General features: G+C 41.9%; 2 protein-coding genes and 1 non-coding gene across 4 annotated transcripts in view; 1 reads left to right on the forward strand and 2 right to left on the reverse strand.

Moving 5' to 3' along the window:
* Nucleotides 1-32,363: 32,363 nt before the first annotated feature.
* CHSY1 (chondroitin sulfate synthase 1) lies at nt 32,364-106,912 on the reverse strand. The gene is made up of 3 exons (XM_061181823.1): nt 106,590-106,912; nt 92,631-93,126; nt 32,364-35,058 (listed from the first exon to the last, which is right to left on the reverse strand). The coding sequence occupies exons 1-3, from the start codon at nt 106,910-106,912 to the stop codon at nt 33,466-33,468; spliced, it is 2,412 nt and encodes an 803-aa protein (XP_061037806.1). The 3' UTR covers nt 32,364-33,465.
* A 19,828-nt stretch (nt 106,913-126,740) lies between these two features.
* LOC133086039 (U6 spliceosomal RNA) lies at nt 126,741-126,844 on the forward strand. The gene has a single exon (XR_009699825.1). It is a non-coding gene; the product is annotated as a U6 spliceosomal RNA (small nuclear RNA).
* A 16,147-nt stretch (nt 126,845-142,991) lies between these two features.
* Nucleotides 142,992-144,179, reverse strand: part of SELENOS (selenoprotein S) — a 9,098-nt gene continuing 7,910 nt past the window's right edge. The window contains exon 6 of one of the 2 annotated variants that reach the window (XM_061181825.1): nt 142,992-143,616. In XM_061181825.1, coding sequence (XP_061037808.1) covers nt 143,537-143,616 — 80 coding nt within the window. In that variant the 3' untranslated portion in view covers nt 142,992-143,536. The remainder of the gene's footprint in view (nt 143,617-144,179) is intronic. The other variant, XM_061181824.1, reaches the window with a different exon arrangement.

Genomic DNA, 144,179 nt, shown 5'->3' on the forward strand with positions numbered 1-144,179 from the left:
ATGGAAGAAAGTTCTCTTGGCAACACTGCCCAGAGGGGTGAAGGACTAGAGTCTACAAACTTCCACTTGTGGGTCCCTTTCAGTGCTCCTGCTTCTTCCCTCACCACAATCCCTACCTCTGGTGACCAGTGCCACATACTGGCCTCATCACACCGACCAATGCCTGATGCCAGGGCCCAAAGGCCAGCCAAGTCAAGTGGTCTCAGTATGGGAGGAGAGACCAAAAGGGACAAGAAGGAAGATGAGGAACTTAGGGCGAGGAGGACTGGGGTGCTGTCAGCCCCTGTGGCAGCTGACTGGGCAAATGGAGGCAAAACTCCTCCCTCAACTTTCTCATCCATCCACTCACCCATCTACCCAGCCACCATCTATCCACCCACCCACCCACTCATCCACCTATCCATCCATCCATCCATCTACCCATCTATCCATCTATTCTGCACTCTTGCTTTCCAGGAATTGTGGGTACAAAACAAATGAGCCACAATCTCCCACCTCAATAGGAAAACAACTAGCATAGTAATAATAATAATATCAGCAACAGCAGCAGCAATACCAATCAGCATAGTGGTGTGATAGATGCGCTGACAAATGTGGAGGGATGCCTGCTGGAGACACAGTTAACGGTAAATACTGACTAAATGCTGAGGAGCTGTCCAAGCCTCCTCCCCCTCTAAGGAGCCCATGCTTCCCAAGGTGGGCTAAGGCTGTCAGTCCACATGCCGGCACCTACCCAAACTCCTTGAGGGAGGATTATAGGGTGTTGAGTGACCCCCCCACCCAGGACCTGTTCTGGCCAGGCCACTCAGCCAAGGTGGGGTCCAGGCCAGCCCCCCACCTGCCCGCCCTGTGGCCCCACATTCCTAGGCTGCCAAGTCTCTGCTCCCACAAGATGAACAAACCCAGGAACCCCCAAAGTGTGACCTTGCCTGCAGAGGATCCTGGCTGAAGCTGCCTTTGCGACTTTGGCTTCCTTTCAGAGGAGTTGGAAAATGTGCTCTCAGAGCCTGGCCATGGTCCCAGCTCTTCTGCCCTGGAGCTGTGTGGCTGCTCAGAGCTTTGGAGGCCCTGTCTGTAACACGCAGACCCATTCATCATGCAGAGTTGTATGAGGATTGGAGACAATGTGAATAAAGGCCTAGCTGGGGGCTGTCATACAGCTGGTGCCTAATAAATGTTACACATGGTTACAAGGTGAGGAGGGTTCCCTTCCCACTCTCACAAACTCTAATGCTATAAACTAGAGATTTCAGGCACACAGCATTATTCCTATAAGTTCACAAGCCTGAACAAAACCATCCTGTGCATGGGCTCTGGTTTGTACTCAAAGGGAAAGGGCAACAGGCCATAAATCAAAACACCTTGACCTGTCTGGGGAATCTGCTACCCTGCACACTTCACCTGAGTCTTTGGAGAATTTTCATCACTTATGTCAACATGCCGGCCAGCCAGGAGGTCTGAGGCCTCCAGAGAACTACCTTTTACAAGCATGCACAGGGCCACAGAGCCTGGATTCATGGCAGGTGGTCAACAGGGCATTGCATACCTGAGGGTGAGCTGGTTGGCTGCATTTCACTGGTGGTTATGAAAAAGTTCAAGATCAGATCAATTAGTTGTAAATGCAGCTTTAGAGCTGAGTGGGCCATGGGTTTACAAAACTATTTCTCCCCCACAGGAACATATCCTATAGGCAATATTTGCCTGAGTGTTCAAGAGAGATGAAGCAACAAAGATTTTTGGAACACGAGGTGTTGGGGTATGTTTGAGGGAGAGACAGATAAGTCATTCAAACAACATTTATTTATTTAGTGCCTACTCTTCAGGTACTCTGCTAGTCAGTGAATAAGACAAGGTGGTCCCTGCCTTCATGGGCTTGGTATTCAAGTTGAGGAGCAGATAAGGAAATAGTCAAACAAAATGATTACAAGTGTTCAAGTGCTGTGAAGAAAATAAAGGACTGAGATAATAATAACAATGGATGATCAGAGCCCTCCTTGATAACATGACATTTAAACTGAGATCAGAAGGATGGAGAATGAGCCAGTCATGGGGAGAGTGCAAGGAAAAACATTACAGACAGGGAGTAGTATGTACAAATGCCCTGGGGCCATGCTCAACCCTCTGAAAGCCTGAAGCAAAGTCAGGGAGGCAGGAACAGAATGACATGGACCACATAAGCCGTAATAGAGAGTATGAATTTTATTTTTTTAGTTAAATGAAGAGCTATTGGAAATTGCCCCAGAAAAGCTATGTGCTTAAGAAATACCACTCTTCTGTTGCTGCATGGAGAACAGACTAGAAGAAACTAAAAGTGGAGGCAGAGAGATCTATTAGCAGGCCTTGGAGCAATCCAGGTGAAAACTGATGATTACTTGAATGAGAGTAATGGCAGTAGGATAGGGAAAAGTGGGGAGAATTCAAAATATATTTTGGATATAGAACCCGCTGCAACTTGCTGCTAGGTTGGATTTCAGGTTGGAAGGAAAGAAGGAGAATCAAGAGTATCTCATGTATTCCTGGCTTTAAAATGCTGGTACCAGATGCTGAGATTAGTACACTGATTGAGGGTGGGTAGATATATTAAAAAGGGAAATCAGGAGTTCTGTGTTGGACCTATGATGTTTGAGATGCCTGTGGAACTACCAAATACAAGTGATCTAAGGGCGTTAGGAACTCAGAGGAGATACCTGACCTAGAGATAGAAATGTGAGGCCATCAATTCACAGATGAAATCACCTAGGTGGAGCAGGACCCCTCAGACTTAGAAGCTTGGAGGAGGAGGAAGAGTAAGCTGAGAAGACACAGAAGGGGCACAGGAGGAGGAGGAGGAAACCTAGGAGAAAGTGGGGTTGTGGAAAGCAAGAGAGAAGTGTTTTAAGAAGAAGGAAGTCAACATGTCATCTGCTGAAAAGTTAGATGAGCACCAAGACCTGCCTGGGGATGGCTGGGGAGGCCACTGGGAACTGACCAGAGCAGATCCATTGTGGCTGTGGGACAGGAGGCAGTGGGTGTGGAATGAAAAATGAAGGAGAGATGAGAAAGTGGAAATTGCAAGTGGGGTTACACCTGTCATGTTTGCTGTCTGCCCCACAGCTTGAGAACACTCTGGCTCTGCTTGGGGGCCCTTCCCACCTTGAGAGTCCTGTGTCCCTGAATAGAATGGAGAAAACTCTCTTCCTGGTCTCCGTTGCACCCAGGGCTCAGGCATGTGACCTAGGATCCTCCAATCAGATTCAACCTCATGAGACATCAAAATCCCTTCCCAGCCTCCTTTGCAGCCAAGGCACAGGCATGTGATCTGGCTCCACCAATCAGATTCAATCTCATGAGATGTCAACCTCTTTTTTTTTTTTTCCCAGCTTCTTTTGCAACCAGGGCTTAGGCATGTGACCTGACTCCGCCAATCAGATTTGCCTCATAAGGCATCTATCCAGGGGGAAGCTTCAGAGGGTAGGAGTGGTTGAGCTCCAAGCACTAGAGGGACACTGGTGGTGGCAGCAGTGCAATGGCAGTGAGGTCAAACTCCAGGCAACAGACCCACTGTAGCATCTGGTGCTCCACGGGGCAATGGCAGTGGTTTCCTCTCTGGCTAGTCCTGTGATGTTATAGTGTGGGAAGTTGATCCTTGGGACTTAGTTTCCAGCTTGCTACTTCAGCCTTCCCCAAAATTCGTTTTAATAAACTCGTCTTTTGTTTAATCTTCTTGACACAACTTCTGTTGCACAAATGAAGAACTGTGCCTGATTTAGTATGATAGAAAAAACAGAAAGAGCAGAACAAGAAACAAGGAAGAGCCTGAGTGCCCTGAAACCCCTGGATGCTGGACCAGCCCAGGACTACCTCAGACTTCCTGTTGTATGAGACCAATAAATCCCTCCCTATTATTCAGATTTTCTTGCAGCCAAGTGCACTCCTAACTGAGCCAAAATCTGGTGGCTGGCAGTGGAGCACTGCAGGAATGGGCTGAGGGAGGAGGAAGGGGCAGATAATGAGAAACCCAACTTTGCAGAACAGCCATGCAGTGGCAAAACATTTGGCCAAATGGTCCCCTGCTGCATGGTGGGACACAGATCATACACCAACTGAGGCTGTAGAGTTAGGGAAATGCTAGGAAAAATCCAGAGCAGAGCTGTTATTGGCTACTTTGGACAATGTTCTACAAGAGAGGAATGGATTGAGACCAGAGACAGCCAGATGTCAGGCAGTGATAGGAGGGAATGTGACGGTTCTGAGAGAAGCTCCCTCTCTCAGTGGCCTGCAAGCTGAATGGAGTGAAATTTCCAGAAAGTTCCAGAAAAGTCTTGCAGGATTTTGCACACACACACACACACACACAGTTTCTTTACCCCAGACTGAAATTCTTGCTTGCAAATGACAGCCATAGTAAGAGATAAAATTGGGACACAAGGTCTTTCTCCAGAATCTTCTCTTAAGAATTCCATCTAACAGAGAGACCCCCAGGAAAGAGTGTATGAAGGGGCGTCTCCCACGAGGCCATTGTTTTGAATGCAGTAACAAATCAGTTAGGATGAGGGCAAGTAGGTAAATCATTGGAATTGTTGTGTAAGACAGGCTAGGGGAGATCTCTGGCTACGGTTCCTCTCAAACGGAATGACCCCCCCCCCCCACACACACACACAAAAGACCAAAAGCCTACCAAGTTTTTGAGTAAAATTATTACCTGAAATAATTCAATGGGTAACTGCCAATCCCCGACCCTTAGGACCCCAAATTCACTCCAACTGGAAGCTGTGTGGCCCCAGGGATGGCATGTCCCCTACAGCCTGCTTCATGTGTGGCCATGGAGAGTAATGGACAGGGAGGACCTCTGCGGAGGGCAGAACCAAGTCCACAGGGGGCAATGGCTACAGCAGATGCTCCCAGGAACAGAGCAGGGAGCCAGATGGCCACCCAACAAACAGGGTGTCCTCATAGGGCAGGACCTTTCCTGCATGTACCAGTGACTGCTGCCTATGTTGGAGCAGTAGTTTAAAGGTCGTAGGACCACAAGGAGCGTTATGGAGAAGACTGGCCTGGGTGTAGAGATATGAGACTTCCACTGTCTACTGTGGGAGACAGTGACATTTCCTGCATGTGGGGGAAGGGTGGGATGAGTGCTGGACAGCAGAGAGGCAGACTGTGCACAGTTACTGCCTGCTGCCTGTTCAGTATCCACCCCTCCTTTCTTCTTTACTAACAGAGGCCTGGTTTGGGAGGGGGTATATAAGTGCCCTTCTAAAATGCTCATCTTCTCAGTCACGTGGGAACAGTGCCATCAGTGATATTCATTCTCCCAATCTATTTAAGTGGAGTCAAAAAATAATACTGAAATCTAAATCAGCATTAAATTTTTATGGTATTAATAAATATTTCAGTCTTGCTTTGACCAGTTGGCTGACTTTCCAATAGAATAGGGAGGTCAAGAAGAGTATGTTCCCAGACGGGCCTTTTTGGGATTCAGAGGTGAATATGGAAGGAGAATCTAATGACTGAATGGGGGCATGTGCCCCAGGCTTACAGACTGGCTAGTCCCCAAGGGCCATCCAATGGAAGGATGGAACAGAGAGCAGGACATCAGGCAGCTAAACCACAGATCCTTCTGGTTGTCAGGAAAGTGTTGGGAAAGCATGATTTTCTCCCATAGTTTCACAGCTTCTTAGAGGCCATCCACAGAGCGTGGCCTTGTGTGGTGAAGCCTTACACTGCATACATTTGTCTCTTCCTAGAGCTCTGTGTGGCAGGATGCATAGACTCATCACTGAGTGTAGATGCTGACCCTGCACCCAGGACAGTTAGGGGACATTTGGAGACCATATAAAAAGGAAGAGAACTTGGCCAGGAGCCCACATTTCCTAGGTATCTACCAAGGCTATGGTGCTGTACATATACAGAGATGTGATCTCATTTTAATCCTCACAGCCCCCCTGTGAAGTAGGGATTATACTCCCATTTTACAGATAAAGTAACTGAGGATAAGAGAAATTGGGTAATTAGCCAAAGTTGCCTAGTTGGAAGCCACGGTGCTGGAATGCAGCCCAGGTCTGTGCTTGGAGTTGTAGCTCTGCCCCCAGATCCAGTTGCTGGCAGTTTCTTTAGGTGTGTGAGCATTTGTTATCTTGCAACACTGAAGAGCCATACAGTGCAGTGAGTAAACTCACAGGCTCCACAGCCAGACAGCCTTGGTTGGATTCCCAATTTCCCTACTCACTGGCTATGTGACCCGGGGCAAGTTTCCTAAATGCTCTGTGCTTCAGTTTCTGCATCTGTAAAATGGGAATAATGAGAGCAGCATCTACCACATAGTTAGACCGTGTAAAACCCTTAGAATAGTAGCTGGCACATGAGAAGCCCCAAGTAAGTATCAGCTATCATTATTTTGTTGTTGTTGTTGATGATGACACTGGCATGGGTGAAGGAGCCTGTGAAACTGCATGGCTGAGGTAGTAATGGGGGAAGGAGTCCTGAACTCCACCGACGCTGAAAGCCCCAAAGTCCACTTCAGCAGTGGCAGGCATGGAGGATGGGCTCCAACTGCCTGGTACTGCCCCCACCAAGAAGTGGTTTTTGTTTTGTCTGTTTGGTCTGAGTGTTCAGACTCAAGTCTCCTTGGATTTCTGTCCCCACAGAGCTTCCCACCCTACTGACCGAGTAAACATGCCCGTGGTCATGTCCTGGGCAGACCCCTTCCAAGGCCTTGGCCTCCCTCAGGGGTGGTCAGAAGAGTGGGCTTGCATTCCCAACAGGCACCTGTGGAAAGGTCAGACACTTCTGCTGGAGGATACATGCAAGTCTGTGGCCCAGCCAGTGTGGGGACACTTGCCCATCATTTCTGAGCCATGGGTCCTTGTCTGTCCCTGGGAAGGCCCAGCGACCAGAGGGAAAAGCTTTGGCTGGAAGGCAGGGGCATCCCTGCACCACTTATCTGCTCTCTGGGCATTAATGCTGCCTGGACCCTTCTACTGGTTCCCAGGGGGCCCTACTCTGCCTGAACTGAGCCCAGCACAGCTCTAACCCTCAGGACCCAGCCACCCTACCTGGGCCGCTGGCCTGAGGGCCCAGACCCTCTCAGGGTACTCTGGGCCTGGCCAAAATCACCCAGGCCTTTACCTTCTTGAGAGGGCAATGCAAGAGCACTGGGTAAGCAAGTCTGCCTGACCCTGTTTGGCAATCCCCTCAGATGTGTCACTCACCACCTAAAGTGCGAGCTTTGAAAGGGTGAGAATGGAGTCTCTACAAACAGAGCCTGTCATCCCTCACCAGGTTCCCCAGACTGGAACCCTACACAGCAGGCACTTAAACTGGCTGCAAACAGTCCCCAAATACCCTTATCAGTCCAGATAGCCATAAAGCTTCCTGAGTGCTGCAACCTGATCTCACAAAAATAGAGCTGCTGATTAGAACCTTACAGAAACACTAAAGCCAGAGTCCTCCAAGGTACTGGAGGAACATCCTGGTGAGCTTTTCCTGCCCCATTTTACCTTTGAAAAATTGCAAGAAATTTATTTTGGGTTTTACAAATTAGCACAACATCTTTGAAAAGAAATCTAGCACTGTCTTTAAAAAGCAATAAAAATATCCATCCCCTTTTACCCAGAAATCTCATTTCTGAGAATGTAGCTTAAGGAAATAATTGAAAGGAAGAAAAAAGAAATAATGGTTAAAGCTTCCCACTACAGGTTTGTCTAAAACATCTAAGCTGACTCTGGAAATGGCCTCATGTCTGTCCAACATCAGAAGGATGGCTATGTTCGTGCACGTCTATCAACTCAATGGTGTCCTGTACGGCTGTTTAAAATTATGTCTGTTTCACAAGGACAAACATATAAGTGACAAAGAAATAGTAAGTGCACCAACTGACATGTGCCTGCATGTGACCAGAAGGAGGTGTGTGTGGGGCATTGAGATTGTGGATGACCCTCCCTTCCTCCTTCCTTCCTTCCTTTCTTCTTTTCTTTCACTCTCTCTTCCTTCCTTTAACTGAGGCCATGGGGTTTACTCTTCAAGACACGAGGATGAGAGCCCCCAGGAGAGAGGAAGAAGTGCCCTCAGACTGCTTCCCAGCTTTCCTTGTTGAATCCAAATCTTTGTTCTTCCTCTCAGGCCCTGTGGAATCCAAATAGCAACAAAATAGCGTCATTATCACCGTTGTCATTGTCATCAAAGGAAGAGTCACACTAAACACCCTCCCTGATGAATCCACATTTTCCTCGAAGTCCCTGCCTTGACACTCCAGCTCCAGAGAGATCTGCCCTGGAAGGCGCCAGGTGGCAGTCCCTTCATAGATGCGTCCTGGAGCCCTAATGTCCTGAGGACAAGTCATACGCAAGCATTCCAGCCAGTCCTGCTATGGGGAAGCGCGTTAGGTGGAATAATAAAATTCCAGGCCTGAAGGTGTAGCTGATGACAGTGTGTAAGGGTGGTTAGCAGGCTGGACCTGAGGGATCCTGGGCAGCATCAGAGCTCAGGTGTCTTTGGGCTCACTCTGGCCTTGGGAGGCCAAACTTGTGTGGGCAAATCCTTAAGAGGAGCAGACTGGGCTGGAACCTGGGCACCAGGTTACCAAAGCATCTGAAGCACTGTCTGCTCCCGTGTAGAGTAGGGATGGAGACCTCAGCCTAAGAAGCCTTCTCAAGCAAGAAACAAAAAAGTACCAACCATATGGGAAAAATTGATTCATTAGACCATTATGTTTCATTATGAATCATTATCAAAAGACATAATGAGGAAAGTAAAGACAAGTCACACACGGACAGTATTTGCAACATTTGTAACCAACAAAGAATTAGTATTCAAAGTATGAAAGAACTCCTCCAATCTGACATGGAAAAGATAAGCAGTCCAGTAGAAAAATGAGCAAAAGACACACAGAGGCATTTGTAAACAAGGATTACAAATTACAAAGAAAGGAAATGTTACTTAACCTCAAATGCACAAGAAAGCCAAAGAAAAAATGTGTAGCCATGGGAACCATTTGCTTATGGGAGTGTGCATCTAATGAGGGATCTGGCAGCACCTAATGAGGGGATATGTACCTGCCCTATAACAGAGCAAAGCCACTGTTTGTTAGGTGTAGGTCAGAGAGGAAACTCGTGCACAGGCAGTCTAGGGGCCAGGCAATAGTCACACCCCATCCTCCAAAACACAGAACCCTGGCAACAGTGCAAATAACCCTCAAAAGTAGACTACTTACTATTTAAATATGGTCTATTCATTTATTAACCACATAAATCTCAAAATCATGTTTTGAGCAAAACTTGGGAGAGCCACAGAATTTAAAAAGAATATCTTTGATCTTATTTCTAGAAAGTACAAAAATAAGGAAAACTATCAAATACATTAATTTGAGATGCACACATACAAAGTTGCTAACGTTACCGAACCAAGCTCAGGTCTGCTCACCTGTGTGCGGTAAAGATAATCTGCTGACACCTGGTCGTAGCAAAGGAAAAGCACAGTGTTTATTGCAGGTGCCAAGCAAGGAGTCCAGGCAGCTAGTGCTCAAAAGGCCTGAACCCTCCAAAGGCTTTCAGGGAAAGGTTTCTAAAGACAGGCTGAGGGAGGGGGATTGTGGGGTGTGTGATCAGCTCGTGGACATTCTCCTGATTGGTTAGTGGTGCGGTAATTGGGAGTCAACATCATCAACCTTCTGGTTCCAACCAGTCTGGAGTCTACGTGCTTGTGGGCAGCATACAGTTAACGTCTTCCACCAGGTGGGGGTATCAGTATCCGCAAAACAGCTCAAAGGACCTGGCTCAGAATATTCTCTATAGCCCTTGAGGAGGAACTAAAGTTCCTTGACTTTGTTTAATGGCTAAACTATCAAATATTATTATTTTGTCTTGCTTGACTGTTTTCATTTCTTCTGTATTTTCTCACTACTCTGATTAAATTTATTCTTTGACTAAAGTTTTTCTACAGACAAAAGGCAGGTGGAGGACACTGTTGGGGGGGTTCTGTTCTGGGAAGGCCCCATAGGGTCCTGCTCGGTTACACTAAGAGCCTAAGACTTCATTTTACTACTGCTATCTACTTAAGATGTACCTAAAATGACATTTGTACAATATGATTCATTGCACTGTTGTTTGTAACAGCAAAAGATTGAAACAACTCGTGTCCATCAGTAGGGACTGGTTCAATAGATTAAGGTTCACCAAGTGTCACTGTGCAAAAAAACACCTAAAGCAGGCTGTCTGTATAACCAGATCACTGTGATATATTGCTAAATGGGAGAAATAAAGCCAAGGTGTAGAACAGGCTGTGGGCATGCCTTCCTTTTGTGTAGAAAATGAAAAAAAAATAAGAAAACATTTTTGTTTGTTTGTCTTTGCCTGCTCTTGCTCACAAAAACCAGGTGACCATCTGTTCCCATCCTAGTTTGTGCCTGCTGTTCTGGCATAATTTAATCACACCTTTCCCTGTTGGTAAGGCCCTGGTTTGACCAAGAAGTTACCTGTATCACCCTAATCCAAATTCATTTCTTCTTTTTCCTGAGAACAAAGCTAGACTACATTTCTCAGTCTCTGCCACCATTAGGTTTGGCCGTGAGAGTGAGTTCTAGGAAGTGGAATTTAAGTGGAAGTTAAGTCATGACTTTCAGGTCTGGCCTGTAAAACTGCCATGTGAGATCATTTTCCTTCCAGCTAGCTGGGTGTCGATGTCAAGGGCAACCTCAGAAACCCTGAGCTGAAGCTAGAGCAGCCCCTGGCAGCCTGGATCCCTGAGTGACCATGTGGAGAACAGCTGCCCACCCTCCTCTCCCTGCCTCTTTTGCCCTGCTCTGGTGAGTAGAAAGAAACTTCCATGGGTTTTAGTCATTAGGCATTTGAGGGTTTATTTGTTACAGCAGTCACCCTAACTAAGGCAATTAATTTCTTATTAAAAAACAAAATAAGTGTACAAATATACATTACATGCTTCTTTATTTGTAGGATATATTTTACAGGGAAACGTATTTAAAATAGAGATCCTTAACCTACAGGATTACTATGAAGATTAAAAAAATAATGTATATAAAGCCTTCCTCAGTGATTAAACCAGAGTTGGTGCTCTAAAATGTGTAACATCCATTAATTATCTCTTTACCAATTGTTAAATTGAGGCCATTGTCAGGGCTGAACACTGACTGTCCCATCACCAAGGCTGTTCCCTCTCTCTTTTCTGGATGAAGAGGCCCCACCCTCCTGGTGGCACCTCCAGCAGGTACCTGAGCTTACTTAGCTCTGCATTGGCAAACCTCTCGGGGTCAGGACTGGAAGGTCAGTGAGGGCCTTCCCTGTTCCTGGGAGCACAACTGCCCCTCACCTCCAACCACCCAGGCCCTGGGTGGGAGGAGGAGGACTCTGGGCAATTAACTCCATATTCCCTCACTTTTTATCTTCTTTTAAATTCTCAAAGTGCCCTTCTCTCCCCCTCCAATCATTAAAGTAATGTGTTCTTTGTAGGGAATTGGGAAAACATATTAAGGCTCAAGGAAGAACATTAAGATGTCCATAGTCCCACTCACCAGAAATAATCTGGGGGCTTCCTGGTGAGATGAAGCACTGAGGAGCAGGGCCGAGCTCAAAGTGTGTGTGTGTGTGTGTGTGTGTGTGTGTGCGTGTGTGTGTGTATGAAACTATACATACACAAAATTTATCATCATTTTCAAGTGCACAGTTCAGTGGAATAAGTACATTCACATTATTGTACAACCATTACCACCTTTCATCTCCAGAACTTTTCCATCTTCCTAAAGTGAAACTCTATACCTATTAAACAATAAATCCCCTTTCTCCCCTCCCCCAGCCCCTGGCAACCACCATTCTAATTTCTGTCTCTATGAATTTGACTCCACTCATGTAAGTGGGATCATACAAGATTTGTCCTTTTTGTGACTGGCTTATTTCACTCAGCATAATGTCCTCAATGTTCATCCTTGTTGTACCATGTGTCAGAATATCCTTCCTTTTTAAGGCTGAATAATATTACATTGTATGGATAGACCACATTTGTTTATCCATTTGCCCAAATGCCGAGGTCTCGTCTGAGTGTTCTGTGAACTCTCCTCCCCTCTAATACTTACTGGGACCTGGAGGGCCGTTTTCCCCTCTCAGTTCACAACAAAGTCTCAAAGAAGGTGCAAGAGCAGATTCAGATTATGGGCCTGTGGGGCCAGGAAGGCAGGGACTCTGAGACCAGGAGAAGGGAGAGGCGAAGGTCAGCTAGAATCATTGGGGGAGAGGATGGAGGTGGACAGGGCACTCTCCTGTGACCTGGGCCTGCTGCCCAACAGTCCTGGACCCTTAGGGGCCTGGGGCTAAGGAAAAGACCCTGTCCCTAACAAGGGGACAGGAGCTGAACCACAGAATGTCTCAGGAATCTTCCTAAGAAAGACAGTGGTGGACATATGACCTCTCTTCAATTTGCACAGATCTACGGCTGAAACCCTCCTACTGGCTGTGGGTGGGTTAATTGAAAAAGATAGTTAATGTGGGCAGTCATGAAGTAAAACCACTCACAATTTAAAGCTTCTAACCAAAAACATACTTAATAACTACACTTTTTTTTAATATAAATTTATTTATTTATTTATGGCTGCATTGGGTTTTCATTGCTGCGCACAGGCTTTCTCTAGTAGCAGCGAGTGGGGGCTACTCTTTGTTGCGGTGCGTGGGCTTCTCACTGCAGTGGCTTCTCTTGTTGCGGAGCATGGGCTCTAGGCTCACGGGCTTCTGTAGTTGCAGCAGCAGGCTCAGTAGTTGTGGCTCGTGGGCTCTAGAGCTCAGGCTCAGTAGTTGTGGTGCCCGGGCTTAGTTGCTCGGCGGCATGTGGGATCTTCCCAGACCAGGGCTCAAACCCGTGTCCCCTGCCCTGGCAGGTGGATTCTTAACCACTGCGCCACCAGGGAAGTCTGGCTTCACCACTTTTGAGTATTTCTCACCAGCTGTGAGCAACTCACGCAGCAGAAGCAGGACTCTAAGAGTACAACTGGGGAAATGAACTTGATGTGAGCATAAAACAATCCTTCCAAACAGCACTAGTAAAATTAATGCAAGGCACACGTGATCCATGGACATGATAATGTATAGCACAGAACTTGCTCCACAATACCTGGGTTCAAGAAACATTTCTTTATTTTTCAAATAAAAATTTCTAAACAAACAAACAAAAAGTTGTCTTTGAGCAAGTCGCCCCAGAACACATTCCAGAGGTGCAAGCCCAGCACCAGGCACCAGCCTCTACCCCAGTCCCTCCAAGGTCCAACTCTGGGCCCCAGGACTGAACCATAAGACCAGAGGCTCCCTGTGGGGATGGCCCAACCATTTCTAACACCTGGGGGCAGTTTCCCCTTCCTGGTCTGGTGGGTGGGAAACCCTCTATGGAGAACGCAGCTGCAAAAAGAAAAATCCACACACTCAAAACCCACAACAAGGAGACACATGGTCATGTTTTCAGCAATTACTCACCTTTCACACCCTCCCTCCCTAAGTCCCTGCAGACCCTGTGTTCCTCTGTTCCTAGGCTGGGGCTGAACTTCTGCCCAAGGCTGCCCCAAGTTGTGGGTGGGGGAGGTGGGGATGCTGAATGTTTCCCTCGCAAGCCCACACCAGCCACCACAGGATTATTTTTCTCATAAAGACTCACCCTGTTACACAAGGTACAGACAGTGATTGTATAAAGAGAAGGTCTTAAGGGACAGGGCAGGCAGAGGGTTGGAAATCAGAACACTTGGAAAGCTGTCTCCCCACTCACTGACTACCGGAGATCCCTAGAGGGAACAGCCCTTCCGGCCAGGCATAAAAGGCAGAAGAGTGGGTAGATGGATGCATGGAGGGACAGATAAAAGAACTGGGAAGTGGGGAGGTGGGGGTTACATTAGTCAGAACTTCTTCCGTTACCAGTGACAGAAACTGAATTCAGGCCAGCTTAGGCAAAAGGGAATCTATTGGCTTATGTACCTGAAATATTCAGTGGGGGATCTACTTTTAGATATGGATGGATCCAGGGACTCAAACAATAATATCATTCTCTCTTCACTTTCCTTGTCTTGACTCATTTTACATTTGTGTGTTGACCTTTTCTTTCTCCCTGCAAATGGGCTATGCTGTCAAGGAAGAAGCCAGTAGCCCAGGCTTATATCATCCCAGCTTGGCAAGCCAACCAGAAAGAGACGTTCTCTAATAGCCACATAGATTGGCTTGGATCGCATGTCCACCCCTGAGCCAATCCCTGATACCATGGTGATGGGAACACTAGGATTGGGCAGGCCTGGGTCATGTGCAATCAATGTGTCCAGGACAGGGTGGGGACACTATGACCCATAGTCCCACCAGAACTATTTTGATAGAAGATGGAGGAGGGTGATCCTTGTGTAGATAAGAAAAAGCCTTTCTGCTACAGCTGTGTACGTTGTTGGAAGGGTATAAATAAAGGCCAGAACATGGGAACATAGAGCTAGAAAAAATCATTGTGGGAGAAGCAGAAAATGAGATGGAAGGTGGGTCAGGACCCCCTCACAGAGGGCCCTTGACACCCCATGAAGGGCTCATTTTCTCAATCCATTTTGCCGTCTATCAAAACCACCTGTGGATACAACTCAACAAAAAAACAACCCAATTTAAAAATGAGCAAAGGACTTGAACAGACATTCGAAGAAGTTATATGAATGGCCAATAAGCACATGAAAAGTTGTTCAGCATCACTCATTAGAGAAATACAAATCAAAACCACAGTCACCTCACACCCATTAGGATGGCTACTACTGGAAAAAAAATACAGAAAATAACAATTGTTGGTGAGGATATGGAGAAACTGGAACCCTTGTGCACTGTTGGTAAGAATGTAAAATGGCACAGTCACTGTGGAAAACAATATGGCAGCTCCTGAAAAAATTAAAAATAGAATTACCAAATGATCCAGCAATTCCATTTCTGGGTTATACCCAAAAGAATTGCAGACAAGGTCTCAAAGAGATCTCTGTAAGTTCATAGTAGCATGATTCACAATAGCCAAAATGTAGAAGCAACCCAAGTGTCCATTGACAGATGAATGGATAAACAAAATGTGGCCTATATATGTACAATGGAATATTATTCCATTAAAAAGGAAGGAGATTCTGACACATGCTACAACACAGATGAATCTTGAGGACATTATGTCGAGTGAAATAAGCCAGACACAAAAGGACAAATAGTATATGATTGCCCTTACATGACATACCTAGAATAGTCAAGTTCAGAGAGACAGAAAGTAGAATGGGGGTTTCCAGGGGCTGGGGAAGGGGAAATGGGGAGTTAGTGTTTAATGGATGCAGAGTTTGAGTTTGGGAAGACAAAGAGCTCTGTGGATGGATGGTGGTGATGGCTGCAAAACAATGTGAGTGTACCTGTCTTAGTTGGCTCAGGCTGCTGTAACAGAATACCACAGGCTTGGTGGCTTAAACAACAGACATTTATTTTCTCACAGTTCTGGAGGCTGGAAGCCCAAGATCATGGTGTCAGCCTGGTCAGGTTCTAATGAGAGCCCTCTTCCTTGCTGCGCACTCATATATCCTTTACTCAGAGGGTGCTCATGGAGAGAGAGAGGGATCGCTCTTCCTCTTCTTATAAGGGCACAAATTCCATCACGAGATCCCCACCCTTATGACCTTATCTAAACCTGATCACCTCTCAAAGACCCACCTCTATATATCATCAAAATAGAGACTGGGGCTTCAACATATGGACTTGGGTGGGAGGACACAAAAATTCAGTCCATAATAGTACTTAGTGCCACTGAACTGTATACTTAAAAACGGTTAAAATGGTAAATTTTATGTTATATGTATTTTACTACAATATATTTTTTAAATTATACAAGTAAAAAAAATCTTGTGTAGTGAGTTAAAGACTCTGGTCCTTGGGCACCACCACAGATGATCTGATTGCTGGAGCTGCGATGGGACCCAGGAAGCGCTGATCTTTTATGAGCTACAGGCACATCTGAGGCACACCACAGTTTGAGGAGCACCAATCTAGGTGATAAGGAGCCATGAAAGATTTCAGAGCAGGGTTGTGCAGAATGCAAGTGGAAGGTTAGGTCCCAGTGTGCAGAAAGAAGTTCCAGAGCCATCCTGCACTTATGGATAAGAGGGGAAGTAAGAAGGGAGAGAGAGGAGCAAAGCCGTGAGGAGACAAGATGAATAATCTCCAGAACAGGGTGAATGATCTCCAAAGTACTGAACATACTGAACAGAAAACACTGGCCACATGGCCATTTCCAGCCTGGCCAGTAGCCCCTCTCAAAGGAAGGATAACTTCCACTCCCTGCAGCTCCCTCTCCCAGAGCCGCCTGACCGAGGTGGCTTGCAATGGGACCGTCGGCAGACACAGAAAGAGCAGCTTCTTCCACTGGAAGAAACCAGCCAGCATCTTTGGGGCTTCGCCAGGGACAGAATCCAAGCTCCGGAGCGACCAGCAGGGACAAAGGCATCTGTGCTGTCCTGGCCAACACCTGCCAGGAGAGAAATGTGAAACCCTTGCTGGGAGCCCAGAGGCTCAGCTTCGACTTGACGCTTTGGCCACAGATGACCGCTTATCGTTCAAGGGGACAATCCCGGCGTGGAGATAGTCCTGAGGCCAACCTTGCACTGGCCATTTCCGCTGCCACTGGAGCAGAGAGGCCCTTCTTGTTTGGAGACACTGCAGCAGCTGGAGGAGGATGACTGAGATGAGGTCTTTGCCAGGCAAGATCAGCAATGCACTGCTCACAGTGCCTCTTTCTGCTCTCCCAGGGCTTTTCAAGGCTCAAACCCAGCTCTACCCAGAATAACAGAGAGGTGTGGGAACCCCGAGCCCCAGGCATTGGTTCCTTCCTTCCCCTCCAAGGGCACTCCAGCCAAGTGGCCATGGGATTTCACCAGAGAAAGGTCAAGCAGGAGGGGGACAAGGTGGGGGTCTTCCTCTGTCCCACAAAAGAAGACCCCTTGGCAGTGCAAGGGACAAATGGGTTTTTTATGTTAGTTCTTAGATCCTGCTGCTAACAAAGTGATCACTTGGAAGAATATTTTCAGAAGGTCACCATCCCTGCACTTGGTGCTGATTTTTGGCCTCAGACGTGCTCCCCTGGGTCACAGCCTCCAGAAGGCCTTTCCCAGCACAGCACATTGTCAAAGTTGCTATGATTTACCTTGCAGAGAATCTCAGATTTCCTTCCACCCCATACCGCCCCCCCACCACCACCAATTATACATATTTTTTGTGTGTGAAAACTTAAAAAATAATGTATGGGTTGAATGATATCCCCTCCCCTAAAATTCATTTGATGGGAGTCCTAACCCCCAGTACCTCAGAAAGTGACCATATTTGGAAATGGGTCACTGCAGGTTTAAGTTAGGATGAGCTCATACTGGAGTAGCGTGGCCGCTAATCCAGTATGACCAATGTCCTTATAAAAGGGGAAATTTGGACACAGAGATACATACACAGAGGGAAGACCACATGAAGACACAGGGAGAAAGCTACCTACAAACCAAGGAGAGAGGCCTGGAACAGATCTTTCCCGCCTAGCCCTCAGAAGGAACTGACCCTTCTGATGCCTTGATCTTGCCTCCAGAGTTGTGAAACAATATACTTCTGTTGTTTAAACCACCCAGCCTATAGTATTTTGCTACAGCAGCCCTAGCATTAAATACAGAAAGGTGTAAAGTACAAAGGGAAAGCTGACTCTCACAAGCACCTCCCTTCCAATCCCCCTCCAGAGTAACCCCCATGGGTGGTGTGCTGGGGCCACAACGTTCTTAACTCCATTCACCAGATTTTGTACACCTGGGTTCTGCACATGAATTAGTTTCACCAGTGAGAGACATTCATGTGTAATTTGGAAAGTGGGATTGAGGGAGAAGCCAGCCTGTGGCTGCTCCTCCTGCTGCCGTGGGGCTGTGGCTGTCTGTGGCCCACATCAACATATCACAGCATCTCAAGATGTTTCACAGGTGTGAGAGGTGTGTATGGCAGTGGCAGCTGGGGCAGCAATGACCTCTGAATCAAAGCCACATGGTGTACCCTCCCACAAATCAGCCTCTGGCTCCCCTAGCCTTCCAACAGCACAGCAGGCACCTATTCCCCTCTATTAAATGCCTTTCCTGGAAATGCCTTGAGAGGCTCCCATTTCCCACAATGGATCCTGATAGATAGAAATTATTTGATGTCTTCTTATTCCAGACTTTTCTGCAGAGAATTTTATAACATTTATTGATGTCCTAATTAAAACTAGAAAATTAACATCTATTCGTTAAAACTTTGGAATTACTTAAGAGTATACAAGAGAAAAGAATCACTTTTAACATTTTTGAAGTCTTTTCATTCAATCTTTTCACTGTGAATATGTCCATTCCCCTCTAACCTGGGCATATAATGTGCATACAGTTTTGTAACTTGCTTTTTCTTTTTTTTTTTTTTTAATTTTAGCTATTGCATAAAAATGTTTCTAATACAGAAGACATTAACTCATTAGATGGGGCCAAAAATGAAACATGGATAAAGTTAAATATCATACAATTCACATAATATCTTACATTTTAATTTAAAAAAACAAAAACAAAAAAACCCAGTCTCTAAACAGCCAGTGAGGGCCATCTCCTCCAGGAAGCTGATTAAGTGAACTATAATTGTTTATTCTCCATGCAATGAACAAAACAATAAAAACAATTTTAAAAACTGAGTCCAATAAAACTCTTAAATACCACAGAATGGGGAGGGTGGAGGACGACTTCTTATCTCTAATTTCACACTACTAGAGAGGGGGCATCTTAAGGTTTTCAGGACCATACCTGGCATAGAGAAGAAATTAACTAAAAGTCACAAAGATAATAATCTCAGATTTTTATCAGATCGAAGGACCTAGTGAATATCATGGGGCCTTCCTCTTTTCACATTCTTCTATCTCCTAAGTCATCTGAAAGTGAACATGCCTTCTCAGAGTCAAAGGGAATAATAATTTTAAACACCAGATTTTATCACTGTATTCCTCCTTCCTCAGTGATGTAACTTGCTTTTTATTCTTATTAATATGTGGACAATTTCCCATGTTGCACAGTCGTCATCAGGAAGATGAGTTTTAATGGAAATATAGGGCCATTTTTTGTTTTAACTCACTTCTCTTGTGAGATAACTAGTAAATATAAAAGAGGCCATTAACATATACAGTTTAAATAGTAATTATAACATGAACACTCAGGTAAGGAAACAGAACATTTACTGTACCCCAGAAACCCTTCCCCTACCACTATCCTGACTTTATGATAATTTTTTCCCTGCTTTCTTAGTAGTAGTTTTACTGTTTTTGGATTCATCTCTAGACAACATTGTTTAGTTTGGCTGTTTTTTAATGGAAACTTACAATGTCTTCTGCTGGCTTCTTTTTTTGTCTGTAGATTCATCTATTGTTGCATGTAACAATAATTTGTTATTTTTCATTGCTATATAGTATTTCTTGTATAAATATATGCTTACCTTTATTTATTCATCCACTTATGTTGTTTGTGGACCTTTGGGTTGTTTCCAATGTTTTATTATGAACAATGCTATTAGGAACATACTTTTATATGAATCCTAGTGTTCATGCCATGCATTTCTGCTGGGTAAACACTCATGAGTGGAATTGCTCCTAAGACAAACTATATGTGGCATCAACCTGATTAGGTAATGACGAACTTGTTTCCAACGTGTCTACACCAGTACACATTTCCATCAACAGTGGATGAGTTCTCATTTCTCTACAACCTCAGCAACACTAGGGACCATCAGACTTTAACATTTTTACTAGTCAAGTGGTATGTGAGCGTATTTCATTGTGGTTTTAATTTTCATGCTCCTGATGACTAATAAAATTGAGTATCCTTTCATGTTGATTGGCCATTTTGATTTCCATCATTGTGGAATTCTTGTTGAGATCTTTTGCCTTTTGCCAAGACAGACAGTCTTTTCCTATGGGCCATCTCTCTTGTTCTTATTGGCGTATAGGAATGCTTTATATATTCTAAATATAAGTCCTTTGTCAGATGTATGTGCTGCAAATATTTTCTCCTGATCTATGGCTTGTCTTTTTGTTCCCTTTATACATTTTGATGTGCATGAATTTATTACTCTTTGCCTTTAAAGTTAGTACACTTTTGGGGTTTAATTTAAGAAACCCTTCCTGGACTTCCTTGGTGATGCAATGGTTAAGAATCCGCCTGCCAATGCAGGGGACACAGGTTCGGGCCCTGGTCCAGGAAGATCCCACGTGCCGCAGAACAACTAAGCCCGTGTGCCACAATTACTGAGCCTGTGCTCTAGAGCCCATGCACCACAACTACTGAAGCCCACATGCTGCAACTACTGAAGCCCGGGCACCTAGAGCCCACTCTCTGCAACAAAGAGAAGCCACCGCAATGAGAAGCCAGCACACCACAATGAAGTGTAGCCCCCACTTGCCACAACTAGAGAAAGCCCACACGCAGCAACGAAGACCCAACGCAGCCAAAAATTAAAATTAAAGTTAAAAAAATAATAATAAATAAAAAAGAAAGGTAATATAATTCTATGTAAAAAAAAAAAAAAGAAAAGAAAGAAACCCTTCCTAACCCCAAGATCAAGAAGGTATTCTATTACGTTCCTTTCTGAAAGTTGTATTGTCTTGTCTTTAACATTCAGGTCTTTAATCCACCTGTTTATTTATTTATTTATTGGTATAAGGTAGTGATCTAATTCTCCCCCACTTGTCCCAGCACCATTATTGAAAAGTCAATCCTCTCCCACGGATCTGTAACATTTGGTATCCACGTATGCACAGACCTGTTTTTGAACTCTCTAGTCTGTCCCATGGGTCTGTTTCTCTGCCTGCCCCAGCCTTTATTTAAGAGTCCCTTATTACAGAACTGTGTGGCAGAATCACCTTTTGAAAACAAATGTTTCTTCCACCCCACAACTTCCATGTTGTCCCCTCATTCACCCAGCTGGCCTATTTCTTATTTCCATTTCCTCAGGGATGATTGTTGTAGCAGAACACAGATAATAAATAGGCAAGTTCTTGACTTTTGAATTTCAAAAAGATACAGATAAGTCAGAGCTAGTATCTTACATAAGATGAGATAAAGATCCCTTGGATGAAGAGGAGGAGAAGCAAGGGGCAGAGAGGGCTTGGGGCAGGTTTTCTGTCTCTGGGCCATCTCTCTTGATGCCTCGGGTTATTGGAAATCTAAAAGCAGAAGGAACAGGTGCTCCCAACCTGAGTAGGATTGGGGATATTAACAAAACCCCAGATTTACCCTTGTGCCTGGCAGTGTTGGAGCAGCAAAGCAGAAGAGACCCAGAAGGTGACAAATGTTTCCTGAATGTCAAGGGACACTACTGAAACTGAGAAAGGGTGCCCCTGTAGAGAGGCTTTGCGATGGAGTAGGAGGAGATGAACGTAACCTGTGGGGCCCGTGGACAGAGTCCTACATCCAGGACACCTCAGCAGACACTCCTCTCTGCATACCAATGCTGAATGAAACAGTGAATCCTTGTTTCCAAGGGTGGGGTAAAGTGCTCAATACTTCATCATTAAGCATAATGCCAGCATTCAGGTTATTCTGTAAATGGCCTTTATCAGACTGAAGAAGTTCCCTCTATTCCTAGTTTGCTGAATTGATATCATGGATAAGTGTTGAATTTTATCAAGTACTTTTTCGGCATATATGAGATGATTATATGATTTTCTACTTTTTCTGTAATATGATCAATTCTAGTGACTGATCTTTGAACGCTGTAACAGCCCTACATTCCCTACACAACCACCACACGTTGCTAGACTCAGTTTGCTAATAAATATTTTGTAAAGGATCTTTGTGTTGATAAGAGATATTGGTCTTTTCCCATGATATCTTTGTCAGGTTTTGTACTGGGGTTATGCTGGCCTTAAAAATGAAATTGAGATGTGTTCCCTCCTCCTCCATTTCATAACAGAGTTTCTATGAAATTGATATCATTTCTTCATTAAATATTGATATAATTAACCAGTGAAGCCATCTGGGCCTGGAGTTTTTTTCTCTGGCCAGGTTTTTCTTTACAAATTTAATTTTTTATTATATGTAGGGCTATTCAGATTATCTGTTTCACCTTGCATCAATTTTGTTAAGTCGTGTTTTTAAATGTCCCCATTTCACCTTTGTTATTGAAGTCATTGGCATACAGTTATCTTACTACTCTTTAAATAGCTTCAAGATCTGTAGTGATATCCTCTTTTTTAATTCTGATATTCGTAATTTGTGTTTTGTCTTTTATTCCCCTTGATCAATCTTTGCAGGGTTTTGCTAATTTCTTTCATCTTTAAGCAAAAAAAAAAAAAAAAAAGACTTTTTGAACTTTTCAATATGCCATTAAGTCCATCTAGTGAATTCTTCATTTCAGATACTGTATTTTTCAGAATACAAATGCAGTCCTCTTTATTATTTTCTATTTCTCCTAAAGATTCCCCAGATAGTCACTTCTTGGCTATTTTATAATAGCTATTTCAAATACCTTGCCTGAAAATTTGAACTCCTGACTCATCTCAAGATCTGTTTCTATTGCCTGAATTTTCTCTTGACTATAGGTCAATTTCCCTGTATCTTCACATGTCTACTAATCAAAAATTACTAGTCTGGTGTGGCAGCCAATCACAGATCTTGACAAGAAGCCCCCATGTAAGTGCTAGAATTTAACAGGGCATAGTGCAAAGAGGGTCCAGGATCAGAATGGGGAGCCAGAAGTAAAACTCTGCTCAAAGCACTAAGAAAGGCTTGGCTGAGGAGGAAATTCTGGATATCTGTTTTACAAACTCTGGATTCTGTTATCTTCCTCTGAAAGGTGTTGATTTTTGTGAAATTTCTGTCTGTTAAATTCCTGGCTGATCATCTCGATTTTATGGAGTCTTGTTTTTCACACTTATTAGAAGAAGTCTGTTTGGATTTTGCCATTGGTTTTAGGATAAATCTGAGACATAGTCTTTTCTCCTAATATGTAGCCCATTTGGAGTTTCAATGGACATCCCAAGGTGTTTGGAAAGCTCCTCTAACCTAGTAGTATTCTAAACTCCAAACTCTGACTTCCCTGCAATGGGAAGCAGCTGAAATTTTGGACTAGCTTTTTCAGTTATTTCTTTCCACTATGTTCCTATGAGTCTCCCACATGCAACCACAGTTCAGGAGTAACTGAAGTAGGAAGGGAGTCGATATGCAGATTTTGAAGTTCCCCCCTCCGTGTCTCCCTGCTTCCTAGGATTTCCCTTTTTCATTTCCAGCTCAGCTCTAAACTCCATCCTCAGATGCCTCAAGCCAATAATAATGGAACTTTCGTAGTCCTAATCCCCCAGTGCTCTGTGGCCTGGAGAGTGGCCTCCAGGAAAGAGCTAGGTAACTAATATGCATGATTATAATAATATGCAGTTCTCTTTTTCAAGGGTCAAATCTCCCCAAGCATCTGCCTGATTTTGGTCACTCTCCAGTGTTTCAAATAATTTTTTTCTTTTTTTCTTTTGGTGGTTTTTTTTTTGCTACTTTGTCCATTAAAGTTTATTGTCGCTATCTGTGGGAGGGTTAGTCTGATACAGGATACTCCACTGTTACAGGAACTAAAACTCTTCTCAATACTGTGTGTTTTTAAAAAAAGTTTTTACTGCATCTATATTGAATTGCATGTTTTGGAATCTTAAAAAAATATTCCGCCTTTTAAAAAGGCAGAAAATTTTTAAATGATAGTATTTATGAGTTCTGCCATTCTCCTCTGGCTATGAAAACATCCCGTTCAGTGGGCTCCCATTTTCTGGTAATCTGTGAGCGTTTTAAAATTGAGCACCTAAATCTCCCTGACAAGTAGATGTACCGTTTCCCCCCCACCCCGCCCCAACATGAATTTTGGAAAAAGGCTGATCTGGTGTGAATTTTGGATTTGCCATTTATTAGCTCTGTGACCTTAACCATGTCACCTAAGCTCTCTGAGCTTCCATTCCTCCCCTGTAAACTGAGGTCAAGCATACTGATCCCACAGGGATTAAGTAAATGAAGTAACTTATATAAAGTGCCTGGCACTTAGTAACTATTCCATAAATGTTAGTTTCATGATTCTAGAGAGAAAGCATTTCATGTCTCTGAAGTAAGATTCTTGTTCTTACACAGAAAACTATTTGATTATTTTCAACTTAAAACTGGATGTCCCAGTCTGTCTGTATAGAAATATTTTATCTTAGTTGTTATTTTCCCTTGGCAAATAACCCACCAAGACCCTAGAATAGAAGTAAAGAGAAACTAACATTGGCTGCACACCATGACCTGCCAGGCCTCTGGTGGGTGACAAAGGTGAGTGAGCCTTAGTCAGGGCCAGTCTGGTGTAGTGGCCAGGGACCCAGCAAATGAAGGCAAGAAACCTCCAGTGCGGAGCTGAAACTTACAAGGGCGAGTGGAAAGGGGCCTGGTTGGGGTGAGGAGGCTTGACAAAACTCCATCTAAGTGCCCAGGAAGGTCGGAGTGAAGGGGTAATATGCCATAGAATCTGCATGTTTGCTCAGGGAGAGAGGAGGTGGGCATTCCAAGGCCAGGATGCTATGTGGACCAAAGCTTGGAGTTTTAAGAGAGATTTCCTGTCTCTTAGTGGGGAGGTGTGGTGATGGGGGCAGAGGTTAGAGCTCAGAGTCTGGAAAAGGCAGGTGGAGGTAGGGCCAAGCAGAGTCTTAGGGCAGTCAGGCCACGACTTCTGGGCTTGAATGGTGTCCTGTCCAAGCAGAAGAGTCCAGATAAGGTTTGCTTCTTTAGGAAGAAGAGTGTGAAGACCCAGAAGAGGCTGACCTGCAGGAGCAGGAAATGGGCAGGATATTTCCTGTACATCAGCTTTGTGGGGAGATGCTGGGGTGGGAGGAGGGGCCATCCTGGTGACTGCATCCAGGAGGGGTTTGAGAGATTTTATGACTCACTGGATATGAGTCTGGAAGGAGTCTTGAGCAACTGAGATGTCTAGGTGGGGAGGTGGTGTGGGGGTGACACATTAACTGAAACAGTGACAGGAGGCACACCAGGTCCTATGAATTCTCTCATCAGTCTTGGGAGGTAATCATAACTGTGCCCACTTCAGGGGAGGAAGTCGAGCTCTGCTGCAGGTAACTCATCCGAGGTCATACAGCTGGACTGGCACAGGGCCTGTCCCATCGTCTGTGGAGTTGATCCAAACTAGTGCAAACCAGTGCTGTGCTGGTAAATCCAATCCCCCCCCCCCCAAAAAAAAGCCTGATTTGAAGCATTTGCCATTTCCTGTGGTGTAAATATTCCTCCCACCTCGGCCAATTTCGGGCCACCAGCGTGATGTCACTGAACATGGAGTTTGGAAGGGCTGTGCACAAGCCATCGTGAGTGGGTACTAGCCAGTACTAACTGGTACTAGCCAGCTCACCACTGACACAACCCAGGTCTGCCTGGTACTTGAGGCCCCTTCTCCCTCCACAGTGACAAACCAAACACCTCACAGCTAACTCAGATCTTTGTATTTTCAGTCACTGTCCTTCACCCCGACCTCTCCTGGGTTTATCTCCCCACAGATTGGTGTAGCGAATGGGTTATAGGGAAATACCTATCACTGAGCTAGGTCACTCTCCCCCATTCTGTGCCCAGCCTCCCGGCCCTGCGGTTTCAGGATGTCCAGCGTAGTGAATTCTCCTGGAGTTGTATTCCAGCGGCAAATCTCACACAGGGCCTTTCTGCTGAGTGCACGCAGGAAGCATTCCAGCTGGCACACGGCTTGTGTCTGGAGGACATGGAGGAGCCAGGCAGCACTCCTGGACCAGCAGGATCGGATATCTGATCACCATTCAGAACTCAACAGAGCGGTTTCCTGTCCCAAGTAGGAATGGTGCTTCTGGTGTCACAATCTGAAAGTGGATTCAATTTGCACAGCAACTGTCTTCAGAGTTGACAACGCTACATCCTCATGGACAATTCACTTTAAAAGAATCTGCAGCATTTTAGTACCAAACCTATGAAGATCCTCTCGTGTCACATTTTCTCTCCAATCTTGTTGTTTGTGGATATTTTCCTTCTAACTTGGGACTGACTGCTATGCAGGCCGAAGAAAGGAAAACACGCCAAGCAAGGAATTAGGGCAAGTGGAACCCCACTGACTGTGCACGTCTGTGGGTGAAGAAGGGATGGGGATTTAGGTGAAACAACGTGATTCTGTGATGGACTCATCTCCCAAAGCAACTTGGGGACAGCAGGCTGTTGCAGTAGCCACTCTGAGGTAAAGGGCAGTGTCAAGCCCTCAGCCGGGAGGTGAAGGTAATGGCACTGCAAGGCCTGAGCTAACGGGAGGTCCCCAGGGGGTGAAGTGGTGTCACGTGTCCTCCCAGCTTGGGGGACACCTGGCAGCCAAGCCCCAGGCCCTGGGCAGGCACAGTGGCCAGGCCGCCCCCTGACTCCCTGCAGAACCGCGGGCCCCTGGCTGGGGCTGGACAGGGCTTCCTATCCCTCTGAGCTGGCCAGCACAAACGTCACATCCTCCCGGGTACACGGCTCATGGGGGACTGCTGACAATCCGCCTCAGAGAGACTGGGCCTGGTGAGCTTTTGCTGGAAGGCACGTCATTTGGAAGAAGGAAAGGCCCATGCCCAAATCTAATTTTAAAAGCCTGTGAATCATAACCCAAACTGCTCATTACCCAGGGACTGCGTGGTGACTGACTTGGACCTTCAGCTCCAGCACAGAAGTCGGGAAGGCACCCGTTAACCATGGTTCTCCTGATCCCAAGACTCTCTCAGAGACCTCCAGCTCATCAAGGCCCAACAGGGGTCTCTAGATGCCCTTTTCTAGCACAAGACGCCCTGTATCTTCCCGTCACAGCTGCTCCTGTTGAAAAAGGATCATTCCCAGAGGCCCCAAAGCCCCACGCTCCAAATACTGCTTTGAAATCTAGTCATGGGCTTTAGCTCCCAGGTAGCGCAGAAGCCAAGTAACAGTAAATTGTAATTAATATATATTTTACATGATATTATCTAAGATATATAATGAAACCTCAAAACCTGCCTACAACATAGGTAAGGGGTCAGTGGTTTCATCTTTGAAGACTGAAACTAATTCCCATTTGTGTTCAAATGTACACTTTTCTCTCTGGAAAATGCACTCGCTTCTGGTTGCATGGAGCCTGGTGTCTCTGGGCATGTCCACACCCTCCCAGACATCCACCACCTCTCAAAGTCTGGGAAGCGCCCCTCTTATCTTGAGCTGCCACTTCCGTACCTCGCCCTGTGCTTTGATCTCCTGGGACAAATATCTGTGACCTGGGAGTGGAGAAATGTACCTCGTTCCCAAACAGGCCATCTGTCTGCAACTTGCCTCTCCTCAACCCTTGAGTCATCAGTAAATCTTTCTGCCTTTTTTCTCACTTTGCAGTGACTCAAGTTTTGCAGCAACAGAGTTGGGTTTGTGGTTTCCGTTTCCACAGGATGATGTAACCAAGACACTGGGTGCAATATTCCCATAGTATTTCTTGAAGGTCATTTAGTTGTTCAGGTTTATTTTTAAAAGGTTTTATTAGAATGGCTAGTAGGTACAAAATGCCAACGTTGACCGAGTAAAATACCAAATGACAACGTTAGGTCAGAAACGGCCAAACACTAAGGTCCCTAGAAGTGGATGACCTACTTCTGGAAATCTATCCAATGATCCAAAGTATGAAGAGGGCTTTGTGCAAAAGACTTCATCTGTGCTGTTATCCAAGATGGAACAGGACACTCAAGGTGGCCAACAGCAGAGAAATTCTCAACTCTAAGAGACACAAGGGCCTTTAAAGACAATTTTAGAGAATTAATGTATTTTAAGTGGGGGAGGGGCAGCAAGATGCCAAATTGTATGTACGCGTACATCAAACTATAAAGACGTTACAAAAACCCCAGAGGAAGTTACCGAAGTGGGAACAGGGTGGTGCAAGAGGAAGGTACTGTAGGTCATTCCTTTTCCTTCTCTACTTCCCAATAAATCTATGTTTGCATTGTGATGACAATATTATTTACAATGGAAGAGACATGCTTCATCTAAAAATCCAAAGTGTTTCCTTCACAACACGAATGTGATCACTTGAACGTGCAGTTTTAGAAACAGTACATTTCTATTTTGCATTTTGAGCACATGAATGAGATCTCTCCTTTAGTTATGTAACAGGAAGTGTTTGCCCAAAGAAAGACCTAAACTTAATTCAGAATTAATAAATTTGAAGGTCATTCTGAGGTTTGACTAGAAGTGCTTTCTTTTCTGCAATGGGAATGTGTACTGAACTAGGCATGTGGGGGGCTGGGGCCTGACATGGGGTGATGGGTTGAGGCAAATGAGTAAAAGGAAAGAGGAGGTGGCAGCCCAGAGGCATCACTGACTTAACTGTGGTAGACTGCTTAATGGAGAGAAATTCAATATAGATGCATCAGCTTTGTTTAAGCAGATTCCAGATATGGCCTGATTTGCACTATTAAAAGAGTTAATCAACTTATTATATTTTCTCATTAGAAATCAGCCAGGCATAACGGATAACTCTTACCATTTTAAAGGAAATGTAGTTAGAATATTCATAAAGGAAAAAATTTTGTTTTTGTCTACAATAGTAAAAAAAGAAGACCCTCATAACTGGAATATAATGAATGGTAAATTGAATGCATTAAAAAAATATCTGACAACAGGGCCTTAAGTGGTTGAACTGCACTGATGACAAGCCAGCCCCAAATCTGGTTGGTCCTGTGGTTTCCTGTGAACATCTTACACCCATCTCCTCTTCCACACATACATCCCTGTAGAAAAAACAAACAAAACCCTGAAGCATAGCAACACTAACATGAGTTTTTGGTTTTTTCCTACTGAAAGTCACACAAAATGAGTTGCTGTTATTTGATCCATTGCGTTGTAACATTTACATTTTCATTGTATTTATAACAAGTAAGACTAAGCAGATTTGGTGTGAGCTGCCTTTTCCTTCAAGCAGAACAGGGACAACCTTCGAGGGCTTGGAAAGCACAGTGGGACCCATCGAGGCAGGTACAGCCATGTACAGCCACTTCAACAGACAGATCCCTCGCTGGCCCCCAGTCACTGTGGCAATAAGCTCCTTTGCAGCTGAGATTACATGCAGTAATGCAGCCTAACCCCCCCCAGGGAGGGCTGGCACCTGCTTCCTTCCATGACAAGGAAGCACAAGGGGAGACCTTGGAAGTCTGGGGCCAGGGCGTAGCCCCTCAGCCACCGGCAAGCCGTCCAGTGGGTAGGCAGCCCCAAAGGTGTGTCATCTTCCTGGAGAACAGGAAGTTTCTGTAAGGCAAGAAAAGCTTCTGTAAATCCACTGTTCTCTTAACCTGACCACTATCCTTGGGAGGTGGTGTGCAGACTGTGGCTCAACTGGCACCCCACGGCACATATCCTACCCCATGGACACACTGAGTAGTGAACAGAGATGACTGCAGATAACACCTGAACCTCCAGGTGACCCTTCAAAGCCCAAGAATTGAGGCAAAAAGTGACTGACTGTCACTTAGCCTGGTCACACATCATGATAAATGGTGTGAGCATTAGGGGGTGAAGGTGTGTGTTAGCCATGCCCCTGAGTCTGCTGTCTGTACAGCAAGTTCCTCTTTGCTCCAGCTGTATCAGGCCGAGGCTGGGCTTTGTGAAATAGGTGTGGTCAGAGAGCTGGGCAGGAAGGAGGCGAGGACAGACTCGCCTGTGGAGATCAAGAATCTGACTGGCTGAACTGATGGTGTTTGGGGCAGTGGGACAAAGACCAGCTGGGAGGGTCAGAGCTCCTTCTGTGTCTGGGCTCGGGAAGGGCCCCGCCGAGAGTTCACCAGCACCACCCAGCCCTTCTGCTCTCAGACTCTGAAACGGATGGCAACGCCCTCACACCAAGAGGACCATCACATGACCTACATTGTGTGACACGTGGCCTGTCTCCAACCATCAAAGTCCCACACGCTCAGGTCTGTGTGTGTGTTCTCACGCTGGCCCAGAGTTAAGTGTTCAGAAAGCGATGCCACCTTCAAGAAGTGAGGTGCCTGCGCTGTCTGCCCTGCGAGACAAGGCTCTCCAGCCTCCACTTGGGCAGGGCTCCCACACATGCAACCACAATGCCTAGGAAGCCCACCCGGCCTGCTCTCAGAACACAAGTCCATAAGCCTGTCCTGTGGCAACAAAGGCTGGCACAGATCCATGTGCCCAAGCAAGCACGTACCCCCTCATCTGTGTAAATGAATTTTTAAAATGCTACTGATGCTAGCCTATATACAATTCATCCCACCTTCCACACCAGAACCCCACAAACCTGGTGGTTCTCTGCAGGAAGGGCCTGAGGGCTGGATGGTTGGAGGAAGGAGAGGCCATTCACACCTTTGTGCATTGTGATTCCCACCCCCCTTCACCACCTTCACATATTATCCTTAATTTCTAATTATTAACAGGAGTTATCTGGCTTGGGGGTTATGGGCCATTTCGTTTTCTTAATACTTTTCTGTAAAGTAATGAAAGCTAAGAGAAAGTCTAAAGTAACAAACGAAGCAAAGAGGTCTAACCAGAAAGCGTTCCAAGTTTAAGGGAAGAAGGAATAATCTTAAGTCAGGAGTGTGGGGGCCACAGGGTCACAGGCCATGCAGTTCCCGGTGGGAGCAGTGGGCAGGCAGGACGGAGGGCATTCTGCTGGGAGGAGCACATGGCGGGGAACGGAGCACTGATGGAGGGGCTGGGGTAGCGTGAGGCACTGCCGGCCGTTCCAGACACGAGGGCCCAGCATGCTGGATCACCACCCAGAAAAGAGACCCAGGCCTGCAGTCCAATGAGACTGTCCACTTGTGTCACATCCACACTGGAAGGGTCTGAAATGACACCAGGGTGGACCATGGGGGAGTTTCAATGGGCTCCTGGAAGATGAGTCCAGGTGGCCAGTGGAGTGAGGTGGTGAGAGAGCTCCAGACAGAGGGAAAGCACAGGCAGGAGAGAGACTGATGTCCTCACAAACGAAGAGCCCAGTTCTGCTGGTAGCGGTACCCTGAAGGGTGTCCTACAGAATCCACTCTCTGGGCAGCAGAAGGGCACCAGAGCTGCTGATTTGGAGGGGTGCTTTAGGAAGAGGGAGTGGCCAGGTGGAGAATGAGCCCACAGGCCAGTGGGCACAGAATCCAGGCATGGCACTACCAGGGGAGAGGGCCAGAGTGAAGGGGTCCAACGGCATTTCTGGAGATGGAGTCTTGATGAAGGGAGGTCGGCACCTCCATCAGCATTAACAGTGATGTCAGGGAAAAGGAAGAGATGTGGGCAAGAGTGGGATTAGGGAAGGAAATGGCCAGTGTTAACAAAGTGTCACCAGGACATCTGATGGACACTGAAGCTCAATAAAGTAATTGCTCACACCCTGTCCTACAGTTCCTTATTATGGTAAAGAGAGACAATTTAAGTGACTTTGTCATCAAGACGTATATTATGTTCTTCCTTACTGAGGAATAAAAATGTCTTTGTTCTTTTCCAAGGACACTAAACACTCCCACAAAGCAAATGGCAATTAAGATGAATGACAGCAATTCGTACTGTGAGCACAGTGTCATTATATTGGATCTTCACTGTCATTACATGGTAAATACCTGTCCTGGGAGTGTAATTCGCATCCACAAAGCTTGCTACCTTGGCATTAAGATCTTACTTTTTTGATTCTTGGATTATATGCCAACTGTAGGCAATTTATCCTGTAGCTAGATCCATCCTAAAACCCTAAGCACATTCGTGCACACAGGATCACGTGGGCACTTGTTAAAATGCAGATTTTAACTGGCCTGGCAGGTGCACTAAGGGGGCCTGGAAGGTACATTTGTACCAAGAAGCCAGATGGGGCTTGGACCTGGTTTGAAGACCTTTGTTCTATAAAACACAAGATTCAGCAAGTTCTTTAAGAGGAACCAACCAAAGATGACAAGTACATTCTAAGGAAAAAATAGAGGAAGAGGCACTTGAAAGTTTCATTTCATTCCCGAACTGCATACAAATATTCCCCTCAAATAACTTGAAAAACCTTACGAATCAGTGTTTAAGTTTTTTACTCTCCAAATGTAATACAATTCTTCAGCTAAAACAGGAGTAATGAGACAAAATGGTTCTGAAAAATACAATAGAAAAATACTGTCCACTGGTTTATTTTTCCAAATGAGCAATAGGCTATTTACAAATAAGCAGATCTCCAATGATGTATATTAAAATGGCAAATCTATTACTGTTTGAAATCTAAATGAAAAAAAAATTTAAGGCACGTTTGTTCTGTGAATTTAAAACAAACTTTCTGGTTTAATGACAGATTCATTTCACTTTTGTCCCCAAAACACGTGAGCACCAAGATTATCAAAGAACACTTAATATTTAGTAAAACAGTAAGGAATGTAAAAATTAAGGAGGGGGAAAAGAGTTTTCAAAAGGAAATCTTTGGAGATCAGTTTACTGCAAATAAAATATACTAAACATTCCTAATACACATAAATACTAATAACTAACAGGTACTTGGGAAATGGCAGAGTTCTAAACAATGGATATTAAATAAATTAAAGGTATTTCAGATACAAAGGATAAAACAAAACAGTAATTAAAGAATGAGACACCCATCTCCATCAACATAACACGGACAGGATGAAGTGAACAAAATCAGATACATTTCCCCCCAATGCTTTCATTAGGGTTGGGGTTTTTTGTTTGTTTTTGTCTTTGTCTTTTAGTTTGCATACATTAGATTTATGACAATAATTATTATTTGCCATTCTAAATATTAATATTTTACCCTTTAAAAAGAAGGGTCTAGAGAAGAGAAAATGCCAGACCCTTCTTGAAATGTAATGCCAGGTCCATTAGGCCACACTAATTACAACAAGAACAGCCATCTATCTTTTACTGTGCTTTCCCTGCTCCCCTTGCTTTGAAAAACCTTCAAAAATGAGACAAGATTGGGGGAAACAATCACCTTTGGAAAGCTCTCTTGAAGATGATGATACAGCTACTATCACATTTCCTTATTTGACAACTGCAACATAAAATGGCTTAAAAAAATTGCTGTAAAAAAAAGACAAAAGGTAGAATCTGTGCAAAGTTAACAGTTACAACAAAACATTTACCAGAGTTACAGTGTTTTGTTACAATAATACTTTGCAGGAACGTTCATGTTTTCTGCCATAGGACTATAGCAAAGAGGTCTGAAAAAGAAATATTAAAAAAAAGAAAGTTTTGTTCATCACGTACATTTCAAGTCATAATTTAGCAGGTCTGCTACATAATGTTCAGCAAGAAAATGTGTTCAAAAGGCAAACATGATCGCATTTATGTTCAAAAAACTCAATCTTCAAGGAGTCCTTTGTAAGAAAATCATGTGTAAAATATATCCTTGTATGGACTTCAAAAACTGATCATACAAAAAAATTTTGAAAAATAAATTAGGTAATTAAAAATGTCTTTTCCAGCAAAGCTGGACATTAGGCTGTCCTCACTGAACCATTATTATTGCTGCTTTTACTGTAATTTGGGTCATTTTTTTCTAGCCACATTTCAGCCAACTGCTGTGTGGACCCATATGTTGATGCTTTGGACCCCAAGCACATTTTGTACTGTTTGGGATCAAGGTTGGGATCACAAAAGACAGGATGGTGGACGTGGACTACTCCTACTTCTTGGCTCCTAAATGTCTTCAAACCTGCCTGGACAACCTTGTTGAAAAGGTCGACATCCTCGAGCCCCCAGCCTTGGATAGAAACATCAAAGCCACCTACTTGGACGAGATCTCCCTTATAAATACAAGTAATGCCAAACCCATAGTTTCTCCAGAAGCCAGTTTTTTGAGTAAAGGCAAAATGGTTGTCACTGGGAACCTTCCCACTATAAACAATCTTAGGATCGTACTGGCTAAAGATGATGGGAAAATATATTTGTTGGCCCAGAACTGTATTTGCTCGACATCGCTGAAGAAATTCTGTAGTAAATACAAGGTCAACATCACAGAAGAAGAGCAAAGATTCATTATTAAATTGGGAAGATCCCACTTCTAGGGCCAGAGCTCTTGAAAATTCTCCAGACACGGGCAAAATCTGCATGTCAGCTTTCGGGTACTTAATGCGGTAATCTCTCATGAGTTCAACTTGCTTGGCCTTGTCGGGGTTGGAGTCAGAATTGAAGAGTAGAACAACGAGCCTGACATTCTGATTCGGAATGAGACACGTCTTCTCAAAGTTCCCCATGAATCTCACAAACATGTCAAAACGTCCAGACAAAGGAATCAATATATTGATCTTTTTCTCTTTGGGTTCTTTGTGCTCATCCTTGGACCCAGGGAGCTGAAAGGGAACAAGCTTCTTCAGGGAATTCGAGAGAAAGGACAAGGATCCGGATTCTTGATTGATTTTTTTGGCCAGTTCCTTTGCATCCAGCTCCTCATGTTCCACAAACTGGATCTTGCTGAAGGTCTGCTGTAAATACGCATGCCTCCGCACAGGCACCGTCATTTTCTTTCCTTTGTGTTTTTTGTACAGAAGCAGCAGGTCCAGAATGTACTCGGCCCCGTACATGGGATTCACTCGGCGATAGCCGTACTGTACCTCCTTAAAATCAATAATGCGCCCTCTGGTCTTGGCGTTGGCATTGATCATTTCCATGACCTGCATGACAATATCATCCAAGGCCTCCCTCTGCGCGGAGTCCATCCCTCTTCGAGGGGGCTGGCTGTCAGCAGCCGAATACAAATATTTCCCAGTTAGAAACTCCCACTCCAGAATCTCCTCTCGCTGGCGGGGCTGAAACCTCATGAAGGAAGGAGGAATTCCCAGCTGGAGGTCTTCTTTATGAATCTCGGTGTTGCTATATTTGCTCATCAGGACAATCTCTCGGTGCAGCTGGATGGTGCGGTGTCGAAGCTCAGCAATCTTGCGGCTGAGCATGTAGCTGTGGAGCCTGTACTGGTAGGGTGGGTTTTTGTTAGGGTGCAGTGTGATGGCTCGGTGAATTTTACTGTTATGGAGATCTCTAATGTACCCCTTCTTGTTCTGTTCATAATTCTCATAAAAAAGCTGCTGCATCTGTTAAGAAACAAAAAAAAGATTGCTATTAGTATTACATGACTGAGTGTCCCTCTATTCCTATATTTCCTTATAGACCTGCATACTCTAAAAAAAAAAAAAAAATCTAAATATTAGAAATCTTTCTAAATGAGTCAGAGCATATCTAAGGTCCTAGGTAAAGCCCGATCTACAGCAGTCCAATGAGAGCAGAAGAATTATAAACCACTTAAAGAAACAAGACCTCATCAATAACCAGAGTTAGCCAATACAATTCTGTAGGCAAACAGAATTATGAAAAGGTTTTCCCATGAAGTAGAAGTGTAATCCTGAGCTCAGAGCACACCAACTCAGCATACCTGGAAGAGAATGCCACTGCTGGTCCCCACCAAGCCGGTGAAGGGGACCTAAGAGCCAAGGTCCCCTCCCTGAAGACTGGCACCCAAAAGTAGCTGCCATCTGAACAGGAATAAACTGCATCAGTGGAGTGAAAAGGAGAACTCCAGGAGGATGACCTGAGCACAGGATTAATGCTGCTTCCAGGGAGCTGAACAGAAGGAAAGCCATCCAGCCACATGCAGGAAGAGGCCTGCCACTGGGAAGGGCATGCTGTAGGTAAAACCAAGGGTCTGCGAGGTTACTGGGAGCACATTTGGAGAATCCTTTAAACATCTCTGTGTTCCTGTGCAGGCAGGAACGGGCCTGCTTGCTAAGCGCCAAGTCTCGACCACCAGCAGAGCCAGCGCGTGGGGGCTCAGAGTGTGGAGCTGAAGGGCAGGAAAGGCAAGGGGACTCATTATCCCACCCCACTCTCCCTCTGTTCTAGGACACTGACTGGGAGAAACAAAAGTTTGAGGTCCATCAGCCAAAACTGGGTCTGTTCCCTCAAGCTAGATAGGGAATATACTTAATTCTCCAGTACATTCAAGCAACAGGATGATGAGCTCTACAAAGCCTTCTAGAGTAAAGAATAAAAATTTGCAAAAAAAGTTTAGTAAAAATAACACTTGTGGGAATTCCCTGGCAGTCCAGTGGTTGGGACTTTGCCTTCCAATGCAGGGGGTGCAGGTTCGATCCCTGGTAGGGGAGCTGGGATCCCACATGCCTAGCTGCCAAAAACCCAAAACACAAAACAGAAGCAATACTGTAACAAATTCAATAAAGACTTTAAAAATGGTCCATGTCAAAAAAAATCTCAAAAAAAAAACAAACATTTGCGGTCGGTATCTGATAAACTAGTCCTATTTTATTTGTGGCTCAACTTTGTTTTTTTTGTTCATATTATTAAATACTAACTCTTGATAAGGGTGCATGGATTTGAATCAAGTAGGCCTTTGGACAGTCGTATTTTTGACTTTTTTTTCCCTTGAGCCACTAAAGTTATAATAATAGAAAAATACAGATTAGCATTTTTACACTCCATTTTCTTTTTCTATACAATTACTACAAGCTACCAATAAATGAAGCCAATAAGAGCAAAAAGAAGGGAAATGCTTCCGAAGAATGGCTTAAAAGAAAAAAAAAGAGCACACAAGTAATGCTGCCGGTGCTGAGCAGGGGCTGCATGTGCACCCACTCACTCACTCAATTCCCTGGAGCCGTGAGTCTGCTGAACGCTGACCACCTGTGTTTTGTCCTCAGAGGAGCAACTAGCCTGGAACGGCAACACCTCCTCGCAAGTGCCCTCACGATTTCCGACTTTGCTTTGCACATCATCTACAATCAACAAACGAGGTATGTGCATACACGGAATTATCCGCTGAAATGATTTCCAAACGTTACAATTACTTAGATAAGACAGTCAAGTGAAAAAAAAAAGAAAGAAAAGGAAAGGAAAGGAAGCAGAGTGTCTCTAACCTTGGAGAGAGCACCACCTTTCTCAAGTGTGCAGCGGGCACCCCCACACGTGTGCAAGTGTCCGCTCACTGTTCCTCTCAGCACAAGCGGCACTTAGTTACTCAAATTCTCGACTTAATACATGGACCAAAAAAAAACAGTTTGGGATTTGCTGAGAGAGGGCTTGAAGCAACTGATGCCCGAACTCCTCCAACCCTGGATAGACAGGCCACAGAATGATGACCAAGAAAAATGACAAGGTAATCAAATCGTAAGGACCATAAGAATTTATCTTTCTTTTAATTTCACTCCTCAGATGGGTCACAACAAAAGAGGTTTAATGAAAATCCTATCGAAAGTGTTTTCACTGTTCATTTTCTAGCTGGGCTGATTCCTGGGTACAAACTGCATGGCTGCAAGGTGACAAGTGAGTGTCATCTGAGGATTCAAAACCATGAAGAAACACTGAGGAAAATTCTTTGCAGGTGCTAAAACAAATGCTGTCATTTCCTTCCTCTGACCCTTACCCCTGTATGCCCCAACAACTTGAGGCCATTTTTCCAGTTTTAACAACGTTAGCCTTTACAACATGCATCAAATAGCTGGGCAAGCCACCTGACTCCATGACTCCACCTGAGGACACCACTGTGTGAGGAGAGCCACTCAAAGGATGGCAACATGCCCACCACAGCAAAGAACTCAGCAACAACCCAATGCTCCATGGTCGGGGACTACTACAGTCACTACCATAAGCTATATGATGGAAGGCTTCCTAACAATTTTGGCAGAGATTTTAAATATTTGTTATAATTACATATTACTTCCATTTTGTCTGCTTATAATTTCAAAATTTTTAACAATGAGCATGAAAAACAATGACTTTTTTTGAAAGGTCCCTTTATGTTTCCAAGAATGCAGGCACACTGAGCCATCAGTCTGGCCTTATAAGCTGCTTTCCAAAACTAAGAGTACTCTGAAGCAGGTGGTGCTCCTTCCTCTCCCCATGCTGCCAATCCCATCTCCCCGGGTATTTCAGACCCCGCTCTGCTCCTGCCCTGCTGGGTGATGTCTCAGTCTCCCAATGGGTCTCCTTGCAGAACTGTTCTTTCCTCAATTCTGCATAGTAGCAAAACCAGTCTTCTTAAGAATATGAGTGGTAGAACCCACATGATTCTCTCTTCCCAAATACTCTTAAAAGAGAATAAAGAATGCAAAAGGAATAAACCCGTAAGGACCAAGAGAATGGGGGAGGAGACAGACACAGTAGAGAAGAGATGTCCCAAAATTCTAAGAAAATGGAGAGTGAAGGAAGATGAAACCCAACAGACTGCTCTGAAGAGTAAGCCAATTTATTTAATCCTGAGAACCCTGCAGAAAGATACCAGTGTTGCAAGGCAGGTGGAGGCTGGGGCTGAACACAGAGAGATTGGAGGAACTGGAAATATGGAGCAGTGAGAGCCCCACAGTTCCTCCCCACATACCACCATGGTGGGTGGTGGGGAGAGAAGGAGAGTGGTGCGAGATGCCCAGCAACTTCAAAAACACGCTCCCAGTTATTCCGGCATTTAGATGATGGGTCTGTTGCCAGAATTCATGTAGGGTTGCCTATCAATTGTTGCAACTAAACTAGGACTGGTGAGTAGTAAATATTGGCGGTTTCTTGACACATTCATCTTTTTTAAAAAAATAATTAATTAATATGGGGCTGTGTTGAGTCTTCACTGCTGCATGCGGGCCCTCTCTAGCTGCGGCGAGCGCGGGCCGCTCCTTGCTGCAGTGCGCGGGCTTCCCATTGCGGTGGCTTCTCCTGTTGCAAAGCACGGGCTCTAGGCGCGCGGGCTTCAGCAGTTGCAGCACGCGGGCTCAGTAGTTGTGGCTCACAGGCTCCAGAGCGCAGGCTGCTCTGCGTAGTTGTGGCATGCGGGCTCACTTGCTCTGCGGCACGTGGGATCTTCCTGGACTAGGGCTTGAACCCGTGTCCCCTGCCTTGGCAGGTAGATTCTTAACCACTGTGCCACCAGGGAAGCCCCAACACATTCATCATATACAGTAGTTATTCCTGAATGTCACTGTCTATAGGTTATTTTCCCTTACTCCTCTGGGTTTACTTCATTGATAAGCACATAAGCCTGAAGTTCAATCTGTCCGCAAATGAAATCTGAACACCTAGAGAGGGATGCGTTCAAGGCTGACAGTAGAGGGGAAATGAAAGTCTAAACAGTAGGACCCCCAGTCCTCTTCTCCCAAATGGCTCTCAGAACACTAGTCCCCCACTTCTCATTCCAAGTAGGAGGATGGAAGCATCTTTTCTGTATCAACTAAATAGCCCCATAGGTATCTAGAGTCCTCCAACAAAAAACATCACCCAAAAGTTGATCACTACAGCAAGGATACTAGTTTAAAAAAATCTTGCCTATAGAGCTTCCAGTTAGTTTTTCAATGCTTCAGCCTTAAATGACAATTGACAGCCAAGGACCATCAGGCAGTTGAACGAGGGTTCCAATGGGAAAGATGGAGACAAAACAAAGAAACAGAAAGCTTGGTGGAAATAGAAACAAGGCAGTGACTAGAAGAAAAACTCAACAACAAAAAAAAACCAAAAATTATAAGGTATTCAAAGAGAAGCTACTGTATCTGTGCAAGAAAAATGGAATACTATAAAAAAGATAATCAGAAAACAAAAAAAGCTCTTGAAATTAAACATAAAATAGCAAAACAAAAAGAGTAGAGATCGAAGATAAAGTTGAAGAATATTCCAGAAAATAGAAAAACAACAAAAATACACAACAGGAGAGAAGAGTATTCATTCTAGAAAGAGAAAGCACATGGGGAAGAAAATACAAAAAATGGGTCCAAAATTACTCAGGTGCCTGGATTGAACCCTAAGTGCCCAGAATAAAGAGTACAAATTGGGAACACTACAGATAAAACTATTAAAAACTTGCATAGAGGAGAAAAAAGGCCATATACAAATAATTCAGAAACTGCAGTGGCACTAAACACAGACAAAACTATAGAACAATACCTTCAAAAGTGGGAGGAGCGAAAATTATTCTCCACATAGAATTCTCTTCCCAACCAAACTATCCATCAAGTAAAAGGGGAGAACAAACAGCTTCAGATATTCAAGGACTCAAATTTTACCTTGCATTCATTCTTTCCCAAGAAGCTATTAGAGGATGTGCCCATCTAGAATGAGGGGTTAAATCTGGAAAGATGAAATAGGATCCCAGAAACAAGGGGTACAACACAGAAGGAAGAAAAGAGAGCCCCAGAGTGACAGTGCAAGGAAATCCTACAAGAACAGTACCATGGACTGCGTGTTTGTGTCTCCCCAGATTTGTGTGTTGAAACTCTAATCCCCAATGTGGCAGTATTAGGAGGTGGGGCCTTTGGGAGGTGACTGAGTTTAGATGAGGCCATGAGTGTGGGGCCCCCATGATGAGATCGGGGCCCTTATAAGGGGATGAAGCACCAGAGCGCTGTCTCCCCACCATGAGAGGACACAGCAGGAAAGCAACCATCTGTAAACCAGGCAGAGAGTCCTACCTGAACCCTACCATGCTGACACTTTGATCTTGGACTTCCAGCCTCCTGAGTGTTTAAGCCACTCAGTCTACAGTATTTGTGTTCTAGCAGCTGGAACAGACTACGACAAAGAGCTTTGCAGCAGGGAACCAGTGCACACGGTAAAAGGCACAGATGTTCACTGCTTGCATCTCCAGAATCCAGATCAGTGCCTGACACACTGCAAGATACTCACAGAGAGCTGATGAATTAATGATTAACAGCAGTCTTAATGCATACTAAGTATCAAGAAACTGGAAGATCTCAGTGCAGAACACGGCTGATGTGGATAGACACAATACAATATACTTGTGTTCCTGTGACCAGGATACATGTTAAAATGTAAAAATCAGCAGCACATTTTGAAAATGAATACATACCCTTCCACCAAAGGATGTAGCTGTCATTTGTTTTTTACTCCCCAGAACACCAGTATATAAGTGTACATTTTATTCTTAGCTATCAAAACCCTGCACGAGGGGAGCGAGGTCCATCGGGAGTCCTCTATGAAAGCACGTCTTCCGTGCATGACTGATTATTTCTTACAGACTCGATAGGACAACATGTCCCCAAACATTTTCAGGAATACATTTCTCAAAACATTTCAGAAGCTGTCTGTGGTCATTACTTTCATAGTGACTGAAGTCTAGGTAAGCTTTATCTGAAACACAGAGTTTGTGTGCTAAAGGCATAAATACAGAGAAGAGAAAAATATTGACTGGCAGGCTTCTGAAAGGCTTAAAATCCCCTGGAACCACTGTAGACTGAGAATTTTAAGCTACAGTAAAGTTGTTGTAGGCACCTTCTGGCTAAAGTCTGGCTGAAAGGAATGTTGTGTGACATTCTTTTTCTCTTTTTATGAAGAAGAAATCTGTTGCAAGACAAAAGTGTGTGTGCATGTGTGTGTGTTTGGGGGAGGCAGCACTTACTTTATTAAAAATAAGGCCAACTTGGGGCTTCCCTGGTGGCGCAGTGGTTGAGAGTCTGCCTGCCAATGCAGGGGACACGGGTTCGAGCCCTGGTCTGGGAGGATCCCACATGCCGCGGAGCGGCTGGGCCCGTGAGCCACAATTACTGAGCCTGCGCGTCTGGAGCCTGTGCTCCGCAACAAGAGAGGCCGCGATAATGAGAGTCCCCGCGCACCGCGATGAAGAGTGGCCCCCACTTGCCGCAACTGGAGAAAGCCCTCACACAGAAACGAAGACCCCACACAGCCATAAATAAATAAAATAAATAAATAAAAGTGTTTAAAAAAAAAAAAATAAGGCCAACTCTATGCCCAGATTAGCTGGTGCCCCCCCATGTCACCCCAAAAGATTTAGTCTACTAATATTGCTACAAAATAAATGTTTTAGACAAAGAAGCCACTCACTTGGCAGACTAGATGGAGTACATACCTGCAATGATCTTTAGAAAAATCTAAATAAATGCCAGTGAAATAGCTCCCCTTCTAAAAGGGCAAATGAGGTTATAAGTACTTCACAGATGATTAGAATGTAACAGGTGAGGACATGCACTTCCACATAAGGATATTAATGGTAATACTCAGACCCTGCCCAAATCGGCTTCCAGTGGCACCTTTTGGTCCTTTAGCACATTTAGCAATCTCCCTCAACTTCTATACAAAGTCTTATTATAAATGACTTTGGTGTAGAGGTAAGGAACCATTTTCTTTTCACCCTCAATGTGTTGCAATAGGAGAGGAAGAGGGAAAATTCAGATTTCAGGGAAACTTTTTCGGAGAAGAGAAAAAATACATGTTACAAATCAACTTCAAAATTAAGAACAGGAATATAAAGTATAATTCAAAGTAAAAATTTCAATGCGATATTAAGGCCAGGTTAGGGAAGAATGATCCAGAAATCATCTGTGATCCTGAAAAGGAGCCGGGCGGCTGGAGGGAAGTACTGGAGAAGCAACCCAGTGCTTAGGCTCTGCCCTCTCCCAACCCCACCTGCCCAGACCTCCAGGGCCAGCCCCCGGCTGAGTGCACAGCACCCCATCCACTGTCATCTACCCCCTTTGCACTTTAATCCCAGGTCACACTGTCCACTGTTCACATAAAGCCATCTTAGTACTCTCGGGTCTCATTTTTGCCTTTGTAGTATTTCTGGCATTTGCATTTGATTTTGGAATCCCTGGCAAAGTTCTCAAGTTATCTTTGTTTTCACCTTGACTAGTTTCTCTGCTGTTATTTGGGTTTTTCCTACCTTTTGTTTTTCTTTGAAGGTGCCCAGTTGCATTTAAGAAGGCATGCTGTGGGTGGGATGAAATTGAACCATTTTGCTCTTAGGCACTTCAATGAGAAATAGTTGGATCATTCAGCTGAACATCTATATCTTCTATCCATTGTCCCTCTTTCCCTCATGTTATAGCTAATTCCGCTGGTTACTACAATGTTCCCCATTAAGCAGTCTCTAAGAGGAATAATCATATGACTAAGGGAAGTGTTCAGCAATTTTCTAGTAACAGAAATGAAACTATTATTTATCTGGAAGAAAGTTTAGAATATAACAATTTAAAGAATAAAGGTTAAGATATAAGGCTGCATAGAGACATTTACTGCTTTTATGCTACCAATAAGTTATAAGACTTGGACAAGTCATTTGAATTTGTTGGGTCTCAAGTTTTCTCATTTATAAAATGACGGTATAGAGGTACCTTCTAGGTGAAGAATTCTAAGATCTTATGTGCTAATTTTAGAACCAGTCTCATATAATTCTAAAGTCATGCCCTGATGTTCTTCAACCCATCCATCCTGATATGGTTGAAGGTGTAACATCAGAATGTTACAGGATTCTACCTTCACCGAATCAAACTGTATTAAAGGGTAACAACACATCCCAATGAACTGTTTCCATCCCATAAAAACAAACCTCCAATTCTGCTACAAATGCAAATAGTTAAGAATATGAGATTCTTAACAGTTCATTTTAGTAACTCTAGGGGTAACAAATATGTAATTTTTTGGTAATAAAGAATATGTATTTTGAATAGTACCAAATTTAGAACAAGGACTTTGTTATTAAAAAGTATTTCAATAATCTATTACTTGGCACAGTCTTTGGAAGAATATTATAAAATGGTAAGTTAAAAAGTACTGCAGAAGAAAACACAAATCAATGCACATAGGTTATTTAAAAATCACAAGGAATACCTTGTTTCAAACACACTAAAGAAGCCTTTTTAAGATGCATGGAATACCACTGATGGTTTAATTTCCAGTGTCCATAAAACAGCCCTTAATCTTTGTTCTAAAAAGTACCCCCATAATCTTGGATTCCAGCAAAGCCATCTCCCTTACTGTGAGGTGTTTCAGGACTCTGAGCCAGTCTACAGTAAATCTGAAAGGGGCTAATAAATATCAAGGTCACGCAATTCCCAGGAACTTCTAGCCAGCTGGGAATGACCATTAACTACCCATGCCTAATCTTCAGTTAACAAATACCTCTAGGGTCTTCATTAGCAAATGTCCTTCTTCTCCTCTGCAATGAAGGCCAACATGCTCATTAAGTTAAGGCTCTTCCCATTAACTGTTTACATTAATGTCACCATAAAGTACATATTTCAGCCATATCAACAGACTGTCACTGCTCCAGATGGACAGCTATTTCTAATTCTGATTTATACAGTGTTTTAATTCACTGCAGAGAATTTGTTTTCTTACCCTTTTGTTCTGAGAATTGATTCAAAGAAAATATGGGTTGTCTAAATGTCAGGAGACCATAACTGGTGGTAGTTTCAAAATAACCATATTCACAATTTTTAAATATTTAAATTAACAATGTCATACACCTGCAGGTTTCCAGATAATTTATTGTCTGAAGCAGGATCTTCTGAGATGAAAGAGGAAATCTGTTAATAATTAGGCCAAGATCACTGGTATAAACTGGGCCTGTCCCCAGCTCTCAAGACATATGGTTACCCTACATGTCCCTATTAGGTCTCCTCTAATTAGTTTTGTGTAGGCTTTGCCAATTTTCATCCAATTAAGTTCAAGTATTAGGTGCTTAGTATTTTAAAGACTCTATTCAAGAAAGTAAGTTTTTCATGGGAATTAAGCTGGGTCTCTAATGGTAAAAAACGAGAACTGTGTGTGTGTGTGTGTGTGTGTGTGTGTCTTGAATGGTTACTGTCAAATTCTGAAATCTAAATACCTTTTAAAGAAGCCTGACACATTTCAAAATAGTTGAGAATTAAGCTTGGCAAAGTAAACAAAAACTGTTGGTAGTAATTTAAGACTTCTACTGATACATAAAACAATATAAGTGATCAAGAGCTGAAATCAATAGTTTGCAAGTGAACATTCCATGGTCTGAATAGTCAGCAGGGACAGTGGACAGGGGAGAGAGCCCTTATCTGCAGTCAGAACACTGTATCTAAACTTCCAGCTCAGGTCTTTACTCATGTCTGACTTTGTGGGAGTCACTTAAAGCTTTTCAAGCATCACCTTTTTTTTTCCATAAAGCAGCAAACTTGGCAGGATTATGCAGAATGAATGTATGCAGAACTACCTTTAAATGACCAAAGTCTTATGCAAATGCAGCACCAAATACTTAACTAAACATTCACATTAAAGGCATTGTACCAGGCAAGGAAAACTTCACAAGGCCACATACAAAGAAAGGATAAGTGTGCGCGTACACACACACATACACACACGTGCGCGCACACGTATGCGAGACAGAGCACGGCACTGGGCAGACTGACATGGGACATCAACGAACGGCTCTCTCTAAAACTCGACTCACAGCTGGTACTTGGGTCCAGTCTCGACTGGCCTCTGCTGACACATCACTCACAAGGCTGTTCACTAACTCCAGTCAACATGTGACACACCAGCTCTCACACTTGACCAAAAGTCTGTATGATAAACTGAGTTAACTAAGCTGTGGTCTAGGGGATCACCAAAAAACAAACCAAAACAAAAATAAAACTAAAGACACACAGGGGCAACGTGAGAGAAGTGCACCAGGTTGGGGAGTCAGGAGAGCAGGACATACAGGAATACAGCGCAGTGAGGTCCAACTCTTAAAGAGAAGTTAGAAATCTGGCTATTTTGTGTAGAGTCTCCTAACTTTTAAAAGTCAGCAACCAGAGCTCTACCCACCACCAGTCCTTCCCATCAAGCCTCTTAGATAGCCTCATCCACCAGAGGGCAGACAGCAGAAGCAAGAAGAGCTACAATCCTGCAGCCTGTGGAACAAAAACCACATGCACAGAAAGACAGACAAGATGAAAAGGCAGAGGGCTACATACCAGATGATGGAACAAGATAAAACCCCAGAAAAACAACTAAATGAAGTAGAGATAGGCAACCTGCCAGAAAAAGAATTCAGAATAATGATAGTGAAGATGATCCAGGACCTCGGAAAAAGAATGGAGGCAAAGATCGAGAAGATGCAAGAAATGTTTAACAAAGACCTAGAAGAATGAAAGAACAACAAACAGAGATGAACAATACAATAACTGAAATGAAAACTACACCAGAAGGAATCAATAGCAGAATAACTGAGGCAGAAGAACGGATAAGTGACCTGGAAGACAGAATGGTGGAATTCACTGCTGCGGAACAGACTAAAGAAAAAAGAATGAAAAGAAATGAAGACAGCCTAAGAGACCTCTGGGACAACATTAAACGCAACAACATTTGCATTATAGGGGTCCCAGAAGGAGAAGAGAGAGAGAAAGGACCAGCGAAAATATTTGAAGAGATTATAGTCAAAAATTTCCCTAACATGGGAAAGGAAATAGCCACCTAAGTCCAGGAAGCGCAGCGAGTCCCATACAGGATAAACCTGAGGAGAAACACGCCAAGACACATAGTAATCAAACTGGCAAAAATTAAAGACAAAGATAAATTATTGAAAGCAGCAAGGGAAAAATGACAAATAACATACAAGGGAACTCCCATAAGGTTAACAGCTGATTTCTCAGCAGAAACTCTACAAGCCAGAAGGGAGTGGTATGATATACTTAAAGTGATGAAACGGAAGAACCTACAAACAAGATTACTCTACCGGGTAAGGATCTCATTCAGATTTGGTGGAGAAATCAAAAGCTTTACAGACAAGCAAAAGCTAAGAGAATTCAGCACCGCCAAACCAGCTCGACAACAAATGCTAAAGGAACTTCTCTAAGTGGGAAACACAAAAGACCTACAAAAACAAAACAATTCAGAAAATGGTCATAGGAACATACATATCGATAATTACCTTAAACGTGAATGGATTAAATACTCCAAACAAAAGACACAGGCTTGCTGAATGGATACAAAAACAAGACCCATATATATGCTGTCTACAAGAGACCCACTTCAGACCTAGGGACACATACAGACTGAAAGTGAGGGGATGGAAAAAGATATTCCATGCAAATGGAAATCAAAAGAAAGCTGGAGTAGCTATACTCATATCAGATAAAATAGACTTTAAAATAAAGAATGTTACAAGAGACAAGGAAGGACACTACATAATGATCAAGGGATCAATCCAAGAAGAAGATATAACCATTATAAATATATATGCACCCAACACAGGAGCACCTCAATACATAAGGCAACTGCTAACAGCTATAAAAGAGGAAATCGACAGTACACAATAATAGTGGAGGGGGCTTCCCTGGTGGTGCAGTGGTTGAGAATCTGCCTGCTAATGCAGGGGACACGGGTTCGAGCCCTGGTCTGGGAAGATCCCACATGCTGCAGAGCGACTAGGCCCATGAGCCACAACTACTGAGCCTGCGCGTCTGGAGCCTGTGCTCCCAACAAGAGAGGCCGCGACAGTGAGAGGCCCGCGCACTGCGATGAAGAGTGGCCCCCGCTCGCCACAACTAGAGAAAGCCCACGCACAGAAACAAAGACCCAACACAGCCAAAAATTAAAAAAAAAAAAAAAAAAAGACGGGAAAATTAAAAATAATAATAATAATAATAATACTGGGGGACTTTAACAGCTCACTTACACCAATGGACAGATCATCCAAAATGAAAATAAATAAGGAAACAGAAGCTTTAAATGACACAATAGACCAGACAGATTTAATTGATATTTATAGGACATTCCATCCAAAAACAGCAGATTACAGTTTCTTCTCAAGTGCGCACGGAACATTCTCCAGGATAGATCACATCTTGGGTCACAAATCAAGCCTCAGTAAATTTAAGAAAATTGAAATCATATCAAGCATCTTTTCTGACCACAACGCTATGAGATTAGAAATGAATTACAGGGGAAAAAACGTAAAAAACACAAACACATGGAGGCTAAACAATACGTTACTAAATAACCAAGAGATCACTTAAGAAATCAAAGAGGAAATCAAAAAATACCTAGAGACAAATGACAATGAAAACACGACGACCCAAAACCTATGGGATGCAGCAAAGGCAGTTCTAAGAGGGAAGTTTATAGCTATACAAGCCTACCTCAAGAAACAAGAAAAATCTCAAGTAAACAATCTAACCTTACACCTAAAGGAACTAGAGAAAGAAGAACAAACAAAACCCAAAGTTAGCAGAAGGAAAGAAATCATAAAGATCAGAGCAGAAATAAATGAAATAGAAACAAAGAAAACAATAACAAAGATCAATAAAACTAAAAGCTGGTTCTTTGAGAAGATAAACAAGATTGATAAACCATTAGCTAGACTCATCAAGAAAAAGAAGGAGAGGACTCAAATCAATAAAATTAGAAATGAAAAAGGAGAAGTTACAACAGACACCACAGAAATACAAAGCATCCTAAGAGACTACTATTAGCAACTCTATGCCAATAAAATGGACAACCTGGAAGAAATGGACAAATTCTTAGAAAGGTATAACCTTACAAGACTGAACCAGGAAGAAACAGAAAATATGAACAGACCAATCACAAGTAATGAAATTGAAACTGTGATTAAAAACCTTCCAACAAACAAAAGTCCAGGACCAGATGGCTTCACAGGTGAATTGTATCAAACATTTAGAGAAGAGCTAACACCTATCCTTCTCAAACTCTTCCAAAAAATTGCAGAGGAAGGAACACTCCCAAACTCATTCTATGAGGCCACCATCACCCTGATACCAAAACCAGACAAAGATACTACAAAAAAAGAAAATTACAGACCAATATCACTGATGAATAGAGATGCAAAAATCCTCAACAAAATACTAGCAAACAGAATCCAACAACACATTAAAAGGATCATACACCACGATCAAGTGGGATTTATCCCAGGGATGCAAGGATTCTTCAATATACACAAATCAATCAATGTGATACACCATATTAACAAATTGAAGAATAAAAACCATATGATCATCTCAATAGATGCAGAAAAAGCTTTTGACAAAATTCAACACCCATTTATGATAAAAACTCTCCAGAAAGTGGGCATAGAGGGAACCTACCTCAACATAATAAAGGCCATATACGACAAACCCACAGCAAACATCATTCTCAATGGTGAGAAACTGAAAGCATTTCCTCTAAGATCAGGAACGAGACAAGGATGTCCACTCTCACCACTATTATTCAACATAGTTTTGGAAGTCCTAGCCACGGCACTCAGAGAAGAAAAAGAAATAAAAGGAATACAAATTGGAAAAGAAGAAGTAAAACGGTCACTGTTTGCAGATGACATGATACTATACATAGAGAATCCTAAAAATGCCACCAGAAAACTACTAGAGCTAATCAATGAATTTGGTAAAGTTGCAGGATACAAAATTAATGCACAGAAATCTCTTGCATTTCTATACACTAATGATGAAAAATCTGAAAGTGAAACTATGGAAACACTCCCATTTACCACTGCAACAAAAAGAATAAAATACCTAGGAATAAACCTACCTAAGGAGACAAAAGACCTGTAGGCAGAAAACTATGACATTGATGAAAGAAATTAAAGATGATACCAACAGATGGAGAGATATACCATGTTCTTGGATTGGAAGAATCAATATTGTGAAAATGACTATACTACCCAAAGCAATCTACAGATTCAATGCAATCCCTATCAAATTACCAATGGGATTTTTTACGGAACTAGAACAAATCATCTTAAAATTTGTATGGAGACACAAAAGACCCCGATAGCCAAAACAGTCTTGAGGGAAAAAAACATAGCTGGATGAATCACACTCCCTGACTTCAGACTATACTACAAAGCTACAGTAATCAAGACAATATGGTACTGGCACAAAAACAGAAACATAGATCAGTGGAACAAGATTGAAAGCCCAGAGATAAACCCATGCACCTATGGTCAACTAATCTATGACAAAGGAGGCAAAGATATACAATGGAGAAAAGACAGTCTCTTCAATAAGTGGTGCTGGGAAAACTGGACAGCTACATGTAAAAGAATGAAATTAGAACACTCTCTAACACCATACACAAAAATAAACTCAAAATGGATTCGAGACGTAAATGTAAGACCGGACACTATAAAACTCTTGGAGGAAAACATAGGAAGAACACTCTTTGACATAAATCACAGCAAGATCTTTTTTGATCCACCTCCTAGAGTAATGGAAATAAAAACAAAAATAAACAAATGGGACCTAATGAAACTTCAAAGGTTTTGCACAGCAAAGGAAACCATAAACAAGACAAAAAGACAACCCTCAGAATGGGAGAAAATATTTGCAAACGAATCAACGGAGAAAGGATTAATCTCCAAAATATATAAACAGCTCATGCAGCTCAATATTAAAGAAACAAACAACCCAATCCAAAAATGGGCAGAAGACCTAAATAGACATTTCTCCAAAGAAGATATACAGATGGCCAAGAAGCACATGAAAAGCTGCTCAACATCACTAATTATTAGAGAAATGCAAATCAAAACTACAATGAGTTGTCACCTCACACCAGTTAGAATGGGCATCATCAGAAAATCTACAAACAACAAATGCTGGAGAGGGTGTGGAGAAAAGGGAACCCTCTTGCACTGTTGGTGGGAATGTAAATTGATACAGCCACTATGGAGAACAGTATGGAGGGTCCTTAAAAAACTAAAAATAGAATTACCATATGATCCAGCAATCCCACTACTGGGCATATACCCAGAGAAAATCATAATTCAAAAAGACACATGCACCCCAATGTTCATTGCAGCACTATTTACAATAGCCAGGTCATGGAAGCAACCTAAATGCCCATCGACAGACAAATGGATAAAGAGTTGTGGTACATATATACAATGGAATATTACTCAGCCATAAAAAGGAACGAAATTGAGTCATTTGTTGAGACGCGGATGGATCTAGAGACTGTCATACAGAGTGAAGTAAGTCAGAAAGAGAAAAGCAAATAGCGTATATTAACGCATGTATGTGGAACCTAGAAAAATGGTACAGATGAACCAGTTTGCAGGGCAGAAGTTGAGACACAGATGTAGAGAACAAACGTATGGACACCAAGGGGGGAAAACCGCGGTGGCGTGGGGATGGTGGTGTGCTGAATTGGGCGATTGGGATTGACATGTATACACTGATCTGTATAAAATTGATAACTAATAAGAACCTGCAGTCTATTAAAAAAAAAAAGTCAGCAACCAGTTTAAATTAGAAAAAGACAGAGAGAGAAACACAAAATGAGTCTGTGGGTCAAATATGGCCTACAAGTTCATTTCCTTCTAGGATTTTTTAAAAATCTATTCCTGATTTGTTATGGAATCTCACTCTATCTAAAGACATTTTGTACCATTTTAACTTACCATATTTATCAAGTAATATCTTACCGAAACCCCCCTAAAGATTCAAGCAGCCTTTAAATGATGAAAGCCTAATCAGTGACGGGAGTTGCTGTCACAAGACAAGGCCACCAGGAGAAGGCAGCAAGCAAACTGGGGGGTGGGGAGAAGAGCACAGCTCAACTACCCTGCACTCAAGTCTTGTAAAGCACAGCTACCACTTTAGAACCCAATGGTGTGTATCACAGCTTTGTTTCACACATTAAAGTCAGTATTTCAGCCAGGTACACAGCGCTGAGGAATCTACAGTGGGGGTGGGGGATAAACAGCAGGTTTGGGATGCCCAGGCTTAATGAACTCTGTGGGGTTAAGGCAACCTGTGTAAATCTGAGAAGAGATTCTCACTACACAACTATCACACAAAGCCTTGAGTTCTTAAAGTTTTCTTTCACAAAAGATCATAAGAAAACTTTGCTGGAGAGGAGAATGAGAAGGAAAGGGAGTGTTTCTGCGGGAGAGAGAAAGGCTATTAAAGCTTTAAATCCCACAGTGTCAAATTTCTAGAGAAGTGATACAAATAAACATTTTCAAAACACAGGCAACCAACAAAAGAGCAAAAGGCAATACAATGGAGCAAAGATAAGTCTTTTCAAAAAATGGTGCTGGAACAGCTGGACATCCACATGCGGGGGAAAAAAACAAAAAAAACCAAAAAAACAACCTGGACACAGACTTTAAACTCTTCATAAAAATTAACTCCAAGTAGATCACAGACCTAAATGTAAAACACAAAACTATAAAACTTCTGGAAAATAATAAGAGAAAACCCAGATGACCTTGGGTATGGAGACAACTTTTTAGCTATAACACCAAAGGCACAATCCATGAAAGAGATAAGTGATAAGCTGAACTTCATTAAAATTAAAAACTTCTACTCTATGAAAGACAATGTCAAGAAAATGAGAAGATAAACCACAGAGAGCGAGAAAATATTTCTAAAAGACACATTTAATAAAGGTCTATTAAAACTCAACTATAAGAAAATGAACAACCTGATTTAAAAAGGGGCAAAGACCTTATATACCTCACCAAAGAAGAAATACAGGTGGCAAATAAGCACATGAAAAGACATCCAACATCATATGCCATTAGAGAAATGCAAATTAAAACAATGAGATACCACTACACACATATTAAAATGTCCAAACTACAAAATACTGAAAACACCAATCACTGGTGAGGATGTAGAGTAATAGGAACTCTCATTTGTTGCTGGCAGGAATGCAAAATGGTACAGCCACTTTGGAAGACATTCTGGCAATTTCTTACAAAATACATTCTTACTGCAAGATCTAACAATTGCACTTCTTGGTCTTTACCAAACTGAACTGAAAACTTGTGTCTACACAAAAACCTGCACGTGAATGATTATAACAGTTTTATTCATAATTGCCAAAACTTGGAATCAGTAGGTGAATGGATAGACTGTGGTACGTCCAGAAAATGGAATATTATTCAGAACTAAAAAGAAATGAGCGGGAATTCCCTGGTGGTCCAGTGGTTAAGAATCCACCTTCCAATGCAGGGGACGTGGGTTTGATCCCTGGTGGGGGAACTAAGATCCCACATGCCACAGGGCAACTAAGCCTGTGCGCCACAACTACTGAGCCTGTGCGCCACAACTAGAAACCCGATGTGCCGGAGCCTGCACACCACAACTAGAGTGAAGCCCTCATGATGCACTAAGACCCAACACAGCCATACATACATACATACATATTTTTTGAAAAAAAAAGAAAAGAAAGAAATGAGCTATCAAGCCATGAAAAAACATGGAGGAACTTTAAATGTATATTATTAAGTGAAAGAAGCCAACCTGAAAAAGCTACATACTATACAATCCCAACTATATCACATTCTGGAAAAGGCAGAACTATGGAGACAATAAAAAGATCAGTGGTTGCTATGGGTAGGAGAGAAGGATGAACAGGTGAAGCACGGAGGATTTTAGGGCAGTGAAACTACTCTGAATGATACTACAATGGTAGATACATGACATTATGCACTTGTCAAAACCCAGGGACTATTCCCAAGAGGGAACCCTAATGTGAACTACGGACTTTGGGTAATTATGATGTGTCAATGTAGGTTCATAGATTGTAATAAATGTACCACTTTGTGAGGGATGTTGACAGTGGGGGTGGTTTTGTGTGGCGGGTGGCGGGGGGAGGGCTGGGGTATATGGGAACTCTGCACATTTTGCTTTGAACCTGAAACTACAAAAAAACAGAGTTTATTAATTTAAAAAAAACCACACAGGCCACCCATTAGGAAAAAATCCTCGAAATATTTATGTTAATTAGATTCTAGGAAAACAGTAAATCTTTTTCTCTGGCTTGTTATTTATAATCAAGTCTTTCATTCTTTCCTTCATTCATCCATCCACTCACTGCTCTAGGCAAAACAAAACCTTTAGATAAATATATAAAATACTCTAAACTTCAGATCCTTTGTGGAAAGAGGTAGGTGAAAATAAAATGCAAGCGATTAACTATACACAATGAAAACAATCTTTTGTTCTTGAAGACAGTAATTTAAACTAAAAAGACTTTACAGAAGGAGAACTATTTTTTGAGTGAGAAGCCAAGCTTTTCTCCCTCTGATTCTCTCCACAAACGCACACATTGTTCACAACGCACAACCCCTTGAGGGAAAAACCTATTTTTATTCATAAGTCATTGCCCAATCAATACTTGCTGAATAAATGAACAGGATTATTTCTCCCATTTTACAAATGAGGACAGAAAGATTGATCACTGAACAGTAAGTGGCTCCAGACAATATTTAAACATAACAAGGAAAGAGCAGGACCAGGCTCTTCAACAGAGGGGCTAACCCTTAGAAAAGAAAACATGCATTCAGACCACCACATCTGCCTGCCTCACCTCCCCTCACAGACCCCAGACAGCCTGTGGGGGTCTGGTAGGCAGACCAGTCAAAGGCAAGACATTGGCACCCTGTCGACCTCCATTCCCTCCCCAACTCCCAACAGATATGGCAACAAGAGCTGAGAGGACAGGACTGTAAAATATGGATAATCTGTGTCACCAGCAAAATGCCAGAGGAAAAGAAAAGCATCCTTAGAAGAGGATCAGTTAGAATTCTCACAAATTACACTAACTATCCCTATTTGTTCCACTAGACTAAGGTCCCTTGAAGGCAGGCCTCAACTGTTATTTCTGTGCCCCAGCATGTCGCTGAGCCTGGCACATAACAGATTCCCTTAAGAAACATTTACCCAAAGGATAAAATGCTAATAACTGAGAGTTTCAGTGCACTAAGCAGAGCATGATCTACTCAATGTCCCTAATTATCAGAGAAATGCAAATCAAAACTACAATGAGGTATCATCTCACACCAGTCAGATAAATGCTGGAGAGGGTGTGGAGAAAAGGGAACCCTCCTACACTGTTGGTGGGAATGTAAATTGGTGCAGCCACTATATAGCATAGTATGGAGGTTCCTTAAAAAACTAAAAATAAAGTTACCATATGATCCAGCAATCCTACTCCTGAGCATATATCTGGAGAGTACTGTAATTTGAAAAGATACATGCACCCCAATGTTCACAGGAGCACTATTTACAATAGCCAGGACATGGAAGCAACCTAAATGTCCATCAACAGAGGAGTGGATAAAGAAGATGTGGTGTGTGTATAGACACACACACACACACACACACACACAGTGGAGTATTACTCAGCCACCAAAAAGAATAAAATAATGCCATTTGGAGCAACATGGATGGACCTAGAGACTATCATACTAAGTGAAGTCCGAGAAAGACAAATATCATATGATATCACTTATATGTGCAACCTAAAATATGATACAAATGAACTTATTTACAAAACAGAAACAGACTCACAGAGAGAGAACAAACTTATGGTTACCAAAGGGGAAAGTGGTGGCGGGGGGCGGGGGGGGATGGATAAATTAGGAGTTTGGGATTAACAGATACAAACTATTATATATAAAATAAACAACAAGGACCTACTGTGTAAGCGCAGGAAACTACATTTACTATCTTGTAATAACCTATAAAGGAAAAAAAGATGAAAAAGAATATATATACACATATATAAATAACTGAATCTCTTTGCTGTACACCAAAAACTAACACAACATTGTAAGTCAACTATACTTCAATAAAATAAATTTTAAAAAAACAAAAAAAACCCCAGCATCATCCTACACTTCCAGAACAACCTACCTCCCTCATACAACCATCCAACAGAACCCTCTGTTAGTTACATGTGAGAATGCAGGGCTTTTCCTTTGAAAAGTTCTTCAGAGGCACTGGACTTCATAACAAAGGTTTATTTACCCGCAGTCCGTAATGGAAGGTAAGCATTAATAAGCGGCATCTCTGGGAGGCTCTGCGGAGCACTCAGCATGGGCTCACTCATGGAAGGCTATGACAGGTCCTGCTGCTCGGCACATCTCACACACCAGGGGCTGGAGCTGGCGATCAGCAGCTGCCCCGGGCTCCCAGGGCGGAGCGGCCCCTGCTCTCAGGGAGCTCACCCTCCAGGGCCAGGACAGGCAGTTTACAAAGACCAGGTGAAACAGGAGACAGAGAAACAGAAAGCAGGGAGACCGGAGAGAGGGGAGCTTCGCAGACTCAGGAAGGGAAGGGGGAAATCTGAGCCAAGACCTGACAGAAGCAATTGGGGAGGGAAGTGTTCCAGAAGGCACCACAGGTCAGACTAGAGAAGATGCTATACTCCCCAGAACTGTCTGTCATCTCTTGTGCGAATCCGCTCACCTACTCTGTGCCAGGAGCAGGCCTGAGGCTGGACCCCCTGAGCACCATGGCCAAAGCAGCCATCCTCCTTCCAGCCCACACGTCCTACTACAGTCCCCCCAGGCCAGCTCATGGCGAGACTCGTTCACATGTGCAGTGGGGCCAATGATGAGCTGGGGTTAGATAATGGAGTGTGTGTGTGTGTTTCTGTGTAGGGAGAGAGAGAATTTTAACAGCATAATCAATATGAAAGGTTTAAAAACTGGAAATGACTTCCCCAAACTTTCTGAATAAGTGTATATATGTATAAACCGTGGGATCAAATTTTGGTCAGACACAGCATAAGAAGTGGAGAAGCCCCTTTTTAATGTGTGCACAACACAAACATTCCTGGCACCAAGGAAGAAGATGTGGGGCCAGCACCAATCTCCCACACTGCGGGAATTGGAACCATCACCCTTTCGGCGATGGGGAGCACAGTGGGATCATTCTCACTGGTGAGCAGGTGGGGGCACTGAGTCTCAACAATGGGGTGGGGGTGCTGGGAGAGGAAGGGCCACTCTAGGGACAGTGCCACTTGCACCCAGCACAGATCCTCATACCTCCCTCTCCACCCACTTCTTTCTTCCTCACAATTGCTTACAGGCAGCCACAACCGCCAGCCCTGGCCCAACACCAGAACCAAGTGGGATCCAAGGGCCAGCCCAGTTGTCTTTTAAAGTAGAAGTGACTCAAAAGTATTGAGCAACTTTCCCCCAGTGCCCTCTGGATGGAGTGACTGAGTCTTGGGCAGAAAGCCATTACTAGTAATAGTAGTTAAGTAATCTTTAAATTAGAAACATGAAAAGAAAACTGATCCTAAAAATAAGAATGGGTAACTTCTATTTTATCACTAACATTTATTTACACATGGGCCTCGAGTACTCTAAACTGAAAGGAAACAGAATGAAAAAGTTAATTCCTGGTAAAGTTATCGCCACGAGTTAAAAGGGTCTACCCTCCTGTTTCTTAGCCTGTTCACACACCAACACATTTTACATGGGGACCTCAGCTGAGAAACAGTTAAGCAGGCTAGGTAACACTTTAAAGTATTTCAAAATGATATGTTTTAATGACTGCATTTTAAATGATAACTTCTAAATTAATTTTCCTCTGAATTCTGCAGCCAATGCAACTCTCTAGCCATCAATTTTGCCCTCATGTCCCTGTTTCCTAATTAATATTCTGCACCTTTAAATATAACTAATAATCAAGCACTAGAAAAAGAATGGGAAAACTGCTTCTAAACACCAAATGCAGTAGTATTTAATCACACCCAGAACTTTCTGCTCCTACAATAGAACCACTGCACATACATGGTCTCCAAGTCCCTGCACACCCTACTTTCTAATCTTGCCTCTATTTCTAAATTACATCACAACCTCCGACAGCAAGTGTGCATGTGTTTGGTTGAGGGAAAGGGGAGACAGTGAGAGCCATGAAGGGAGGGCTGGGAGGATAACCACTGGGGTCTTTAAAAAGTCAAAATTCAATTTCAAGAGTATACTTCTGAAAAGAGGCCAAAAAAATACATCATCTACTTCTTTGCCCAAAGTTTTGAACAGATTCCACAATGCGTGTCTTATTAAAGACCGACTACAATGAAATAAAGGGGGATTTCATGAATGAAGTGTAGTCTAACACAGCATTTCAAAAACCTGCACTGTAAGCCAGGTGATTCTTAAAATGCCATCTTGTAGAAATACTTAACTCACTTATGATTACTGATTATTTTTAAACCTTTTAAAATTATTATTAAGTAATATACATCCATTACAAAATACAGAAAACCACTTATCCTACTCCACTGACATTTGAAATATATTCATTTTAATACACACATATGAATATCTTTATTCACGTATAAGGTAATGATACCGAGCAGCGGGGGCTCCTGGGCACCAAAGCCTTTCTGTGTCCCCCATTCCTTTGATTACAGGAAATAGGCTTCACTCAGCCTCCATGACCTGCCCTGAGTTCCAACAGGCAGATTCAAGCAGTTGTTAATTAGGGAAGGGAGGGGATGTAAGACAAGGGAGAAACAAACAGTCAAGAAAAGCAATAGTGCAACCTTGGGGCAAGGTCCTGGTTCCCCATCAAGGGATACACACAACAATATCTTTGAGCTGTTTTGCAGATACTGAAACCCCCACCAGATGGGAGAAGTTAACGGTTAACCATGGTATGCTGCCCACAAGCATGCAGACCTCAGATGGTGGGAATCAGAAGGTCGATGATGCTGACTCCCACTTACCTCACCACCAGCCAATCAGAAGAATGTCCCTGAACTGATCACGTCCTCTTTGAACCATTACTATAAAACTTCTCACTACCCCCTCCAAGGCGGGGGTGGGGTGCGTGTGGGAAGCGGGGAGACACACAGTTTTGAGGGCATAAATAAGCCTGCTATGGCCCCCTTTGCCTGGCAAAGCAACAAAGCTATTCTTTCCTACTTCACCCAAAACTCTGTCTCCAAGATTTAATTTGGTGTCGGGTACAGAAGCCGAATTCGGCTTCAGTAACGAAACCAAATTATACTTGGTAAACTATACAGTGCGTATATAAGTACACCATACCTGCGTAAAAATTCTACTTTTGACCATCTTATTTTCCTGAAATAGTTAACAACATTGACTGCTAAATAAAATCAAGCTATCAGGACTTTAACTAAAGAAAGAGATACTAAAATTATAAGCTACAAGAAGAGCAAAAATTTCATAGCAGTGAGAAAGCTTAAAGGCTAAAAGTAAAGGAATAAGTCATATGTCAACCAAAGGCTAGAAGTACAAATTTCTTTCATAAAAAAAACTTCGAGGCTGGGGGGGGGAGGGGAGGGGGGAGTACCAAGAGAAGAGAATTTCATATAGATTTAGAATCAAATTCAAGTTACATATTATCTTGACCCAAGTTAGTCAACACAAATTATATATAAATATACAAAGTAGATGTATATGTAAAATAAGCATACTCTAATTAAACAATGTAATACCCATAAAACTCATAAATATGAGTTTTACTAGAAGAAATGAAAACCTCTTTCCCAGCCTCTTGGCCAGGCATTTTCTTGAGTCCCATGCTGATGTTAAGTCCAAGTGTCAGACGGTACTGTGTCATTCCAAAAAAAAAAAAAAGGAGAGAGGAGAGGTTTATTATACAAAACCCATGTTCACTGGCAGAAACCAAGAAAACTCAGAGAGGTAAAAAGAAACATGAGCTCTATTCTTACTACCCAGCAATAACCAATGTTACTGTCTTAGAGTCCAACTAATATCAAAATAACTGAGAAAAGCCACAATACCAAAATGTTACCAAGTAGTATTACATGCCGAGATCCATGACTATGACTGGAAACTATAGAACAATTAGCCAATGTGAGCAGTAAAAGCCGTAATTTAAATGTGAATACTCTGGTTTCTTTTCAAATGCATTAGTCTAAAGTGCTAAAATGTTACACTGAGTGTATGTGAGCCTAGCAATTCACAATGAACTACAGGCATATTCCTAGAATACAAAGGAGCAATGCATATTTAGTTTTAATTACTTTAGTCTTTGTTTTACCTTACTCACAAGTACAATATATCTACGCAAATACTTAAGAATCACAGACTTTGCTTTATTTCTCCCCAAAGGTGGTGTTAATTCAATTTATTTTCCCTCAAATTATTGATAAATTTGACTGCAAGCCCATTAATTATATTCTTTCTTTAAACATCAGATTAAGCTTTGATAATAATAATAAAGCATTTCCATGCTCCCCAAATGCAAGTTTAATCACAAATGCATTCATCCCCAGTCTCACTGCTATGGTAGGGGTAAAGTTAAAAGCCACATAATATAAATTTAAAAGGAGACACCCTAAGAGAAACTTTCTCATCTGGACTGATTTGCTAGTTTCATACTATGTTTTGAGAATATTCCTAAGTCTTTATATTATATCCTACTATTACAGCCAGAATGTTTTTCCATAAGAGAAAAATTTGGGTGAAGTATCTAAGGACACCCTAAATTATGGTATTTATATAAAGTTAAATTTTAAGTAGATCATACAATACAGCAAACATAAAACCAAAACTGCAAATGAAACCGAGTCCCCCTAGAACCTAGTTCCCCTACCAAGTTTATGATTAACCTTTCTATCCAAAACTGTATTCCCTTTCCTGTCCCTCCCCTGTTCCCCTCAGGACTGAGGAGTATCAAAGAAAAGGGGGTACTGAAACCAAGCAGGACCCTGCCAAGCCCTCCCTGGTACAAAAGCCCCTCCAGGTCCCCTGTTTCTTGTTTGTAGAAAAAAGTCTTTAGTCTCCTAAGGCCTTCCCTGACTTACAGAGAGCAGACTCAATCAGTAAGTAGCTAGGAAAGTGAGAGACTGCAGAAAACAAAGGAAAAGCAGTCAAGCAAGAAAAGTAATGATAGCTTAAACAATAGTTAGTGATAACACAGAGTCCTCAAGGGATATACAGAACAATCTGATGCAAATCTTTGAGTTGTTCTGCAGAAACTAAGACCCCCCCCCCACCCAGGTGGACGATGGTGACTACACCTTACCACAAAAGCACGTAGACCCCAGACTGGTTGGAACCAGAAGGTTCATGATTAAGATTACCAAAACACCACCCTGTTACCTCACCACCAACCCATCAGAAGAAATTCATGCCCCCTGCACCTCTCACTCCAAATGCTGCCTTTAAAAGCCCTTCCCTGAAAGCCATCAGGGAGTTCGGGTCTTTTGAGTTCCCCTTGCTTGGCACCCTGCAAATAAATGCTGCACTTTTCTTCATCACAACCTGGTGTCAGTAGATTGGGTTTGCCACTCACGGCCCCAAGTTTGGTTCAGTAACAGAACTACAATAAACTGATGATCAGTTCCTAAAAGGCAATGATTCTTGCCAATGGGAAATGCTTGATAGAAACCTATTTCCTATTTGGATTTCATATTAGGAGCTTTTTAACCTTTTAAAGTAAATTAAATGGCATTGTGCTATTGTACTTCTTAAACATCTGACCTTGGTACACTGCCATGATTTCCAAAAGTGATACCCAGATGCCTTACACTTGCAACTGAGAAGCAAAAATCCAATCCCCCAAAGAGAGGAAACGCTGCTCTGGATTCACTACAGGATGTAACGATTTCTTTGGCTCATGTGGCACAGACCTGAGGTCCGAGAATCTGTCCTCCCTTCCTCCGTGGTAAGACTGGGCCTGGCTCTGGCTGCCTGCCCCCCATTCAGTTAGCTGTGACCACACACGCCAAGTTCTCCCCAGTGAGCTGGGAGTGGAAGTGATGTGCTCCCCTGCCGGCCGGTGTCTCCTCAAGGCCTGGCTCTGTCTCCCCAGGATCTGATCACCTCCTATGGCTATAGCCAGAGCACCATAACCACGCGGCTGAGGACGAGGCCACAGGCAATGCAGAGAAACAAAACTACATTTATTTAGTCTAACTACATTTAGAAATTAACGTCCATCTCCACTGCATTCCTCAGGTGGCTGGTATGGTGTTTAGCCCTCTTCTAAGTCACATGTGTTATATATTTGCCTACTATACTAAACATGTGAGGCAATGAATAAATTACAATTTAAATGCAACTTTGAGGATGACACCTCACAAAAATTACAGTAGCAACTATTTTCTGAGCAGCATTTTACATATTTCATATAAGCTCATGCCAGCCCTAGGGACTATTCCCATTTAATAGAAGAGGACAAAAAGAGCTTCGAGAAACTGGCTAAGCTGACAAGGAAACAGTGAGTAATGGCAGAGTCAAGACCTAAACCACTCACGTCTTTAACTAGAGCAGACGCCAGCAAACTGTGGCCCACGGGCTGAAATCCGAAATCGGCCTGCTGCTTGTGAAAAGTTCTGCTGGAACACAGCCATGCTCGTTTGTTTAGCTGTTGTCTATGGCTGCTTTTGTTGGGACGCAGACGTTATGGCCCACAAAGCCTAAAATATTTACTGTCTGGCCCTTGACAGAAAAAGCCCACTGACCCCTGATCTAGAGCCACACACCATCACAGTGCCTCTGTTCACCGGATGCAAGCGAGGCACGTACAGACTGTGCCCAATGTGGTGTTCTCCCCACATGGCTCACCTTGCCATCTACAGCCCACGTCTTCTTGCTCTCTGTTCCTGCCCCTGAACCCACCACTCATGACCAGTACCAGGTTGCGTCTCCCTCACACAAGACACCCTGTTACATCCACGGAAGTCACACCTCTGGCTTCCTACCTTCTCAATGCTACATAGCTCCTTCAAAAAGGATTCAAGCTAAATTAAAAACCTGAAAGCAATAACACCAGAAGCAGAAAACACAATGCATCAAATTCTGCATACCTTATACTTTGTGGTATACATTTATTCTACTTCGGTTTTGTGCATAAAAGGCAGTTTCAAGACACAAAAAACTAACATAACACTCCCCGAAATAGAACCCTCAAAGACCACGAACAGCCGAGTTATGTTCATTTTATCCCTGTTTCTAACCAGCATTAGAGCTGCATGAGCAACTGGATATGAATGAGTCACAAAAGCTCTCAGAAGAATCATTCTGAATAAGGTACAAGAAAAAAGGCCTTCCTTTACACAATTCATTTCACAACAAATGAAAATATTTGTTTTCCACAACAAATATTTTCTGAATACCCAATATATGCCAGGCACAGCTGTACAGGCACCCAATACTCTACAGCATGAAGTAAATATTTTTTAATTCCAAGTACTCATCGTCTAGGTGACCATCTAGATTGAATAAGATAACATCCAATCACCATCTGTAGTCATTTCATCCAGTTTACTTCTAGAATTTTATTTTCATTTTTATGAGTTTCAAGGTAAAAAATAAGCGTTTTTACCCCCCCACCCCACCCCAAATTACCAGCTATGAACAAAATTATTAGGGTTTGCTGTGCTGTAACATCTAATGTGAGTGGTACATATGCTGCAAAGAGGAGGCTGAGATGCCGGAGCCTGTTTTGCTTCTCATAGGCTATGTGTCCTCAAACAAGTCTCAGTTTAATTGTGAAATAAGGGGGCTAAACATCAAAGTCCCTTCCAGGGTTACAATTCAGGGCAAATTAATAGTATGAACAAGATTAGGGGGATCATTCGAAGACTGCTCTCCAGGACAATAAAAACAGGCACTGACAAGGATGCCTGGCTGCCCCCTGCCTCCCACCTGCACCCCCTAAATTGGTCAGTCACCAAACTGGGCAATACAGTCCAAGTCTTTCCAACATGTCCCCTCTTCTGCATGCAGCCCACCAGCAAGGGTCCCGGTTAGCTCTGACCCTCGTCATTTCTCACCTGGCTGCAGCAGAAACCTCTTCTGTCTTCCCTGCCCTCAGCCTTACCTTCCTCTAAACCTGTCAGGGTGATCTTTCAAATATGTAGCTGGTCATGCTGCTGGCTTGCTGGGAATAATCAAATCTGCCCAAAAGAACTACTCCACATAATCCCTAGGTCCCCTCACATTCCAGCCACCTCCACCAGGCCCAATTCTGAGGCAGCTCTGTGGCTGGGCTGGCAGCCTCCCCCTCTCCATATGTGTCAATCTCCTGGCTTGGTGGGACTCCTGGGTAAACCCTGTCCACTTGGGACTCAGTCCTTTCCTGAGCCAAAATCTGTGGGTCCAGCGGACCTGGGCACTTTCTGTCACACGACATCTCACTGCCTGTTTCTCAGCTCTCCCTTACAGGATCTCCCAGGGTGTGCCCACAGGTGTGTGAGTGTGTGTATGTGGGGGCGGGGGGTGGGGTTTGAGGAGAGACAGAAGGTAAATCTCCTTTAATCCTTCTTACAGAGCAGTGATTCTCCATAAGAAGCACATGGCAGAATCATCTGAGATTCTGATGCATGTCTTTGGCAAAACTCACTCCGTAAAGAATATAACGAGGCTGGTGTTTAGAGAAAGGAACCCCAGAAAGGGTTGCCTATTACCCCACATGTGCTCCTTTCATGAATATCAACATGAAGACACTCTGGCAGGAAGGATCATCTCTCAAATCCTATGGAACAAGCTGAGGGACAAATGAGTAAGCTAGAAAAGATTTCATAAGAAAGATGCCAAAAAAAGGGTAGGACGTTGGTTAGCAATCCCCATCTCACTCCTTTGTGTCTTTATGGGGCTAATCTGCTGCATTTAATGGGTGGAGTTGTGGGCTCTTCTTCCAGCAGGATGCTGGGCAGGCAGGCAGAAGGCACCAAGTCAAAGGAGCTAAATCTTAAATGAGGACTGCAGCTGTGAGTCACTGAATGGAGAGGTGACAAGAAGTTAGAAGTGGCAGGGAAGAAATGCAGACAGGCGTTCCCTGGCAGCTCTGGTGGCCCTGGGCTGGTAGGGGCTGCCCTCCTATTTTTATTCCAGGGATGTGTTCTCAGGGAGACCAGGCTAACCAGAAGGAAGGAAAGATTGTCACCTTCCACTTTTCCGGAATTAAGCCCAAGAGAGCACTGGAGGCTGCCTTCATGCCCTCCCAGCAGTGACAGGACGGGTTAGAAGTGATCTCCAGTCAGCAGCACATGAGCCAGGGCCATCACCATAGCTGGAGACAACCCTCAGCCCTCTGCACCATAGCTTTCAATCTGAGCTAATGTGATGGGTCAGACTGCATTCCATGAGCTTTAGCAACTTCAGAGGCTGCTGTGACAAGCTCTCATCCTACCCAGACTGCCAGGGAGGGAGGAGAGGGCAGGCCTGGAAGGGGATCTGGGGCTTAGGAACAAAGTACATTGGAGGACCAGGGCATTTGTGACAGCTGGCAGCACTCACTGGTAGGACAAGGTGACCCCAATTTAGGGTGCTGGTTTTTTTCTTTTTCTTTACTTTAAAAAGGCTGACTTATAAATAGTAGTTTGCATGTTTAGAAATTTTGGAAAGGTGGTTAAGACTGAAGGATAAAGATCACAAGGAAAATACACAAGGAAAAAAAAGCCCCAAATATTGGTGAGATAAATTGTTTTTGTGTTTTAGATGGCTTTTTCCCTACCAGCCTGAACCAGCTATAATCTGGGGGAAATGCCATGATCTTTGGGCTTATATCATATGTAGACCCAGATTCTTTTTTTTTTTTTTTCCAAATCGATTTTGCCCTGCTATAGAAAGGTCACTTGTTTCTAGAAGAAAACATTAATAGCATCAGTTAACATATAATTTTTTTAAATGCGATAACAGGATTCAGTAACAGCTATCTCCAATTAAATGAAACAAGACCACCACAGATCATTTTTATTAAGAATTGTTTACACCTAAAACCAAGCTTTAAAGTGGAATATGCTGGGTTCCAGAAGCCACAATCCTCTGAAAGGTGAAGTGAGGGGATGTAGAATACATAAGACAGAGTAGGCCCCCAGAAAGCACTCAGTAGGTCCTGTCCAGAATCCTCACAGGCCACACACTTTCTCCCTTTGGGCCACCCACTGCACAAGTCAAGGCTAACATCCAAGAGTACAAGATGACAGAGGACACTATTTAATTTCAACACAAAGACTTCCCATATTTAGTCACTCAAACTACTTCTAAGAACGTAAACAACTACCAAAAAGCCCTGTTATAAAGCTGCCAGGCATAAAAATCAGCATCTGGTAGAGTTAAGAATATCATCATTTGACAAACATCAGAGTAATTAATTAATTCAGATAAGAATCATGAAGAGATGCTAAAATTAGTAAATGGCAGTAGAGGAGGAATAGGATAGCTCATGGTCTCAAAACATCTCCGTATAAAATAAGTTTGTGTTATGAAGGGAAAAACAGTAATTTTACAGTGGAGACTTGGCAACCAATCAGAATTAACCCTGCCCGTTGGGGGTCACACTGACATCATATGCCCCCATTATGTCCTTGTTCTTAGAAAATACATTTAGGGGCGAAAAAGAATATTACGTCTGCAACTTACTCTCAAATGGTTCAGGAAAAAATATATACATATAGAGAATGATAAAGGTGATGTGGTAAACATTAACCGCCAGGGAATCTGGATGAAAGCGATATGAGAGTTCCTTTGCACTATTCTTGAAATTGTTCTAAGTCTAAAATTACTTCAAAATTTAAAAAATTTACCAAAAAGAAAGGTTAAAAACGACAGTGATTTTTTTTTTGTAATACTCCATTCACCAACAAAGAAATCATGAATGATAGGTAAGATCTTTCTAAAAGGTTCTTCAGCTGTTCAAAGAGCTTTTCAGAAGTATAAAGCAAGACGCTTTTGATCTGTAATTGGTTTTATTAAACCTAAGGTTTCAATATTTTATCTTTTGGATCTTTTTTTCCCTTTTTCTTTTCTTTTCTTTTTTTTTTAAGTAATCAACATGGCAATACCTCCTTATATTCTTTGTGGTTTCCTGGACAAAAACCTGTTAATATTTCTGTCTCTAATTCATCCTTTTTGCCTGCTGTGCTGTGGGCATGACTTCGATTTATTATAACCAATAATTTACAGTGCCTCCTAGTCACTAAATTACCACCATACACACTGATGATTCAGAGAACCAGCATACTCATCAGTTAAGAAAAAGCTTGGTCTTTATATTCCCTTAACATAAACAAAGTAGCCATCAATCTGTATAGATTCTACAGAACTTGCTGATAACTAGAGAAGATATGCAGCTCTACCAGATTTTTACAGCGACTTGCTGAAAGATACATACTCAAACCTAAATGGTATTATAACAAAACTATTATGAATCCAACATTTCAACTGATGACTATTAGTACTAGCCATTCTGACATTTAGACACACAAACCCACACACACTTATACTGCTCAAAGTGGAAAACATTAATTTTGAAGATGGTTTAATAATTTGCTCTACCTCCCATGCTCCTGGTATGGTACGGTTTTCTATTACAAGTGTCTATAGTTAGTGAAACATTCCATCCTTAAAATAATAGGATTTAAGGGGATTTGAGTTTTGATGAATGTTACATAGTGTTTGTATGACTAAATGAGAAGTTTAATTTCAAACCCAAACCCAAGCCTGCACTCCTTTCTCTTCCTGCCAGAGCAGTCTGAGCAAAGAGGTAGGATCTAGGAAACAGACTGAGGCCACATGGGCATGATCAGGCTCTCGAGCTAGGTGTGAGGTTACACAAAGCAGCAGGAGAACCAACTCCCAAGTGTTCGTTTTTAAAGAGTCATATGATCCATTAAAGAAAGCAACTAAGCCTCTGAGACAGGGTTGGGGACAGGGAGAAGCAGCTCATCAGCTGGTTTATGAATTCAAGGGGCTCTGAAGATGGCAGTATGCTACGGTCACAATCGAGATTTGTTTCTTGTGAAAGTGGTTTGGAACAGAAGCATTTATGTGGGCTAACTTCATACAAGTTAACACTTGAGAAAATAAACGAACAGATATCAAATTATTCATTGAAAGAAAACGGTGATCTATAGAAAGTAAACTGGGGAAGCTAGAAAAGAGAGCGCTGTTAGACAACAATAAATTGGTTACAGAAAAGAAGAAAGGGGTAAAGAGACTATATAACCTATGAGAAAACAAATTTTTTTTTCATTTTTTTGCACACAGAAGTATCTTAATGGCAGAGAAGAATGGATGAGTATTCTTGCAGTTTGCGGGGCATAGCCTAAAGCAGTCCTCCAATAAATATTAAATTTCTTTTCTCACTTTCAATCTTAAACATTCACACAAATTTGCTTTATACTCTATGATGTCCATGTTTGTATCATTGTAAAAATGTCTCTCCCTCTCCCAAACCTGATATAAAATTAACGTTCTGGGAACTTAAGCCATGGTTATCCTCTGGCTACTCAGTACCCCCCCTAACATATCAGCACACACCTGGAAACCCTTTTGGAGAAACCCAGTTCTAAAATTAAAATTTTATTTAAGAGAAACAAGACCAGACAAAAGAAAACAAAACCAACAGCAAAGAAATAAAACTTAAAGGGGGAAAATCCTAGTGGGATATCTGAAACATATCTTGTTTAGTCAGAAATAGTCTGCTCATGACAAATGTTTTTTATATTAACATAGCATTTACAGTCAAAAAAAGAAACCACTCAGTACCTAAAATGGGAATAAAAAGGCTTTTCTTCTATACCTCATTTTTGGAAACAAAAAATCTTTGGCTAAGAGGAAAGAGTTACACCCATATAAAACTTCAGCATGGGAAGAATTAGTATCACCAAGTGCTTCTCAACTTTGCCAACCAACAAACGTATTTGAAAAATTATTCATTCCAATTTTCAGAGTACAACTCATGATGCTGGCTGGCTGTCAACAGCTGTATACTCTAGTACTTTATATAATATTTTATTTCAATGTTAACAGACCATTTTTCTTAAATCTCAAGGTACCTTTATCATATTCCCTATATATGCTAATTTATCAAACACATAAAGTGCCTCATATGTTAGCCTCTAAGAGGAATACATAAATGGTTAAGACAATGCCCAATTTACCAGGAAAAAAAACAAAGTCACAAACTTGACGCAGTCACACCCAGAGAAAGTAGATCAAAAGAATATGCTATCAAAACAAATACTGTTTTGCTGAATTTACCAATAGGATCTTGAGAGGAGGGCTATGTTGCTATGTGACGTGGTCAGGTATTACCTAGAATCAAGTAACTAAAATTACAAAAGCCTATTTCAAGATGGATTTAGGCTTCCTGTTCACCCTACACCTTTTTCCTGAAGTAAAGCCACCAATGAGGTCAAGCAAGGTAAGGTCCCTAACAGGAGACAGACAGCACCCAGGGTGGGGAGTCAGAGCCTGAACAGAGTAAGAAAGGTATCTATACAATGGTGTTGCAGCAATAGGAGATTAATTACATACAATGGAAATTTACCCAGTAAGTAAGTATATGTGAGGATAATGGGAGCTAGATTCCTCAACTGTCAGAGAAAGGAGATACAAATATGGAAAGGGAAAAAATGAGAATGAATCCTTTAGTGTTGAAATGGGATTCTGGGTACCAATGTAAACTCATGGATACAAACACACATACACACACACACACAGTGGTTCAGTTCACTGGACGGGCCTGAGAGTAGCAATACCCCAATAGCAATGAGCACATCTAGAGCCTTGATCTTGGCTTCTAAATATTTCCCATTAAAATGAACCAGTGTCTCTTTGAGATATGGCAGACTGCAGAGCTGCAGCAGGGAAAAAAATAAGAGCCTGGAACATCTTGTGCCAGAAAGCAAGAAACTACTCAAAGAATGACAGACACAAGTCAAAAAGACACAGAAGCCAGCAAGAAAGGGCTGCCACTGGACAAATGTGGGATGATTTAAACACAGAAAAATATAATAGTAAAAGATTAGGGACTTCCCTGGTGGCGCAGTGGATAAGAATCCGCCTGCCAATGCAGGGGACACAGGTTCAAGCCCTGGTCCGGGAAGATCCCACATGCCGCAAAATAACTAAGCCCGTGTGCCACAACTACTGAGCCTCCGCTCTAGAGCCGCAAGCCACAACTACTGAGCCTGCGTGCCACAACTACTGAAGCCCGCACACCTAGAGCCTGTGCTCCGCAACAAGAGAAGCCACCGCAATGAGAAGCCCACACACCACAATGAAGAGCAGTCCCCGCTCGCCACAACTGGAGAAAGTCCGTGCGCAGCAACGAACACCCAATGCAGCCAAAAATAAATAAAATAAAATAAAAAAAAGATTATCACCCACTGAATAAAACAGGAATAGAAGAGTCCATCCTCATACAATCACATACATGAATAAATAGATGGGAAAAACAAGCTTTACCCTACTTTTAACTAATCAAGGTAGAACGAATGATTGGAATTAGAAAAACACCATTTGGCAATCATCTGTAATAATTTATTCAGCCAAAAAACATCGATGGCTGCTAAAACTAGTGGATATGAGTTTCAAAAGGAACAGGATATTTACAGAGCCCGAAACTACCTCTCCACAATGACACTTATTAATTATAAAGAGTCATGCACCCCAATGTTCATAGTGGTACTATTTACAGTAACCAAGACATGGATGCAACCTATGTATCCATCAACAGATGAATGGATAAAGATGTGGTGTATATATAAATATCTATATATACACACAATGGAATATTACTCAGCTATAAAAAAATGAAATAATGCCATTTGCAGCAACAAGGATAGACCTAGAGATTATGATACTGAGTGAAGTCAGACAGAGAAAGACAAATATATGATATCACTTATATGTGGAATCTAAAAAATAATACAAACAAACTTATTTACAAAACAGAAACAGACTTACAGGCATAGAAAACAAACTTATGGTTACCAAAGGCGAAAGGCGTCGGTGGGGGGATAAATTAGGAGTATGGGATTAACAGATACACACTACTATATATAAAATAAACAACAAGGATTTACTGGGTAGCACAGGAAATTATATTCAATATCTTGTAATAACCTATAATGGAAAAGAATCTGAAAAAGAAGGTCTATGTATCTATATATAACTGAATCACTTTGCTATGCACCTGAAACTAACACAATATTGTAAAGCAACTATGCTTCAATAAAAAAAAATTTTTTTAATTAAAAAAAGAGAGTAACTTTACAGTGGAGAACAACACCTTGATCAAGTGATCAATGTTAATACCTCCAATAACAGAACAAATCAAAACCATGCACTATTAGAATACAAGAACACAGCATCGATTCTGTCATATTCCTGTCCCAAATGCATAACTTTAATCTAATCAGGAGGAAACAGTTAGCAAGTCCAAACTGATGAACATTTCACCAGCCTATAATCTCCAAAAGCATCAAGGTCTAAAAATCAAGGAAAGACTGAGGACCTATTTCAGACTGAAGGGACACAACACTCAGAGCATTTAAAATGCTACCCATTTTAGGACTTGAGGACACAGGGAGGGGGAAGGGTAAGCTGGGACGAAGTGAGAGAGTGGCACGGACATATATACACTACTAAACGTAAAACAGATAGCTAGTGGGAAGCAGCCGCATAGCACAGGGAGATAAGCTCGGTGCTTTGTGACCACCTAGAGGGGTGGGATAGGGAGGATGGGAGGGAGACGCAAGAGGGAGGCGATATGTGGATATATGTATATGTATAGCTGATTCACTTTGTTATAAAGCAGAAACTAACACACCATTGTAAAGCAATTACACTCCAATAAAAATGTTAAAAAAAATGCTACCCATTTTAATAAAATTTCAATTTATACAGACTTACAGAAAAATGACAAAGAGATGTACACCTGTATGCCATGAACTTTTTCTGTTTTAAGGAAAAAGGGTTAAGTAAAAACCTTTATCACTGATACTTAAGAGTGGAAACTGTTACACAAATTCAAAGTTCCATAGGAAAAAAAACCTGCTAAACAAAAATCACAAAGTCAGTTGCTATGCAGCAATAATGAGGTATGTTTGCATGAAGTCAACAAAGGAGGAGAAAAGGCAGTAAAAATGAATCTTTCTGTATTTTCTATGTTAAATTTCCAGGATAGGATACACAAACAGTCAAGTCAGAAACTGCTCCCATAGAGGTATTCGCTTAGGCATGCTTCAGTTTATTGGGAGGGAGTGGCTATAACAGTATGTTAAAGACAAGTCTACTGGCATGTGATTGACCTATATTAAAAGATAATTAAAATAGCAAGTTCAATATAGAAAGTATAAAAACTGCCTCCAACTTTGTAATTTAGACCCTTTAAGATCATTACAGAGTACTGTTAAAATACTGATCAAAATTCTCCAAGTCCTTGTCTTCGACTTTCAGTCCAGTATCTCTCTTACCACCTACTCACTAACCCTGGTAAAACTTTCCGAATGCTTCAAGTAAAAAGCATGGAAAGGAAAAAAATAAAGCTCAAAAGATGTCTTTTTAACCTTGGTACAAGATTTGATTGTAATTTACTCATTGCACAGTTTGAGATTAGATAGTACCTTAAAATTGGTCAGGTTTTTTACACACTTGGCCACAGGAAGTTAAGGTTAAGAGGTAGAGTTTATGGTCCTCCTGTCTTGGAGCAGAAGTAGCTCAGTAAACATCTTCAATAAGACAACATAGCTTTTCAACTACACTAAAACACACTTTATTCTGCACTGACTTCGCCCACATAGTTTTGTAACTGTCAGGATCATGAGGAAAATTTAGAGTCCTTCCTTCAGTCACACCGTGGGATGATATGATTTGCACAAGTTCCCTTGGATGTATCAGGCAATGTAAACTCGGCATGTACAGCTCCCTTTGAATAAATAAACTGTGGAAATCTTTAATCTCTTCATTGTAATTACTTTATTTGTTACACAAAGCTCAGCGTTTCCATACAAAGGTCTGTTAGTTTACTTGTTAGCTAATCAGGTAAAAGATTTTTTTGTTGAAATATCAAGGCAGTCGGCAAAGAACAGGCTGCATGTTGGATACCCTTATCCCCTAAAATAAAATCTAACCACTTTAGCTCATCCATCTTTCCAGTCTAATTTCCTACCACTCCAATCATACTAAGCCACATGTAGTTTTCACAGCAGGTCAGACTATCCCATATCCCTGTGACTTCATACTTACTGTTCCCTTTGACAGGATGCCCCACCCCTGTGACTGGGTAACAGTTCTGCCCATGTGAACTTCTCCCTGCCACCCAACTCCTCCACCCCGAACAGTCAGTTTCTGGTTTCCTAGAATACCCCGTTCCTAGCTCTGTCAGCACTCCCCACTGAGATGTGTGATTATATGATCTCTCCCCTGCAGGACCACAGGCTCCTTGAAAGCAGGGTTCTGTCTTACTCATCTTTAAACCTCCGCCTGGCTAAAATGAAGGATGATCCTTATATCAGTCTGTACTATTTCTATCAGACAGCAAAAATATCATCTAAAAAAATCCAGTCTCTACAAGACGTGCATTCAGTTATATCACTGGCACTTTATTTGCCTGTGAGGGGAAGGGAATGGGATGTGAAGCATAAAAACCATCTCCGTTGGGGGAAAATATCAAAAAGAGAGTTGATTCATGTACATTCCCTGGCTCTATCATGTGACTACCCTCAACCTGGCCACCTTCCAATTGGTTACATGGCTCACCTCACCCCCTCCCCACCTGAATCTGGGGAACTTGTACTCACCCTTTAGACACCTCTCCCAGAGCCCCATCAGGTATGCCTGCCCCACATGCACACAGCTCTCTCTCTGTACTGTCTGCACAGGGGCACCATCATTGCAGTTAATCAAATAGTGCCCTCGCAAAGATGCATACTCCAGAGGACAGGACCTCCGGGATACCACAGGGGTAACTGTGCCTCACTGAGTGCCAGGAACATAGCAAACACACAAATATTTTAAAGTGTCAATTGTGCTGAGTATTGAATGAATCACAGAAGTTTATATATCATCTGTCTCTACCATTAGAAAAATTCCGCAACAACAAGGATGGGTACATATTTACTCCCCTCAGAACCCCTGCCAGTCGTACAGCACCACTATCTCTTGGTTGGCATTTAATGATTACTGCTGAATGAACAAATAATGAACAACTCCTGTATGTCTCTTCAAAATCGCTCTCACCTTATTAACAGTTACCCAGGTATGAAACATGGAATGTGATTATCTCCTGTAAGTTGCTCAGACTTGTTCTAAAAACTTTGGCCCATTACCATTAAGGTTAAGTGCTCTGTATTAATATTCTAAATGCCTAAGGCACATGAACAAACAGTGAAAAAAGGCGGGGGAAATCAAACCCAACCTCAGTGATCAATTCAACAATCTTCCATATCCTCATTATAGTCAAGCATAAACCTGTCCAACATTTATATTATAAAAGTACAAAAATGGAAAGAGCTACTTGCCCAAATTACAAACAGAAATACAGTACCAAACAAAAGCACATCAGCCTGGACTAATCCATAAATAGGGTACTAAAAATTTCTTCTGAAACAACGGTGAGACATTGTGACACACCTAAACTCCAAATCACTGACAATACCAACTGCTGGAGAGGAAGAGAGCAACAGGAACTCTCCTTCATTGTTGGTGAGAATGAAAAATGGGCCAGCCACTTCGGAAGACAGTTTGGCAGTTTCTTACAAAGCTAAACATATTCTTACCATAGAATCCAGCAATCACACTTCTAGATATTTACCCAACTGATTTAAGAACTTATGTCTACACAAAGTCATGCACACAAAAGTTTTAGAGCCACTTTGTTCATAATCGCCCAAACTAAAAGCAATCAAAATGTCCTTCAATAGATGGCTAGATTAACTATGGTACATCCAGACAATGAAATATTACTCAGCAATAAAAAGAAATGAAAAAATAAAAAAAAAAAAGAAATGAGCTATCAAGCCACAAAAAGACATGGATGAATCTTAAATACATACTCCTAAGTGAAGAAGCCAGTGTGAAAAAGCTACACAACAGTATATGATTCCAATTATATGACATTCTGGAAAAAGTAAAACTATACAGTTGGTAAAAAGATCAGTGGTTGCCAAGGGCTTAGACGGTGCAGGGAGGGAGGGAGGAGCATTGGACAGGTGAAGCACAGGGATTTTTGAGGGCAGGGAAACTACTCTATATGATAATATGATACTGTAATGATGGATACATGACACTACGTATCTGTCAAAACCCATGGAACTTTACAGCATTTAAAGTCATTTAAGAGGTCAGGGGAGGGAACTGAGCAATTAAGCAAAGGGATGGTGGATGGTGAGAGCCAGGTTTCTCACTGCTGTAGTGGGAAGGTTACAGTTAAGCAGAGGGAGGAGGCTAGAGTGATTCATGTGGTACTGATTCCAGCTGGAGACATCAGTATCAACTCATGTTTAGTTTAATATAGATACAGGTGGTTACATACAGAAATATTTATAGACATGTGTATGTACATGTGGGTCAGTATATACACATAGATATCCTTGTTCTGTCAGTATGAAGGGAGGGCCTAGGAGCAAATGATACCCCAACAGCAACAAGCACACCCAGCATCCAGATCTTGGTTTCTAACACCATTCCCCAATAGAAGGAGCCTAGGCTCCCTGAAGAAATGGCTGATTCTAAGGCTGGGACAGAAAATTTACAAGATGAGCCTGCAGCATCCTCTAGTGCCAGAAAGTAAGAAAGTACTTGGGAGATAGGCAGGGAATCCAATTGAAAGAACTCCCAATGGCCAAACCTGGAACAATTTTAGCAACCAAATCAAGTAGTATATAACCCAAAATATAAATATCCATGAGTCCTTAGGGGATAAAAAAAATAACTGAATAAATAAATGGGAGAAAAGAGACAAATCTGTGCAGAATTCTAAATAATATATGTAGATACTCCAAGCTCAGGACGGGGGGAGCATAACCCCTCACTCCTTAAGAGTGGGGCTGTGCTTACTGACTTCCTTCCAAAGAGCACAGTGTGGAAATGGGAGAAAAGAATTTTTACAGTGGAAAAACCTAACACTCTGTCAGCCAGGTGATCAAGGTCAACATCGACCGTGATAAATCATGTGATGATATGTGATGAGAGTGGCACTTTACCTCCGTGGTCTTCCTTTAAAAAACTCTTAACTCCAGGACTTCCCTGGTGGCGCAGTGGTTAAGAATCCGACTGCCGGGCTTCCCTGGTGGCGCAGTGGTTGAGAGTCTGCCTGCCAATGCAGGGGACACGGGTTCGAGCCCTGGTCTGGGAGGATCCCACATGCCGCGGAGCAACTGGGCCCGTGAGCCACAACTACTGAGCCTGTGCGTCTGGAGCCTGTGCTCTGCAACAAGAGAGGCCGCAATAGTGAGAGGCCCGCGCACCGCGATGAAGAGTGGCCCCCGCTCGCCGCAACTAGAGAAAGCCCTCGCACAGAAACGAAGACCCAACACAGCCAAAAATAAATTAATAAATTAATAAATTTAAAAAAAAAAAAAAAAAAAAAGAATCCGACTGCCAATGCAGGGGATACACGTTCGAGCCCTGGTCTTTGAAGATCCCACATGCTGCAAAACAACTAAGCCCGTGCGCCACAACTACTGAGCCTCCACTCTAGAGCCCACAAACCACAACTACTGAGCCCATGTGCAACAACTACTGAAGCCCGCGTGCCTAGAGCCCATGCTCCGCAACAAGAGAAGCCACTGCAATGAGAAGCCCGCACACCACAACAAAGAGTAGCCCCCGCTCGCCACAACAAGAGAAACCCCACAACGAAGACCCAATGCAGCCAAAAATAAAATATAAAATAAATTAATTAAAAAACAAAAACCAAAAAAGCAAAACTCTAACTTCAGCCTAATCATGAGAAAAACATCAGATATATTCTAATCGAGGGGCATTTTCAAAATATCTGACTCAAAACTGTCAAGATCAAAAAGGAAGGCTTGAGAAACTGCCACAGAGCAGAGGAGCATAAGGAGAGATGATGACAGAAAAAAGACAATAAGTAAAAAACTAGGACATCTGAATAAAGTATGGCATTTTCTTTGTAATTTTCCTGTAAATCCAAAACTGTCCTAAAGTCAAAAACTTATTTTAAAACAAAATGAAACAAACAAACAAAAATCTTTCTACTCACACCAAACCTTACACCAGTGGTTGTCACAGTGTGGTCCCTGGACCAGCAGCATCAGAATCACCTGGAAACTTGTTAGAAACGTGAATTCTCCTGCCCCACCCTAGCTAGGCCTGCTGATTCCGGTCAGGGGATGGGGTTCAGCAATTTAAAATAGCTGCTCAGGTGACTCTGATACACACTAAAGTTTGCACGGTGGCTCTGATTTCTGATACAGGAAGTGGGTGGGACTTGAGAACCAGGTGATGCTCAGGCTGCTGGTCTGGGGACCACATTTTTGAAAATCTCTGCTTTACAAAATCCAAGCAATACGAGTGGCCATTACTGTGTGCAAGTACTTACCACAACACACCTGTGAGAAAGGTTTCATCACACCCACATTAGAGAAAGACAGTGCTTCTCCTTGGCCACACAGTCACATGATGGTACTGTGGAGCCTTTGTCCTGCCCTCTCCAGGGGCAGCATTTCTGGGCAACACACTGTATTGGTCTCCTAGGCTGCTGTAACAAATGACCACAAACTGGGTAGCTTAACACAACAAGAACAGTTCTGGAGGCTAGAAGTCCAAAATTTAGCAGGGCTGTGCACCCTCTGGGGAAGACTCTGCCCTTACCTCTTCTGGCTTCTGGTGGCTGCTGGAATTCTGGGCTCCTGGCCACACGGTTCCAATCTCTGCCTGTCTTCTCTATGTGTCTGTGTTATTTCCCTTTGCTTCTTTCCTATAAAAACACTTGTGATGGCATTTAGGACCCACCTGGATAATCCAGGGTAATCTCCTTATCTCAAAATCCTTAGCTTAAATACATCTGCAAAGACCCTTTTTCCAAATAAGGTAATATTTACCAATTTCAGGGATTGGGACTTGATGCCTTTGGGTGGCCTACTACACATATTGTAAATCAGGATGCTAATCTAATGGATTCTCCTACAAAATTATAGCAGAGAATGAAGACTTCTTACCAAGGATCTGTCAGCTTTTTTCTTTCTATAGGGATGACCACAGTATACCATACAAATTCAACTGCAAATGCGAAATATTGCCATCTTTTAAACTTTCTAAAATTCAACTTACAGTTAATAAACACCTTCATCAAGGCCACAGAATTCAGAGGACTTGTTTTGGAAGATCCTGACCAGCATCTTTAAAGAGACTTTTGAGAAATTTTAGGACTAGCTTAAAGATTTCTCAAGGAACTTATCCAGGAATGTTTGCTCTGCTGCTTTTACATTGAAAATTTCCTAAGAATAAATCTAGGGATTGGAAATCAAACTCCTCTTTAGTTTGTTCTTAGGTTGAGGTCCGCCACTTTAAACCCATTACACCACTGCTTTAAACCATTTACACTGGCTTGGCAAGAGTCTCAAAGAAAAGTAACAGAGTACCCTGAGGTCTAACTGCTATCCATTAAACATTGTTTTAGTATTACATGAGTATACTAAAAATATCCTACCAATTAAAGAAATGTAAGAACCACAAAAATTTTCCCCTTGTCTAAGATACCTGACAACTGAACTTTATTGGTTCTTTTCAAATGAATACTGGCAATACTTACAATAAAAAGGTAGAGTGCAGTGCATTATACAGAAAAAGAAAACGTAATTCCATCAGAGTTAGAAATGCAGGATCTGCAGTTAGACTGCCTGGATTCAAATTCTGAATCGAGCACTTTACCATCTGTATGACCCTGGATGAGTTAACTAACCCTGTTTCACAGACGAGGAAACAGTCTTGGAGACCAGAGTTTAAAGCATAAAATATCCTTTAAACCTCACTCCCCTCCAAAAACAAATTATTTATTACAGTGGCTTAACTGAATCAATGTTCAATTAAAACTCTCTCCTGAAATTAATAGTGATTTCTGCCTTATAAGTTAAGTGCCCACTAGGAAACATTACTGATCTACCATAACTATTACAACTTAGATCACTTGGTGATCAGCCAGCTTTCCATTGATTAGCAAGTTTTATTAGCCAAAAATTATAACAGAAAGGCTGAGCCCCTAATTGATTTCTCTATCAATTAGCAAAGGTTGTGCAGAGATTCCCTGATGATGCATGCAATACTATGGAGTGGATTATCTTTTTAAAAATAAGCAAAACCATGCAGTTTTAAATCAATGTAAGTGAATGTCAAATTTCATGATAAATAAAACCTCTGTAACATAGGGACACAAGCCCCAGAGCTTACTACTCCAAGCAAACAATGCTCTGGCTTCTGTCCGGGTGTTGACCACCAGCCATCTGTGATCCACTGGTTCTCAGGCTGCCCCTGAGGTTTATTAGTTTCAAGTAGTATTCCCGCACATCAGTCACCAGCTGATAAAAAAGTTCCTCATCGTTATGCCAGCACACCTCCCATATCAGGAAATTCTCTTTTTAAAGAAGACAATGTTCACTTTTGATAAAAACCTCCCATATCACCACCTTTCAAGCAAACTATAACAAGTACCTAAATGGTGGGTGTTCAAACATTGCAGGTTCAAACTAAGTAAACATCAATCAAAGGTAAGATTTTCCTCTTATTTCACTGGCCTCCCCTGCTCAGTCTCCTTTGCTGGATCCTCTCCATCTCTGACTGCTAACCCCTGGCAACCCCAGGGCTCAGCCCTAGGGCCCTTCTTCTATCTCCACTAACTCCCTAGGAGATGTCATTGTCCTCTGGCTTTAAATAATGGCTAGATGCAAATGACTCACATTTGTATTTCTAGCTTGAACTTCTCCAGTCTTTCCCATCACCTTAACTCTATCCCTCCACCTGCTCAGGCAACTATTTTCTCTCCCCACATCTCATCCCTCAACAAGTCCTATCAGCGCTACCTTCAAAAATTCATCCACAATCTAACCACTTCTCCCCACTCCTACTGCTACCACCCTGGGCCAAGCTATCCTTCCCTCTTCTCTGGGTTGCCAGACATGCCTGCTCACCAATCTCCCTGCTCCCACTCTTGCTGCCCACAAACCAGGAGTTCTTTTGAAACATTAACTCCCTGCACTCCTCTGCCCCCACCCCTCAGTGCCTTCCCAGATCACTCAGTATGGAACCCAGAGCCCTAAACATGGACAGGCCTTACAGGATCTGGCCCCTCTCACTCATGCGCTCCAGCCACCTGGCCCCCTTGTCCTAATCACACACACATTCTCTGCCCCAGGGCTTTGCACGCCCCATTCCTTTGCACGCCCCATTCCTTCTACTGAAGATGACCCTCCCTGGATATAACAAGGTTCGCTTCTTACGTTCTCAGCTGGACTAGCATTCTCCTGCCCCTCCACCACTCTATCCCCTTATCGTGCTTGTATTTCTTCAGAGGGCTTAGCACGACCTGACAGTATACATCTGTCTCCTTATTCTCTGATGTCTCCATAGAGAAGTAAATGTGTCACGAGAGCACGCTTTGCTATACTCATTGCTGCATCCCCAGCGTCTAGAACAGGGCCTGCCACATAGAAGGCATGTAGATACGTTTTTCAATGAATTAACCATTAAGAAAAATTTAAGTATGCTTGCATCATCTGGGATCTCATACCCACCTGACCCTAATAAAACAACCAGAATTCTAAATTATTACAGAATCAATTTATAAAAACCTAAAAAGCAAACAAGTGTTCCTTCCGTGGTAAAAAAGAATTAAGAATGGACTCATCTTTCTGTCTTAAATAAACCACATCGTTGTAAATAAAAATAGCCTCATGTCTTTAAATAAGTGTTCCTGTTGAAGAGAAATGCACAGATGTTAACATATACGAAAGGAAAAGTAGTACCTACAGTATTTTTCAAAAGAAAAATTGTTTGAAAATAAATGCCAGACATCAAAGAAAATAACTGTACTGATTTATCCCTGCAAGGGTTCACAAAGAGAAAACACAGACACAGAACACTACAGGGTTAACCATGATGATATAAGCAAGGATGTTAGCATTAAATTGCTGAGTGAATGCTGAAAGATTCTTTTTAGCCAGGGAAAATTTTTGCTGTAATGGTACCATTACAAATTTCTTACAGTAATAACACGGTACATTATAAGCTTGCTCAAATGATAAGCTCTTTATGAGGGTTAAAAGTCTGCAGCCCTCTCAAACAAAGGCCTTTCTGTCTTGGATTTCCTAGAAGTCAATAAGCTAAAAATCACATCCTGCACGATATCCACTTAGACTCACAGAAGATCTAGTCTTCTATGGCTTCACCCTGTTCCCCAGGGCACCGAGCAGTCAATGTGATACAGTGGCAGAGACAGCAACCTCACTTCTGTGTCCAATTAGATCATCTCTGGGTTCAAACTGCTTTTGATTTTGAAATAATTTCAGAATTACAGCAGAGTTGTAAAGGCAGTAGAGAGAGTTCCCATCTCTTCACCCTGCTTCCTCTAATGTTAGCATCCTATGTAACTATGCAACACATATCAAAACGAAGAAAGTAACATTAATACAACCCTATTAACTAAACTACAGGCCTTATTCAGATTTCATTCATTTTTCCACCAATGTGGAAGAGAAAAGGCCTTCCAAGACCTTCCTTCCTTTCTCTTCCAACCCAGGACCCCACACTGCATTCAGTCATCATGTCTCCTTGGTCCCTTCCATTTTGGGACAGTTCTTCAGTCTTTCCTTGCTTTTCACAACCATGGCACTTTTGAAGATATCTTTACAGGTATTTTACAGTATGTCCCTCAACTTGGTCTGTCTGATGTTTTCTCCTGACTAGACTGGAGGTATGGCTTTAGGGGAGGACTAAGGTAGAGGTGAAGAGCCTTCTCATCCCATCCCATCCCTGGTGTCTGCCAGGTTTTTCTACTATAAAGTTACTCTTTTTCCCATTCCCCTACTCCATTCATTTAAAAATGAGTCACCAAGTCCAGCCCACATTCAAGGGGAGGGAAATTAAGCTCCACTGCTAGGAGGGAAGATTATCATATAATTTGTGACTGTTAAAACCACCACAGTGATTAATAAATACTTTGCAACTACTTTTTTCAAACTGAAATTTGTCTGATAAACAAATCTCAAGTTATGGTTCATGGCAACTAACAAAAGCTGTGGCTTAAAATAGAAAAAAAAGAAGAAGAAGAAGAAAAAAGAAAGCTGAGGCTTGAGAAAGATTTATAACCAGAACACATAAACAGACATTTGTGAAATCATCAATTGCAGAGACAAAAAATGATATTTTAAAATATCATTTACTTTTAGCTTTAAAGTGTTTGTCAGTTTAATTTCTGGCCAAAAGTTCTTTGTTTTCATCATTGCATCTAATAGAGCTTCCTTCCCTTTCATTACTCAGGATTTACTGCTGATTTACCAGCACTCATCATCAGTGACTTTTATCTGGCTACACAAATTGCAATTAACATGGCTTAGAGAGGGGAAGAAGGGAAAAATATACATAAAGCATTAGCCTGCCAAACATAAATGATGAGGGGATACTATGTGCCAAGTTTGGCTTCCCTACCAACTGGACTCTAAGTTCCTTACTGGTAAGACAAAGGTCTAAACTCCTTTTCTGTGTTCTCCACTACCCAGGATGAAGCTCTGCACAGGACAGGGGCTAAATGTGATAATGCCAATTAACTAAAACAACTGTGGTCTCTACTTAGTTCCAAAACATGGATCATGAGAAATGTATTAAGGGTAAATAAATGGCACTGATGGTTCTTAAACATGAGCAAGGAGAAGAATCACCAGAGAAGCCTGTAAACAGTGCAGATCATCAGGCCACACCAGCAAGAGGCTGTTTCTGGGTTTGGGCCTGGAAATGTGCTTTGTAACAAACACCTCAAGTGATTCTCTTGTAGATGGCTTCTCTTTAAGAAAGAGCAACCTGATATAAGAACTACACGCAATGCTACTGCTTGAAGCACACACACACACACAACACACATGCATGCACACACACACATGCACACAGACTCACATGTATGTGCGTGCAGACACACACACAGACACACATATGAACATAAACATGCAGAGATCCAGAATTTTCCCACTGAAAAAAGGTCCCACTTCACTCAAGTTTGAGAAAGACTGATTTACAACATAGTCCTAAACCTTAGCAGCTTCACCTCTGACATCAGGCTCATTCTTGCCTTTGTTCCTCACTTGTCACTTTTTGGAGACCAGAAAGTCTCGTCAGTTCGAAAAGATAATATTGGAATTAAAAACTTCAAAAAACTTTGCTGTTGCCATCCTGAGACCTCATACAAATGTGACAGGACACCATCCTGATTGTTCGTAACAGTCTAGAAACCCAGCCACCTTTAGAAAAGGGGGTGACCCAGACAACACAAGCTTCCTCCACACTGACCCCCAATTCATCCTGCCCCGCTCTAACTGTTCCACAGGCCCTCCACACTTTCCTGTATAGCTTATATTATTTTGCCCTGGTTTATTGTTGGTTTACTATTATTAGGTAGTGAGGTATTTTTCATATAGATTAGTCCATTTTCACATAGTGATAGTAAGTTTTAGAGCTCATTTTATTCTTGTTATCTCAAAATGGTTTGTACAGCACTCTGAATACTTAGATACAACTTAGAAGGTAGATTGTTGGTTTATTACAGAATTGGGGTGATGACATCTGTGATCTCAATCTTCTCAACTATACAGGAAATGTTCTTCTGCTATATTTTAAGATAAAGAAAAGGATATATGGATCCCATCTCCTGATAATGTGGCTAAGAGCCCTTTTCTGTCAACTAAACATAAGTTAAATATGCCTCATTATGAGCTTCCTGTAAGAAAGGTGGTTAATATATAAAGCCTAGACTATCTTTAAGATATTCCTACCAAACTTGAACATAATGAAGACGTATCTATTTGCCTTTAGATCCACACCTCACAACCACAAGACTCTGATATATTAAACAGTGAAACCGTTTCAGAGGTGTTTATGTACCTATGGAAGGTTTTGTCTTGCCACTAAAATAATTACAGGTCCAAAGCAACTGACTTCTCCATTTCAGGTAAACTTTGATTTGTTCTGTCAGAATAGTCTTCTCAGAACTGTAAAAGCAAACAGAGATTCCAAGACCACACTGTTACTACAAATCATATTCAAGTATTTGTTGATATAGGTCAAAATCTATGCAAAGTGCTCAGGGAATGAGTTCTGAAAGGCTTAGTTTTTCAGACACTTGAGGATATCCCCCAATAGCATTTCCCGAGCCTTCCCTCTGTGCCAAAGCACTACCTATGATAATATGCATCATCTCAATTAATCCTTGAAACTATCTTACATGGTAGGCAATTTCTTATCCCATTTTTAAAGGAAATTAAGGTCCAGTGAAGGCAGGTAACCTGCTGTCCAAGATCATGCACCTGGCGAAGAATGAAGCCAAATCAATTGTGATTCAAACCTAGGCCTCTTGTGCCCTAAAAAATGTCCTCAACACTCACTACCTTGTTTCCCCCAGCACTTGTGCCACTTGGCCTCATCCTTCACCTCTTTCCTCTTGCTTACGCCATTCGGGCAACAGCGGTCCCCTCGCTGCGTCTTAAACACGCCATACACGCGCTGGCCCTCACCGTCTCTCTCTCTACACCTGGTGCAGCCCACTAGAACGGAAGAGAGCAGGGCCTTCGCCTTCTGCACTGCTGCCTCCATCAAGAACAGTCTCTTGGTCATAGCAGACGTTCAAACTTAATCTGAAAAATGAATGTGTGTGAATACTGTAACTAATGGGTTGGAAGTCTTCCTAATTTTTAGGATACAATTTCCTGACTTCTTCAGTGAGGGTAAGAGGATACTCAGTGATTTATCTGATTGTGAACAAGCAAAATTTAAGCTGTGAAGCTAAGGCCCCATAATGAATGGTCTTAGGTGACATCAATGAAAGTGGTGGAGTAAAGAACTCCAAAACTTATCTCCTTTACAAAAGCAAAGACATCATGGGCAAAAATTGTTTCAGGCAACCTTTTCAGGACTCTGGATATTAGTCAAAGGTAATCCAGGAAGCATTTATGCAAGAATAACAGTGAAATTTTGGTAAGAACAGTGAGTTTTGTGACATTTTAACTTGCCCTATTTCCATTCCCAGATCCCTAGCAAAGTGGTAAGTTTGAAAATCAACAGTCCACAGTCACGGTGGAAACCAGCAGCCATGGAAGGGAGCAGAATGGGGCTGGTGATCCTTCAAAACCCCACTCCCAGAGAACTGTCATTATCTGACCTGTCTAGTGGTTCCCTAGAAGACCTCACTTGCAAGGCTGTCTTTATTTGACCTGACCCAGAGTTCTCCCATTGCAAACAGCCTCTTGGTGGGGAAGGGGGGAGATATTTGTTAAAAACAATCACAGGTAATTGTTGAACATCATGCTGCCTGAGGAAGTGGCTAACAGGACAAAACAGGCTAACCAAAAAGCTTAAAGAGAAAAGCTGGGGTATGAGATGTCCATAAGGGGCTTTGAAAAGCTTTAACGTATTTCTGGGAATCCAGAAGGCCATGTACATGCATGGGGCTATGTGCATGCCCAGGGAAGACCTGAGAAGGCCCTAAGCACTCATCTCTGGTTGACCTTGAGGTTCTGCACAAGCAGGAAGCAGCTAAGGAAGAGCTGAAAACTGTCAGGTGAGTGTTGAAGGCAAACATGAACAGATACACAGAACCCCTGAGCAAAGACTGGGAAACTTATTCGTTCCAGCGCCTAAGGAAATCTCCATGCAATCAGTAGCTGACCACTAAGCAAACCAAGCAGAGATTTTAGTGGCCACAAACACAAAAAGAATACAGACCTTACAGAATAAGTTCTAAAAAGTCACTAAACAAACAACAGCAACATCATCAAACCATGGAGAGAGGGCAGAATCTGATTTCCAAAGTGGTTTATATTATTTAAAAGATCCAATTTCCAACTAGAAATTATGAGACATGCATCGAAACAAGGAAGTATTGCTCATAAAAAGGGGGAAAAGGCAGCCAATAAAGAGAGAGAAATTATAAAAAAGAGTCAAACAGAAATTCTGTAGTTGGAAAGTATAATAACTGGAATGAGAAATTCACAACAGATTTGAACAGGTAAAAGAAGGAATCAGCAAACTTGAAGGTAAATCAATTGAGATTATCCAATCTGAGGAGTAGAAAGAAAAAAGAATAAAGAAAAATAAACAGAGCCTGAGCATATGCATAATGGCAGTCCCAGAGAAGAGCAGGAAAGAGAAAGGGGCAGAAAGATTACTGGAAGAAATAATGGCTGAAAACTTCCCAAATTTGATGAAAAACAATCCACACACCCAAGAAACTCAATAAACTCCAAGTATGATAAACTCAGAAAGAGCCACACCCAGACAAATAATCAGACTCCTGAAAACCAGAGGGAATCTCAAAGCGACTTATGACATAGGAAGGATCCTCAGTAATATTAACAACTGATTTCTCATCAGAAACCATGGATACCAGAAAGCCTCCATTCAGAATGTTGAGAAAGCCTCAACCAAGAATTCTGTATCAACAGAAGCATCTTTCAAAAGTGAAGGAGAAATTAGGACATTCCCAAACAAAAACTGAGAGAATTTGTCACTAGCAAACCTGCCACATGAGAAATATTGAAGTCTTTCAAACTAAAATGAAAAGACACTAGGCAATAACTCAAATACACAGGAATAAAAAGTCCAATAAGAGTAACTACACAGGTAAAAAGACAATATAAATGTATTTTTAAAATTTGTATTGATAAGTCTTTTTTTCTCTAATCTGGTTTAAAAGACGTCATAAAGCACTAATTATAAATCTACGTTGATGGGCATACAATGTAGAAAGATATAATCTGTATGACAATAACAGCATTAAGGACTGAGGGGAGAATTAGCTATACAGGAGCAAAGATTTCATATACTATTGTTATTAAGTTGGTATTAATTTGAACTAGGTTGTTATCAGTTAATATGTTAATTGTAATACTCAGGGTGACCTCTAAGAAAATAACAAAAAATAAAGTAAAAGAAATGACAAGAGAGTGAAAATGTATAGAAAATATGTACTTAACACAAAAGAAAGCAGCATGGAGGAACAAAAAAGACATGACATAGAAAACACATAGCAAAATGAGAGACATAAATCCTACCCTATCAGTAATGATATTAAATGTAAATAGATTAAACATTCCAATTAAAAGGCAGAACTGGCAGAATGGATTAAAAATGATCCAACTATATGCTTTCTACAAGAGACATACTTTAGATTCAAACACACAAATAGGCTGAAAGTGAAAGGATGGAAAAAGATATGCCATGCAAACAGTAACCAAAAGAGGACTGGAGTGGTTGTACTAGTATCAGACAAAATTGACTTTGAGACAAAAATTGTTACTAAAGATGAAAGAAGGAATTTTATAATGATAAAAGGAGTCATCCATCAGGAAGATCTAACAGTTATAAGCATATATGCACCTAACAACAGAGCCCCAAAATATATGAAGCAAAAACAGACATAATAAAATGGAGAAATAGACAATTCAACAAAAATATTGGAGATTTCAATATCCAACTTTTAATAATGGATAGAACAACTAGCCAGACAAACAAGGAAAGAGAAGACTTGATCAACATAAAAATCAACTAGACTTAGACAACAGTCCACACAACAAGAGCACAATACACACTCTTCTCCAGTACATATGGAACATTCTCCAGGGTACACCATATGTGATGCCATAAAAAAGACTCAATAAATTTTTAAAAATTGGAAATAATACAAAGTATGTTCTCCAACCATATGGAATGAAATTAGATAGAAATCAATAACACAGTGATTGGTCTTAGACTGCTGTGCTGTTCACAGCCGCCTTACTTTCTCTTATTTTTCACTTCCCTTCATGCCTTTCCCACTCACTGCTGACACAGTCCTTACATAGTAGCCTCCTTTTGCGGGTGCTAATTTGCCCTTCTAATCTATCAGGGGCTTGGAAACTGAACCACCAAACTGCCAGAACAAAAGAATAAGGCTCAGTATAAGACCATGAAGGGCTCTGCCTCGAAGAAACAGGCTGCATTAGTGCTCAGTATTTGAGCATCTATTCTAGCCATTTAGAGGCCTGCCTGGTTCTTGGCCAGGTAAGGTTAATGGGCAGCCTGAAGGAATGAGGAAGGCACCCCTACAACACAAACCAGCTGTAAGACAACTAGCAGTTAAGAAACATTATTTCTTCTATGATTAAAGAAAAAAATCTCAGGCTTCTGATGTAAGGATGTTCAGTACTCCTTTAAAAGCCAGTCAGACTAACAAGGAAGAACTTCTCTTTTCACATATTTTGCTCTAAACTCCAATTCCCCTTGGTGATATGCCCTCCTATAAAAAGAACATCATAGGGACATCACTGGTGGCACAGTGGTTAAGAATCCGCCTGCCAATGCAGGGGACATGGGTTCCAGCCCTGGTCCAGGAAGATCCCACATGCCGCGGAGCAACTAAGCCTGTGCACCACAACTACTGAGCCTGTTCTCTAGAGCCTGTGAGCCACAACTACTGAGCCCACGCGCCACAACTACTGAAGCCCGCGCACCTTAGAGCCCATGCTCCGCAACAAGAGAAACCACTGCAATGAGAAGCCCGCGCACAGCAACAAAGAGTAGCCCCCACAACTAGAGAAAGCCTGTGCGCACAAAAAAGACACAATGCAGCTAAAAAATAAATTAATTTAAAAAAAAAAAGAAAAAAGAAAGAGCATCATAGACCTTACCCTTCCGTTTTATATTTAAAATCAGCATCACAAGGTTTTACACCTTTAACTTTTTTTTCAACTATTTCATGAACATATATGTTTTTGTCTCCTCAACTTGACTAAAGCCTTTGAGGGAGAAAAAGGCCATTCATCTTTCATTCTTCTTTTGCAATTTCCTACCAGTCTGGAGGGCAGTACTGGGGCCATTAATGACCCCTTAATAAATACTAACTGGTTAACTCAGACATCACAACTGGTGTGTCTTGGTGTACTGGTGTATCCCAAACAGTTCTAGATGTGCCAAATAACAATCCCTTTGGGTCTGCAGAGGGCGGGTAGAGTGGTTAGGGGATGGGGTAGCAGGAGCCCCTCAAAGCAGTTGCCTCAACATGTGTGCCATGATGTAAAAAAGACTGGGAAACATTAGGATAAATGACTGGTTAGAAACACTGCTGAATAGAACTGGAAATAGCCTGAATATCCATAAAAAAAAGATGAAGCTCTTTATGTACCGAAAGGAAAATCTTCCAAGACATGTAAGTGAAAACCAGCAAGATGTGCATAGTATGTAAAACATGCTAACATTCATATAAAAGGGGGAAGATATACAAACTTAATTGCTTATATACACATAGGTTGTATCTGTAAAGGTGCACTATGGTGGCTGACTCATGAGCGGAACCCAGTGGTTGGAGATAGAGGTGGGAGGACTTATCCTTGTAAACCCTTTGCACTTTTGAATTCTGAACCATGTGACAGCATTAGCTATTAAAAAGATAAACTTTTTTTTAAGTTGCCAAATCTATCTATGCTTGTTGCTAACTTTCATTAGTAATGATTATTTTCTACCTAGTCAAACATTGAGTTAAAATAATAAAAGCAAGATCTGGATGCTGGTTACATAGCTGTGTCCAGTTTGTGAAAATCCATTGAGCTCTATACTAATTTATGATCTGTGCACTTTTCCAAAGGTATGATATATATATACTTCAGTAAGAAATGAAAAATAAAATGAATAGATTACTTAGGTCAACTTTCTTTTTGTCCCCTCCTATTAAAAGAGTAGTATAATATTTCATAGATTTGCCTAAATAAAATAAATTACTGTTTCAAATTGTTCAATAATGTTTCTCAAAAAAAGAAAAAAACTGGTATAACTTGAGTTAGTGATGCTGACCCCATGTGACAAGGGGGAGTCAGGCCTGCCAGCTCCTCCTACCTCTTTACCACCAGTATTAACAGTCTCAAGGCCCACACTCTCTCTGCTGCTGGGTCCTCACAGTGGGAGATTTTAATAAGCCTTGAAAAGCATTACTAAAAACCACCTAATGGGTTACCATATTGCAGTCCCATTTTTTCATTATGAAAATGAAATTTTTAAAGTCACTTATCAAAAATGCCAAGGTCATAAAAGACAAAGAAAGAGGCTGTGCAAACATCCTAGATTAAAGAGACATGACAATCAAATGCAAGACCCCAGGCTGGAGCCTGTAATGGAGAAGGAAGAGCTGTTACCAGGACTTTACTGAGTCTAGAGACAACATTATGTTAAATTTACTTAAGCTGTACTGTAGTGGTATAAGAGAATTTCTCTATTTGTACTCAAAATACATTGACATTATTTAAAGTAAAGGGCCACAAAGAAAGCTACCCATAAATGGTGGTTAGGTAAGTCTATGTCTCTGTACTGGAAGAGGGTGGAGGGGCAGTCAAGCAAATGATAGCACAAATGGAGTAAAACGATAACAGGTTATTCTGGGTATAGGTATATGGATGTTCCTTCGTACTTTTTTTTTTCCTGTAATGTTCCTGTGAAATTAAAATGATTTCCAAATAAAGTTTTTAAAGTCATGTATTTATAATTAGCCACCAATAATAGTCAAAACAGGCACTTCCCTGGTGGTCCAGTGGTTAAGACTGTGCTTCAAATGCAGGGGGCATAGGTTTAATCCCTGGTCGGGGAACTAGGATCCCACATGATGTGTGGTGCGGCCAAAAACAAAAAAAAAGAAAATAGTCAAAACAAGCTTAGAAATGAATCTGGATTTTGATTATGACAGTTGTTCCTGAGGAGCCACTTTAATTATGTAAGTGTAATCCCAAGACATTATCTGGGACTTGCAAAAAAAAAAATTACACCTTCTAGCTAGGTTTATAATAGAGTTAAATAAGTACCTTCCAAGACCCAAAGCTTAACATAATTGTCTTTAACATAAGATTCCACCTCAATAATTTCTCATAATGTGAGCCTTAATGGAGAAACTAGATTTACAGAAAGTTTAATAAAAGTTCCTCATCCACATGAGGGTATTAATCTCGCCTGAGTGGTGAACACAATGATAAATCCTAATGACGACTTAGGTTAGAACCTCTTAAGCCTTTTTTGTTAGAACAAAAAAGGAAACGGAAAAGAAATCAAAGGTCTAATAAAATGATAAATGTCCCAATAGAATTCTTAAAAATGATAAGGATGAACTCCATGTGAAAGGCAAAACTAAATTTATAGAAAAATGTATAGAAAGTTCCTGTGACCCAAGGAAGGGAAGAATTTCTTAAGACATGAAAAGCACAAACCACACAGGAAAAGAATGATAAATTAGACTACACTTAAACTCACAATTTGCATATAATAAAAATACCACATTTGCAAGCCACACTCTGGGAAAAGATATTCTCCCACAAAAGGAGAGTCATCTGGTACAAGCCCTGTGGAGATCAAGCCAGCAGTATCTAGAAAAAACTGTGTCATCAGGCATTTAGAGAAATGCAAAGCAGTAGCGACAGCATCTGAAGCTGACTCAGGAGATCCTGGGCAAGGACAGGGAGTGACCCAGGGAAGGAGCTTCCTCCCCCACCAGATCCTTTTAGCTAATAAGGTCATTTACCAGATGCGTCAAGTCTAACCGGCAGTTCCAAGTGTACAGACAGGATGATTCCCAGCACCCTCACTTCAGGCCTTAGAAAACTTTGGCGATTACATCATAATAAAGGGAAATAGCCCCAAAACTGTCTCCCAACCCCTACACCCTCAGGACAATACTTTCTCACTCTATCTTGGCACTAATGTTAGGTCAGAGTTCTTGATAAACTCAAGGTACTGACTCTGTTGGTGTCCATCTATCAGCGTGTAAGATCTAACAGCATGACAACACTAAAACAGATTTTTAAAAATTCTCTCTCAAAGGTAGGCCTATCCTCTGCAGTTCTAGCAGGAAGGCTAGCTTCTCAGAGATCAGGGGCAGCATAAAGCACTCCAAAATACAGAAGGCATTACACATTTTAAGAATAATGAAACTTGTTAAGGTTATAACTACTTAATTAAGGATGGGAAAAATGCAGGAATACTGCCAGCTGTATCATGCTTAAAACTGCACGAAATCTCCAAACAGCTTTCCTAGCAGCAAAAATCCATGAAAACAGAATCCCCCTAGATCCAGTGAGCAATGGCCCATGCATGGGGAGGCGGGGGAGGTACACAAAGAGATTAGAGTGTTCACTCAGATCACATTTGGGATTTAAAATGTTTCTTTTATAACTGGAAACTATACGAAGACTACTTCCTGTATACTCGAAAATGTCCACTTCCCTAAAAGTTCAAACTAAAGAAATAGTGTGATTAGGAGACATTTAAAAAGAAGTCTAGGAGAAAGGCAAGTACAGGCAAGAATACCATTTCTTCACACAAGCACTTTAGAAAATTAACTCAGAAGACAAGCTAACAGTTTACATCTGAAAATGCATTTCTTTTTCTTGGGCAAAGGTCTAGCAATTCCCTTTGCTCCTCACAACTATCAGTAGTGTATCAATCTAAACACAACACAACCTAAATCATTTTTTCCATTCTGACTAATATCACATCCTGCAACTGTAGGCAAGAGGTGCACATCTGCCAATAAAAACAAAGAAAAGTCAAAAGCTAACTCATATTCTCCAGAACTATTAAAGAGAAAACATCCCCAAGTAGGTTTCCTTCAAAAAATTGCACCGATGTATCAATATAAATTGGAAACTGCCTATTCTGAAAGGAACAACTATATTGCAAACTCACAGATCATAACAACTGTAAAAAAGTCAAGGTTTAATATAAATGCAAAGCCAAATACTATTGGCTGTTTTACATCATTACTCATTTTATGAATTTAAAACATGTAAGTTTCTAAACCATGTCGGTCAACATGACCTGATGAGAGAAGTCAGACCTTTGGGAGAAAAGGGACACTCTTATAATCACATCTGCAAAATCAGAAGTCAGATTAGATAAATCTTCTGGAAAATCATGAAAGTATCACTGTGACCTGTATTAACCCTTTTCTTTGGGTCCCAAATGCCATTATTAACTAAGATTTTAGGACAAAAGTACATAAGGTATGTTCTAAAAACCAAGAGAAAAAGTAATAAGAGAGAATTCAAATTAAAAGAACTAAGGTAAAAATGTATAACTTAATATGAATGTTTAAGCCTTAAAGAGGACATTATCACTAATAGTTTCCTATGACTGGTCCAGAACTAGTAACAAAATCAACAGATGTTCTTCTGTTCTTACCTCATAAGACCAGACGCACTGCACCCCTGCAAACCTCCGGACACACCTTCCCACCTCAACATCCTCGTGGGTTGTGTACATTTCCCGGAGGCACTTGCCGATGTGTGGTACCATTCTCCGGAGAACTTCCCGGCTCATGATCACACCAGGGCCCCCCATGCAGAAGTTCTCACCAGGTTCCAGAGCAAGTTTCCCCATTTCTTCCGTGGTGCCCAGTCCTGTCTGCCCAAGAAAGAGGGGTTCACTACTATTCAAACTCCTCAGAAAATTCTCCAGACGGTCTCCTTTGATGTAAACATCATCGTCTGCTCTCATAAACCATTCATACTTGTCCAAGTAGTGGTCATGCATGTACTTGAGCATCATAAAAGACTTCTTCTGGGGTGGGTAGGAGTCGTCCACTCCCCGTAGTGGCACTATTGGAATTGGGATCGATGTGTCTGAACCCTCACTAGAGAAGAATTCGACTTTCCCAGGAATTGTCTTGGACCATGTTCTGGAATTAAAATAAACATCAGTGAGGGAACAGTTTATTCCAGGCTTCCCATTTCCATAAATTCCCATATCTTGATTCATGTTGAATCACTTTGAATGTACATTCAAAAGGATGATAAAAAGCTTCCCCTTAACGGAAGCCCACACTACCGGGTATTGCAAAGTCCTAACTCATTTTCAAAAGAATCCCAATGAAAAAGAATGACGAAGTATTAAAATATTTCCCGGATAACTATCTTTTAGCTATGGCTGAAAACCAAATTGCCAAGGCACCAAGTCTAGATATTCAGGTTAATTCTCTGATACTACCAACTCCCTACCTACAAACTCCTCCGCTCTCTAAAACAAAAAATTAAAAAAAAAAAATTGTTCATTCAACACATTTTCTTGGAATGCTCATCAAGTGCCAAGTATGCATCAGGCCACGGGGATGCAGCGGTGAGCAAAACACAGACCCTGCAGCTGATGTGGAGTCGACATGAGGCCAGACGTACATTTATCCAAGAAAGGTGAGCAAACAAAGGACACCAACCACACACGGAGCAGAGAATGCTTCCCTGAGGCTGGTGACATCAAGGATGAGAAGCAGACCCAGAGTGTGTGTGTGGGGGGGGGGGCTGTCTTGATGGGGGAAAACTGCAAGGCCTAGCAACCCTCCAGAGATGTGGGCCTTTATGCTTTAAAGCAGCAGGAAGCCACTGCAGGAGCAAGTCTATCGGCACCATTTTTCCAACAGCATTTGCTCACTTCATGTCTCTGTCACAATTTTAACTCTCACAATATTTCAAACTTTTCATTACTACTATGTTTGTTATGGTGATCTTTGATGTTCCTACTGCAAAAAGAGGCTGATGGTAGGCTCTGTAGGCTCAGATAATGGTTAGCATTTTTAGAAATAAAGTTTTTTGTTTTTTTTTTTTTGGTGGCTAGCTTCTCCCCGTTCTCTGGATACTAACCGAGCCGGAGTCCCCCCAACCCGCCAGGATCAGGTGACCACGAAGGTCTCAGCTTCTCTTAGGGAGGGGGAGCCACGTTCTCCATACCCAGCTGGGAGCGCCTCGCTGCCTTCCCATTGGCCCAGCCGATCCTAGCACCTTCTGCCATTGGTTGCCGGTTCCTTGATCCCCATTGGCCAGTGCTCATTGTGACCTCACGGACCCATGTGGGAGCGCCACAGGCGGATTGGCTGGTGCACCCAGCCAACCACCACGGAGAAAGGAATTTCCAGAGTAGCTGGGGGTGTGAGGCTGATTTAAGGTGGTCTGAGCAATCCCAGGTCTCAGGTCTGCTTCTCAGCTTTTTCCTGGTTTCAGGACTTAATGAAGCTCAGGTTCTTGACGTCTCATCACAGAAAGAATTCAGTGAGAGACAAAGTGATAGGTAAGAAGTGAATTTATTTAGAGAGAAACACACTCCACAGACAGAATGTGGGCCATCTCAGAAGGTGAGAAAGGTCTAGAAATAAAATATTTTAAAATTAACATATGTACATTGCTTTTTAAACATAATGCTATTGCACCTTAACAGACCACAGTCTGTTAAGCATAAACATAATTTTAATATACACTGGGAAGCCAAAAAAAAAATTGTGACTCGCTTTATTGGGATATTTGCTTTATTGCAGCACCCTGGAACTTCCACAGTATCTCCGAGATATGCCTGTATAGCCAATCATAATCACATGATGAGAGCAACTGTAAAATGCATCCTCACTTCAGAGATGTTAAAATGTGAAAAAAAAAAGTGCATCTTACAATGGATGTAATACAGTAGTTGTAATGTTTTTCCTTTAATGCCTATGGATTTTAAATGGACCTACAGGTCTTATGCCATTTACAGAACCCTTAACAAAGAATTCGGCATAATGAAACCTGATGGGACTACAGATGCTATACCAGGTACTGTACTTCATTTTTACAAAGGATTTGCTCCTGAAAAAAAGGATGTAAACATAGTAGGAACGAGGTAATTAATTTAAAGAGAAATCAACCCCTCCTGTAAAGAGAAAAGTCCATTTTAAAATGGGAATGAACCCCAACCTACATAAAATATAACTTAAATGCACTCTTCTGACATAGCACCATCATCAGGAGGGAGACAATTTCCCAGTCTGGGGAAGTCAGTGATAACGACGTTATACCAAGAAGATCCCCCAGCCAAGTCAAGAAGCCCCTTATTCCTCCCTTCATGTAGAAATGATTTTTGTTTGGCAGAACAATTCTTCAAAAACATAAATAATTTCAGTCCTTGGCATGTAATAGAGTTCAATAAATACTGGTCACTCGTGTGAAATAAGGGACTTAAAGATGCCGTGCATATATATGAGCGCGCGCACGCAAAAGGGCAAGAAACCAGTTGTCTCTTATCTTTGAGAAATTTCCAGGTGAGGCACACTAACATTCCTACATGCAGAAAGAAAGCAACTTAATCAAAACACAACCAGAATATAATTATTAAGAGGTAAAATCCACAGACATGCTGGAGTTGAAATATACTACCGTTCATGGTACTTCTGAAATAATTGTAAACAAAATAGTCTGTAGTATCTTACAACTGATTTTAAAAGGGTAGTGAATAAAATCAACTTAGCTTTAGCTTCTACCCAACTGCTTCTGTGATTAATAATACATACCACATTCAAAGTAGTACTCAAGTAAGTCAACTCCAGAAGCCATTAAAATCCTAAAGCATCATGGGGTTATTTGGAATGCGGGGTCGGTAAGACAATGCTTACATTCAGAGGAAAAACCTGTTCTTGAGACACAATACAGTGTATGATGGTTAAGAGCATGGACTCTGGAATCAGGCTATTGGGGTGAAAATCCTGGCTTCACTTTGGGCAAGTTACTCTGTGACTCACTTTCCTTATTTGTAAACTGGGGATAATAATAGTACCTGCCTTATAGGGTTGTGGTGAGGGTTAAATGGATTATTACATCTAAAAGTGCTTAGAAGTCAGCCTGGCATGAGGTAAGCATTACATAAGTGTGACTTATTAGGGAAGACAAGAGTTTGCAAATAAAATAAGGTACTGAAAGAAAAATGAGGGAGACAGGAAAGTGTGGGCTGAACTTGGAATAGTCAGTCTCAAGATTACACACCAGAGTGAAGGATTGTGAAAAATGCTGCTTCTCTTATTTCTGGCTAAAAACCTGACACTCAAGCTATATAACAGAGTTCTATCATACTATCAATCTCAAGACACTGTCAGGATAGAAGTCTAAAAAGACTTTAAACTTTAAAAGTGTTCTCACTTAAAACACCAGAATCTTTCATATTAGACTGAGGATCAAAATTCATTTTGTCTGGCTCTGCTTCCTATGTGCCACCCCAGATAGAATATAGCAATGGAAGCACTAGCAGTACAACCATCAGTGATGTGATTAATACTTGAACTATAACCTGAAATGGTGTAATTTGTCCAGGAAAAGCAACCAGTTAATTTTAAAAACAGACAATCTAACCTCAAACCATCTTTAAAAGCCTCTCTGCAGTTTTAAGGTAACTCCACTGATTATTATCTTTTCCTTTTCAGGTAACCCAAGGAAAAACCTCATGTTGCCCTTTTCTGTTCTTAAATGACTGCTGATTTGAGGGAAATCTCTTAATATGGAGCTTTTGTAAATCCTTCAATCTTGACAAATTATGATCTTTTTACTTAGGGTAACTTTAGCTTAAATAGCTCCATAAACAGTTCTGGAACATAAATCATGATTCACCACCCTGGGGAAGCCAGGGGGAGGGCATCAATAATTTCAAAGAAATGAGGGAACTGGTACTGAAGAAGCAAACTGGCCCCCCTTCTGAGACAGAACAGGTCAGCTTCCTTAATTTTCATAAGCAAATGTCAACTTTGCCATCAACACGTTTGTAACCAGGAGCAAAGAGCTCTCACTTAATTGAAACCACAGAACATTTGCAAGGGCCCCTGCCGGAAAGCTCACTTTTCAATGGACTGATAACCAACTCTTGCTAAAGCACAGATAAAACAACTGAAATCTAGAGTGCCAAGCTAATAACCTTCCTTTCCTCCAGGCTTCTAAACACTGACCCTATACCAAGCTAAATCACAGTTAAGTCATGCAGCTGGACATTAGCTTCGCTGAGGATTGACTTTGCTGAGTTAGGATTTAATAACAGTCTCCATTTCTATTCATGTCATTTTAATAAAAAATACATAAAATACATTTCTGTACGAAACCACATCTACAGCATGACTGTTGTCCTGGGTACACATTCATAATATACAGGTAAATTTTAAAAGCAGACAATAGAATACTTGTGATATGTATTAATAAGGGAACAAAAGTACACATACAAAATAAAATAAAGTACAACTCTACACCAAAGTGTTTACTATGGTTATTTTTGGATAGAGGATCAGAAGGGATTTACTTTTCTTCATGTTTTCTACAACAAATAGAGTTAGGGAAAAAAAATTTTTTTTAATCCAGGAGAAAGGTTTAAACTAAAAACCATCCAAAGAAATAAAAATATTTAACAGATAATTTTACTTGTGTAATAAAAATATTTCTTTACTCTAATCAATGGAAAAAACTAAAAGAAAAATGGAGTAAGAGTGAGTACTTTCTTTCACATTTTCTAAACTTTAATAGTTACAATAAGTTTTATAAATAAGAAGGGGAGATTTTCTGTGAGTCCCCTCAAATCACTGTTACATATGTGGTCTGATGGTTACAGTGGTGAGTTTGAAAAGACTCATATGATCAAATCACCTCAGAATTTGTAGTCAAGGAAGGAAGGGAGAATATAGTTTTCCCCTGCAGAACTGATAGATAACAGAAATTAAATGTATACATTTATATTCTTCCCTATTACAGAAAGGATTTAAGACAACTTAACCAAAATGCACACAGGATGAAAAGAATAAACAAGAAAATTAAGCGAAAGAAAAACAAAAGTTGGAAAGTTGGAGCAAGGCATGAAGGTGGTGCCTGTAGCAGGGAGGGGAAAATCAGGGTAGGGGCTGCCCACCCACCTCTACACCCACGGCCAGGCAGAGCCAGTGAGCTGGGGGGCGGGGGGGCGGGGAAACCTATCTGTTGTCAAGTGGCCTCTATGTCTGTTAACACGGGGCCAAATTCAGTTATAAGCCTTCCAGCAGACAACCAAGAGAAGTCACAAGACTGTGTCTCACTGTTCAGGGTTAAGTGACATAATGATTCCAGATACTAAGACCTCAGGGAAGTTTCTCCCCTGCATCTGTGGTAGAGAAACGGAGCAAATGTATTGAGTACCCTTATAGGAGGCACCATGTGATGGAGCAGTAATCTTAGCTCATCCTCCCAAAAAAGTACACGCAGGACAGTTCTATATTGCCAGTCAGAGCAGCCACGGGCCTGGGAGAACTGAGGTCTTCCCAGACAGTCTACCCAGTGAGGACTCAAGGCCTTTCCTGGAACTGAAGGAATGCCCCCCGCAGGATATACAAGCCTTATTCAGCCCATTAGCTCCAGGAGCACTGCAGTCAGGGTACTTAGCTGCAGGTTCCCCCTTCCGTGTATGTGGTTTCCGGATATGTGGCTTCCTCTTTTAAAATTTTTAACTGTCTCACTGGATATGACCTTATGATATGAGCAATCTCAAATTCTTTTTAGAAGTAGGTGGGGAAATATATAACGGGGATCATAAATGTTGGGGAAAATTTTTAAAGGAAAAATCAAATTAGACTCCTTACCATTAATCCTGAAAACTAGACTTAACGTAAAAGCAAGCATTAAAGAGCCTTCCTGCCCCCTTCCCCCAGTAAAGATGTTGGAGGGTGGATTACAGCTTCCCACCTCAACAACGGCCTGGGCACTAGCCCAGGAGGCAGTTCCAAGGTATTAACAGCTAAGAGCAACCTGCCCTTTGAGCCTAGGTTCACAGCAAACAATAGAAATACTCATCAACAAAGAGACCACAAATACACTCTCTTTGAAACACAAGAATTAAAATTTGGAGCGTTAGCGGCAGAAGGCAAATTCTGATCCTGTGGTCCATTTCCAAAGCTTCAAGTCTCAGAGAGCTACTTTGCATACACTGATAGTTTATATTTTGCTGCTGTACACTTAAAAGCGTAAATACACAACTAATTCTTAATCATGCATAAACAAAATTAGTTTTCAAATATAATTCTAAGAAAAAAAAAAATCAGTGTTGTTTAATGTAAACAATAAAACCACCCTGAACCCACAGCCAACTCCTGTGCAAGCCAGTCTTCTTCCTCTGTTGAGGTGTTCCCTGGCATCAAGGCAGCTTCCCAATCACCAACACGCGAAAGGAGTCATGGCGTGCAGGGCAGTGTGTTGAGGGCATCAGACTCAACCTTATGACAACTCCACAAGGTGTGAGAGGCACCGATACCACGTTTTACAGATGAGAAGACTGAGGCTCAGAGCCAGGTAAGTAATTTGCCCGAGATCACAAAGCTAACAGATGTGGAAACCAGGACGCAAGTGAGGTCGGATTCCAACACCTCCACTGGCCAGCCTACTGGCTTGTGCATCCCCACACCTGTCTGCCCACATTTGTTCTGCAGTCCCACCTCTACTGCTAAGGCTGAGAAAACAGTCGTCAGAGATGATAAGAGAAGGCTTACACCCACTTCAGCCACCTCCTCCCACTCTGTCTGCCTGGCTGAGACCTGCCTGTCAAGGACACCTTCAGAGTTTGGGCTGGTTTCGAAGACCAGAAGACTTCATTCAAACGTTACTTTCTGAAACCCTCATTCCATGTGTGGGTCCCTCTGCCACTCTAAATCCTGCCCAATTATTTTCTGGTATTAGGTTGGAAACACACAGAACAAAGTTTAACAGAAAATCAGCACCTAGGTTCAATTTACAAGACAATCATTTTAATGGCATTAGTATCTACATTTTCAATAATTCTCGGGTTTTGCAAGCCCAGAGTTCACATCAAATCAGAGCAGTCTACACCTTATTTTTAATCATTCACAGAAAAATGTACTCAACTACAGAAAAAATATAGCAGCCCTGAACGCTTCAGGAAATGACACTGAATTAAGGTGAGACGAACAGTTTCACTACTTTTACACTGTAACTTAGTTTCTTGTTCCTCCAATTCTATCCAGAACCAGAAGCCAAAAACACACTGACAATAATAGATGAAGGCACTGAATACTTATATGAATATACAAAAATCCTCACATTAAAAACGCTGTCACCTGATTCTCCCAAGTATCACCTGGAAGGGTGAAGTTACAGTAACTGAGGAAATACAGTTACAATAACCAAATACATGTGTTAACCCTACATTTTGGGGCAGGAGTAACTGTCATTTACTGAAACAAGAATGACCGTGACTTGAAACCCCAGGGAACCCAGGGCCAACATGCCATCTATGCTCAGCAGTCTTGCAGGTACTTACAATTTAACACGCTCAAAACTTCACTCACATTTCCTCCCAAGAGCTGTCACCTCCTTTTTCTTTTTTAACTGTAGTTATGTAGCTTTATTACAAAGTGTTCACTGTAGAAAAACTCAAAAATACAAGAAAGTGCCAATATGAAAAATCATTCAGCATCGTGGTATGTATATTCTTTTACATTTTCTTTTCTATGTCACACAAACACAAACATTTATTTCGTTTGATTTTTAAAATGGTCTCATACTGGGCATACAATTTTAAAACCTACTCTCACTTAGATATGTTATGAACCTCCCTTCATTCCAATAAACACATTTCAACCACATCTTTTTTTTTTCTCTTTTTAATATTGGAGTATAGTTGCTTTACAGTGTTGTGGCCACATCATTTTTTAAGGTTAGAGAAGTAGATCACAGTATGGACAAATTAGTGAAATCAATTATGGTCCATAGCTCCTAATGCAGGACACCAAAGATACTTGCAATTTCCACTTCATAACATACATCCTTGAACACATCTTTAAATTCCTTTGGAAAAGTTTCTAATGGAATTACTAGCTCTCAGATCCCAGCCCTTTCTCATCATCCCTTCACTACTTCCTGCTATTCCACATTTCCAGGAACCTGTTGTCATCTCTGCCTCAAAAACTCCTGCTCATCCTTCAAGACTATGCAAGGGAAGAGGGGTAAGAATGTGAGTGAGACCCACCTCGATCCCCTTCATAAGTCAGTGCAGGCCTCTTTCTTCTGTACCCACACAGTAATTAGTCCAGGCACCCTGTGAGCCCTATCACTCAATAGTATTGTTTGTTTCCTTCCCTAGATGATGAACTCTGCAGGAATGGAATTATTAATCTATTTTCAAAAACTGCAGCTTAATTAATGGATGGGGAAAAGTGAAATTGCCAATGCAATAAAAACACAATCATGTATACTCTTCTATTGACAACTACAACTATCCTTGGAATACTCTGTTTGAGACCATCAAGATCTGGAACCATGACATATAATACTAAAGTCATTTTCAGGACCACAATTTTCACCAGTTTTCTTATACAGGTAATTTATAACGTGAAATGGGTTGTGCCCCAAAAGTTCACTTACAGGTTGATTATTTGGATTATAGAAGTCTTTCAGTAATTTTTTTGCCAAACTGAATTCTATCTGAGAAAGCAAGCCTTGCTCTAAACTGTTTCAAGATAAACATGGTTTACTGAGTTCAAAAAAGAAGGAACTCTGACATCTGCTCATTAAGGTTGGTAAAAGGAACAGTCTACCTTCATTTAAAGCATTAGGAAGAGGCCATTAACTGATAAAACAACATTTTGCAATAAGATTCCTATATCTAAAGCTAGTGTTTCTCAAATTTTCTTCCCACAGTTCCCTATAGACTGATGCTAATCTTTAATAGCGCCCTTTATCACTCCTGGGGCAAAGAAGGGGAACCATCACCTCTTTCTTCTGAGAAAGAACAAAACAGTTTCCCGTCTTCAGCGCAAGGGAAGCGAGAATCAAGATAAATAAAAGGTGTTGGATTAGCTTAGTGTTCTGGGCACAAAAATGGACTAAAGAGCTAAATATGAATGCTTTTTCTTTTTTATCAAACCATTAATTAAAAAAAAAAAAAATCTAGCACCAAAACTCTCCCAGCAAGAACAGGTAAGTATAGCCAAGAAATGTTTGAAACAGAAGAGTAACAAAGGAGAACTTGTGTACCGGATATTAAAATATTATTCAACCTCCAATAACTTCAACAGGTAGTACTGGCACAAGAAAAGACAGAAAGATCAATGAAACAAAAGAGCAGGTCCAAAAACATACCCAGGAATTTTGAGTATGATGAAGATGGCATTTCAAATTGGTAGGGAAATGGGAGCTTATTCAACAGATGGTGCTGAGACAATGTATCATTTGGGGTAAAAATGAGGTTGAGGTGATTTGTACCCCTTCTAGAATCAGAAACATGTTACTTAAAATAAAAACCTCTCCAGGGCAATAAACTATCTGAGCTTATGGGGAGAACAACCCTAAAACCAGAAAGGAAAAGACTGAACTACATGGACATCTAACTTCTGTATATCAAATGATGTGACTAAGAAAAAAGAAAAAATATGGAAAAAATACAAATTGCAGCTAATAACAAAAGACACAAGGAACCCAGCCAGGGATTCTGATGAACTTGTCATTAACCAGCATAATAACTTTGGAGGAATCACTGTACCATTTTAAAGTGAAATTACCTAGAACACAAATACTTTGTGGATGAGTTAAAAAAAAAAAAAATCTTATATGTTTATTTGTAGAACACCACCCTACCCAGAACCCTAAGGGGATTTTAGTTTAAGACAATCTCAGAGCTCCCACACTGTAATCACTTCAGATATAAATCTTTTCTCAATTCTTTTTAAAATTCATTGCATTTATAAAGCTAAGGATACATCCACCTGTTCCTGTGCAAAACCAGATCTCTGCTGACTTACCTCCTTCCCCCTAAATCTATTCCTCCTCTAGTTTTTCCCATCTCAATAAGTGACACCAACACCCACCCTTTCTTTCAAGGCAAAATCCTAGAAGTCATCCTTGATTCCTCTCTGCCTCAACCCTCACAAGCATTCTGTCAACACATCTTCAACTCTGGCTCCAGCATATATCCTGGAACCATCCTCTTCTCTCCATCCCCATTAATACCACTCTAGTCCCAACCATGCTCATCTCCACCTGGACCATCTCCTAACATCTCCTTACTCCCCTACAATCTATTCTCCACACAATAGCAAGAATTAACTTTTCAGAATATAATGCAAGCCCTCCCTTTCCCATCTAAATCCTCCAAAGCATTTCTAATTCACTTAGAGTAAAATTCCATAAGACCAGACACTATCGGCCTCATCCTCTTTTTATTGACCTTCTTCAAATTCCTTTCCAAACTGGTTCCTGCCTTGTAATTTACCAACTCTTCCCTCTGCCTAGCACGCTCGTCAATGACATTCCCACAAAGGCTCATTATCAGATCTTGGCCCAAACACCACACTCTCGGAGGCCTTCCCCAACAACCTAACAGAGAGAGACACCACCCCACCCTGCCCTTACCCTGCTCTATTTTCTTCACAGCACCCATCACTAGCCGAAACCCTCTTTTTAGTGTCTGTCCCTCCCACTAGAGCAGAAGCTCCATGAGAACTAGCATCTTCACTCTTGTGTTCCCCAACATTCAGAGTCCAGACCCAAGGGGCCATGCATGTATTTGCTGAACAAAGGGACAAACCCTAAGTGTATGGGAACATTCTGATGAACCAGGATCACTCCTGTCAATTTAACAGCTATGGTATCTGCTCAGTGCCTATGAGGGAGTTACCCTTGGCCTGTCTCTGATGGGCTACACTTTGAGTTTTGTTTTGCCTGCTTGTTAAAATCTGTTTCTTGCCTGCTTTCAGCTGTCACTGCACTGCTAACATCTCTTGGTGATCCCTCTCCCCCACTGTAAGCATATGGCAGGTCTAAAAAGTAAAAGTCAGTAATGATGGGGCTCTTCGATCATTAAAGTGCACCAACTTTAGTGCAGACAAGTGTATCTCCTTGAATTTTTCGAAGGCTTTAGCTCCTTTCTGGATCTCAGACAGTTTCTAGTCCCTAGATCTGAATTCTGACATTTTCAACATCCTAGCATAAAAGTACATCATAGTACCATCTTACTAAAAACACTGCCATCCCCTTCAACCCACAAGCCAAACAATAATTTTACTTTAATAAACAAAAACAAAAAACACTGAGGTTTTTTTCTAAGCTAAAGAATGAATTTGTCTTTCAGGGGAGATGTAAAACTCAGTGCCAAACTAGAGATCTACCTTGTGCTAGAAGATTCAAGCCAACTTGTATACTGCATGAAATTACCAATTTAAGAGCTGAGTGTGGACTTTTTGGCCCAGGCTGCAAAGCACAGCGAAGCCATAATCATAAGTTACATCCTATAACCTCCATCCCAATTCTGGCCTTCCCCAAAAGTTCCTTAAGTCTAAAATTGTCTTGTGCCATCCCTGCAGCCAGTCTAAACACAGGGTTGACAGGCTGAGAAGCAGAGGCCCTTAACCAGCAAAGCAGGTCCACCCCCAGGCTCCAACTAATATGACTCCTTATGATCAGAGAGATACAGGAAAAGGTATGCAGGAAAGCTGACAGAATTACTAAATAGTATACACCATTTCCTGGTAAGGGTTTTATCAAAAAGGCAGAGTTGCCACAAAGAAGGGTCAGAGGGCAAATTGTGTTTCTACTTTTCCCTAACTGTCTTAAAGAAAATAAACAATGAGATAAAATCCTACCTCCAAAAAAGATGAGGTAGGAGATTTGGAAAGGAGGCCAAGAGTAGAGCCTCAAGCATGGGCTTTGGGAAAAGATCATCCCCAGGTGTTAAATAGTAAGTCCAGTTTGCCATACATTTTCTGAGTATTGCTGGTGTACCAGGACCCCTACTAGTCTGTATATATTGATTTGGTATCTATGAACATGTATTTGTTTGGGGGGCAGGGAATCACACCGTTTACTATCTGAACAAACTACTTTGGTAACTGTCCCAAATTTGTGATTTCAAAGAACTTGTCACCAAACTGGAGTCATGTAGATTTACTTTCAAAATCATGCTGTCAACAGCTCATCCTCGTTTTCTGATGTAGACATTTCTTTTTTCAAAAAGCACATGTACACCTGAAGCATTGTAGAACAACTATACTTCAATGCAAAAAAAACAACAAAAAACACAATTCGTATAAAATACCAGATAATTCATGATAGATCTGGGAGAAAACCTTGATCTGCAGGTTCCCAAATCACAATCTTAGTCAAATTTATGCTACCTTTTCTAACCTTTTCAGGCACTCAGGACCCTTGCTGGCAGAACCTGGGCTCTGGACTTAAACAAGATCCTAATGGAAACACACAGGAATGAGGAATCAATGCACTGAAAGGGCAGACATTCTCTACTGCTCTTTCATCTTCCTTTTCAGTCCTTTACTTCCCCCCTTAAAGGAAGGGAGATCCATATATGCTTTTCCCCTCACAACATCTAATGCCTGAAAATTTAGACCAGAACTAGAGTTAAAAGCTGAAGTTATAAAGATATTGGTTATAAATTAAGAACCAACAGCAACCAGCTTGGCCTTGCTCAGCAATGACTGCTCTAAGAGTCCATTCCCAGATGACCTCCCGCGCATTGGTTTGCTCTGTGGCTGGATGAATCCCAAATCTTATCTGTAGAGTAAGCATTTCTGTACTTCACACATATAAGGTTTCCATTAAATCCCTTTATTGAATCTACATCCCTCTTCTACCTCAAATTCATTCCAATACAAATCTGCCATTCCAAAATCATCTCTCTTTCTCGCTTCTAAAGATTACTTTGGCTAATCCCTTTGTTAATCCTGAACATGATTCCAGCCACTTTTCTAACTCATATGGCCAACCAGAGCCCAGATACCGGATAACACACACATCACTCAACTGGGCTAGTTAACACCAAATCTACCATGGGCCAGTAACTGCTTTTCCCAAAGGTTCTCTTTCCAATTATTCAACAGACTGGCGGGGTTGAGTGTGCAATGGGTACCCGCTTCCATTTACCGAAATGATTCCAACAGTGAAACCTACAAGTGGAAGGACTCTAACTAGATTAACTTAACATCGGCTCTAGTTCTACAAAGCTAAAGGTGAAGATTTCAGAGGCTCAAATAGTAATCCCCACTGCCATCACTATCACAAGTACTGTGCTAAGTTTTCCCAACAACCTTACGAGGGAAATGTTCATTCGGGCTCATTTAACAAAGGCGAGGACTCGGACAAGAAAAGATGAAGTCCCTTGCAGAAAGTCAGGGTGAGGACCACACCCAGAGGGGCCACCCTGGTCCGTCTGACCCCAAAGCCCTTCCTTCTGAGCGTTGCGCTCACCATCCCGCCTCTGACCTCTGCTGCCAATGCCCGACATCGCCCGCGCGGCACCCCGATCCCACGGGCCACAGGTGGACCCGCTGGGCAGTCCGCTGGGATGCTGGATGCAGGAGGCGGTGCCCGGAGACCAGGGGCTCACCTGTAGGCAGCCACCGCGCGGGTCTGCAGGTATTTCTGGGCGGTCATGACTCCCACGAAGAGAAAGTTGCTGTCGTGCGGGCCGCCATCCTGGGCCCTGCCGTGCGGCCAGAGCTGCTCCCCGCGCGCATCCCCGCGCGCCGCGCCGGCATGGGAAGCCGCGGCCGCCTGCCCAGGCCGGCAGCCCTCGGGACTGGCGCGGAGCCGTGGGCCCGCTCGCTTCAACTCGGAGGCGCGGGGCAGGACGAGTCGCGAGGCCAGCACGAAACCCAGCACGAGCCCGAGCAGCACGCTGAGCCAGGCGCGCCGGCCGCGCACTGCCATGCCCGCGCCGCTCCGCCCGCCGGGCCGCCGCCGCCGCCGCCGCCGCCGCAGGCTCCGCGCGCCCTCAGCCCGCCGCCCCCGCCCGCAGAGGCCAGCCCGCCCTAGCGCCTCGAGGCCCGGCCCGGGCAGCGCCGAGGCCGCCGCGGGCCCGCCGTGCCCATCGCAGCCCTCGAGCCGCCCGCAGGCCCCGCGCCGGCGCTTTGTTCCGCACGCCCACCCCCACAGCCGCGGCCTGTGCCTTTATGAAGGGACCATGCCCGGCGCGCGCCGGCGGCGGCTCGGGCGCGAGGCGGCGGCGGCTCCTCCCGCTCGCGCTCCGGGGCAAGTGGCCAGCGCGACGGCGACGGCAGTGGCAGCCGAGTCCGGGCCCCCGTCCCGCCCAGCCCTCGTCCCCCAGCTGGCTCGGCTCCGCTGGCGCTGCGCCCGCCCCGATCCTCTTCGTGGCCGGCGCCGCCGCAGCACATCCTCCGGCTTAGCTCGCCATTGCAACAGGAGTGCCTCACGTCACGCACGGCGCGTTATGAAGCGGCCCCGGCGGCGGCGGCGGAGCCTGGCCCCTCTCGGGATCCGTCCGCGTCGCCCGATTGGCGCAAAAGTGAATGGAGGGCGGTTCACGTGGCCAAAGTTTGACCAAAAAAAAAAAAAAAAATCAACCCTTCGGGCGGGCGCGGAGCCCGCGCCGCGCCGCGCAGCGCCGCCCCGCCCGGCTGCGCCCGCGCGGTCTGCGGCCAGGCCGCCCGGGCGGAGGGGGCGTGGGGCCGGGTTCGGCGCCGGCGGGGGCTTGGACCGCGGCGCCCGGCAGCCCGTTAGCCTCTCGGCGACCACACAGCCGCCGGCCAGCGCTCGGACTCCCAGCAGCGGCGCCCAGCACCGGCCCGAGGGTATCTCCTCGGAGGGGCCGTGCCTGCCGGCTGTCCCGTTCTGCAAGATGCATCGGTAGCGTGAATCTTAGGAGGGATTTTTAAGAAGGGACTTCTTGGTCCGCAAACTCTCCACGAACCGCTCGTTCCTCCTGCATAGACTGTCTTCAGATAAACCCCACTCCCCATGCCCAGCCCTCAGCCAGGCGGACCTCACCGGCTACCTTGCCTGCGTCTGCCCAATTCACACTGTATCTTTGTTCGCGCCGCTGTGCGGGTAGGAGCGAGCACGTATAGAATAAACAGTTCAGGAGCCGTTTGAGACGTGCACGCTTGGAGAATGAACCGTGAATTCAGTTACCTTGTTCCCTGCCACTAGTTTCTAAGCTAAAAAAAAAGCTATACTTAATGTCCAAGCTCCTAACACTACCCGCATTTAATGTATGTTGAAGAAATGGTAGGTAATGTTAATGCTCTTGTATTTACAGTCTATGTGGACAGTCAGTATCTCTAATCTGAATCTTTGTCAATATTTTAACATAGTCCGTCCATAAAAGTGCCGTGGATTTCTAAAGACAGGTTTTGAGAACCGGATTCTCTATGATGGATTTTAAATTTTACACATATCCTCTTATTTTTTTAAATAAATGTATTTATTTTATTTATTTATTTTTGGCTGCGTTGGGTCTTCTTTGCTGCCGGGCGGGCTTTCTCTAGTTGCGGCGAGTGGGGGCTACTCTTCAATGCGGTGTGTGGACGCTACTCTTCTCTGTGGTGTGCGGGCTTCTCAGTGCGATGGCTTCTCTTGTTGTGGAGCACGGGCTCTAGGCGCTTGGGCTTCAGTAGTTGTGGCTCGCAGGCTCTAGAGCACAGGTTCAGTAGTTGTGGTGCATGGGCTTAGTTGCTCCCTGGCATGTGGGATCTTCCCAGGGCTTGAATCTGTGTCCCTTGCACTGGCAGGCGGATTCTTAACCACTGCGCCACCAGGGAAGCTCCACATTTCCTCTTTAAAAAACAAAAACAAACAAAACGCAGCTAAGGTAACAAAAGCTGATGAAGTGCCCATACAACAAATGTTTGTGTAAATATTAGTGTTATTACTTTGTCACCAGTGTATTGGGGTTTTTTAATGAAACTCCCAGAGAGCAAAGTATTTTCCTGGGCCTGACAGCTTCCCTTCATTTAATCAAATGAACCCATGAATTAGGGACAGAAAATAAGCATGCTTGGGGTAAACTTTGGATCTTTCTTCATTGCTAAGATGACCAAAAGATTGAAATATTACACAATTTAAAGTGCCACCTTGTGAGAGAGATATCATCTCTGCAATTGAATGGTGGTCACTCTTGTTTATTCTTTGGATATCAGCACTTTCTTTGGCACTTGTGATTTATGTCAGAAATAGTTCATTACCCACCTTCCCACAGGCTTCCTCCCTAGGAGGTGATCCACATCTAAAAATAAAATACTCATTATTCAGTGAACACAGGATTCCAACAGTGGTCTTGAGAAAAATACAGAACACGTAACCATGAATTACAGACTTGAAAATCACCCAAAGAGGTTTCCAGTAAGACCATAAGCCACAAATGCCGAATAGTCACCAGATCCCCCAAATTCAGCAACAGCCCCATAATTCACAGTGATTTCTATAAAGCACAAATCTAGCAAGATACAGATGTTCAATTTCATGACATAATGATTTCAATATTTGCTAACCTGCTTTAAACTTCTGTACTTCCTCATCTAGACTAAAATCTAATAAAAAGTACATAAATGTGTGATGGCAATTAAATGTTTTGTCCTCCTCCATTTCCTGGCTCCTAGGTGTCCCTCAGTTCCTAGGTCAGCAGCCTCACCTGCATACCTGCAGTCTCAGTGGGAGTGTGTCTTTCATAATGTAGAGAGGATACCCTATTTTCCATAATGACTGGACCTGAAGGTTTAGAGCACCTGGGTCAAGGAGACTATGACACAGGTGAAGTCATCCCACGAAAAGTAGGGGAGGGCAGGAGGAGAAGAGGGAGGGCAGGGTCCTGTAGAAGTTGGCCAGGGGCTCCAGGAGCCTTCACAATGGGGTTGGGGCAGCTTCCCAAGTACAGCGTGGGGAGATGGAGGGGAAATTCCTGCACAGCTGGATGGTCTAGCTGAGGCAGTTCTCCTGGAGAAGGATCCACAAGCGTCCCAGCAAGTGCCCCCTCAGAGGCCTGGATCAGGAGGCAGAACTCTCCTACATGGGGGGATTTCACAGCTGGAGGCATATGCCCAGAACCAAGGACTTCGGTGACAGCCAGAGGCCCAAAGGGCCAGACAAGAAAGCCCAGCGTGGAGGTCCATCCAGAGGCCGGCCCCACCTGCCCAGACACAGCTAACAACAGCAAGGATCTGGGAAGAGGGCGCGCATCTGAGACCCCTGCCTCCAGTGCACACACATGCACCCTCCCCAGAGCCCCCTCAAGGCCGAGGCAGGTCCTCACTCCCCATGTCGTCCTCTCCTTTATTTATTTGTAAAGGTGAGAAGTCTGGTTGATCAGATTCTATAGGCATTTCACCTGAGGAAACTGAGGAAAGAACTTTCCTCCATGGAGCCCTCTCTGTTAAGTTGAGGGAGTCATTAACCATCTTTCTCATTTAAAAAAGGAGTGGTGTTAACCATAATCAGATAGAGTTATTCAATGAGGAAGACTCCTAAAGGCACACCCCCCCCCCAGGGGGCCTGGGCTGGATCAGGGACTCCCACCAAGTGTGGGATCTGGGCTTCCTCCTGCACTGAGGGAGTCCTCCCTGGACAAGCTGCAGACCCCTCAGGGTCTTAGTTTCCTTGTCTCTAAATGGGTCTTTCCACTAGATCAGCGGCCCCCAACATTTTTGGCACCAGGGACCAGTTTTGTGGAAGACAATTTTTCCACAGATGGCAGGGGGTGTGGGGGGTTCAGACAGTAATATGAGCGATGGGGAGTGATGGGGAGCAGCAGATGAAGCTTCGCTCGCCCGCCGCTCACCTCCTGCTGTGCAGCCTGGTTCCTAACAGGCTGCAGACAGGTACCGGTCCGTGGCCCGGGGTTTGGGGACCCCTGCACTATATCAGGCTAGAAGTTTCTCCTCAGTGATTCTAGACAGATGATGAGAAATTTGGCCAGAAGTGCCACATCATCTAACTTCCTTTCTGTTTTCATGCATGAACCTACATTACTGAACACTTTCTCGCAAATTGCAACTCTGCTCCCACATGAGTTACATTTTTTTTTTCCTGTTCTTAATATATTGAACGCCTGTTACAGGTATAACATTTCATATAATTTGCAGCAATTTCTTGGAAACCCTTGGTAAATACCTCAATTGTTTGTTGGCAGCAAGCCTTGAACAACTGACAGAGTTCCCTGTAAGGGCTTCTTTAAAGACACAGCTCCTGGACTCCTGCCTTAAACAGGGGGCCCTGCAAAAAATGTTCACAATTTTTAAAAACCTTTAGAAATGGCTCTTTTAAGAAACAGTGAATGTGGAGGAAGGAGTTATAATCCATGCTTTCAGAGGGCTCTGTTCATTGCAAAGAAGAAAATCTATAATGACCATTTTACTAATATTACCACTTAACCTCTATTAACCCAATAAAATTTTGCTTTATTATTAATGCTGCTATTAAACTGACATTTAAGGTCCTCATTAGCTAATGAATTTTGCTCAATGTTTCCTTCTATTTGCAGCATTTCCAGCCAGATGCAGGAAAGGGCAAGTGATATGGCTTATGTTCTGGCTTCCAGACACTAGTAGATGTGACGCTGGTTGTGCTAGAATGTTCTTCATGCTTCCTTGGTCTGCTTATCAGCTCTGTCCATTCTTTCTGTCAGATATTGAGTCAGTATGTGTGTGTTTCTCACACAAGTGCGTGTGTTTCTGTGTATGGGAGAGAGACAGAGAGAAGAAATTTAGCACCACTCTGTGTGCTGGCCGGATGGGATGTAATCTTACTAACTAGAAAACGTTGGCTGCCGCCAGCATGGGCACTATTGGGAAACTGCCTGAATGTTCTCTGGGAGATAACCTCACTGCAGAGGCTGGGGACAGTTTGCTTCTAGTCTAACACTTAATCCTTGTGTAGCAGAGAAGTTTGCCTTTCCCATCCGTTGCCAAGAAATGCCATTAATCTTTAAAGCGGTGTCAGAGTTTCCACAGCTGGAGGATTTGGACAAAGACAAAGCTTCCATTTCTCAGGAGGGAAGGAGTGCCCCCCACCACCACCACCAGGCGCTGGTCAGCTGGCCCGCAGCATTGCCACCTGAGGGCTGCACACAGCGGTGGTCAGGCCTGGGGGCCTCGTGGAAATGCTCCAGATGTGCAACTCAAACTCTCTTTGTTTTACTCGCAGTCTAGTTAGCGAAGCATAAAATTGCATGGGGGGGAAATTCAAGCTGCAGAAGAAGGTTTAAGCTATAAACTGAGGCAGCAGAAATTCAGATCCGTAAACACATAAAGTGCAATGCAAGGATCAGAAAACATTAACACCATAAAACCTGATAAATGACCCCACTACATTAATCATTCACACACCTTGTTATTACGCTATCACGCCTGGGCTAGGGTCATAAACACTTCTATCACCCAGTGATGGGTGATAAGGATTGTTATCAGACACGGTAGTAAGGCCTCTACAGGAGTTTAAAATAAACACAGTGGGATGAGACATTCTCCTGGGGAGTCTGGAGAAAGAGGCTCTGAAACAGGCTGGGAGGAGAGCCAAGTCCTGCAACCTGTTTGGAGGGCAATTTCATCACAATTGCAACTTACAAATGCATTTACTTTTGACCCAGCAACCCCACTTCTGAGAATTTTTCCTCCAGTCATACCAGTACAGAATGACACTTGTACTGGGTTATTCTCTGCCACATTGTTTGTGATAGTAAAAGATTAGACCTGTGTCCATTTAGAGGGGAGTGGAGAAGTAAACAATGCTGTATCCATCAGAGAATGAGATGCTCTGCAGATGTAAAACAGGGTGAGGAAACCCTCTCCCTTCTGAGATGGAGAGAGTGCCACTAGGTGTAGGACAGAAAGCAGAGAGAATAAGAATTTTGCTAGTTTTGTTTTGTTTTGTTTTTTTAATAACAAAACTCTAGAAGAATGCACAAGAAATAAAAGTGAAACCTGGGGGGTGGGGGTGGGGGCTGGTTGAAAGGAGAGACATGAGCCAGAGTTCCCAATGGACATTTTTGAATATCTATCTGATTTTTTATTATGTGACTGTATTATCTATCTAACCCTCCAAAAAAGCTACCAATTTCCCACAAGTTGAAGCCCTAAAATGCTATTAGTAGAGCATTGACTGCTAAGACCATAGATTCTCCCTGACAGCTTATTTGGTGCAACTGCTCTTGTTTAATGGAAGTGGAAACTGGAGCCCATTAACCACATCGTGAGTGTTGCCACCAAGCCAATTAGCCAACATCCTGGCCCAGAATGTCTCGGACTGTAAGCAAGAATCCACCAAGTATTTTCTTTCAACTGGTTAAAATGAAAATTTCCAAGTTCTAATTGAACTTTTACTTCCAGTTTCCGTACCATATCATTATAAGTGTTCTTCCAACATGGAAATATTAAGAGCCTTCTCAAAGCATCAAAATAGACATGGCTATACTCATTTCAGAATCTCTTTCTCCACTTGTTTTGTACTGGTTCCTCCTTGAACTTAATTTTTGGATCTTCCATAATCTTAGGGCCTCGTGCCATGTCTTTCCCCCCACCCCAAACATATTTTTTAAAAAATCAGTCTTTCAAAATTTTCTTAGGCTATTATAGCACCAAACAAGAAAGCCAAGAGCAGCTCTAGAACTTTGTGACAATAGCGCCCTCTTGTGGTATGGAATTATTTCTGTTACCTGAAAGTCTATAATCTTGGACTCAAAAGAGAATAATGGTCAGATATTTTATTTTATGGTAACACTTTTACCAGCATTTTCCAAAGTGATATCCTGGCCTTTGATTTGTGGCTAACTAGCTGGTGACACTGTAAAATGATAGGAATTGAACTAAATGGTCAGCTAGAATCTACCCCTTGCATTTTGAAACTGAGTGAGATACTCTGGGGGAATGTAGGTTTAGCCCCACTTTCCCCCTCATGATTCTGATACCCAAATAGTTTTGAGATCCATGGATATCTGCTTTCTTGTGGGAAATTGGTCAATTTCCCCAACAGATGAAAAGTATCAGCCAGTGTAAATTGATTGTATATCGGAGTAGATGTCCTCCTTCATCTGCCCAGGTTCACAGCTGCAGAGGGGTTCACACTGGAGAGGCTGTCTGCAGACCCTGGAGGTCCAAATGTTTTCTTTGCAATTCTCCTCAAAAAGCCACCTTTAATCCTTTTGCACGCATATGAACTGTTGGTGGTGTGGTCATCTGCACACGTTTGCCTTGGTTGTGTCCCCCCAAGAAAGGTTCCCACCTACCCCTGAATTCAGAGGGTGCTCTGAAGGTGTGGCCTCCTGCCTAGCAAATGCAACAGAAATTTCATAGATAACGTTCTTTCATTACCAAAACTGAAAGTGACCTTCAGCTACAATTGGCCCTGCTGCAGGACATTTCAATGATGTTGAAGTTAACAGAAGGAAATTAACTGAACTAGTATAATTTGTTTTCTGCTGTATATTTTCTGGGTTTTGTGACATTTTCCAATCAATGTTTCATTTAGTTTAATGAGAAATGAACATTTATGCCATTGCAAATACACTTTATGTCTAAATATTTCGTAGTAATGAAGCCAAGTTTCAAGAGGGTAAACATCAGAAGCAAGGATGAGAAGATGTGTTACTTAGGCTCAGACATGGGAGCTGTGCATGACACTTGCCTGGAATATACGCCAGGCCCAAACCACCTCTGCTTTACTCCTTTGTCAAATTTTGTGATGTCAAGAAAGCAAAACTGAAAGAGACTCAAAGATCCCACAGAGAGCTCTGATCCCTTACCAGAACCACCTGTGCCATCAGGGTCTAGTCAGGGGACAGAAACCTTGCCAGTCATTTGAACAGAGAGAATTTTTTTTTAAGTTTTATTGAGATCTAATTGATATACAGTAAACTGCATGTGTTTCAAATGTACAATTTGTTAAGTTTTTATACACCTATGAAAACACCACCACTGCTGTGATCTGAATGTTTGTGTCCCCCGCCAAATCCTTATGGTGAAATCCTAACCTCCAAGGTGAAGGTATTAGGAGGTAGGACCTTCGGGAGGTGATTCAGTCATGATGGTGGAGCCCTTGTGAATGGGGTTAGTGCCTTTATAAAAGGGACCCCATAGAACTCCCTAGCCCCTTCCACCAGGTGAGGACACAATGAGAAGTCTGAGACTCGGAAGATGGCCCTCACCCAACCATGCTGACACCCTGATCTCAGACTTCCAGACTGCAGAACTGTGAGAAATACATTTCTGTTGTTTATAAGCCACCTGTCTGTGGTATTTTGTTATAGCAATCTGAACAGAGACAACCATGATCAAGATAGTGAACTTATCTGTCATTCCCAAAAGTTACTCCTTCCCTGCCCCCAACCTCCATCTCAGGCAGCCACTGATCACTATAGATTAGTGTGCATTTTCTATAGTTTTGTATAAACGGAATCATACAGTATGTACTTTTTAAAATCTGGTTTCTTTCATGCACACTAAATTATTTTGAAGTCCACCCACGTTGTTGCATGGATCAATAGTTCATTCCACTTTACTGCTGAGTAGCACTGCATTCTATGAACATACCAGCATTTATCCATTCACCTGCTGATGGACATTTGCACTGATTTTGACTTAGGCTGTTACATGCAAAGCTGCTATGAACATTCATGTGGAAGTCTTTATATGGACACATGTTTTCATTCCACTTAGGCAAATACCTATGAGAGGAACAACTGGATCATACAGTAGTGTGATTTAACTTTTTAAGGAACTGCCAAACCTTTTCCCATTTTTTTCCCTACTAGCAGTGTGTGAGAATTCCAGCTCTTTCACATCCTCACCAACAACTGGAATAGTGAGTCATTTTAGCCTTTTTAATAAGTATGTAGCAGAACCTCATGGTGGTTTTAACTTGCTTTTTCCTAATGACTAATGATGCTGAGGATCTTTTCATTGTATACCCATCTACATGTCTTCCTGGTAAACTATCTGTTCAATGCTTTTGCCCACTTAAAAAAAATAGAACCATAATGGAAAAGAATATATATAAAAAAAGAATGTATATATGTATAACTGAGTCACTTTGCTGTACAGCAGGAATTAACACAGCATTATAAATCAACTATACTTCAATTTTTAAAGAAAGGTAGGAAATCCTGTCACAGGCTACAATACAGATGAACCTTGAGGAACCTTGCTAAGTGAAATGAGCCAGTCACAAAAGGACAAAAACTGTGTGATTCCACTTATATGAGGTTCCTAGAGTAGTCACATTCATAGAGGCAGAAAGTAGAAGGGTGGGTGCCAGCAGGTGGGGGAGAGGAATGGGAAATAGTTGTTGAATGGATAGAGTTTCTGTTTTGAAAGACAAAATAGTTCTAGAGATCTGTTGTACAACAATGTGAATATACTTAACACTGCTGAATTGTACACTCAAAAATAAGGTGGTTAAAAAAAAAGAAAAATATAAATCATGTGAAGTGTTAAGGTGTAAATAATTAAATATTTTTAAAAATAAAAAAATGGGTTGTTTATTTTCTTATTCTTGAATTTTGAGAGTTCTTTATACAATCCGAATAAAAGTCCTTTACCATATATATGATTTACAAATATAGTCTCTCAGTCTGTGGATTTTCCTTTTATCCCCTTAAGCAGTATCTTTCAAAGTGCAGAAATTTATAGATTGTGCTTTTCGTGTTGCAGCTAAGAAATCTTTGCCTAACTCAAGATTTACAAAGATTTTTCTTTCCCATTTTCTTCCAGAAGTTTTATAGTTTTAAGGTTTGTATTTAAGTCTATGAACTATTTTGAGTTAATTTTTATATGAGATCTGGACCAAAGTTTATTTTTCCCCCATATAGATATCAAGTTTTCCCAGTACCATTTATTGAAAAAAGACCATCTTTTCTCCACTGAATTGCAGATTTTTTCTAGATTTTTTTACTCTGTTCCATTGATCTGTTTATTCATCTTGAGGCCAATTACACTGTCTTGGTTAATGTAGCTTTATAAGTCTTGAAATCAGGTAATGTTAGACCTCCAACTTCGTTCTTTTTTGAAGTTGACTATTCTGAATACTTTACACATCCTATGTGAATTTTAGAATCACCTTGTCAAATTCTACGAAAATGCCTGCTGAAATTCTGATTGATACTGCATGGACTCTTTAGATCAATTTGGGGGAAAATGTTGTCTTAATATGAAATCTTCTGACCCATGAACATAAACTATCTATCTATTTATGTCTTGTTTAATTTCCCTCAGCAAAGTTTTATAGTTTTCAACATACAGATCTTTTACATATTTTTTCAGATTTACATATTTCTTGGTTTTGGTGATAATGAGAATATCATTTTAAAATTTCAGTTTCCTGTTGTTTATAGCTAGAATATAGAAATACAATTGAAATCTGCATACTGATCAATCATGCAACCATGCTAAATTCAAAAATTCTAATAACATTTTGTAAATTCCATCAGATTTTCTACATAGATGATCAGATCATCTGCACATAATGACAGTTTTACTTCTTCCTTCCCTATATGGATACAATTGATTTCCTATACTTGTTTCATTGCACTGGTTAGAACCTCCAGTACAGCGTTGAGTGGGAATGTCTGATCTTGGAGGGAAAGCTTTCAGTCTTTTTCCATTAAGTATGGTGTTAGCTGTTGGTTTTTGGTAGATGCCTTTTATCAAGCTGAGGAAGTTCCTTTCTATTCCTAGTTTACCGAGTTTTATTAAGAACTGATGTTAAGTTTTGTTAAGTGCTTTTTCTCTGCCTATTGAGAAGATCATATGGTTTTTCTTTCTTAGTTTTTTAATGCGGTGAATTATACTGACTGGTTTTCAATGTGAAACAACCCACACTTGGTCATTATGTCATGGACTCTCTATTCTTTTTATAAATTATAGGACTTTGTAAAGCTCAACTTCATAAAATTTCATTTAGAATTTCTGCATCTATGTTCATGGGGGATATCTTGGGGAATGTTAATTTATAGTTTCTTTTTTTGTAATATGTTTGTGTGATTTTCATTTCAGGGTAATGCTATCCTTACAGAATGAGTTGGAAAGTTCCCTCCTTTTCGATTTTCTGCAAGAGTTTGTGTAGAATTTGTATTATTTCTTTCTTACGTGTTTGGTAGAATGTACCAGGGAAGCCATCTGAGACTGGAATTTTCCTTGTGGGAAAGTTTTAAACTATGGATTCAATTTCCTTAATAGATGTAGGGCTATTCGGGTTATCTATTTCTTCTTGAATAATCTTTAGTAGTTTGTGTCTTCCAAGAAATTTATTCATTTCCTCTAAATTGTCAACTTTATTGGCATAAAGTTGTTTATAATATTTCCCCTTTATCCTTTTAATATCTACAGAATGTATAGTGATATTATCTTCCTCATTCCTGATATTGATAATTAATTTCTTTTTCCCCCATATTAGTCTAGTTAGAGATTTTTCAATTTTATTGATTTTTTCAAAGAAACAGCTTTTTGTTTTATTGATTTTCTCTGTTGTTTTCTTTTTCAGTGATTTCTACTCTGGTCATTATTAATGGGTTGGCCAAAAAGTTCGTTCAGGTTAATGGAAAAACCTGAACAAACTTTTTGGCCAACCCAATAATTCCTTTGTTCTAGATACTTTGGTGTAATCTGCTCTTATTTTTCTAGTTTTTTGAGATAGGAGAAGAGGTAACTGATTTGAGACCTTTTTCTTTTCTGATATAGGTGTTTAATGCTATAAATTTTCCAACAAGTACTATGTTAGCAGTACCCCACAATTTGAATGTTGTATTTTTATATTCATTTAGTTGAAAATGCTGTCTAATTTCCCCTTTGATTTATTTTTTGACTCATGGATTATTTAGATGTTTCCAAATATTTGAGAAATGGATTTTCCCAATATCTTTCTCTTATTGATTTCTAATTTAATTCCATGGCAGTCAGAAAATATGTTCTATGACTTGAATCTTTAAACATTTTCTGAGACTTATCTTATGGCCAGAATATTGTCTACCTTGGGAAATGTTCTATGTGCACTTGAGAAAATAATGTATATTCTGCTGATTTAGGGTGGAGTGTTCTGTAAGTGTCAGATCAAGTTGATTGATAGTGCTGTCTAAAATATCCTTACTGATTTTACTTTTTCTATCAGTATTGAGAGAGGAGTATTGACAGCTATGATTACAGTTATGAATTTGTCCATTTCTCTTTGCAATTCTATCAGGTTCCAGTAAAACTTTGTTATTAGGTACATAAACAATCATAAATGATTGTTGTGTCCTCTTGATGAACTGACCCCTTTACACTTTTGCTTTGTTTATGACAATAAACCTACTGTCGTCCCTGTTCTTCTGTATGTACTGTCTTTTTTTCCTCTGGCTGCTTTAAAGATTTTCCCTTTTTATTTTATCTTTATCACTGGCTTTCAGCAATTTGTTTATGATGTGTGTCTGTATAGTTTTCTTTATGTTTCTTGATAGATATGTGACTTTCACAGTCTTCATAAAATTTTAGAAAATTTTGGCAATTATTCCTTCAAATCTTCTTTCTCCACCTCCTCCTCCACTCCACCACCCCTGGACTCCAATTGTCCATATTAATATTGCTACTCTAAGTTGCCCTACAGCTCTGATGCCATTTTCTTTTCTTTTTTTTTTTTTAAATTCTTTTCTTCTCTCTGGGTTTCATTTTAGATTGTTTCTATGGCCCTGCCTTCAAGTTCACTAGCTTTTCTTCTGCAATGTCTAATCCCATGCAGTGTTAATGCCACCCAGTATATGTTTCTACTCAGACATTGTGGTTTTCATCTCTAGAAGTTCTATTTGAGCCTTTTAAAAATATATCTTCCATGTCTCTACTTAACTTTTTGAACATATGAAATACAGTTATAATAACTGTTTCGATGTTCTTCTCTGCTAATTCTAACATCTCTGTCAATCGTGAATCAGTTTCAACTGTTTCCACCTCATTATGGGTCATATTTTTGTGTCTTTTTGCATGTCTGGTAATCTTTGGTTGCCAGAGATTATTAATTTTACCTCATTTGGTGCTGGATATTCTGTATTCCTTTGAATCTTGAGTTTTGGTCTGGGATGCAGTTAATTTCCCAGGAAGCAGTTTAATCCTTTTGGGTCTTGCTTTTACAGTTTGTTAGGCAGGGCTAGGGTGGTGCTCAGTGCAGGACCAATTATCCTGTCACTGAGGTAAGACTTTCCTGAGTACTTTACCCAACATCCTGTTAATTACTAGGCTTTCCAGTCTGGCTGGTGGGAACAGGAACTATTCCTAGACCTATGTGAGTGCCAGATACTGTTCCTTCAAGTTCTTTTGGGGGTTCTTTTCCCAGCCTCACATAACTTTCTCACATGCATCTGTGGAGAGTACTTTGCTAATGTTTGAGGGGGACCCTCTGCAGTTCCCCAGAGTTCTGTCTATAGTTCTTTTTTTTTTCTGGTACTCTGTCTTGCAAACTCTAGCCAGCTGGGTCTCTCCCAACTTTCAGCTCTGTCTTTTCAGTGCTGGGAGTGAGGTTCCACTGGGGTTTACTCTTCCTATACCGTGTCCTGGAAACTCTTTGAAGGCAGTAAACTGGAGCAACCATGTAGCCACTGTGCTTATCCCCCTCTTTCTAGGATCACTGTCTTTCATTATCTGATGACTAGTATGTTGAAACTATTATCTATTTTATTTGGTTGTTTCAGGTGGGTGGGTAAAACCAGTCACTGCTATCCTATGTTGGCTGGAAGTGGAAATCCAAAAAGAGAGAACTTAATATAAAGAATTGTTGGGAGTTCCCTAGTGGTCTAGTGGTTAGAATTTGGTACTTTCACTGTGGTGGCCCAGGTTCAATCCCTGGTTGGGGAACTGAGATCCCGCAAGCCACGTGGTGCAGCCAAAAATAAAAAATAAAATAAATAAATAAATTTTTAAAATTAGGTGACTTCCCTGGTGGTGCAGTGGTTAAAAATCCACTTGCCAGGGGCTTCCCTGGTGGCGCAGTGGTTGAGAGTCTGCCTGCCAATGCAGGGAACACGGGTTCGAGCCCTGGTCTGGGAGGATCCCACATCCCGCGGAGCAACTGGGCCCATGAGCCACAGCTACTGAGCCTGCGCGTCTGGAGCCCGTGCTCCGCAACAAGAGAGGCCGCGATAGTGAGAGGCCCGCGCACCGCGATGAAGAGTGGCCCCCGCTTGCCGCAACTAGAGAAAGCCCTCGCACAGAAACGAAGACCCAACACAGACAAAAATTAATTAATTAATTAATTAAAAAAAAAAATCCACTTGCCAATGCAGGGGACATGGGTTCAATCCCTAGCCCAGGAAGATCCCACATGCCGTGGAGCAACAAAGCCCACGTGTCACAACTACTGAGCCAGTGCTCTAGAGCCCGCATGCCACAACTACTGAAGCCCAAGCACCTAGAGCCCCTGCTCCGCAACAACAGAAGCCACTGCAATGAGAAGCCCGGGCACTGCATCGAAGAGTAGCCCCCGCTCACGACAACTAGAGAAAGCCCACACGCAGCAACGAAGACCTAGCACAGCCAAAAATTAAAAAGAAATAATTTTAAAAAAATTTTTAAGTTAAAAAGAATTGTTAACTAGTTAACTAAAGAGAAAACACTAAGATATCATGGAAGTTCCCACCCTTGGCAGGCCCCAGATTCAGACAATGTTCTCCAGTCTTGAGGGGCCAGCCTCTCAGACATCTCTTACAGACTGACAAATGTCCCAGGACAAAAAAAGATACTAGAGTTTTGTACATCTTTCTATGTTCCCATACTTTCTTCCCACATCTTGGCCTAATAAATGCATGATGTAAAAAAAATGTTCAAACTATCTTGTACAGCTTTGAGAAGTTCTTTTCAGAAAGAAAGCTAGCCTGAATTACCCAGTCTTCTATTACAGGAACATGTAGGAAAAGAGAGAGGATGACCAAATTGCCAGACTCTCGTCTCAGGATCCCCCCCCCCCCCCACTTGAGGGTCACAGGAGCAGATGTCAGTTGTGAGGCTTGTACAATGTAAAATTTTTTTTCTTTCTTTGAATTTTGTTCTGCCACTTATGAGCAAGCAACTGTGCTTTTCTGAATCTCAGTTTTCTCATGGATCATATGGGGGGAGTAATCTATTTCACAGGGCTAAACCACATGAGGGATGTAAAATCACTTTGTGAGTTGTGAGGTACTAGATGTTAGTTTTTACTTACTGGTGCAGATAGAACAAGAGTAACAAGGTCATTCCTAGGTCTCCTCCTTTTGTCTCCTCTCTGTGGTTTTACCCCAGCCCACCTGGGGCAGCAGGGTTCAGGGAAGCCTGTTGGCATGCCAGCATTCTTCTCCCTTAGGGCAAATCCCCTTTCCTTCTAGAACCAGTTTCCTCATTTGTCAAACGGGTGTAATAATTCTGACCCTGTCTCTCTCTCTGGGCCAGTAGATGAAAGGCTGTGAAGTGCTCTGAAATCTATGAAGCACCTGACAAATGCAAAGGCTTCCTGTTCTTATGATCATTAATATTATTTTGGCGTTTTCCAAAAGTAGTTTTGTCTTTCACTAGTAATAGCCAAGCTCTAGAAGTTTGTAAGTGGTTGAAACATATTTTTCAAATAAATATGTTTACTAATAATACTCAAGCTCTTGAAATTTGTGAATGGGTTAAATCTATATTTAAAATATTGTTTAAGGGACTTCCCTGGTGGTCCAGTGGTTATGACTCCATGCTCCCAATGCAGGGGGCCCAAGTTCAATCCCTGATCAGGGAACTAGATCCCACATGCATGCCGCAACTAAGAGTTCACATGCCACAACAGAAGATCCTGCACGCGACAACAAAGATCTGCATGCCGCAACTAAGACCCAGCGCAACCAAATAAATAAATATTAAAAACTAAAATAAAATAAAAAATAAACTGAATAATGTTGAAAATCTAATGTAAAAGATAAAAAAAAACCAAAATATTGTTTGGGGCCCTTGGTTACTTGGATGTAATCACCTTGTGAAAATTCATTGAGCTGCACACTTATTATGTGTGCACCTTTCTGTATGTATTTTTATATTTCAATAAGGTGTTTAAAAACTAAAAATTTACATTTTTTGTTTAAATGGGTAATGTATGCACATGGTGATAAAATTAAAAAGGTAGAAAGGATGAAAGGGGTGAAAAGGTAGAAAGGGGTGGAAATGTTTTCTTTCTTCTCATTCTGCTCTTCAACCTTTCAGCTTCCTTCCCCAGAAGCACACACCTCAGTCGGTTTCCTTTGTATTGATCTAGAGATTAGTCTATGCGTATCCAAACACATGTGTGTATGTGTGTGTGTGTATCCCCCCTTTTAAACTCAATGTCAGCATCCTATACAAACTGTTCTGCAACCCACTTTCTTCACTTAATATAACTCTTTCTATGGCCATACTTAGCTCATTCACAGTCACAGCTACTTAGTACTCTGCTGTACAGATATTCCATGATTGTATAATAATATTAGGTATACCAATCTTTTGTACTATGTACCCAAGAATATTCTTTTACACACCTTCTGTGTGAATGCATTCATCTTAGGATACATTTCTAGAAGAAGAAATAATGAGTTAAAGAGTTTAAAATTCTGATATATTCAATTTGCTTTCTGTACAGGTTGTACTAACATACACTCTCATCAACAATGTATGAGATTTAAGAGTGTCTGGTTTCCCACACCCTTGCCAATATATATTATTAAACTTTTTTTACATTTTCCAGTTTGATAGGGGGAAAAAAGGAATTTCAAAGATATCTCATTGTTTTCCATTTATATATGGGTAAAGTTGAACATCTTTTCATATCTTTAGAAACCATTTGAATTTTCTTTTCCATGAAGCACACTATTTGTGTTCTTAATATATTTTTCTATTGACTTGTTAGTCTTCTTTTTTATTGGTTCATGATTTGCCAATTTGTTGTTCAACTTTGTGGTTGTTGTGGTCAGGCAGAAATGTTTTATTCTTATGTGGTCATATTTATCAATTATGCCCTTAGACATAAAGAGTTTATAGTATAAAAATGCTGATTCTCACAGAATTACTTTAAAAAGGTCAATATAAATGCAATAAAAATATTAATGGTATTTTTTTGGGGGAAAACTAGACAAGCTGTTCCTAAAGATCATATAGAAAAATAAAAAATAAACAAATAATTAGAAAAATTCCATAAAAGAGCAATGAAGGATGACAGTCCCCATTTCACACTAAAGAATATTAAAACCTCATTAATTAATTAAAATTAAAGTGTGGTGTTGATGCATTTTATTAGTTTTCTAAGGCTTCCATAACAAACTGGGTGGCTTAAAACCAGAGAAATTTCTTCTCTCCCAGTTGTGCAGGCTAGAAGTCTAAAATCAAGGTCCCTCTGAGACACTGTGTGGAATCCTTCCCTGCCTCCTCCTAGCTTCTCGGTGGTGACCATCAATCCTTGGCTTGCAGCTGCGTCACTCCAACCTCTACCTATTTTCACATGGGGCTCTGCCTGTGTGTCTCGTGTCTGTATCCAAATTTCTCTCTTATGAGGACACCTGTCATTTGGATTAGGGCCCACCCTACTCCAGTATGACCCCATCTTAACTAACAAACACCCTATTTCTAAATAAGCTCACATTCTGAGGTTCTGGGGGTTACAACTCTAACATACCTTTGGGTGGGGACACAATGCATGTATATATAGAGATCTATACAACAGAATAGAGACCAAAGTAAATCTAAATAAATCTGGAGATTTGGTATAAAAGTGAAGGAAAGATGAACAACTGTGTGGCAATTGGGAAAAAAACAAGTTAGATCTCTTTTTTGTCTTTATATCAAAGTAACTTCTAGAGGGATCAAAAGTTTCAACAACTAGGTACTGGTAGAATGGGATAATCTTGGAGTAGACAAAGCCTTATAAACATGACATAAAACGCAGAACCTATAAATTTACTTACTTGTAAAAATGTAAATTAAAATAGATATGAGGTTATCCCTACTGTGACATCACTTCCATTCACTTGTGGTTTCTGCGAGTGGAGAAAGTGTGTAGTTATAGCCACTCTGCTGGGAACTGTGGGTAAACCTGGGGATTTTCATGGACATAGGGAGAGATATGCTGAAGTGAGGGCAGGAGTGATTGAAAATCTCTGTATAAAAGGGTAAGCTATCCATCCACTATGTTGGGTAGCATAGATTCTTTCCTAACCTGAATTTGATCACTGGCCCATGTCAGCTTGCCCAGGACTGGGTTATTTCCTCTATGCATATCTCCACACCCCAGTCCACTGGTTGTGGTAGTATCTAATCATTGTCCTCTGAACCAGGCAATTCTCCACACACAACTCCAGGCAGCTACTACCTATCAATAAGCTGAAGCCTACTGGTTGTCCTATCCAGTTATGACCAATCACAAATATTGTCTCCACTGCAGTGTACATTCAAGTTACATCTTCACAAGAAAGACCAGCATTCTTGGTTCGTTTGTATTGAAAACCATGTTTGAATTTGCCATAAACCTGTTCTTGAGGACACTGACTATTCTTTCTAGCATCTGTTTCTCTTCCATTAAATTTTTATGTCTGAAATTTGTTTTAAAATTTAATACCAGGATAAACTTTCTTCCAGCAAAGGGTGTGACATCTTTCTTTTTTTCAGTAATGAGAAGCAAAAAATTTGTGTTTCCCTTTTGGCCTTGGCTGCTAAGAAACTCGGAACCATGTTAAATACTCATTAACAGGAGCTGCCTGAGGCCTTTGCCCTCCTTTCTTTGCCCTCAGTATACATTGCTCTTGTATTAATACCATTTAGTGTAAGCCACCCCAAGGCAGAGCATTTGTAGGACGTGGTACAGTCCTCTGTGATCCCTCTGTTCAGGGCTCCAGTTCTACTCGCCCCATTGCTGCCTCAGGCCTAGTGGTGGTAATGTCTCCCTCAGGTTGCCGGCTACCACACCCTCCCTTCTTCACTTCCCAACACACTGCCCACACCTTTGTAAGCAGTCCCTTTATTAGGATCTTCTCAATTACCCAGTTTGTGTGTGTCATCTGTTTCTACCCAGGACCCCATCTCATACATACAAAGGATGTGCCAGGAGTGGGCCTTGGAAACAGACCCTCAAGATGGGATTCGGGGACTGGTTGCTCACATATCTAAGGAGTGAGCAGTGGGACATTGGTAACCCACCACAGGCGTTCACTGGTGATGGCCCAGGAGGGGAGAGCAAGGCAATGGGAGAGCAAAGGGCTGTAAGACAGTCACAAGGGCAACGAGCGGGATTAGAGAGACTGTGGGGTCAGCAGGCTGCTTCTGATGGCCCTTGAGTGCATACCCAGAGAAAAGGACAAATTGAAGGCAGTTACAGTCAATGCAGAGCCCAGCTGGAAATCAGAACGCTCTGATGGAATCCCCCATCCTCTGTAGTTGCAGGAGAGAAATGGTGGAAGCCAGTCCAGGGTCCGACTGTAAAGGCTGCAGAGCTGCATTGCCAATTAAATGCATAGCCCTGTCTGGTCTCTCATGCTGAGGGAACTGATGGGCGAGAAGGGGACCCTGAGATGTGGGTTGACAAAAGGCTGCAAACTTTGTCTTTCCCTGCACCCCAGCCCCTAGCCAACCTCCCCTGCATCTATATCTTTCAATGAACACTCCTGGGGGAGTGCCTCTCTGGCTGATGCCTATTACCCTCAGGATTTGCTCCCATCACCCCTCAGTGCCTCCAGGCCCATAGGACGAGTTTGATTCCAACATGTCTCAGATGAACAAATATGAGGTCTGCTGTGGAGAGCAGAGCTAAACACTGAAAGTGAAGCAGGGTGCTCGCTTCGGCAGCACATATACTAAAATTGGAATGATACAGATATTAGCACGGCCCCTGTGCAAGGATGACAAGCAAATTCATGAAGCGTTCCATATTTTTTTGTTATAAAGCAGAAACTAACACACCATTGTAAAGCAATTATACTCCAATAAAGATGTTAAAAAAAAAAAAAAGTGAAGCAGGGCCTCAGGCATCTGTGCTGGCAGGAGTCTGGAAGAACCAAGGTAGTGGACTCCAAGGGTATCAGAAGAAGGCTTGAGGGAGCTAAATTTCTCAAAATGGAATTCAGGGTTTAATGTGTTGGCTGGAGCACCTGGGAATGATGTTCAACTCTATTAGACTCCTTACTCGAAGCCTGTAGTCAAGTGGCCTAGAGTCTACACTCCCAGAGGTTAGCTTGAATAAACTAAATATATGAGCTGTCTGTAGCTTGTACAGGTCAGCCTCTTGGGGCAAGAATGGGGTGGAGAGTGGATATTGAAGGGCAAATGAAAAATATCCACTATTCTCGAGTCCTTTGGAACACCACCAGTGCAATTCAAGAATGCTGGTGCTCCCCCCTTAACAGCACCTTTTTTAATGCTTTGATGTTGGATCTTCTGGGCCACCGCTGGAGGGTATCATTAGGGTGTGCACAGAGTAGATCCACACAACATTTGTGTCTCTTGAAACATCCTCTGTTAAATGTCTGGGAAATTCCAACACTTCGACCATGTTGACTATGGCTTCCTTTGGCTGCTATAACAAGTTAGAACAAACTGGATGGCCTACAACTACAGAATTTTTTTCTCTCATAGTTCTAGAGGCTAGAAGTCCAAAATTCAGGTGCTGGCACAGACATGTTCCCTCTGAAGCCTCTAGGGGAGGATCTTTCCTTGCCTTTTTCAGCTTCTGGTAGCTCCAGGTATCCCCTGGTTTGTGGCTAAATCACTCGGTCTCTGCCTCCGTCTTCACATGGCTTTCTTCTCTCTGAGTCTGTGTCTCTTCTCCTCTTCTTAAAAGGATGCCAACTATTATGAGCTGAACTGTGTTCCCCCCAAATTTATATACTGAAGCCTTAACCTCTAGTACCTCAGAATGTGACTGCATTTGGAGATAGGATCTTTATAGATAGAGGTAATTATTTTAAAATGAGGCCTTTAGGGAGGGCTTTGATCCAATTTGACAGGTATTCTTATAAGAGGAGATTAGGACACACAGAAACAAGACGGATGAGCGCCCACAGAAAAAAGACCATGTGAAGAGGCAGCAAGAGGGCGGCTGTCTTGCAATCCAAGGGGTGAGGCCTCAGAGGAGAGCAAGCCTGCTGACGCCATCTTCAACTTCCAGCCTCCAGAACTGAGAGAGAATACAACTCTGTGGCTTAAGCAACCTTATCTGGGGTACTTTGTTACGGCTGCCCTAGCAGACTAACACACTAGTCACATTGGATTAGGGCCCACCCCAATCCTAAACATGATCTTGTATGACCTCATCTTAACTTGGTCATAACTGCAAAGACCCTATTTCCAAATAAGGTCACACATTCCCAGGGTTAGGACTTCAGCATACCTTTTGGGGGTACACAATTTAACTACTAACAGCCACCTTGAGTCCGATCATCAGTAAACCAGCTTAGCAGATATTAACGCCATCCCCAGGGGCTCCAGCTCAGCTAAGGAGAGGCACTGGTGGGTGAGAGAAGAGTGGGGTCACAGTATGTATTCCAGCTCCTTCTTGCTGGGTCACTGTGAGTTGACTGTCTGTACAGATTCTGGTAACTGTTCTCTTTGCAGACCTTTGGTTTGCTAGGTGGGGAGAGGGCAAAGGAGAGGAGACTATCAATGGCTCCCCAGTGTTGCTAGCTGTGCCCATCCCTTGTTGGTTTTGTAAGCAGATTAGGTAGAAAGAAAGAGAATCAGGCATGGCTTTCTTAACATCAGAAGCCATTTTTGACCTAAGCCATTCTGTGATCTAAGCCTGGCCACAAAGCTCGCCCTTGAACATGTCTCAGTAATTAATGATCTTAAGAGAACAAAAGAACGCAGAAACGACTGTTATCAGGCAAGAGAAGTAACAACAGCAAAGATAATATATCAGGTGTAAACACTCCCAGTTCTGTTTCAATGGTAAAGATTAGCCTGAAGTACTCAACCACCAGATCAACTGGAACCTAAGGGATGATGATGTTGACGTTTTCTGACTTCAAACAGCTAAAGCTTGGACTCTGTCAACTGCCCAAACCTCTTCATGAATATGCAGGTATGCTTAGCTTAAAACTTCCCCAGTTTTGCTATTCTAGGAGACACCACTTCGGGGATGATCCCCAGTGTTCTCCTTACTTGCTGCAAGTAATAAATCCTTCCTTCTCCTGATCTTTGGCTTGGTTGTATCTTTTGGTTTGACACCTACCAAGAGTTGAAGCCAGTTTTTGGGTAAGTTTCTCTAAACCCCATCCACACATTTGCAAATAGCTCCTTTATCGACCACTCCTCAGTCACCCAGTCTGAATGTGCCATGTTTCCTGCTGGAGCCCTGACTCATGCAGGCCATTATCTAGGCTCCTTTTGGGATTGGGGTGTGTACTTGTCAGAGCAGGATTCTTCATGTGTGCTAAGCAATTCTCTTGATTGTAAATCTTGGGAATGGTCCTCAAGGACTGGGTTGGGGCAGTTTTGATCCAGACTGGAGAAATTTCAGAGACTAAAATGCGGATGTTACAAGACCCGTGAGGATTTACACCACTATTGCAAAGGGCTAGTTTCTTCCCCTTGCTGCATCTCTACCCTTGCACAGTGGCTTGATGCCTCCTCCCATCAAGAGGTGGAGTCTTCCTCCATCCTTTGCAACAGAACTAGCCTTAAAATTGCTTTGGTCAATGAGATGGTAGCAAAATGTGAAGCAAACGGAAACTTGAAATGCTTTGGCACTGCTCTTGGAATTGAACCACAATGTGGACGAGCCCGAGTAGCCTGCTGGAGATCAAGAAACACCTGTTGCTCCAGCAGATAGCTAGCCAACTGCCAGACATGAGTGAGGCCATTTGGGTCCAGCTAGTCTGTAGCTGACCCACAAGCTGACCCACAGATGCATAGTGAGTGCAGCCAAGATCAACTGCGCCAAGCCCAGCAGAATCGTAGGGATATGTGGTTGTTTCAACTCACCAAGCCCAGAGTGGTTTGGGACACTGAAGAAGCTAAGGACTACATCTTCCAAATCAGAGGTTGCACTGGCAAGCTCGCTTCTCTTGCATTTTTTAAATTACAAGTCCTATTTTTATCATGGGGTTTACAAATTGTTTTGATTATGGTGAGGAGAGGCCTGGAATAAACTGAAAGGAGGTTTGGAATAAATATTTTAAAATGAAGGGGGCTTACCCTATATCAACATTTGCAGAAATTTACTCCTGAAGCTGGTCTCATGGTATTGTATTACTTCCTCCTGTGATGCTAAAAAGGCAGTGAGGGGCCAATAAATTTCCCTAAGACATTTGTTAAGGTCTGTGTTTTCACATTACCATTAGACCCCCAAGGAGGACTTTCTACTGAGAAGCAGGTCAGGAACAAGTACTAACACTGAAAACTAGAAAGACTCTCCTGGTTTGCAGTGAAGTTATTTCATCTCTAAATTACTTCCTAATGTTTGCAACTCTTACATTTCACAAAAGTGGAATCTGTGTCTACAGAGTATAGGTAAGTTAGGCCCCCCCAAGTCAGATCATTTCTCATTGTGATATGTATTTTCCATTTGTAGCCCTCATCACAGTACAGTCTTTTTTTTTTAATTTTTATTTTATATTGGAGCATAATTGATTAATAATGTTCTGTTAGTTTCAGGTGTACATCAAAGTGATTCAGTTATGCCTGTACACATATCTATTCTTTTTCAACTTCTTTTCCCATTTAGATTATTACAGAATATTGAGCAGAGTTCCCTGTGTCTGGCATGCAGACTCCTAGTTGTGGCATGTGAACTCTTAGTTGTGGCAGGCATGCAGGATCTAGTTCCCTGACCAGGAATTGAACCAGGGCCCCCTGCATTGGGAGCATGGAGTCTTAACCCACTGGACCATCAGGGAAGTTCCGGTCGGGTTTTGATATCAGGGTATTGGTGGCCTCATAGAATGAGTTTGGGAGTATTCCTTCCTCTGCAATTCTTTGGAATAGTTTGAGGATAGGTGTTACCTCTTCTCTAATGTTTGATAGAATTCACCTGTGAAGCCATCTGGTCCTGGACTTTTGTTTGGTGGGAGTTTTTAATCACAGTTTCAATTTCAGTACTTGGGATTATTCTGTTCATATTTTCTATTTCTTCCTGATTCAGTCTTGGGAGATTGCACCTTTCTAAGAATTTGTCCATTTCTTCCAGGTTGTTCATTTTTTTGGCATATAGTTGTCTGTAGTGGTCTCTTATGATCATTTGTATTTCTGTGACGTAGGTGTAACTTCTCCTTTTTCATTTTTAATTTTATTGACTTTAGCCCTCTCCCTTTTTTACATGATGAGTCTGGCTAAAGGTTTATCAATTTTGTTTATCTTTTCAAAGAACCAGCTTTGGTGGGGACCTCGACACCCAAGGAGATGGGAGGACCCCCAAGCGAACTGCCACCCCACATGGCTTGCAGGATCTTGGTTCATGAGCCAGGGGTTGGGCCAAAGCTCCTGCAGTGGGACCCCTGAGTCTGAACCACTGAACTAACAGAGAACCTCAGACCCCAGGTAATATTCATCAGAGTGAGGTCTCCTGGAGGTCCTCATCTCAGCACCAAGACCCAGCTCTACCCAACAGCCTACAAACTCCAGTGTTGGAAGCTTCATGCCAAACAACCAGTAAGACAGAAGGAACACAATCCCACCCATCAAAAAAAAAAAAAAAAAAAAAAATGAGACGGCAAAAAAATATGTCACAGATGAAGGAGCAAGGTAAAAACCTATAACACCAAATAAATGAAGAGGAAATAGGCAACCTACCTGAAAGAGAATTCAGAGTAATGATAGTAAAGATGATTCAGAATCTTGGAAACAGAATGGAGGCACGGATTGAGAAAATACAAGAAATGTTTAACAAAGATATAGAAGAACTAAATAACAAACCGAGATGAACAACAACACAATAACTGAAATGTCAAACACACTACAAGGAATCAATAACAGAATAACTGAGGCAGAAGAACGAATAAGTGAGCTGGAAGACAGAAAGGTGGAAATAACTACCGAGGAGCAGAATAAAGAAAAATGAATGAAAAGAGCTGAAGACAGGGGCTTCCCTGGTGGCGCAGTGGTTGGGAATCTGCCTGCCAATGCAGGGGACACGGGTTTGAGCCCTGGTCTGGGAGGATCCCACATGCCGCGGAGCAACTAGGCCCGTGAGCCACAAGTACTGAGCCTGCACGTTTGGAGCCTGTGCTCCGCAATGAGAGAGGCTGCGACAGTGAGAGGCCCGCGCACCGCGATGAAGAGTGGCCCCCACTCACCGCAGCTAGAGAAAACCCTCGTGCAGAAACGAAGACCCAACACAGCCATAAATAAATAAATAAAGTGTAAAAATTAAAAAAAAAAAAAAGAACTGAAGACAACCTCAGAGACCTCTGGGACAACAACGCACCAACATTCAAATTATAGGTGTCCCAGAAGAAGAAGTGAAAAAGAAAGGGTCTGAGAAAATATTTGAAGAAATTATAGTCGAAAACTTCCCTAAAGTGGGAAAGGAAATAGTCACGCAAGTCCAGGAAGTGCAGAGTCCTGAGGGATAAACCCTAGGAGAAAAACACCAAGACACATACTAATCAAACTAACAAACACTAAGTTCAAAGAAAAAATACTAAAAGCAGCAAGGGAAAAATAAAAAATAACATACAAAGGAATCCCCATAAAGTTATCAGCTGATTGTTCAGCAGAAACTCTGCAGGCCAGAAGGGAGTGGCAGGATATACTTAAAGTGATGAAAGAGAAAAACCTACAACCAAGATTACTCTACCCAGCAAGGATCTCATTCAGATTCGACAGAGAAATCAAAAGCTTTTCAGACAAGCAAAAGTGAAGAGAATTCAGCACCACCAAACCAGCTTTACAACAAATGCTAAAGAAACTTTTCTAGGCAGAAAACACAAGAGAAGGAAAAGACCCACAATAACAAACCCAAAACAACTAAGAAAAAGGTAATAGGAACATGCATATCGATAATAACCTTGAATGTGAATGTATTAAATGCCCCAACCAAAAGACACAGACTGGCTGAATGGATACAAAAACAAGATCCATATATATGCTGTCTACAAGAGACCCACTTCAGACCTAGGGACACATACAGACTGAAAGTGAAGAGATGGAAGAAGATATTCCATGAAAACGGAAATCAAAAGAAAGCTGGAGTAGCAATATTTGTATCAGATAAAATAGACTTTAAAATAAAGACTGTTACAAGAGATAAGGACACTATAAAACGATCAAGGGATCAATCCAAGAAGATATAACAATTATAAATATTTATGCACCCAACATAGGAGCACCTCAATACATAAGGCAAATGCTAACAACCATGAAAGGGGAAATCAACAGTAACACAATAGTAGGGGGCTTTAACACCCCACTTACACCAATGGACAGACCATCCAAACAGGAAATAAATAAGGAAAAACAAACTTTAAATGACACAATAGACCAGATAGATTTAATTGCTATTTATAGAACATTCCACCCTAAAGCAGCAGAATACACTTTCTTCTCAAGTGCACACCGAAACATTCTCCAGGATAGATCACATCCTGGGTCACAAATCAAGCCTTGGAAAATTTAAGAAAATTGAAATCCTATCAAGCATCTTTTCTGACCACAATGCTATGAGATTGGAAATCAATTACAGGAAAAAAACTGTAAAAAACACAAATACATGGAGGCTAAACATTGTGCTACTAAATAACCAAGAGGTCACTGAAGAAATCAAAGAAGAAATTTAAAAATACATAGAAACAAATGACAATGAAAACACGACATCCCAAAACCTATGGGATGCAGGAAAAGCAGTTCTAAGAGGGAAGTTTATAGCAATTCAATCTCACCTCAAGAAACAAGAAAAATCTCAAATAAACAATCTAATGCTACACTTAAAGCAACTAGAGAAAGAACAAAGAAAATCCAAAGTCAGTAGAAGGAAAGAAATCATAAAGATCAGAGCAGAAATAAATGAAATAGAAATGAGGAAAACAATAGCAAAGATCAATAAACCTAAAAGCTGGTTCTTTGAGTAGATTAAAAAAATTGATAAACCCTTAGCCAGACTCATCAAGAAAAAAAGGGAGAGGACGCAAATCAATAAAATTAGAAATGAAAGAGGAGAAATCACAACTGACACCACAGAAATACAAAGGATTATAAGAGACTACTACAAACAACTATATGCCAATAAAATGGACAACCACAAAGAAATGGACAAATTGTTGGAAAGGTACAATTTTCCAAGACTGAACCAGGAAGAATTAGAAAATATAAACAGACCTATCACAAGTAATGAAACTGAAAGCGTAATTAAAAAGCCTCCAACAAACAGAAGTCCAGGACCACATGGCTCCACAGGCGAATTCTATCAAACATTTAGAGAAGAGCTAACACCTATCCTTCTCAAACTCTTCCAAAAAATCGCAGAGGGAGGAACACTCCCAAGTTCATTGTACGAAGCCACCATCACCCTGATAGCAAAACAAGAAAAAGATATCACAAAAAAAGAAAATTATAGACCAATATCACTGATGAACATAGATGCAAATATCCTCAACAAAATACTAGCAAACGGAATCCAACAACATATTAAAAGGATCATATGCATGACCAAGTGGGATTTATCCCAGGGATGCAAGGATTCTTCAATATATGCAAATCAATCAATGTGACACACCATATTAACAAATTAAGGAATAAAAACCATATGATCATCTCAATAGATGCAGAAAAAGTTTTTGATAAAATTCAACACAATTTATGATAAAAACTCTCCAGAAAATGGGCATAGAGGGAACCTACCTCAACATAATAAAGGCCATATACGACAAACCCACAGCAAACATCATTCTCAATGGTGAAAAACTGAAAGCATTTCCACTAAGATCAGGAACAAGACAAGGACGTCCACTCTTGCCACTCTTATTCAACATAGTTTTGGAAGTCCTAGCCACAGCAATCAGAGAAGAAAAAGAAACAAAAGGAATACAAATTGGAAAAGAAGAAGTAAAACTGTCACTGTTTTCAGATGACATGATACTATACATAGAAAATCCTAAAGATGCCACCAGAAAACTACTAGAACACTACCTAACACCATACACAAAAGTAAACTCAAAATGGATTAAAGACCTAAATGTAAGACCAGACACTATAAAACTCTTAGAGAAAAACATAGGAGAAACACTCTTTGACATAAACCACAGCAAGATCTTTTTTGACCCACCTCCTAGAGTAATGAAAATAAAAACAAAAATAAACAAATGGGACCTAATTAAACTGAAAAGCTTTTGCATAGCAAAGGAAACCATAAACAAGACGAAAAGACAACACTCAGAATGGGAGAAAATATTTGTATATGAAACAACAGACAAAGGATTAATCTCCAAAATATACAAACAGTCCATGGAGCTCAATATCAAAAAAACAAAAAACCCAATTAAAAAATGGGTGGAAGACCTAAATAGACATTTCACCAAAGAAGACATACAGATGGCCAACAAACACATGAAAAGATGCTCAACATTACTAATTATTAGAGAAATGCAAATCAAAACTACAATGAGGTATCACCTCACATGGGTCAGAATGGCCATTATCAAAAAATCTAGGAACAATAATTGCTGGAAAGGGTGTGGGGAAAAGGGAACCCTCCTGCTTGTTGGTGGAAATGTAAATTGGTACAACCACTATGGAGAGCAGTATGGAGGTTCCTTAAAAAACTAAAAATAGAACTACTATATGACCCAGCCATCCCACTACTGGGCATATACCCTAATAAAACCATAATTCAAAAAGAGATATGTGCTACAATGTTCATTGCAGCACTATTTACAATAGCCAGGACATAGAAACAACCTAAATGTCCATCGACAGATGAATGGATAAAAAAGATGTGGCACATATATACAATGGAATATTAGTCAGCCATAAAAAGAAATGAAATTGAGTTATTCGTAGTGAGGTGGATGTACCTAGAGTCTGTCACACAGAGTGAAGTAAGTCAGAAAGAGAAAAACAAATACCATAGGCTAATGCATATATATGGAATCTAAAAAAAAAAAAAAAAAAAGGTACTGATGAACTTAGTGGCAGGGCAGGAATAAAGACGTAGACGTAAAGAATGGACTTGAGGACATGGGATGGGGAGGGGGAACCTGGGGTGAAGTGAGAGTAGCATCCACATATATACACTACCAAATGTAAAATAGCTAGCTAGTGGGAAGCAGCAGCATAGCACAGGGAGATCAGCTTGGTACTTTGTGACAACCTAGAGGGGTGGGATAGGGAGGGTGGGAGGGTGATTCAAGAGGGAGGGATACGGGGATATATGTATTCACTTTGTTGTACAACAGAAACTAACACAGCATTGTGAAGCAATTATACTCCAATAAAGATGTGTTAAATAAAACAAACAAACAAAAACCCCAAAAAACAAAGAACCAGCTTTTAGTTTCATTGATCTTTTCTATTGTTTTCTTCATTTCTATTTCATTTATTTCTACTCTGATCTTTATGCTCTCTTTCCTTCTACTAACTTAGGGTTTTGTTTGTTCTTCTTTCTCTAGTTGCTTGAGGTATAAGGTTATTTGTGATTTTTGTTTCCTGAGGTAAGATTTTATTGCTATAAACTTCCCTCTCAGAACTGCTTTTGCCGCGTCCCATAGGTTTTGGATCGTTGTGCTTTCATTTTCATGTCTCTAGGTATTTTTTGATTTCCTCTTTGATTTCTTCAGTGATCCATTGGTTGTTTAGTAGGATATTGTTTAGCCTCCATGTGTTTGTGTTTTTTACAGTTTTTTTCTTGTAACTGATTTCTAACTTCATAGCATTGTGGTTGGAAAAGATGCTTGATATGATTTCAATTTTCTTAAATTTACTGAGGCTCATTTTGTGCCCAGCATGTGGTCAATCCTGGAGAATGTTCCGTGTGCACTTGAGAAGAATGTGTATTCTGCTGCTTTTGGATGGAATGCTCTATAAATATCAATTAAGTCTATCTGGTCTAATGTGTCATTTAAGGCCTGTGTTTCCTTATCGACCTTCTGTCTGGATGATCTGTCCAGTGATGAAAGTGGGGTGTTGAAAGTCCCCACTATTATTTTGTTACTGTCGATTTCTCCTTTTATGGCTGTTAGTATTTGCCTTATATATTGGGGGTCCTCTTATGTTGGATGCATATATATTTACAATTGATATATCTTCTTCTTGGTTTGATCCCTTTATCATTATGTAGTGTCCTTCCTTATCTCTTTTAACAGTCTATTTTAAAGTCTATTTTGTTGGGACTTCCTTGGTGGTGCAGTGATTCAGGATCCAGGGGACACGGGTCAAGCCCTGGTCTGGGAGGATCCCACATGCCGTGGAGCAACTAAGCCCATGCGTCACAACTACTGAGCCTGTGCTCTGGAGCCCAGGAGCCACAACTACTGAAGCCCGCATGCCTGGAGTCTGTGCTCCACAACGGGAGAAGGCATCATAATGAGAGGCCCACGCACCGCAACGAAAAGTAGACCCCGCTCTCCACAACTAGGGAAAGCCAGCACACAGCAACAAAGACCCAACACAGCCAAAAATAAAAAAATAAAAAAATTTAAACATTTATTAAAAAAATAAAGTCTATTTTATCTGATATGAGTATTGCCACTCCAGCTTTCTCTTGGTTTCCATTTGCATGGAATACCTTTTTCCATCCCCTCACTTTGTCTGTATGTGTCTCTCAATCTGAAGTGGGTCTCTTGTAGACAGCATATATATGGGTCTTATTTTTGTATCCATTCAGCCAGTCTGTGTCTTTTGGTTGGAGCCTTTAATCCATTTACATTTAAGGTAGTTATCAATATGTATGTTCCTATTTTCATTTTCTTAACTGTTTTGGATTTGGTTTTGTAGGTCTTTTATCTTCCTTTCCTCTTTTGTTCTATTCTCTTGTGATTTGATGACTAACTTTGGTGTTGTGTTTGGATTCGTTTGTGTGTGTGTGTGTGTGTGTGTGTGTGTGTATCTATTGTAGTTTTTTGGTTTGCAGTTACCATGAGGGTTTGATATAGCAGTCTATATATAAACACGATTGTTTTAAGTTGCTGGTCTTTTCATTTCAAACACATTTCCAATATCCTGCATTTGTGCTCTCCTCCTCTCACAATTGCTGGTTTTGATATTTATGTGCAGATGATTTCCTACACTTACTTTATGTTTGTCTTTACTTGTGAACTTTTCCATTTGTAATTTTGTTTCTAGTAGTGGCCTTTTCTTTTCTGCTTAGAGAAATTCCTTTAGCATTTATTGCAAACCTGGTCTGGTGGTGCTGAATTCTCTTAGCTTTTGCATGTCTGTAAAGCTTTTGATTTTTCCATGGAATCTGACTGAGAGCCTTGCTGGGTAGAGTTTTCTTGGCTGTAGGTTCTTCCCTTTCATCTCTTTAAATAAAGCATGCCACTCCCTTCTGGCCTGCAGAGTTTCTGCTGAGAAATCAGCTGAAAACCTTATGGGAGTTCCCTTGTATGTTATTTGTTGCTTTTCATATTTTTTTGTCTTTAATTTTTGTCAACTTGATTACCATGTGTCTCAGCATGTTCCTCGTTGGGTTTATCTTGCCTGGGACTCTCTGTGCTTCCTGGACTTGGGTAACCATTTCCTTTCCAGTGTTAGGGAAGTTTTCAGCTATTATCTCTTCAAATATTTCCTCAGGTCCTTTCTCTCTTCTCCTTCTGGGACCCCTAAAATGCAATAGTTGGTGTGTTTAACGTTGTCCCAGAGGTCTCTTAGACTGTCTTTATTTCTTTGTATTCTTTTTTCTTTATTCTGTTCCATGGCAGTGATTTCCATCATTCTGTCTTCCAGGTCACGTATCCATTCTTCTGCCTCAGTTACTCTGCTATTCATTCCTTCTAGTGTAGTTTTTACTTGTTATTGTATTGTTCACCTCTGTTTGTTCTTTATTTCTTCTAGGTCTTTGTTGAACATTTCTTGTATCTTCTCAATCTGTGGCTCCAATTCTTTTTCTGAGATCTTGGATCATCTTCACTATCATTACTCTGAATTCTTTTTCCAGTAGATTGCCTATCTCCACTTCACTTAGTTGTTCTTCTGGGGTTTTATCTTGTTCCTTCACCTGGGACATATTCCTCTGCCGTCTCATCTTGTCTAACTTTCTGTGATTGTGGTTTCTGATCTATAGGCTTGCAGGGTTGCATTTCTACTTGATTCTGCTGTCTGCCCTCTGGTGGATGAGGCAGGCTGTCTAAGAGGGCTTGTGCAGGCTTCCTGGTGGGAGGGCCTGGTTCCTGGTCTATGGTGGGTGGAGCTGGGTCTTGTCCCTTTGGTGGGCAGGGCTATGCTCAGAAAGACTTCAAGCAGCCTGTCTCCTGATGGGTGGGGCTGTGCTCCGGCCCTGTTGGTTGTTTGGCTTGAGGAGCCTGGAGACTGTTGGGTGGGGCTAGGTCTTGGGGGGAAATGGCAGCCTCCTGGAGGGTTCACACCAATGAGTACTCACCAGAGCTGCCACTGCCAATGTCTTTGTCGCCACAGCCATCCCCTACCTCTGCTGGAGACCCTCCAATACTATCAGGTAGGTCTAGCCCAGTCTCTTATGCAGTCACTGCTTTTTTCCCTAGGTCCTGGTGTGCACTAAACCTTGTGTGTGCCCTCCAAGAGTGGAGTTTGTTTCCCCCAGTCCTATGGAATTCCTGAGATCACACCCCACTGACCTTCAAAAGTCAGATTATCTGGGGGTTCCTCCTCCCATTGCCAGACCCCCAGGTTAGTGGGGTTCAGGACTTTCACTCCTGTGGGAGAACTTCTGTATTATAATTATTTTCCAACTTGTGGGTTGTCCACCTGGTGGGTATGGGATTTGATTTTATTGCGATTGTGCCCCTCCTACCATCTCGTTGTGGCTTCTTCTTTGTCTTTGGGTATAGGGTATCTTTTTTTGGTAGGTTCCAGCATTTTTTTTTTGTTGATGGTTGTTCAGCAGTTAGTTGTGATTTCAGTGTTAAGAAGGGATGAGCTCACGCCTTTCTACTCTGCCACCCTTTGCTATCTCCAGTCATTTATTTTTGTTAACTGTATGATGCTCATCTTCCCCAAACGCATCGCATGGCCCACGAGGGCAGGGCACGTGTCTGCGCCGTTTACAGCATCTTCTTCATCACCAGACTCTGAGTCTTCAGTTTCCCAGAGCACAGCATCATTTTCTATCTAAGTTCTTTTGAGATACAGTATTTGAATTGGGGTACAATATGCTGACATTTTACTTCAAGCTGCATATACCAATTTGCCTAATCACATCATACATTTGTGGTTTCTCCAATGCCACTCACATCGAGTGGCATTACAGTGATGCTTACAACTTTTTGCCTTTTCTAACTCCTTTTGTAACTTTCTTTAACGTCAGCATTTAGAGGTCAGGAAGATCAGGAAAAGCAGCAAGAGACTGATCAGAAAGGCAGGAGAAAACCAGACAAGTGCAGAGTCCCAGAAGTCAAGAGAATAGTGTTTTTCAAGGAGTGCTCAATTACTGCAAATGATGAGTGCCAAGAATGATCCATCAGACACATCAACTTAAGAAGAGCTTTTGTAGAACAGATGTAACAGCAAATGGAGGAAGAGAAATTGGAGAGAGAATACAGGAACTTGTTCAAGAAGACTAGAAGCACTGGGCAGGGTAGGCACAGGAGAGGGGTGTGGGCTGTCTTGGGAGTAAAGACCCAGAGTGTGGTGTTATGGAAGGCAAGAGAAGGGAGCACTGCAAGGAGGGTCAAGTGCTGGCAGGTCAAATAAGACGAGACCAAAAACTCCACTGGGGCGTGAAAGAGAATGATCCAGGAAGAGCACCTTCAGCATTAAGCAGCATTAATCTCTTCCTGATGAGTGGAGACAACTCAAAGCTCACTCTAGAGCACCAGAGGGAACCAGGGCTTTGGGTATGTGATGTGGCATTGTTCTTATGAGAAAGACTTGATGGCATGGTGGAGAGGAGGAAGCAAGGGAAGAGTGGTCCTTGAGAAGGAGGGAATAGTTCCTTTCTCCTCCTGCAGAGGCAGGTGCATTCGGCCAAGGACACAACTCTAGCGACCAGAAAGTTTCAGCTGAAGGTCCGTGCATATTTTGCCCCACATTTACTAATGTTGCTCCATGACCAGGATGGACTGGGTCACGCATTCATCATTTAAACCTTAATAGCTCTCAAGTGTCTACTGCATCAGTTTCAAGCTGCTGGCAGTCTATACTGGGTTTATGCTGTGAATCCAGCTGCAGCCCCTCCATTGAGGCATGAGGCAGTGTTCTGCCGGTTTGACACGGCTCTGACCCATCCCTTCTTCCCCATGGGCCTCAGGTTCTGGCCCCACTTCCTCATTCTTTCAATATCAGCAGAGGACCTATCTCTTCTGGAAAGAGATATCTCCTACCTCTTCTGGTCCACCCTTCTGGAATGCTTATTGCCCTAGACTTGTAGCACACAATTTTCACCCAAGTATTCACTATTCCACATGGTAACCGTTTCATTAGCTAGATCAAGCTCCCATCTTGGTTATCTATGGCCCTTGGCTATTAGGAACACAAGGACAAAGTAGACTATAGTGATCAGGGCCTTGGACCAGTTGACCCTCTAAGCTTCAGTTTCTGAAAACCAAGGTTAATTAGAAGTACCTACCTCACAGGATTGTAGTGAGGATTAACTATAAATGTATGTGCCTGGCACACAGCAAGTGTTCTTCAAATGCTAACTATTACACAAATTAGTTTCCTTCTCCCCTTTATTATCAATTCTCCACATTGCACCACCCCCTCCACCACCACCTCATGGTGCCAGATGCAAGGTGGGTACACAGAACTCATTGTTTCTTCCTATGTGTCCCTGACTTGATAATTCCTAAATTTATGGGAACAAAATGAGGTTTGAGGGAAAAGTCACAGCTAATAGTGTACTGAAACATGCCCTTCCACTTCTAAAATGAATAGTTGAGAGCTGCTTAACACAAGTTTTCAGCTACAGAAAATATATTAAAGGAAGAATTCTTTAAAAGTTCCTTTAAATCCTACAGGGAATCTCTCTATATATAAATAACAAACCTGGGTAAAATATTTTAACCCAAGTCTAAAACTTCCCATGTTGTGAGTCTTCCATGCTGGTGGAAAGCCAATCTGGGTAAAAACTGGTAATTCAGATAAAGATTCAAGGGCTTTCCTAACCCTCAGGAGACCCACCCTGGTTTTCAATGACCCTCTCTTCTGCCAGGAACTCCCACATTCCTCCACTCAAAATTTCACTCAAATGTCTCCAGACCCAAACACTTGATTTTGACTACTCCAGTCCATTTGTTCGCAATCACACTGTCTTCAAAGTCCTGTTTTCACTCCCTCCAGCCTTCCCCAAGAGATTTTAAGCCCCCTAAGACCAGACTATATTTTTCCTTTATATATGTCAAGAGACAACTACAGAGTATTTCACATACTCAACATATGTTGATTAATTTATATGAGACCTTTCTGGAATACTTTCCCAGCTAATCATCACTATTCTGCAGGTTAATTTTGTTCCTTCTTACAATCTTGACGTAAAGCAGGGATCAGCAAACTATAGCAGGCAGGACAAATCCAACCCATGAGCTAAGAATTTTTAAATGTTTTTAACAATCCTTTAAAAATGTAAAAAAATAAAGACTATGCAACTGCAAAGTCTAAAATATTTACTATCAGGCCCTTTATAGCATACTTGACAGAGGTTCTAGACAAGGACATAAGAAATGAGTGCAAGAGGGATGACCCACAGGGCTCCAAGAAACCTCATTGGCCCCTGAGGTACCTCTAGGCAAGATGTTTCTTTATCCTCTTAATTCAGAAACTCAACTCCAAGTGCCTGATTTTGTGGATAAACCCCAAGGAGCCTGCCAACTCTGAAAATCACTACAGCTGTCTGCCACTTGCCATGCTCATTGCAGGTGAGGAATGAGAAGGGAAAATAAGTAATATTAGTGGGAGATTATGAATAATAAAAAGCTGTGTAATATTAGATAGACAAATTCAAGTTCATAATGAAATTTCCTTAAATTTGATAAAGATGCTGAAAATGTTCCTTGCAATTTTTTTTTTAATAGTTTCTTTTTTTTTTTTTTTTTTTAACAAAGCTCTGTACATAAAAATAAATATACAGAAACAACCCCATCAACTCTCTGCATCAGTAATCCTCGCTGGTGGGCTCACCATTTACAAGGAAGACATCATTCAATGCAACCTGTCACAGAGACTGTCCTACCAGCAAGGACCTGTTAACTTGAAGGATCATTGCCAGGTCTCTTTTATCAAGATCGCCAATCACTTGGAGGCCTTTAGCTATCAACTAGCAATGACCCATGAAATCAGTGAACACAGTCACTGGCTTCAGTGCAGTGTGACCAACTGCAACTACTGCCTAGTGGCCACATCCACGCTCCATGCTGCCTTCAACCCTTGAAGACACAGGTGCAGTTAAGAACAGAAAGAAAGCCCCCTCCCCCTGGGTAGTCACTGTGAAAAGCGTGCATAAGGCAACTGAGTCGAGGGTTAAGGATTCATCTTGCTAGTGTCAAAAGCAACACTAACAAGATTCTTAGCCTCATCCACCAGACGATGGACCTCTGCGTCCAGGTCTCCAGGAGCAGGCTCCACCTCCTTCACCAGACAAAGGGTTGTAACCTGTGAAAAGAGAAAGGAAGCAGAACAGTGCTGGAAATGTTCTGTATCAAACATAAAATTGTGAGCCTGACATGCAAAGCACTGCAAAGATATGGATTCTAGTCTCACAAACATTTTCATAAAACTTTCAGCTACCGTTATGACAAAAAAAGTTTACATAGTCATTGCAGTTTGAACTGACTTTCTGGTGGGAATAAAACAAGCCATTCAGCTTCTCTGTTTTAACTCTCCAAACACGAAAAACTACCCAAAACACACAAAAAAATTTGCCCAAAAAACCTCTCAAGATGGCTGGATTTAAGTATATAAAGGCTAACTGCAGTGCTTAATAAAATGTATACATTGAAATAAGAACTGCTCAACCTACAGAAAATGAATTTAAAAAAACAAAATGAAAAAGAATGGAACTTGTTACTTCCACCAGTCAGAACTGGGTAATCCACATGCCCCAGTCCCCAACCCCATCCCTGCCCACTCATTAGCTTCCTAAAGTTAATGGACATTTGGCGACCAGGTTGACTGATCAGGCTTTAGAGCCAGCAAGACCTTAAATGAGGTGGCTT

The sequence above is a fragment of the Eubalaena glacialis genome, chromosome 2, assembly GCF_028564815.1.
Source record: "Eubalaena glacialis isolate mEubGla1 chromosome 2, mEubGla1.1.hap2.+ XY, whole genome shotgun sequence".
NCBI classification, from domain to species: domain Eukaryota; kingdom Metazoa; phylum Chordata; class Mammalia; order Artiodactyla; family Balaenidae; genus Eubalaena; species Eubalaena glacialis.

Coding starts and splice junctions, on each gene's coding strand:
- CHSY1 (XM_061181823.1), bottom strand. CDS start 106,912: ATGGCAGTGCGCGGCCGGCGCGCCTGGCTCAGCGTGCTGCTCGGGCTC. Junction 93,127..106,589: donor CGCGCGGTGGCTGCCTACAG/GTGAGCCCCTGG, acceptor TTTTAATTCCAG/AACATGGTCCAAGACAATTC. Junction 35,059..92,630: donor AGTGCGTCTGGTCTTATGAG/GTAAGAACAGAA, acceptor GTTTCTTAACAG/ATGCAGCAGCTTTTTTATGA.